This window comes from Mustela nivalis (assembly GCF_964662115.1).
Source record: "Mustela nivalis genome assembly, chromosome: 7".
NCBI classification, from domain to species: Eukaryota; Metazoa; Chordata; class Mammalia; order Carnivora; family Mustelidae; genus Mustela; species Mustela nivalis.
The window spans coordinates 10,666,149-10,805,853 of record NC_139026.1 but is presented as its reverse complement, the minus strand read 5'-3'; the positions used below and the strand labels follow the sequence as shown (position 1 = coordinate 10,805,853).

The following is a 139,705-nucleotide window of genomic DNA, read 5'->3' as shown; positions in this document are numbered from 1 at the left end:
AGTCCCCATGGCAGAAACGGGGCTGACCCACTTCCCAGACTGGAGTGGACCCGTGACTCAGACCTGACCCGTCAGAAGCCCAGGATATGTTGTGAGGCGGTTTTGAGATCAAGTCTGGGAGGAAGGAGGCAGCCCCAGGATGTTTGCTGTGACTGCTTAGAGAAAGTGGCTCTCTTTCCATGGAGGTTGCTAACTGGTTTGATCTGAGACCGAAGAGCTGCGGGCTATCTGCTGTCATGTAGGGAGAGCCCACCAGAAAATAAGCCCTAAATGCAGGGAAGCAGGGTTAAGCGACGGAGGGAGGGATCCAACCACAGCATCCCAGACCTGTGTGCAGCTCTACCCAGGCTTTTCCCTGGTGTGAGCAATTTCCTCTCGGTTTCCTGAGGTTGGCAGCTTCCCTGCAAACTGGGAGACTGAGCCCTGGGGTCCAGTAGCACCACTGGTCAGATGATGCGTGTCTACTGAGGGGCATCTATTGAGGGTCAAGTGTGAGATGCTGATCCTGCCCGGGGACACAGGACCCACACAGAAGCAGAGCAAGTGAGGCCCAAGACAGGTTCTAGATGGGCTTCGCAGACATTCGGGTCTCACCTGATCTCCTCCCTGGGAATTAAGCAGGGGAGGCCTGACTATCTCTGAATGATGAAAAAAGCTAAACTCGGAGAGAGACGGTCACTTGCCCAAGGTCACACTCGAAGTGTGGGTTCTGCCCTGCCTAGGTGTAAGGCGGATGTGCGCTGAGTGCCTATCCCCGGCCTGGCACCGTTCTGGGCCCTTCTGTGGTTTGCTCCCACGTTCCATACACAAGGTCCTGAGAGAGGATGGTGGGGATGACCAACCCATGTTACAGTTCAACAAATAAGGCCCAGGGTGGCTCAGGAGCTTGACTGAGGCCATAAGGCCAGACAACGTCAAAGTCAGAGTGGGCCCCGGAGAGCCTGGGTCTTGGCAGGTTGTGGCTGGAAGGTCCCTTTGGGGCATGTTACCTTATCAGAGCAGACAGGAGCATCTCAGGCTGAGGAGAGTGGCTCAAAAGAAGCCAGTGTCCATGGGGGGCAGGCAGGAAGGATCGGAGCCCCTTCTTGGATCACACAGACTTCCCCCAGAACGGCTCTGGGCCGAGTACCCCTGTGAGGAGGCCTCGCAGAACAGCCTGAGAAGCCGGGGGGTGGGGGTGGGGGGTTCTGCTAAGAGGCAGGTCATGGGGTGAAGCACGGTGCGCCCCTCGGAACTGAAAGCAGGGTCTGCAAGGGATAGGTGCCCATCCCTGTTTATAGCGGCCTTGTTCCCATATGCCAAAAGGCGGAAGGACCCTGGTGCTGGTCAGCAGCGAGCGGATAACCAAGGTGTGGTCCACACACACAGTGGACTCTCACTCAGCCTTAGAGACGAGGACACTTCGGACCCAGGCTGCAGCGTGGATGAACCCGGAAGACATTCCTCTTCATGAAATAAGCCAGTCACCGAAGGACAAATATCTTATGATTTCAGTGGGGTACCTAGAGGAGTCAGCTTCGCAGAGACAGGGAATAAAAAGCCGCATGGGGCGCCTGGGTGGCTCCGTCGGGGAGGCATGATCGCAGCTCAGGTCTGGATCTCAGGGTCCTGGGTTCAAGCTCCGCACTGGGCTCCATGCAGGGGGTGGCGCCTGCTTGAAATGCCCCTTGCGAGGGCTGCAGGGAAGAGCAGATAGCAGCGGTGGCGGGAGTGGGGGTGGGGGTGGCCTCTGTTCAATGGGGACAGAGCTTGTTTGGCAAGTGGAAAAAAGTTCTGACGGTGGAAGGCGGGGACAGTTGCAAACAGTGTGAATGTGCTTAGTGCCACCAGAATATTCGCTGGCAGACGCTTAAGATGGGAAAGTTTATGGGATGTGTGTTTCACCACAATTAAAAATTAATTAATAAATTAAAAAGCACTTTAGGGGTCCCTGGGTGACTCAGTAGTCGGTTGAGCGTCTGACTCCTGGTTTCGGCTCAGGTCATGATCTCAGGATGGAGCCCTGACGCCAGCTTCCGTGCTCAGCCTCTTCTCTCCTCCTCCCTCTCCCTCTGTCCCTCCCCCAGTTCGCTAGCTCTTGCTCTCTTTCTCTCAATCGCAAATAAATAAATGAAATCTTTAAAAAAAAAAAAAAAGCGCGATCTTTTTTTAAGGGACGAATTCATTTCGAATCCTAGCTCTGCCACTCATGCGCTGTGTGACCATGGGCAGGTTTCTTTCCCTTTCTGTTCCTCAGTTTCCTTACTTGTGAAATGAGACTAGTGCGAGCACCGAGGTTGGAAGGAAGAAGTGTGGTGAGGTTTCGATGTCTCCATACCAGCAAAATGCTCCAAAGCCCTCCTCAGGGGTGTTGGCTGGAATTATTTTCATGCCAGTCCCTGGAGCCCGAAAAGGAGAATACTGAGTCTGTCTTCTCTAGGCTCTCAGTTACTTCCCCTAAGTTCCACCAACCTAAAGACACCAAACTGTCCACGCTTCAGGCCACAGGGTGGGCTTGTGGGAAAGGTGGTTGTCACAGCCCCCCAGTGCGAGGCTTCCACTCCACCCCTCCTCGTGCTGCTGTGCAACTTTGGGCCAGCTCACTTACCTCTCTGTGCCAGATTTTCCTCACCCGAGAAACAGGTGATCTACTTCCTATCTCACTGGTGGAAGTGACGAGTATGAGAAGGAAAAGGAGTGCACGGGGCTGGCCCCCAGGAGGCACCCCACACATCTCCCTCCTTTCTCCCCCTAAACCACTGCCAAGGCCTGGGGCAATGCGTTCCTTCACTTCCCAGGCCGTTGGACTTCAGTCCAGGTGACCAGGATGAGAGTCTTTCCCACAGGGCCACTAGCCCTCCAAGGCTTTCCAAAGAGCTTTTGTCTTCCTTTTAGGGCCTAGGTGGGGATCTAGAAGCTGCCCAGGGCGATAAATAAAGAGGAAGAAAAAACAAAAGGAAAGAAGTGTTTACTCTGAGATGAAAGTACATTGCTAAACACTAACCACAAGGACTTCTGTACGGAAACCACACGTTGGGGGATGCCCCGGAATGTCACAAGCTAGGGTGGCCAGGAAGGCAGGCTGGGCGGGGCCCCAAGAGGCAGGCACAGGACCCCACCCACAGTAGCCCTCTTGGGGACCCTGGCACCCTCCCGTTCCAGGTACCATAGCTCTCACCCCCGAGCTCCCACAACCTGAGCCATCCCCACCACCTCCCTGAAGGACAGCCCCTCCTCTGTAGGGCCCCTCTGCCCATCTAGGGCACTTTTGCCCCCCCCCCAACTCATCCTTCAAAACTGTGTTTAGACACTACCGCTGCTGGGAGCCCTTGGCTGACCCCCACCGCACCCCCAGATCCTCATAACTTCTATGCTCATCTCTGCGGCTACAATTCTCCAAGGCACCTCGGTCATCCGTGCACTTGCGTCTCTTTCCCACAAAGCTGCAAGCACTTGAGGACATGGATTTGGAGCCAGACTGCCACGGTTGGAGTCCCAGTCTCCAGCTGTGTGCCCATGGGTGAAGGACAGAATGTCCTATGCTTCTGCATTCCCCTCTGTAAGATGGGGACGGTAGTGGCGCCTGCATTACGGGGACTCTGCCAGTTGCCGAGGATGTCTATTCCAATTGGACGTTCTGGAACTGGGGAAATACCACGGTGTGGGTTTGGGGACCCATCTGGCCAAGTATGAGACAGACCTAAGCCGACACCCCATGGATCTCCTGATCTCTCCCAACGTCCTGGCTCTGACGGGTGGACCATCGTGATGTTCCGAGTCTCCTGGAGTTCATGTCAGGTTAGAGCCAGGAAAGTCTGATTATCTCCTTTCCTGAATGCGCAGTCACCCTGGTAAAGGGCTGGAAGTGCCCTTGGGGGAGGCTGGGAGAAAGCTGTGGAGTGTAACTTCTCCCTCTTCCTTTATTTTTAATCTGTCGCTCTTTTCTCACTGAGCTCCATTCGAAATTCTCAGTTACTTTATTTCTTTTTTACTTTCCATTTGATATATGTGTGCAGCGCCCATTTTTCTTTTCAGTCCTAAGTTGGCTAAATTTCTTTTCCTGCCAGAGAACTGGCAAGTTGCTTTAAATGGCTCACACTGCTTTTATTTTTTTTTTATATTATTCCTTTCTGTTAGTTTTATTATTATTATTTTAATTCCAGTAGAGTGAACATACAGTGTTATATTAGTTTCAGTGATTCAGTACCTCCATACATCACCCCGTGCTCATCGAGATGAGTGTGCTCTTAACCCCTTCACCTAGTTCCCCCACCCCCCACCCATCTTCCTTCTGGTGACCCACAGTTTGTTCTTTTTTTTTTTTTTAAAGATTTTATTTATTTATTTGACAGAGAGAAATCACAAGTAGATGGAGAGGCAGGCAGAGAGAGAGAGAGAGAGAGAGAGGGAAGCAGGCTCCCTGTCGAGCAGAGAGCCCGATGCGGGACTCGATCCCAGGACCCTGAGATCATGACCTGAGCCGAAGGCAGCGGCCCAACCCACTGAGCCACCCAGGCGCCCCCCACAGTTTGTTCTTTATAGTTAAGAGTCTGTTTTCCAGTTTGTCTCTTTTTTTCTTTCTTCGTCCGCTCTGTTTCTTAAATTCTACATACGAGTGAAATCATATGCTATCTTTCTCTGACCGTTTCACTAGCATGATACCCTCTAGCTCTGTCCACATCATTGCAAATGGCAAGATTTCATTCTTTTGATGGCTCAGTAATATTCCACTGTATTCATATACCACATCTTCTTTATCCATTCATCGGTTGGTGGCTTCTGTGTTTGGCTATTGTAGATAATGCTGCTATAAACACAGGGTTGAAGAGGGTAACTGTGGGGTCCCTCCTCAAGGGGAACCAGCTCCCCTTTACTCAAGGTGTCTGGGTGCATGAATTTGTTCAAGTCCAAGAACTGATTGCGGGCATTGACTTTGTTTTGGTCACTCAAGTTAGTCCCTGTTCACTTGATGGAGATTTCTACTTCCATAGACCAGGTCACAATTTAGTAGACCCTCCATCCATTTTTTTCCTAGGAACTCCAGGATCCACTAGATAATGTCATCAATTTCTGTGTGTTTAGATGGATTTTAGTGGGTTGATGTATGCAAAGTGCTAGAGCAAAGAACAAAGGGGCTTTTTTTTTTTTTTTAAAGATTTTATTTATTTATTCGACAGAGAGAGATCACAAGTAGGCAGAGAGGCAGGCAGAAAGAGAGGAGGAAGCAGGCTCCCTGCTGAGCAGAGAGCCCGACGTGGGGCTCGATCCCAGGACCCTGAGATCACGACCCGAGCCGAAGGCAGTGGCTTAACCCACTGAGCCACCCAGGCGCCCCACAAAGGGGCTTTTTTAAAAGACTGATTTATTTATTTCAGAGACAGACAGACAGACAGACAGAGATCAGGGGGAAGGGCAGAAGGGGAGGAAGCGAGAATTCACGCAGACCATGCTGAGCCCAGAGCCTGATGTGGGGCTCGATCCCACAACCCCAAGATCACGACCCGAGCCAAAACCAAGAGTCAGACGCTTGACCCACTGCGCCACCCAGGTGCCCCAAAAGAGGGACTTTCATCACTGTCCTTCCTCTTTGTGCTCCTGTGCCCTACAGCAAGCAGGCACTTGATAAATGATTATAAAATGGGCTCCATGATCTTGGTCTCCTCTTGAGACATAAGCAGTGTTGACCTGTGATTCGAGTGACACTGGAAGTCCCGAGGCATCCAACACAGGCCTCTGCATGGGGCCGAGGAGACTTCTGGGAAAGAACTCCCTGGAAGGTAAAGATTGTCCAGCATGGAGGGTTGCTCTGAGGGTTGGCCAACACCAGAGGGGAGTGTTTTGAACACAGAGCAGAGCAGCCTGAGATGTGACCCTCAGATTATCTCCCCGAGACTTGGTTGTTTACGAGTGTAGTTATCTGTTTTTATTCTGCCTCTAAGAAACTCTCGCTCCACAGAGTTGAGTAGACATACTTTCGGGGGATAGCAACGATCTTGGGTAGTTTATGCAAGATCCTTTTCCTATATATTTTATGCCTTCCTTCTTCCTCGGTTCCCACTCATCTTCCCTACACATGCCTGAGTCTTGTGAATTTTCATTTAAGGATTTCTTGCATGTGTGTGGTTCTTTTTTTTTCTTTGCGTATGTTTTCATTTTCAAAAATTACATCTCACTCTGGGGAACCCAAACGGTGCAGTCAGCTAAGCATCCAACCCTTGGTTTCGGCTCAGGCCCTGATCTCAGGGTCCTGGGATTGAGCCCGGCATCAGTTTCTGCTCTGAGCGCTGTCTGCTTTTTCCGCCTCTCTCCGCTGCTTGTACGTACTCTCTCTCTCTCTCAAACAATTAAATAAATCTTTTTTAAAAAGTTGAATCTTGGGGGGGCACCTGGGTGGCTCAGTGGGTTAAAGCCTATGCTTTTGGCTCAGGTCATGATCTCAGAGTCCTGGGATCAAGCCCCACATTGGGCTCTCTGCTCAGCAGGGAGCCTGCTTCCTCCTCTCTGCCTCTCTGCCTACTTGTAATCTCTGTCTGTCGGGTAAATACATAAAATCTTAAAAAAAAAAAAATTAAAAAAAAAAAAGTTGAATCTTGGGACCCCTGGGTGGCTCAGTTGGTTAAGCGTCTGCATTCGGCTCAGATAATGATCCCAGGGTCCTGGGATCGAGTCTCACGTCAGGCTCTTTGCTCAATGGAGAGCCTGCTTCTCCTTCTGTCCACTGTTCTCTCTGCCTACTGCTCCCCCTGCTTGTGCTCTCTCTCTCCTCTCTGACAAGTAAATAAATAAAATAATTTTTAAAATTTTTTAAAAAGTTAAATTTTGCTCCATTTACTGCTTTGAGATCCTTCTCTGTGTTGCTGTATGTGCACCTGCTCTAACTTCCCTAGCAGAGATCTGCTCCATTTGGCCACTAGCCGTGCAACGATGAGTATCTCTGCCCAGATTTGGATGAGAGTTTCTCCAGGATGCTTAGCCCGGAGTGGGATTTCTGGGTTAACGGGCATGCCCAGATCTGATCTTGCCAGATACTGCCTAGTTGCTTTCCAGAATGGCAGTGCCAGTTCACCTGTCTGCAGCCGTCCTGAGACTGCCCATCTCGCCACGTCGTCACCAACCCTTGAGAGTACTGAGCTTTCTATGTTGTGATGGGCAAGAAGTGGCATCTCACTGTTTCCATCCTGGCTAACAGCTGTCTCCCCTGCTAGACTGTGAGTCTGGGAGCATGGCAGGTCTGTACAGAAGGTATGTCTGTGTCCCTAACATTCTGCTCGGCACCTGCCCCACCAGGTGCTTTCATTCTGTACGGTTGAAGGGATGAACACTTACTCCCATAAGCCCCCCTCCTGAGCACAAGCTTGACTCCTGGGAAGGAGAGTCAGGGCTGTGAGTGAGCAAAAAGGAAGAGCTGATCTGCAAAAGCCTCAGAAAGCCGCCAGCCAAGGGGAGTTCCCTAGGGGCTCCCAGACACAGCTGGAGGGGATGTAAAGGAGCCGTTCCCACAGAGCCAGTGAGAGCCACGGGTTGCAGACTGGGCTCTGCTAGAGGCACCAGGCAGAATCCTCACAGGCAGACTTGAATATCAAAGGAAAACTGAGCATCTCCTGCCAGGTTGTTGGACCAAATGTCCCTTGCTCACATGCTATTAGAATGATGGTAATTAAAATTTGGCATAAGGGGCGCCCGGGTGGCTCAGTCCATTGAGCATCTGACTCTTGCTTTTGGCTCAGGTCATGATCTTAGGGTTGTGGGATGGAGCCTGAGGTGGGGCTCACGTTCAGTGTGGAGTCTGCCTGAGATTCTCCCTCTCCCTCTGGCCCTTCCCGCTCACGCACTCTCCTCCTCTCTCTCTTTAAAATTAATAACTAGGGGCGCCTGGGTGGCTCAGTGAGTTAAAGCCTCTGCCTTTGGGTCGGGTCATGATCCCAGGGTCCTAGGATCGAGCCCCGCATCTGGCTCTCTGCTCTGCAGGGATCCTGCTTCCCTTCCTCTCTCTCTGCCTGCCTACGATCTCTGTCAAATAAATAAATAAAATCTTTAAAAAAAGAAATAAAATAAAATTAATAAATAAAATCTTTAAAAAAATTGGGGGGATAAAATGAAAGTCACGTGCCTCTGAACTATCCCAACCGGAAGTCTCCTTGCGGACTTGCGCCACAGCACTGGCCATCGGGGGTGTGAGATTGGCTTTTCTGTTGGCGATTTCAGTTTCTCATTCATACAGTGAGGACAATAATGGTGCCCACCTCCCTGCTCGGCATGCAGGAAGCACTCAGCAAACACTGGCCTTGACAGATTTTCTCATAGGCTTGGCACTAATGAGGGCCAGTGTCTGGTCAGGAAGAGGCAGCTGGGCCTTCCTCTGACTTCCCTTTTCTGGCCCCCATAGGACCCCCTTGTGACCTGAGTACCTGCACACCCTCATTCCAGCAGTAAACTCCAAAAGGAGCACGGAGGATAGAGCCCCGCCCCTCAAGGGGCTACAGACACTGCGCAGAGCCGTGAAGCTGTGAGAAGGGAAAAAACACACCGTCCTGGGTGCAGAGCAGACCCCCACCCCCACACACATCCTCTCCTACTGTCTTCCAGCTCTGTTTGAGCCTTGCTTTTCTCCCCTGCAAAATGAGACTCACAGGGTTATTTTCATGTTCAAATGAGAAAAGGGATGGATGGGAAAGAAATTTCTAGACTGTCAAGTGCATCTAAACAGATGGCCAGGACTAGTATAAGGAAAGCAGAGACCTTCTTACAGAATGATGCTGATGGCCAGTGGGCTCTTTCTTCAGGGCAGCTTAAAAACCTATGGTTTAGGGGCACCAGGGTGGCTCAGTTGTTAAGCATCTGCCTTCAGCTCAGGTCATGATCCCAGGGTCCTGGGATCAAGCCCCGTATCAGGCTCCCTGCTTGGTGGGAAGCCTGCTTCTCCCTCTCCCACTTCCCCTGCTTGTGCTCCCTTTCTCGCTGTGTCTCTCTCTGTCAAATAAATAAATAAAATCTTAAAAATAAATAAAAAATAAAAACCTATGTTTTTTTTTTAAGATTTTATTTATTTATTTGACAGACAGAGATCACAAGCAGGCAGAGAGGCAGGCAGAGAGAGAGGAGGAAGCAGGCTCCCTGCTGAGCAGAGAGCCCAATGCGGGGCTCGATCCCAGGACTCTGAGGATCATGACCTGAGCCGAAGGCAGCGGCTTAACCCACTGAGCCACCCAGGTGCCCCAACCTATGTTTTAAGAAGTTTTCAAATAATGGAATGATGCTCAGGCCATCTTTTGAGGAGGGAAAGGAATGGGGGCAGTTGGTAGGGGAGGTATGGGGCTGCATTTCAGTTGCTCATCCTGCTTTCTAAACTGCCAGGACCTGAGTGACGGGAGGGTCAGGAGCAGAAGCAGATGGAATCCAACCACTGTCTTCCCTTGGCCTGGCCTCCTAGAGGTCAAGGAACTGAGGGGGTGGGGACACAGAACTCAATGCTTCAGCAAAGGGACAGTACTGGTCAGAGGACAGGCCACGCTGCTGTCACATTGCTGCTACCATAAGACAGAAATGTATTTCTCTCTCACAGAACAGTCCGGGGAGGTGGTCCAGCCTTCGTGCCCAGGCTCTTTCTATTTTGTAGCTTAGACATCCCTTGGAGGGTCGCCCTTAATCACATGCCTTCAGCCACAAAACTACATTCGTCTGTCATTTCAGGCAGAGGGAGAAGAGAGAGAGAGAGAAGGGGCTGACGCATTCCTTTCCTATTAAGGACACATGGTAGCCAGCCTTCAAGACTGTCCCCAGTGATCCCTGTCCCCGCTGTGTGATCCTTTCCTACACTGAATAGGGGTGGTTGTGCAACCAATAGAATATTCTGGAAAAGATGGAGTGCACCTTCCGAGGCTAGGTCATAAAAGACGTGGCAGTCTCTCCCTTGCTCTCTCTTGGGCCGCTTGTGCTGGGGGAAGCCAGCTGCTGTGTCCTGAGAACACTCGTGCGCTGCGGAGAGGTCCACATTGTGAGGGGCTGAGGCCTCCCACCAACAGCCAGTGGGAACCTGCCCGGCCGTGGGAAGGAGCCTGGAGGTGACCGCAGACCCGGTGGACATCTTGACAGCAGCTTCCTGAGTGGCTGAGTCACTAAGCTAAGCCATTCCTCAATTCCTGACTCCTACCGGACTGTGTGCGACACTAAATGTCTATTGTTGTTTTAAGTTGCTCAGTTGTGGGAAAGCGTGTTACTGGATACTGGCTAACTCCTACAGGTCTCGACTCAGAAGGCACGTGTATCCGGTTCATTCACAGCTATTGGCCTCAACCCAGCCACATGGCCGCGTGTAGCTGCAAAAGAGTCTGGGAAATGTAGTCTTCAGTTGGGCTGCTATGTGCCAGGCTAAAACTTCAATGACCCTGGTCCTTAACTTCATCACATCTGCAAAGTCTCTTTTGGGTGTAGTTTCGCCCTGCGTGTAGAGCTTACGTTCAATTTAAAAAAAAAAAAAAAAGGTAAAACAAAATTATGCAGGTCTTTTCAGACTGAAGACCTGGCTTCTGGGTTCTAGTTCTGGTTCTTTCTTTAATTCACCTGCAGCGCATCGTTGGCCGTCTCTAGGACTCTATCAGCCCACCTGTAAAATGGGGGTTGGGGCTTATGTCACAGGTTTTCAAATTTCTATGCCTAACAGTGAAACCTTTTGTTCAGATGCAGACGCTATTAATACCCAGTACCATGATCCCCCATGGGACTTCTGCCAGCACCAGTACTACCTCCCTGGAGGGTTCTAGCTGAGCTCAGGAGAGGTGGGAAACACTGAGAGGGGGTTGCGTTCTGACAGGAGCTGCTACAAAGTAACCCTTCAGGCCAGATGACTGGGTGATATGGGTTGTGCACTGGCTCTCAGAGGGTCCCTGGCCTGCTGGGGAAACTGGCTTGATGGCACCTGCTTTGCTGCTTGTCTTGTCGTCTTTGTCTCACTGTCCCCTCTCTCTTACTAAGGTACCTGGGAGCATGATCCAAACAAACGACATGTATTCAAATCCTTGTCTCAGGCTCTGCTCTGCTTCTAACCAAGTTAGAATCCCAAAATGCAAACAGATCACAGCTGTGGTCTGGTTTGGGAGGCAGGAGGGTCGGTGAGGGCTGTGCCACTGGGGGCGGGGGAGGTGCATCCTGAAGCCCTAGTATATTTTGATAAGGAAGGGAGTAAATAGGGAAGCACAGCTGGAGAGGAAACCTCATCAACCAAGACACCATGAGGGACCTTGAGACGATAATTTGCTGTCCCCATCCTCCAGGCTGACCAAGTCACCCGCTGGTAGTTCTTTCCATATCTTTCCTTTTCACTCCAGACCATATTCCTCTTTTGACCAAGAGAGTGACCCAAAAAGGATTGTGGTCACTTTCTTATCGGACCTGTGGTGGGGGCAGGGCACACACATCAGGCCCTTCCCCAGCTCCTATGGCCCTAAGCAACTTCTCCAGGGAGAACACCACAGCCCCACTGGAGGCCACCACTGGGCATCTCCCAAACTCTGAGCCAGATGAAGGAAGCCTAGTCAATGTCCTGAGGCTAGGGCCCAGTGGAAGCTAGGTAGCATGGTCCTAGGAGAGAGCACTGTAGAGGGAGTCCTAGAAGAGAGCACTAGAGAGAGAGTCCAGCAGTGCTCTTGTAGAGTGTTTATCCTTCTGAACTTCAGTCTCTTCAACAGCATCCACACACCAGGATCCTGGGTGTGGGTGTGTGAAAAATCCCCATGAACCACGAATCATAACCGATTGTACTGTTCAGCTGGGAGTTGAGTTATCCTTCCACTGAGGGCAAAGTCCTTGTTTCACATTGTGTCCTGGCATCAGGCACAGGGCCTGACACAGGGCTCAGTAAATGCTTACTGAATTAATGAGTTGGTCAATGAATGAATGAGAGCTTGTATAGGTCATCCAGTCTGACAATTCAATTCAACCGAGTGTCACTAAGTGGGCCTACGATGTGCCAGGAGCCGGACAGGACACTGAGGGAAATCACGAATAACAAAATGGGCTTTCTTCCCCTTTTGAACTGACGGCTTAAGAGGGGAGCAGCCTCTGGTGGAGGCCCATGTGTGTATACCTGAGAATCCTCTGCTGAATTTCTAACTACAGTCTCAACCCAAGGTCACTGCTCAGGCTGCCTATGCTGGCTGAACTCTAGGCCAGCCCCGGGATCCCTCCTCCTGGTGCTCACATCCTTGTGTAATCCCCTCCCCCGGGGTGCGGATAGGGCTATAGTTTGCTTCTAACCAACCAGCATGATAGGGGGAACATGATTATGTGTGGGTGACTCCATTATGCACGCTCTTCTTATGGGGCGACTCTGTTCCCCTTGCTGGGTTTGGTGAAGCAGAGAGCCATGGTGGGGATCCCAGATGGCAGGGCTCTGAGGGAGGCTTCCCACTGACAACCAGGCAGGGAAACGAGGCCCTCCATCTGACAATAGCAAGGAACTGGATTCTGCCAAGAATTGTGGCCACTCGGAAGTAGACTCTTCCCCAGTCAAGCCTCAGATGAGACTGTAGCCCCAGCCAGCACTTTGTCACATTATGAGTCCTCGAGCTGGTAATTAAGCCATGCCCATATTCCTGACCCACAGAAGTTGTAAGATCATAGATATGTGTTGTCGTAAGCCTCTGAGGTTCTGGTTATTTGTTATGCAGCAGTGGATAACTCACACATCCTTCCTTCTCCCTGAAATGCCCTCTTCCCTAGTCACCATGTGCTCTATCTTTTGGGGAGAAGGCACATGTTGCTTTTTGCCTTCCCAGAATCCCATTCTTCCTTCTCTGATAACACAGCCCAGCTTCCATATGGGGGAACACCTCTGTCCCACTGTTGGGTGGCCCATATGGGTCACATGGGACTGACTCCACCCCCTAGCTCTAGAGTTTGACACATGAATCTGAATCCTCCCAGTCAGAACTCTCCATTTGCATGCCCATAGGCAGTAGGTTCACGGTTGAGCATGTGTTCTAAGCTGGTGCATTCAGAAGTAACTGAACTTTTTCTGAGTTTGCTACACTGATTCTTTAGCTTTTTGCACAATTGGTGTCATCTTGCAAAAAGAACCCTTTCAGAATGGAGCCAATAGGAGGAAAATGGAGGTAGACATGGATGGAGACAAAAACCTTTATGACATGATTATGAGTACCTAGATCCAGCCATGCCTGAAACTGGGAATCTACTCTTGGACATTCCACTCATGTGAGTCAATAAATTTTAGTATTTTTTTTTAACCCAACTGAGTCAGGTTCCTGTCAGTTGGAAGAGAGAAAGTCTTGATTAATACACTCATCTCTACAGGTATAATTCAATAACTTCCCTCCTTAAGAAAGCCTTCCCTACTCATACCAAGTGGTTTCTGCCTGTTACACCATTCTTCCAACTTAGCTTTTGGTTTTATCCTCTCCTGTTCTTCTTCTTCTTCTTTTTTATTTTTTTTTAAAGATTTTATTTATTTATTTGAGACAGAGAGGATGAGAGAGTATGAGCAGGGGGCAGGGGCACCGGGGCAGGGTGCAGAGGGAGAAGCAGACTCCCCCCTGAGCAGGGAGCCTGATGCAGGGCTGGATCCCAGGAGCTGGGATCATGACCTGAGTCAAAAACAGACGCCCGACAGACAGAGCCACCCAGGTGCCCCTCTCCTGTCATTCTTTAGCATTTCGAGTGTAAGTTGTAATACTCCAGTGAGATTTAAAGCTCTTTTTAAAAAACTTTTCTCGGGGCGCCTGGGTGGCTCAGTGGTTAAAACCTCTGCCTTTGGCTCAGGTCATGATCCCAGGGTCCTGGGATCGAGCCTCGAATTGGGCTCTCTGCTCCGCAGGGAGCCTGCTTCCTCCTCTCTCTCTGCCTGCCTCTCTGCCTACTTGTGGTCGGTCTGTCAAATAAATAAAAATCTTAAAAAAAATAAATAAAAATAAAAAACTTTTCTCTTGTGCCAAGCGCATAGTAGGTACCCAAACAAAACAAAACCAACCCAAGCCAAAGAATATTTTTTGGATCGGGGCGCCTGGGTGGCTCAGTGGGTTAAGCCTCTGCCTTTGGCTCAGGTCATGATCTCAAGGTCCTGGGATTGAGCCCCGCATCAGGCTCTCTGCTCGGCGGGGAGCCTGCTTCCCCCACCTTCTCTCTCTCTGTCTGCCTCTCTGCTTCCTTGTGATCTGTCTGTCAAATAAATAAATAAATAAAATCTTAAAAAAAAAAAAAAAGAATACCTTTTGGATCAAAATGCGATGTTGTAATGAGGTGTCTAAGTGGACTGAGGGTCACCACCCCGCACAGGGCATCCCCAGTGCACCGGGAACTCTCCAATGGGCTGTCCCCAAACCCCTGGAGCTTTCCAGGTGGCAGTACAGTGAAGGGACTCGGGTTGAGCGAACAGCAGAATTCATGCCTTCTCAACACTAGAAAGGGAAAACTGGTTCTCAAACTTGACTGCCCACAAGAATCCCCCTGGGGGGCTCATTAAACACAGTTTGCTGGGCCCTCCTCCATAGTCTCTGATCCAGGAGGTCGGAGGCAGGCGAAGAATTGGAATCTCGAACAGATCCCCAGTGCTGCTGACAAGCTTCCAACTGCAGGTCCTGGGACCGCGCTTTAAGAACCACTGGAAAAAATGCTATTAAAATTATAGAGCCAGTGAGGGTAACTGAGTCAGGCCTGGAGGCTACACAGCAAGAAGGGAGCCTGAACCACTTGGAGGGACAGTTTCAGGGAAGAAGATCCACGGCTCAGTTGCCCCCACTGACCCCAGGCACTGGCCACCTGTCACTCCACTACTGCGGCCCCCCACCAAGGCTGCTGCCTCCCCTAGTCCCTCCTCCCACAACGCCCCTGTGTCTGCAACCCAGGTCGCCTGGGGGTTGCACGCTTAAGTATTGAGCAGTGACAGAGGCCAGGAAACGGAGGTGAGACTCATAATGTGGAAATTCTCCCGAACAAGATTTTCCCAAAATGTCGGGTGGCCACAGAGCACAATCAATGGAGATTTAGGGTGCCTGTTTGATGCTGGACAGGAACAATTGTTCGTGACGATGAAAATTATTATTATTATTATTTTTAAGATTTTAAGGGGTGCCTGGGTGGCTCTGTCGGTTAGGTGTCTGACCCTTGATTTCGGCTCAGGTCATGATCTCAGTCTGCTTCTCCCTCTGCCTCTGTCCATCCCCTCCCTGCGTGTGTGCGTGCATGCGCAAACGCTCTCTCTTAAATAAATAAATAAAATCTTTAAAGAGCAAAGATTTTAAGTAATCTCTACACCCAGTGTAGGACTCCAACTGACATCCCGTCTGCAGGCTCCACGGCACAGACCCACAGAAAAGCCAAAGAAAGCCCGCGGGTCCAGGAAGCACAGTGTTCTCTCTGCCCAGTCTGTTTCTCTTTGTCTACGTGTCTTTCTCGAACTCTCTCACTCACCATTTTGTCCCTGGGCATCTGACTTGCTCTGCCTCTCCTGTTTCCCGGACTCTTTTTTCTTGCTTCTTCGTCTATGCATCTGACCCTCTCTCCTGTTACTTTCTGTCTCCGGCTCTCTCTCCCAGCTCCGTCCGCCTCCCTCCGCTCTGCCCCATCCTTGCCCTCTCCCTGTCTCCCTGCCTCCTTCCTCTCTTCCCTCCTCCTTTCCTCACTCTCGGTGTTGTCTCCCCACCCCCAACCCCTGAGCTCAAGCGGAGACCCAGCTGGCCTCTAGGAGACACTGGGCTCTCCAGGGGCCCGGCAGGAAGTGCAGTTTTCCCTCTGACCCCATCAAGCTGGCTATGGGGGATGCAGCTTCCCTCCCACTCTGTCCGCTGGGGCAGCCCTGGCAGCCTCCGGTGGCGGGGGCTCGGGATGGAGCCTCTCACTTCGGAGGAGGACAGCCTTTACCAGGAGGGCAGAGGGTAGCGGGGTGGTCTCTGGTCAGGTGAGCAGGGGAGGAGAGCCCCATGTTCTCGGAACACCTCCTGGGTGTTGGCGCAGCACGGGTTGTTGGGGGTGGGGAGAGGGGTAGCATCTGAGGCTGCAATTGTGTCCCCTTCCTGGAAGACAGCAGGACACGCAGGACAAGGAGCGGAGGATGGGTGTTGGCAAGAACAGAAGTTTGAGGGATGAGAGGGGTCTCTGCAGAGGCAGGGGCCTCCTGGCCAACCCCAGGACGATAAAAACCATTCCCATGGGGACGCCTGGGTGGCTCAGTCGGTTAAGGTCTGTCTGTCTTCAGCTCAGGTCGTGATCTCAGGGTCCTGGGATCCTGGCCCACCTCAGGGACCCTGCTCAGTGAGGAGTCTGCTTCTCCCTCTCCCTCCCCACTCATGCTTGCTGGCTTGCTCTCTCTTTCTCTCAAATAAATAAACTCTTTAAAAAAAAAAAAAAACTTAAAAAAATAAATACGAATGCATCTTAAAAAAAAAAAAAAAAAAAAAAGAGAACCACCCTCATGAATTTGCACAGCCATGAAGTTTTTCACATCCCAGGGTGACCCTTTGGAGAGGGAGTGTGCAGCGTCAGCATCCAAGGGCTGGAGGCCGAAACCTGGGGTCTGACTGCACTTCCACCTTGCCGCGTGTGTGAACTTGGACGTGCCACATAATCTCTCCTGGCCTGTTTCTTCAGGTAGGAAATGGGTGTAAAAAGCCGGTCATGGCAGTGGCATAGAGTAGATGGGGGACTAAAGACGAGGGAGAGCGGAGAGGAAGGCGCACAGGACCAGGAGCCCAGCTTAGAACCACGCACACGGAGGGTCTCCCGGCTGCAGGGGTCAGAAGTCCAGCACGGGTCTCACTGCACAACATCAAGGGGTTGGCCAGGCTCCGTTCCTTCTGGAGGCTCTGGGGGTCCACGTTCCTTTGTCCTTTCCAGCGTCCAAAGGCTGCCCGCATCGCTTGGCTCACAGCCCTCCCCTCCATCCTCTTAGACCTTCCTCCTGGAGGCACAGTTCCCTCTCCCCTATTTAAAGGCCCACCCAGGTAATCTAGGATAATTTCCTTATTTTAAGGTCAACAAATTAGCAACCTTTTTTTTTTTTTTAAAGATTTTATTTATTTAAGGGGGAGAGAGAGAGAGAGCACAAGCAGGGGGAGAGGCAGAGGGAAAGGGAGAAGCAGGTTCCCTACTGAACAGAGACCCTGATGCGGCTGGATCCCAGGATCCAGGGATCCTGATCTGAGCCGGAGGATAACTCTTCTCCTCCGCCGACTGAGCCACCCAGGTGCATAATCAGCCACTTTAATTACAGCCTGAAGTCCCCTTCACATGGAACCTAACTGTTTGCAGGTTCCAGGGATTAGAATGTCCTAATGACTATCTTGGAAGTCATTTTTCTGTTCACCACATCTTGGAAGGGGGAAGGTTTAACCCCTGCTCCACCTCATTTTAATCTCCCTAACAACCCTGGGGGGGTTAGTGTCATTAACCCCATTTTACAGATCTGGAGACTGAGGTCAAGATACACCAACACTGGGGCGCCTGGGTGGCTCAGTGGGTTAAGCCGCTGCCTTCGGCTCAGGTCATGATCTCGGGAGTCCTGGGATCGAGTCCCGCATCGGGCTCTCTGCTCAGCATGGAGCCTGCTTCCTCCTCTCTCTCTGCCTGCCTCTCTGCCTACTTGTGATCTCTCTCTGTCAAATAAATAAATAAAATCTTTAAAAAAAAAAAAAAAAAAAGCCTCTGCCTTCGGCTCAGGTCATGATCCCAAGGTCCTGGGATCGAGCCCTGCATCGGGCTCTCTGCTCAGTGGGGAGCCTGCTTTCTCCTAATCTCTGCCTGCCTCTTTGTCTACTTGTGATAGCTCTCCATCAAATAAATAAATGAAATCCTAAAAAAAATAATAAAAAAAAAAGATACACCAACATTAAGTTAGTGCACTGGAGGGATTTGCGGAGGATTTAGATGTGAGCTCTACCTTCATAGGAATTTATGCTGGGGGGAGGTTGTGGAGGGGGCCAGGCATGCCATACCCAAAAGCAGAGAGGAGAGAGGTGAGGAGAGGCAGGGTAAGGAGTGGGAGGAATGACTTCTTGGTGGCAGATGAGGACCCTGATATTCCAGGGTCCTTAAGCCAGGAGGGCTTTGGAAATGGGCTAACCCAGTGGTTTCCAAATGTATTGATTAGCAGCAAATCATTTCTGCAAAGGCACATCCCTGGAAGGTCCGTCCATAGACAGGATGGGTGGAAGCGGAAACTCCCCACTCCGGCCTCCTGTCCCCTGTGTTCCACCCCGTACCTGCCACCCATAGCCCCCCAGCTTGGGAGACAGAGCTGGTTTTCCTTAAGTAGTTCTGTTCACTCCTCCTTCTGGGCCTCTGCTTCTCCTCCTCCCTCCCCTGAGGCGGTGCGTCTAATGTTTAGGGACAGGGACTCTCAAGTCCCAATACTTATCAGCTGTGCACTCTTGGAGAAGTTACTCACCCTCTCTGGGCTTTGGTGAGGAGTAAATACAAGATCCTGTAGTGGGCCCCGAGGGCACACACGTACTTCAGGTCACAGCACAGGTGTGGCCCCTTCCCAGATATCCCACATCTCCCTGCCCTGCCCTGCCCTCCTCTCCCACCTCCAACAATCAACACATCTGGAGAACCAGGCTGGGAGGGGCATCATGGGGAGACTCAGGAATCAGACTGGGCCCTTCTCTGGGGAGCTCTGAAGACAGAAGCCCAGCCTCCAGGGCTGGAAGCCCCAGGAATCTGTTCTCCAACATTCCTGCCCCAGGGCCTCAGGCGCAGGCCTCAGCCCCCAGGCCCCCAGATGATGGCTTTGTGCAGACCTCAGTGGGCCCAGCAGCCGCAGGAGCTGAGAGCCTGGGAGGGGTGTGGGGATTCAGGCCAAATTTTGCACCCCCCCACCCCTGCCCCACCCCTGTGCTAAAGCAGAAGAATGGCCCCTGGTCTCTTGACTCAGGAATGCGGAGCATTTCTTAGCACCTCTAAGAAGGAAGGGGTCGAGGCCTCTGATGCCAAGCTCTAGAAGGATCCAAATTGTTTGCTAAAACCACAGCCCAGGAGAGGTCAGAGGGGAAATGGAGGTCTGAACCTGTGGCAGAGATCCTGGCTCTGATTACCCTTGGGGAGGAGGGACCTGCCCTTAAAAAGAAAAGTGACCCACGGAGTAGGGGGGTGGTGGCGGTGGATAGATGGAAGGAGCAGGAACAGGACTCTCCCTCCCAGGGCCACTGCCACACTGGCTCCCCAGGGGTGTGGGTGATGGTGTGGGTGGGCTGGCCCTCCCCTCCCCCGCAGGAACCGCACCTTCCAGCCCCGCCCCCATCCCCTCCTTTTATCAGTCCTCAGATCTTCTTTGCGAAATGCCTTGTCTGCTGGGCCCTGTTGGCCAGGCCAGTCTCCTGTAACTTGTGCTGTGACTGTGATGGGCCAGACACTGCACTTGGCCAGCAGCCCCGGGGAGGGGCAGGGTGCCCCAGGAGGGCAGGGCCGCTCCTTCCCTTGGGGGGGGGGTGCGTTGTCCCCAAGGGCCCAGGATGGCCACAAGCTGGTCAGAGGAAAGGATTCGGTGCTGTCTGGCCTTGCTTTTCCAGCACCTAGAGCCTGCTCGGTCCCCAGAGACACCGCCCCTCTAAACCCAGTCCCCGATCTTCCCTCTTCCCTCCCACCTGGCCCATCCCCAGGCGGCCCAACTCCACCCCTTCCAACTCCTGTGTTTGCTCAGCTGCCTGTGGGGAATGCACTCTCTCTCCAGCCCCTCCTTGGAGACCTGGGCCCGACACAGACCCCAGTGGAGGGGCCCTGACCTTCTAGACTATCCTGAGCCAGTTCTCCTCTGCCCACCATGACCCCATTCTGAGTGGTCTCCCAAATACAGACCCCCCAAGCCAATGTCCCTTGGCTCCTGCTGGCCTCGGGCTTCAATCAGAGAAAGAGAAGCAGCAGGATACATATATATTGACTGATTGATTGACACACACACATATATATATATTGATTGATTGACAGTAAGGCTTATGCAGCAGTGGGAGCGGGTGAGGCATGTTCAGTCTTCCAGGCAGGCCATCAGCAAGGGCGGGGGGGGGGGGGGGGGGGGGGGAGGGCGGATTTTCTTCCACCTCCAGAGCCTTAACTCACCCACACCTGCAAAGTTCCTTTTGCCATATAAGGTAACATATTCACAGGTGTCCGGGATTAGGATTTATTTTCTTTTACTTTAGAGAGAGAGACTGGACACATGAGAGCATGGGGGGTAGGGCAGAGGGAAACTGAAGAGCACTCCGTACTTGCCCGACCTAGGGCTCCATCCCAGGACACTGAGATCACGACCTGAGCCAAAACCAAGAGCCAGTCCCTCAACCGAATGAACCATCCAGGCGCCCCAAGTGTCTGGGATTGGGATGTGGCCATCTTTGGGAGGCCAGTACTCTGCTCACCACAGCACCCCCACCGCCCACCCCAGGCCACCGCCCTGCCCATTCCTTGACCATTTCAGTTTTCCACATGGCCCACAGAGGACCTGAGCCTGTGGGGAGACTGGGGTGGGGGGCACAAAGTGAGGTAGCCTATGGCCCTCTCTAACAGGGAGGCCACCATCATGGGCCAAGGCAGCCACAGAAGCAGATGGCTGTGATATAGAGTGATTTTGGTGACAAGGTAGGGGTCAGATTGGAGAAGGGTGGGGGCAAAGGGAAGACTGGCTTGTCCTCAGGGACCAGAGGGCCTCAAGGGGCCTCTCATCTTGGGGCCCTTCCAGCTGGGGTGGGTAGGGCCACTGTCATGCCCGGGCTAGAAATCCTAGCTCTCTGCCGTCAGATTTACTGCCACCCTTAGGGCAGGCAGGAGAGGGAATCACGTTGTAAAACAAACACAGATCTGCTAGGGAGTGGAATGCAAAATTCAGCGGGTTCCTTAAGAAGAGTGGAGACCTGAAGGTGAGGGGGTCTCTGGTTTCGTTCTTTGATCCGCCTTCCCCTTCTTCCACCTGCCAGCTGCCCCTAGCTGCCGCGGAGACGCCGTGCTGGGTTTGAGACGCTGGGAGGGCAAAGCTGGGCGGGGACTAGGAACCTACCCGCTACTTGGGGCCAGACGCTCACGTGAGCGCGGGGCGGGGCCAGACGCACACCTGGGCGCAGGGCGGGACCGGGCGCTGGGCGGGACCAGGCGCACACCAGAGCGCGGGGCGGGGCCAGGTGGTGGTCTCCGCCCCTCCTTCTCCCTCCACTTCTCCCAGGCTCCCAGTCTTGCCTTCTTAAGCTGCTAAGTGCTAGGGACACCGGAGACAGCTTAGGTGGCCTGTGAAAGGAGATCCCTGGGGACAAAGCCAGGATCCAACCCCTGAAGCCCCGTGGAGGGGGTTGGGGGGTAAGTGTCCCTTCCTCTCCTGTCAGATGAGGGTAACTCCCCGCGCTCTCCCTCATTCCTGGCGGAAGGCCACAGGCCGAGGTAAAATCCTGCCTAGAGTTACAAAGCCACAGTTAAGTTCATCTCCTGCAGCAATTAACCACATCTGCAGCCCTTCCAGAAAAATCTCCAGGAAAGAGGCAACTTGTTTCCTCCAGGGTGTAGCACACGGTGGGGACACAAGAAATACCGTCTTTCTTCCTTCTTTCCAAAAATCCATGCTAATCAGGGGCTTCTGGGTGCCCCAGTCGGTTGGTTAAGCATCAGCCTTCAGCCCAGGTCCTGATTCCAGGGTCCTGGGATCGAGTCCTGTGTGGGGCTCCCTGCTTAGCGGGAATCCTGCTTCTCCCTCTCCCTCCTTGCTCGCTCTCTCTCTCAAATAAATAAACGTTTTAAAAATCTTTTAAAAAATGCACACTAACCAGTCTACAGTGCCATGTGCAGATACTAGGCCGAGGCTTAGTCATACCTGTTTTCACTTGGCAGTTAAGGAAAGGGAGACTCAGAGAGGTTGAGTGACTTGCCCAAGGTCACACGGCAGGTAACTCCTAGTAACTGAACTACCCTGTTCTTCTACTGGGCTTTTCCCACTTGATCAAATCATCAAAGTGTGGAGATACAGTGGAAAGGAAGGGGGTGGTCGGAACAACAGGGGTTAGTATGGAACAATGGGCTGGGACAGGCTCATGGGGATCATTGACCGTCAGGTGAAGGACCAAGGAGATTTTGGCCTTCATCCTGTGGGCCACAGGGACCAGAAGTTAGCTCCGGCTTTGGGCCCTTGTAAAATGAAAGCGGCCTCAGGAGAGGGCTTGTTACAAGCGCTCCGTTTTCTCGCATGAAAAAATGGCGCAAACCTGTGGATAAGTGTTTGTAAAGGGTTTGAGCTTTAGAGTCAAACATATCTGGGTTGAAAGCCCAGGGCTTGCCACTTCACAGTTGGGGGATCTTGGCAGACGAAATCACTTACTGTTCCTGAGCCTTAGTGACCCACTGGGGAAATGGGACTGATCTTCCCATCGTGCAGGGAGACTCACAGGGCCAAGCTGGGGAAGCACCAGGCACAGTGTAAGTAGCTGAGAGAGGTAGCTGCCATTATTATTATTATTATTACTATCATTAATGTATTACTATTATTATTACTATCAGCCAGGCATTTGGGGCTCAGACCCAACACTGAAAGTCCCCTAGGCAGGGAGCAGGGCTCCCCGTGTTCTGTGGGACCCCCTCTCCCTACAGAACTTGAACCTTTTATTTCTGGCTTCCCAAATGTCTGTGCATGTTCTAAAAGCCTAAGTTTACAACTCACGACCCTCATGAGCAGATCACACTAAGCAGCACGAGAATAAAACTGGCTGGAGAAGGGAGATCTGGGGCCGAGCCCCATTCTACACCAATTGGCGGTGTGATCTTGGGTGAGCCATTCAGCTCTCTGGGCCACAAGCAGGGAGAGGTGGACCAGACGACTGGAAGAGCCTTTTCTCTTTAAATTTACTTATTTAGGGGCACCTGGGTGGCTCAGTGGGTTAAGCCTCTGCCTTTGGCTCAGGTCATGATCTCAGAGTCCTGGGATTGAGCCTCACTGGGGCCTCGGGGTCCTGAGATGGAGCTCTCCACTGAGCAGAGAGCCTGCTTCCCCCTCTCTCTCTGCCTGGCTCTCTGCTTACTTGTGATCTCTCTCTCTCTCTCTCTCTGTCAAATAAATAAATAAAATATTTTTAAAAATTCACAAGTGGTGGGGGAGGGACGGAGGGAGAGAGAGAGAGAGAATCTCAAGCAGACTCCCTGACCATTGCAGAGCCCACAACCCTGAACGGAAATCAAGTCCGATACCCAACCAACTGAGCCACCAGGCACCCGAGCCATTCAGTCTTTCATTTCTTATCTTGGTAACAGGGGCCTGGAGATGGAAATCCAGCACTGGCCCCAAAGCGTGGTGCCCTGCAGGGTCTGATTCAGAATAAGGCCAGGGAGTGGATGCCCACCAGGTCCCAGGTGTCCAATTCCTGAAGCCTCCAAAGACTTAATTATAAGGAATTCTCCCGCGAGGCGCACCTGGCAAACTCAGGGGAGTGTGAGACTCTTAATCTCAGGGTTGTGAGTTCAAGCCCTACACTGAGTGCAGAGATTACTTAAAAATAAAATCTTAATGGAATAAAAAAAGGAATTCCCATGAAATACAGGAGGAGGGGCCAGATTTGGCAAATGGAATTACAGGGTGCCTGGTTGAATTTCAGGTTAAATAAGAAATTGGGATTTTTTTAGTATAAGTATGTCCCAAATATTTTATGAAACGAACGTGTACTAAAAAGTCATTTGGGGGTGTCTGGATGGCTAAGTGGGTTAGGCCTCTGCCTTCGGCTCAGGTCATGATCCCAGGGTCCTGGGATCGAGCCCTGCATTGGGCTCTCTGCTCAGCGGGGATCCTGCTTCCCTTTCTCTCTCTGCGTGCCTCTGCCTTCTTGTGATCTCTCTCTCTGTCATATAAATAAATAAAATCTTTAAAAAAAAAAGAAGTCTTTTATTTTTTTTTGAAGATGTATTTGTGTGTTTATCTATTTGACAGAGAGAGAGGACGAACACAAGCAGGAGCAGAGGGAGAAGCAGACTCCCTGCTCAGTTTAACCTCAATGCTTGGCTCCATCCCAGGACCCTGGAATCATAACCTGAGCCCAAGGCAGATGCTTAACGGACTGAGCCACCGTGGCGCACCCCCCCCCCAGTCGTTTGTTCTTTATCTGAGGTTCAAGTAATTCAAATTTAACCTAGCATCCTGCATTTTATCTGGCAACCCTAAACACAGGCAAATTGAAAACAAACAAACAAACAAACAAAAAAACGAGGATGCTCTCTTTGTGCTAATACAAAATGCTCTCAGGGACGAGTTGAGGGAAAAAGCCAAGAGAAGAACAGCCGATAGGCAACTCTGGATAAGCAAGGGAGGAAAAGCATACAGGGAGGTTGTACGCAGAAGCCCCTGGAAAGGCAGGCCTTCTGGGGAAGGGAGCTGCGGGGCAGGAACGCCTGGATGAAAGACTTCACTGGGTCCCCTTCGTACCTTTTGGATTTCGTGGGATGCAAATGTTTTATCCAGGCAAAAATAAATAAATACATAAGTAACATAATCAGGCAGTTTTGCCCTGACCCCGCTCCCCGCACCCTTAACCTCCTGCATTCTAGAAATACTCCAGGGCTTGTGTTATCCTTATCAAAATTCCTTTAGGCCTTCAGCCTCGTCGCAGCCTGCCCGCAGTATCCCCCGCCTGTGGGAGTGGGGTGAGTCACAGCCACCCCCGGCCAGCTGTTCGCCATCTGCAGGCCTTCCTAGGGAAGAGCCCCTTCCTGCTGTGGCCCCCCATCCCTGCAAAGACTCTAGGGCTCCTTTCATCACTCTCTTTCTCTCCCCTTAGACTGTAATTCAAGGGAATTCAACCCCCACTTATTAGCGGTGCCAGGCACTGTTCTAGGAGAGAATCTGAAAGGGAAGAGATGACCAGAGCCAGGGCGGGGCAGGGGGGGTGTGGAGGAGCAATTCTGTATGTGTGTTGCAGGGAGACAGCATCTGGGAAGTCTTCCTGGAGGAGATGGCACCTTGATAGAAAAGTGCTCTCCTGGGCACAGCCAAGGTCTTTGGGAATTTATCAGCAGGTCTTTCTTGAGCACAAGGATGCATGAGGTCAGTGTTAAGTGCAAGGCTGAAGGCCAAATGAGGAGGCACAAACACAGGGCCTTTCCTCAAAGAACTTAGTCACGCAGGGGAGAAAAGAGCACATTTCATAGGAGGCTGTGGGAACTGCTGAGCAGAATGTGCTTCATTGCCATATCCAGGAGGACAGGCAGGCTGCTAAGGGGCCCAGGGGATGGTTATGAACCTCGTGGGGGAAGGGCCTTCACACATCCGCACATCTCACTCATCTTGCAGGCAAGGTCTCAGGCCCAGAGAGGGGCAGGCAATTGGGCAGGTCACACAGCAAGTCAGCGGCAGAGCCAGGACTAGCCCCTGGGCTCCTGACTCCCAACTCAGGGCTCTCTCAAGAGCCCCCACTGCCTCCCACAGGGCTGGGAGCTTGGGGCTGCATCAGGGAAGTCTTCCAGAAGCAGGGATGCTAGGCACTCTGACCCCAGGCATCTGTTGAGCAGGTGGCACAGACGGGAGGCACAAGGTATTGTCCCAGGAAGGGACCTGCCCCTTTTGTAACCTGGGGAGACTCTGCCCCGGTTGGGCTGAGCTCAGAGCCGCCGGTGAGAGCAATCTAGACAGGAAAGGGCCACCTGATAAAGGTAATCTCATGTAACCCTCGCTGTGGGACTCTGTGTAGGAATCAGGCCCGTTTCCAGGAGATCAAATGAAGGCTTAGAGCAATGAAGTGACTTGCCCAAGGTCACTAGGCAGTGATGACCATGACTCAGCCATAAACAGTGTCCTGCACTGTTTCCACAAGACCATTCTGCCCGCATTTAGGAAGTTCATAGCCCTCCCTCCAAGACACACACGCAGTTCCTCCAGATGTGCCCAACAAGGGGGTGAAGCCCCACCAGGAATGCTCTTTCTTCCTGCTTCCCGCAAGCACCCCCTTCAAAGGAGCAGGTAACTCCTGAAGGCCCCATCAGCCATTTACACTTGAGTATAAATTAGTTATCAGACTCTGAGACTGCAGCTGAATAAAGGGCCCTGCCCGCAGTGACACACGAAGGTGAAGAGGGATAGGTCCTTGGGCCTGAGCTGTGCCCCAGGAGTGGCAGGGTGGAGCTTCCCTTGAAGCATCTGGGCGCTGGGCACCGTGTCCAGGTGGCACCAGGAAGGGAGGTGCCCAAGGGCGGAGGTGTGCAGAGATGGGGAAAGAACAGCAGCTTTGCTCAGGTTCCAACCTGCGCTGTCTGAAGCCAGCCCTCATCTCCCTGGGCCTCACGACCGCACCGCTGCTGTGGGGAGACTTCCTGCAGGTGGCGGTCCTAAGAAGGGGCTCCATCCCAGGGTTCTCAAACTTAAGGGAGCCCTGGCATCCCCTGGAGGGCTCCCAAAACCCCAGACTGCAGGGCCCCGCCTCAGAGGGTCAGCTTCAGTTAGTCCGGGGTAGGGGCCTAACTAACTAACTGAGTACCCTAACAAGTTCCCAGGTAGCTCAAAGGCAGCCAGTGTTCTCCCCCTTCTCTATAAAAACCAGGTGATTGCTACAAAAGCCTAGAGACTGTGGGGGCGGGGGTGGACAGTGCCGAGCCCAGAAAAACCTTAGGTACAAACTTGACATCTGGCAGGGATTTCACACCCCCATCCCCTCAGTTGGACCGATGGTGCCCAGGAGGAGGAGGCATACAGGGCCAAGGTCAGGGTGAGGATGCTGAGCTCTCCCCAGCAACTGCCCCCGTGAAAATCTCCCACTAAGTGCATGATAGCAGGTGTTTCTTTCTATGCCAGGTGCTGTGTCCAGGGCTGCCCATGGACTGTCTCACCTGATCTTGCCCGCAAGTCTAGGAAGTAGGTCATCAACACCCTGTTTCACAGGTAAGGAACCCGTGGCAGGCACAATAATGGCCTCCAGAGGTGTCCGTGTTCCCAGCCCCAGAGCCGGTGAATGTTGGCTCTCATGTCAAGAAGGGCTTTGTAGATGTGATTCTGATACGGATCTAGACAGGAAGATTCTTCTGGATTATCTGAGTCAACCCGGAGTGACCACAGAGGCCCTAATCCCACCAGACAAAAAGTCAGTATCTTAGTCCATTCGGGCTGCTATAACAAAACACAGCATGGGCTGGGTGGCTTATTAACAACAGACATTTATTTCTCACGGTTCTGAAGGCCGGAAGTCCTAGATCAAGGTGCCTTCAGGATTGCTTTCCCCTAAGTTTCCTCCTCCCTATTCACAGATGACACCTGCTCGCTGTGTCCTCACCTGGTGGAAGGATCGAGAGAGCTCGCTGGAGCAGCTTTTTTTTAAAAGATATTATTTATAAAATTATTTTTTTTAATTAAAAAAAAAGATTTTATTTATTTATTTGAGAGAGAGAGAGCACAAGCAGGCAGAGCAGCAGGCAGAGGGAGAGGGCGAAGCTGGCTCCCCGCTGAGCCAAGAGCCCAATGTGGGTCTCCTTCCCAGGACCCCCAGCCCTTACAAAAGAGGGAAGGGCTCTGCCCTCCTGACCCAAGCACCTCCCAAAGGCCCCACCTCCAAATACCATCATCTTTGGGGGTGAGCGTTTCAACACGTGACTTTGTGGGGGACAGAAACATTGAGACCGCAGCAGTCAGGGAGTCGGAAAGGAGGTGTGAGAGTAGAAACAGAGGTTGGAGACATGAGGATGGGGCTGCCAGCCCAGGTGTGTGGAGGGCCTCTGGCAGCCAGACAAGGCCAGGAAGGATTCTCACCTGGGGCCTCCAGAAAGACCACAACCCAGCCAACACCCTGATTTTAGCTCCCTCAGATTCATTCTCGATTTCTGACTTCCATAATGGTCAGATAAAAAATGGGTCTTGTTTTATGCCCCTGAATCTGCGGTTATTTGTTATAAGGATCGTGGAAAATTCATTCCAAACCAAAGGCTCAGAAAGATGCAGTGATAAGACTCAAATGTTCTCTTTCTGTCCACAGGAACTGCGCTCAGACTCCTAACCGCAAAGTTGACTCAACAGCCAACCAGGGTCAAGAATGGAAGGCACCAGTGCCATTCCTCCCCCCCAAACCCCACCCCGAGGAGTAGAAATGAACTTGAGGATGAGCGTGGGGGAATTCTGCTGCTGTTAAATGTCAGAAGAATTGTTATGGGGAAGAGGGAGACTTTTGGCCAGCCACAGCAGAGAGCCTCCATATTTTGGAACTCCAGTTGGTAAGAACTGGCTGCCTGGGGCTCTGTGTGGGGAAGGTAGGGGGTGGTTGCGGGGGTGGGGGCGGGGGTGGGGGGCAGCATCTTGGGGCGGAGCCCAGGCTCCCAGGGAAAGTGTGTTGTGATCGATTGGTACTGCCTGACTTGGCACAGCATGGAGGACCAGCATTGTATGCTGATCAGGATTAGATAAATTCCCTAGGGTTGGCCCTGGGTCTGACTCATCTTTTTATTCCTGGGCCTAAAATGTGCCCCAAACAAAGCAAACACTCAATTAATGTTGCGAGGAGGGACAGGACAGAAAGAGGCAAGAAGGGGGAGGGAAAGCTGGGAAAGAGAAATTTGTTTCCAGTGGGTAGAATCCCCTGGTGGAAAGCTTCTAATTCTCTCACTTTGTTCTGTTCACAGCAATCCCTTCTTTTTGGGGCAGCGGGGGTCCACCCCCCACCTCATTCCAGCCGGTTACCGCAGGGCTGCCAATCACAAGGGCCTGCCTCTCCTCTCCTGGGGCAGGCCTAGGACTCAAACCAGGCAACAGGACTCTGGTTCCTAGAATCACCAATGGGGAGAGTGCGTCTGACGGCCACATCCTGGAAAGGTGGTCCATAAACTCAACCAGTCAAGAGGAAGTGGTAACTGGGCCAGAACCCTGGTCTGTGAGACTCCCGAGACCAAGCTCAGGCACTCCTAACCTTAAAGACATCTCTCGTGGGACCACCAGCCAGCCAAAGGCACAAAAGCCACCTCCCCTCCGGGGAGGTGCGGGGACCCAGCCTTTCCTGCAGGGGCGTGGCCAATGTGTTCCAAGAAATCCCCCCACCTCCATTTTTATTCTGCTTAGCTATTCGGCGTCAGTTTCTGGGGCTTGAAACGGAAGAACCCCAACTTTGAACAGTGTTTCTAGAAGGAGTAGCGGGCCGATCATCATAGATGTTGCACTCGGGAAAAGCTCTTTAGTTGGAGACTTGAGAAAGGAGAGTTTTGTGCTCTCCCAGATTAACGTGTTGAAGTTCTCATGGGATGGATGGGAGTTAGAGGCAGGGCCTTCCAGAATTTGAGGCCACCCCCACCCCCACCGTGAGGGGATGAGTGCCCTCTGAGGAAGACAGAGGGCGCTAGTGAGCATACAAGAAGACAGCGGTGTGGCAACCAGGAGGAGGCCTCTCCAAGGACTCAACCTTGGGGGCACCCGATCTTGGACGCCCCCGTCCCTGGGTAGAGCAGCCCACCCTGAGGCACGGCAGCGTGGGGGCCGTTCGGCGAGAGTATTGTGGGGTCAGTTGGGGAATGAATGGGAGGGAGGGTCTGGAGCACCATGGCCAGCGAACTTGTGTTAGACGCCCTCCATTCCGGCGTGGGCCTTGACCAAGTCCCTTTACTCCAAGTCCCTTTGCTCCCAGAGCCTCAAGGAGGCCAGGTCACAAATATTATTTATCTCATCAGGTCTCCATGAGGCACATGGAGATAATGCAGACGAAGCCCTTAGCACATTTCCAGGCTTCTCTCCTCTCCAGAGTGCTCAGGCCATGAGAATAACTCTAGACTTATGGCCCCGTGAAGCATTACTGAGCGCCTGCAGCGTCCTCTGACCCGCCAGCAGGGGGCTGGGGCTCGAACCTGGGCACTTTCCATCAAGAGCCCCAGATCTCTCTTTTTTTTTTTTTTTTTTTTTTTTCAGTATTCCAAAATTCATTGTTTATGCACCACACCCAGTGCTCCATGCAATATGTGCCCTCCACAATACCCACCACCAGGCTCACCCACCCCCACACCCCCCTCCAAAACCCTCAGTTTGTCTCTCAGAGTCCACAGTCTCTCATGGTTTGTCTCCCCCTCTGATTTCCCCCAGCTCACTTCTCTCCTTCTCCCAATGTCCTCCAGGTTATTCCTTATGCTCCACAAATAAGTGAAACCATATGATAATTGACTTTCTCTGCTTGACTTCTTTCACTCAGCATCATCTCCTCCAGTCCCGTCCATGTTGGTACAAAAGTTGGGTATTCGTCCTTTCTGATGGAGGCATAATATTCCATAGGATATATGGACCATATCTTCTTTGTCCATTCATCTGTTGAAGGGCATCTAGGTTCTTTCCACAGTTTGGTGACTGTGGCCATTGCTGCTATGAACATTGGGGTACAGATGGTCCTTCTTTTCACTACATCTGTGTCTTTGGGGCAAATACCCAGTAGTGCAATTGCAGGGTCATAGGGTAACTCTGTTTTTAATTTCATAAGGAATCTCCACACTGTTTTCCAAAGTAAGATCCCCAGATCTTAACCAGTATTCTTCCTACCTCCTCTAGGGAGAGGCCCAAATCCTTCCCACTGTAAGAAGCCTTGACTATAGACACATGGTCTCAAATCCCACCCCAAGAAGTATGGGGTCCATTTGGAGAAGAGATTCCCACATGCAAAAGGACGGTGAACTGAGAAGGCAAATCATGCATGATGAGAGCCAGAGGAGCCAGGAAGCCCAGCGGGAGGAGGGCCCCTCTGCCTGGATTTCAGGCCATATCCAGTGTCTCCAGAAAGAAAGGACTAGAAGCCACCAACCTAATCCTGAGGCCCCGGGGAAGCGGCAAGCTCCTTTGAGAAGACAAGTTCCCACAGGCTTTATCTTCCGCTCTCACTCCTCTCCAAGCAGCTCAGGCGCTGGAGAGGAGGAAGGGGGTGGGGGAGGATCCAGCACCGGACTGGAGAGGGCTGGCAGCGCAGGCTCAGAGCCGGAGGGGCTCCAGGACCTCACCTGGTCGGTGCCTTCATTCTGCAGCCCAGACAGGGCAGTGACTTGGGCAGAGTCACAGAAAGGGGGTGGCAGAAGCACAGTGAGGACGCAGGTCTCCCAGGCTGGGGGCCATGCAAGCACACGGCCCTGCTGCTCCCAAATGGCCCTGCTTGGGACATTTCTCCAAGCTCTTTCCGGAGCTCCCCTCCCCTTTCCACAGACCCTCAACATGCAACAATAAGAAAGAGCCCTGGGTTTGGAGCCAGGAGACCTGAGTCTCCAGGGCTCACTCTGAGACTAACTCATCTGTAAACTTGGATGAGGTCCCTCACCTCTCTGGGCCTCAGTTTCTTTCTTTCTTTCTTTTTTTTTTTTTTTTTTTGACAGGCAGAGAGGCAGGCAGAGAGAGAGAAGAGAGAGGAAGAAGCAGGCTTCCCACTGAGCGGAGAGCCCGATGCGGGGCTTGATCCCGGGACCCTGGGATCATGACCTGAGCTGAAGGCAGAGGCCTTAACCCACTGAGCCACCCAGGAGCCCCTGGGCCTCAGTTTCTGCAAAAATAAAACAAGGGGGCTGGACTCCATTTCGAAGCTTGAAGCTTCCTTGGGTCCGGCATTCTGAGGGCCAAGGGCTATGAGTAGGGTCCACCCCCCTGCTGCAGCCCATCTCTCCAGAGGCCTCAGAGATCCCAGAAGGAAGAGGAATTTTGCCAGAAGCATGGATGGGGAGGGGCTCTGGCCCCTGTATTCGCCCTTTGCTGATCCGAAGCGCTGGCCTGCAGATGGGTGGTTGGTACTGGCTAGAGGGCAGAGGGGAGGACTGAGCCCAGGTGATGGCACAGAGTCCAGAGCCCAGCTGCGGCCTCCACTAACCCTTCCTCCCCCCTAACCACCCCCCCCCCCCCGGGCCAGTGGCATCCTAAGACAGCCTGGCAGGGGAACTAGATGCCAAGTGGAGAATGAGGCGGGGGTGGGGGGGTGGGGGTGGGTAGGGGTGTTGGGAAGGTGTGTTAGATCGTGGGGTTGGGGGATGTGATGGGATGTGGTGGGGCTGTTCTCCTTCTTCTCATCTGGATCTCGGATCCCCTGGGAGCCCCACCTGGGAGCCCCTTGCAGCCATGGGATCTTGATGGGGGGGATCTCAGACATTGGGGCAGGCTGAGGGACCAGCTCTGTCCTCTGGGGCTGCTGCTTTACAAGTGAAAGTAGCTGCGAAGTGAAGGACAGCCTCTAAATTCTTTATGAATCAAAAAGGGCCTCCCAGGGGGCGCCTGGGTGGCTCAGTGGGTGAAGGCCTCTGTCTTCAGCTCAGGTCATAATCCCGGGGTTCTGGGATCGAGCCCTCATTGGGCTCTCTGCTCGGCAGGGAGCCTGCTTCCCCCTCTCTCTCTGCCTGCCTCTCTGGCTACTTGTGATCTCTGTCTGTTAAATAAATGAATAAAATCTTTTTTTTAAAAAAAAAAGTGCCTTCCAGCCACCACTAGACCCTTTGGAAGGACGCTTGGATCCACATTTTTCAATGCGCCAGTCAAAGTGCAGGATTTGGTGAGTCACATTCAGAATTTCCTACCAATGATGATGAAGATGATGATTAAAAAAAAAAAAAAGAATAAGAGAAAATATCAGAGTGAGTCTTGGGTAGTACACCATCTCATGAAATGCTGGTTTCAGTTTGGTGAGCTGTGCCTGGCTGTGATGGGATGTCTCTGGTGGCAGCCCTCTGGAAACCTTGAGAAGCCACTGCCCATAGATGACTAGGTGACAGACATGCCCTTTGTTCTCCAGTTCCGGGTTGGGGGGGCGGTGAGAGGGGTGGGGAAGGAAGCGAGCCAGGGTGCAGGGCCCTCCCTGAGGGGGGCACCAACCTGCCTCAGCTCCTCAATCACACACCCTGACCAAAGTCTCCGGCCACACCCAGCCAGGGGTCCCACCTCTGCAACTGCACGTGGTCACACCTTTCTGCTTCCTTCAAAGTCCCTCTTCCTTCAGCCCTGCTGTGCCCAATCCTGCCTTTGCTCCAGGACGCTGTGTAGAAATGACGCTCCAGGGGCACCTGGGGGGCTCAGTGGGTTAAGGCCTCTGCCTTCGGCTCAGGTAATGATCCCAGAGTCCTGGGATCAAGCTCTGCATCAGGCTCTCTGCTCAGCGGGGAGCCTGCTTTCTCCTCTCTCTCTCTGCCTGCCTCTCTGCCTACTTGTAATCTCTGCCTGCCAAATAAATAAATAAAATCTTTAAAAAAAAAAAAAAAGAAAATACCCTCCATCTGACAGTTGTCCCACAGGGGGCCAGGCACGACGATCCCTTCGTGCCTGGCTGTCCCACAGTCTGCTACAGCCGACTTTACCCTCTGTCAATCAACTGGTCTGCATTCGGGCCTTGGTGCACTCCGATTTCAGGATGAATGACATTGCTTGTTTAAAATGAATGAGTGAATGAATGAATGAATGAATGAAGTCTTTTTTTTTTTTTTTTAAAGATTTTATTTATTTGACAGAGAGAAATCACAAGTACACTGAGAGGCAGGCAGAGAGAGAGAGAGAAGGAAGCAGGCTCCCTGCTGAGCAGAGAGCCCGATGCGGGACTCAATCCCAGGACCCTGAGATCATGACCTGAGCCGAAGGCAGCGGCTTAACCCACTGAGCCACCCAGGCACCCTGAATGAAGTCTTGATTGCAGATTGGATCGCTCTGGGGGCAGGTCCTGGTGCGGAGGCTTGCTGCTTTAATAGTCACCCAACAGCTGCTGTACACCTGCATGATATGCCCCCAAGCTACTGAGGACACCAGACCAAGAAGGCATGTAAATTACCACCTCAATACGATAATCGCCCCAAATAAAGACATATGCAAGGGGACCCCATTTTGGTGGTGACAGTATATCAGCAAAGACTAAAAGCAGGGCACGGTGGGCTGAGTGGGGGGTCTTCCTGGCAAAAGGCGAAAACTCTCTTGGAAGTCCTTTATAGCACATGACACTCTAAACACTTTTTTCACGCTACTTCTTTAATTTCCCCACTAGCCGGTAAACGCCAGGAGAGCCGGCTGGAACATGCCCGCTGAGCTCCTCACCACTCACTGCGGAGTTCTGTTTCTGGTGCCACATCCTAATGCATTAAATATTTACTTAATGAATATTCAGGAAGCTGCCAAAGGCTCAGGGTGACCGGAGAGGAGAGTGGAAGGAAGGAGTGCTAGGAAAAGGCGCTGCGAGGTCTGTGGGCCCCAGACCACCGAAGGCACATCAGCCCTGCTAAGGTTTGGTCTTTCTCCTCTGGGCACTGGGGAGCCGTGGAGTGGTTTCAGTGGTCTAGAAAATTCCTTTGGCTGTAGTGGGCAGGGCAGGTGCCTGCAGCCAGGTGAGCAGTGGAGAAAGCAAATACAGAAATCACCTAGGAGGGGCGCCTGGGTGGCTCAGTGGGTTAAAGCCTCTGCCTTCAGCTCAGGTCATGGTCTCAGGGTTCTGGGATCCAGCTCTCTGCTCAGCGGGGAACCTGCTTCCTCCTCTATCTGCCTGCCTCTCTGCCTACTTGTGATCTCTATCTGTCAAATAAATAAATAAAATCTTAAAAAAAAAAAAAGAAAGAAAAGAAAAGAAAAAAGAAATCACCCAGGCAAGGTGACTTGAGTCTAGAGGCACCCGTCTGGGGTGCTGGCATGGTGCCCACTAGGACACCCCAAGCCAGACTGCGAGATCTGGACTGCTCTTACCCCTCCCTGGTGGGAGGGAGAGGCGCCCATTCCCTCCTGGGACCCAAAGCAGCTCCTGGAGGTCCCTGCCAAATTTCAAGCAGTTAGCCTGCTCAGAAGCTTTGCCTTTGCACTCTTGGTACTCTCCTTCTTCCTTCTACAAATCAGCTCCTATTTGAACGCATTTATCTGTGCACATTAGATGACTAAAGGAAAGATCATCGTATTAACATTCTCTATGCCCTTGTGTGTACTTCTGCACATTTTCATACTAAAAAGCTTAAGTGAATATTATGTCCCTACCACGTATGGAAAGCCAAGTACCATAAACAGTAATTCTAAACTCTTCCAGCAAAGCGGAAATCACCAAAACAAATAAACCTATCCAGCTCCTTTCTCCTGCCCAGGGCTCCCAGTCGGAGGCCCATCTCTCTTTAGCTAAAAATGGAATCTGCTAAGGGGGTGTTAGAAACACTCTAACCAAAGACTTTCTCCTTGCCCCTAACCAGGATTTACTAAATGTGAAAATTAAGTACCTGGTGTTTTTAAAAACTGCCTATGCCTCCTAACTCCTGCAAACAAGACCAGGGCTGAGGCTGAACTCCTGAGGGTAAGGGTTTTCACTTCTGACCCATCATGGCTCAATTATTTATTAACTCCACCGAAAACTGCTGAAAACCACTAACTCCTCTATTAACACATTCAGTGATCACCCTGCTCCTGAGGGATAAGCCATTATATGCCCATTTTACAGATGAGAAAACCGAGGCACAGAACTACTTCACTGGCCCGTAGCCCACAAAGCCAGTAAGCAACCTCGCTAAATCGAACCAGAGTCGTGTGGTTGGAGTCTTGGCTCTTAACTCAGCCATACCACGCAAGTTGGCTGGGCGATAAGCTTTGTAGAAGTTGAGGTCACTGTCTGGCATGTAGCCCGCACCAGTGGACTGGGGGTGGGGTCCCGAAGAGAGGTAACTTTCCTCCCACACCCACCCCATCTTGCGCCACCCGCCGTCTCTCCGAAGTTTCCGGGCCCACCCCCGCCGGCTGACTGCGCAGGGATCCGCGCCTGTGCAGCTGGAAGGGAGGGGCGCAGGTGCACGCGCCCGCGGGCTCGGGGGCGGTGCTTGCCCGCAGAAAGGCGCTGGGCGGCGCGGCCCTGGAGGGATGTCCCTGGCGGGCGGGCCCCAGCGCGCAGCGGACGGACGCAGGTGACGACAGGCGCCCCGGGCCGGAGCTCGGCCTTGCGCTCACCTTATAAGGGCAGGCGCGGCGAGGCAGGGGCGGGGCATGCCTTCCTGCCGGCCTCGCCCCGAGGCCCGACAAGCCCCGGGGAGACTCTAATTGCGAGGGCGGGGCCCCTCCAGTGGAGCCCCTAGGTTCCCCGAGGCCCTTTGGGACTCCCCCCAGGTCCGCGCCCCTCTCGGCTGACACCTTGCCGGGCCCCGCCCTGCGGGGAGCCGAACTTGACCGACTTGCCTTATGGCTGTGGGCGGGTTTCTTCCTTCACCCCAGCGCTGGCAGCAGGTCCACAGTGGGTAGCTGGGGGAGGAGGATCTTTACTGGGCGCCTTTTCTAACTGCCACTTAAAGAGTCTGTAGCCCCAAGCCCAGCCCAGGACCTCGCTAAACATTGGCCATTGATTCCTCACAAGTGTATGGTTGACTGAACTCTTCTTGGAGGGACAAGACTTTAAAACAAATAGGAAGTGTCCCTCCTGAATCAGCAACCCCCCCCCCAAATCACCTGGCCTCCACTCTTCTCCCTACAACCTCCCCTTACAGCCCAGATCCTTTTAAAACATAATGTGTTCAATTGCTTTTCTTTGACTTCCACTGGACTTCACAACCTCCCAGTTGCCTACAGGATAAGTGTGAACCCTTAACGCAGGGCACAGACCTCTGAACTTGCATTTCCCTGGAGGCATCATGCTGTTCCATGCTTCCCAACCTTTGCACCTGCTGCTCCCTCCTGAAAAGCCTCTTCCTTGCACACATGGAGACATAGGTTCATCCTTCAAAAAGAGGCCTCTTAATGCCCTCTCCCTGACTTCTCTACTGATTATTTCATCTTTCTGAGCCTCGGTTTCTTCATATGCAAAATGGCGATAAAATAATCTTCACCTCACCGTGTTATTGTGAGGGTCCAGCGAGTCAATGTCTGTATACTGTTCAAGACAATGCTTGGGACATAGTAGTTGTTCATGAAAATTTACTGCTGAATAAATTTGGCTTAGTTTTTTTTTTTTTTTAAGATTTTATTTATTTATTTGTTAGAAAAGATCACAAGTAGGCAGAGAGGCAGGCAGAGAGAGGAGGAAGCAGGCTTCCTGCTGAGCAGAGAGCCTGATGTGAGACTCGATCCCAGGACCCTGAGATCATGACCTGAGCCAAAGGCAGAGGCTTTAACCCACTGAGCCACCCAGGTGCCCTGTCTTAGTGTGTTCTAATTGCCCTCACGTGTGCTCTGAGACACATGAGGGCTGAGCTCTTCTTTTCCAGCCTTGCAGACCCAGTGCCTGGCATATAGTAGGGGCTGATTAGCGACTGGTAGGAAATGAGCGAATAATGGGCAGTGGAGCGGGGCAGGGGACGAGGGTGAAGGAGGAGGAGATCTCTCACCAGAAGGGCCACCACTAATGGTGAGAAAATAAACCCTCATATCTGCTGGGATGTAACACGTTCTAACTTTCCCTCCGCAGTCTTCTGGGAACTTAGTGAGAAGGATGTTGGATGGCTACTGACCCCCTTTCCCAGATTCACTTCTGAGGCCTGCAGAGGGGAAGTGTCTTTTACCCATGGTTACCCCGTGAGTGGCAGAGTCCAGACTTGGCCCACTTTTAGCTCTGAAATCCCGTAAGTCCTGGCAGCCTCCTTAAGTCGCAGGCAGGCAACCCAGGATGATTCGTCACCTCAGATCCAATTCCAAACCCTTAGTCTCTGGAGGTTCCCCATCCTCCGCCCTCCCCCAGAACTGCCCCCTTGTGCTCACGCTTTTTAGTGAATCTCTTGAAGATGCAATGATCTCCAGCCAGAAGTTCTGGGCTGCTAAAAAAAGAATCTCTCTCTCTCTCTCTCTGTCTTACTTCCCAAAAGTCATTCACAGCCCCATGGGGGTGGAGCCTGAGAGCATCTGAAGGACCCAGACCCAGGGCTAGGAGCTGGGTGCACTTTGACACAGAAGAGAAGGCCAGCCCCACCCTCGGACTCTTGTGGGGGAGACAGTGTGAGGACACAAGCCGACAGTCTGGGTTTGCACGGCTGGAGAAGGGAGGGATGTCTCCGTGGGGTTTCTGCAGAGCCCTCTCCTAACTTAGCCGCTCCCCAGTTGGCCTCAGCGCCTTCCCGACCTCCTCCCCTTGCTGGGTCTGGCTTCCTCTGTAAACCTGGGGGTGGAGACTGGTCTCTGGAGGCCTGGGGGCCCTGAGGTTCATGGCTTGGGGAGAGAGAGTTCTGGGAAACGCGGCCTCCAGAGAGGAGGCCTCAGAGGCCAAGTGAGTGAGGGCGCAAGCCCGGGGCTTCATGGACACAAACAGCTTCATCTTCCCAGGCTGCCCTGGCCCCGCCCGCCCCATCCTGCTGGGCTTCTGTCCAGAGAAGCCAGTTCTCTGCCTGGTCCCCAGAGCCCACAGGGACCAGCACCAGGACAGGGAGGGCCTGGGCCTGACCCCGGAGAACCTGGTCTCCTTCCCTCTGCTGGGGAGGAAACCCATTCTTGTGGCCTGAACAGGGTAACCCTGAAGCTGGCCCAGCTGTGCCTCAGTGGTCAGGGCCAAGTGCTGAGCAAACACCAGGCCCGCTGGGCAGCCAGTCCCACTGCGGAGTCATTCCCGGGCCATGTCCGATGCTGAGCTGGGCTGACAAGTGCAGGCAGGGAAGGGAGGGTCTTTCCTGGCTCGAGGGACTCGGCAGGGAGAAGGGATCCCCCCACCGCCCCGGGCCCATTCCTGCCCCCATTATTTAGAAATAATCCCGCCCCCCCCCCCCCACCTCTCTGCCAGCCTCCAAAAAGAGCAACCCCAGGACTGGCAATGCGAACCCAGAGCCGCCTCTGGAGTCTCTCTTCTTGCTTGCTGGTTGACCTCGGGCAAGGTTCTGCCCTCTCTGGGCTTCCATTTCCCTCTCTTGATCCAGACTTAGTTGCCGTCTTCCCTTCTCCCAGCTGGGCCTCCTTGGTGAGGAGAGAGGGACCTTGGCAATGGGGTCTGGGCTGGAGATAAGGCTGGGGACCAGAGCAGCAACGGGGCCTGGCGGAGAACAGCTCCTTAGGGTTCGACACGTCACCCATTCATTCATGTTACAGATTCCTGGGTTCCTCCTCTGTGCCTGGCCCCATGGGAAGGTAGGGACATGGAAGGCTGCTCAAGGAACAGGTGCAGTACGATGGGCTTGGAGATGGTTCTGGGCCCAGGAAGGGCATTTGTCCAAGTCCAGGCTCATCTGTGTCTGAATATCTACGGCTTTAGGAAGGCACATTCTCAGGTCCTGCCCCAGACCCAGGACCTACCCCAGATGCGTAACCACAACCAGGCCCTTATGTGAAAGCTTGCTTTCGACTCAAGTTCTCAGAAACGCCAGGATTGGGGGCCTGGAAGTTTCTTTCTTATTGTTCTTCTTTAAATTGACTGGGGCCTGGAACTTTCCAAGGTAGAGGTGGCCCCAATAAAAAGGCGGCTGGAGGTGGGGCAGGTCTGATGACATTCCTGTCGCTCAGCCTCCCCTCCCCCAAGGTAAACCAGCAGGTGGGAGGTGCCCGCGCGGGGGGGGGGGGGGGGGGGCACCTGGCTCAGATTTCAGGCCCCGGGACACTCCTTCTGGGCTCTCAGCGATCTTGAAATGCTCCCTTTACCCGGAGAATCCTGCATCTATAAAACCCAGAAGAAGAAAGAAGCTCTACGTCCAAATATGTTCATTACAGTCTCATTTGTAATGGGCAGAAATATTAACTGGAAAATACCTACGTATGGGACAGCGGGGTGGGGGTGGGGGGAGGGGAAAGGCTAAAGGCATGACCCTCCCTAAGTGGCTTCTATGGGTCTGGGGCGCAGCGCGGAGGCCATAGGAATGCTGGGAGTGGCTGCTTGGAGGTCATGGTAAGGCTCTAGGGGAGGGTGAAGAACGGGGCACTGGTCAGACTGGGGGCTTTTCTTTTTTTTAATTTTTTTCTTTTTTTTTAGACTAGGGGGTTTTCATCCTGGCTTTGCACCTTCCTAGCTTGGTCATAACTAAATTTTCTGTGCTTCAGTTTCCCCATTCATAACCTGGAGCTGATACAGAACCTACCTCCTAGGGTTATTTGAGTAACAGAGTTTAGAACAGTGCCTACAACCTCTGTGTGTTATCCATGATTAGTAAACTAAGTAACAGGATTTTATGGGCTAAGTGTCCCCCCCCCACCGCCACCCCCAAATTCCCCTGTTGGAAGCCCTAAACCCCAGGACCTCCGAATGTGACTATTTGGAGATGGGCCTTTACAGAGGCATGAAGTCATTAGGGTGATGAGGTCATTAGGGTCGGCGCCCCAACCCAGTTGGACTGGTGTCCTTACAAGAGAAGGAACTTTGGGCAAGGAAACATGAGGGTTCTACAGGCACAGAGGAAGGACCCTGTGAGGATACAGCCAGAAGGGGGCCATCGGCAAACCCAGGAGAGAGGCCTCAGGAGAAATAAGACCTGCTGACACGTTGACGTTGGCCTTCCAGCCTCCAGAACTGTGACAACTACATTTCTGTGGTTTCGATCACCCAGTCTGCGGTACTTCGTTCTGGCGGCCCCCCAACCCCACGCGCATGCCCGGGAGCTTTCAGTAGGAGGCTTACGCAACAGCGCTGTGCTCTAACATTACACTTATGATCTCATGCCTGCGTCTTAACCATGGGCAGAGAGTACTGTCTTCCCATTTCCTTTTTTTTTTTTTAAAGTAGGCTCCACACCCAGCATGGCGCGCCATGCAGGGCCCCAACTCATGACCCTGAGATTAAGACCTGAGCTGAGATCCAGAGTCAGACATTTAACCGACTGAACCATCCAGGTGTCCCTATCCTCCCATTTCAGAGATGAGGAAAGCTGAGGCTTGGCTAAGGAGGGGAGGGGCTGGGATTGGAGCCCGATCTATGCGATTCCAAGGCTTCAGTCAAAGCCTGCCTCCATCTGCTCCCCCTCAGTGGGACCCAACCGGGCCCCTGCATCCCAGCCTCCCTCCTTGGACCGATCCTGTGCTTTCCCACCCCTGTGCCTTTGCACCTGCTCTCCCCTCTGCCTGGAATGCTCTTCCCACGGCTCGGCTCTTCTGACGAACCTCTCGTCGGTTCTTTGAAACAAAACCCTGCAAACACTGTCCCTTTCACACCGACTCCTCTCTTGAGAACTCACGACCGTTCCGTACTTTATCTTCATGACATTCATGTTCTGTGGCATTCAGGCCAGGCCGAGAGAGGCGCTCCCAGACACCAACTGGCTGAGGTTAGGGGTGCGGTTGCCCAGTGGAGACAATATTCCAGCCTTAGGAGTAGGTCCTGAGGAAAGGGAGTCTCCTGCTTCTGGCCAGGGATTGGCGATGGGGAAGGCAGGTAGGAGACGCCCGAAGGCCCCACGCCTGGCATAAGAGGACGGATCCTTTGCCTCTTGTGGGGACAGCGGTATGTCAGAGCGGGGAGGATGGGCGATTGGTTAGGCCACCCTGGCCCCGTTTCCCAGGGTGTGTCTGAGGCACGGTACACCAGTTCTCCAGGCCTCAGTTTCCTTGTATGTGAAATGGGAACAACAGTGGCTACCTTGGGTGGGTGCAGGGAGGGCTAGATGTGGATAGAGCACCTGGCAGTGTGGGGAGCCAGGGATCGAGGCTGGGCTGCCCCTCTGCTGGGAGGCAGCAGACCGGAGAGAGACAGCTACTTACCTACTGCTTCCTAGAAAGCTGCCAGTAGGCGGGGGACCAGCTCACCCCCAATTAATAATTAGCAGCTGTAGAGTGGGAGGGGGGTCTAAGCTCACAAGAGGTGCTCCCACCAGTGCGGGCTGTGACCCGCAGGTTCATGGAGCGAGAGGGCAGTCAGAGGGGAGTCAGGCCAGGAGGCATGGAGCATGGAGGACCAGACTCAGGGTGAATTCCACTGGGTATTCTCCGAGAGTGAGGGGTCACCACCGCCAGCTCCCTGGGGCTGCTGGAGCCACAGGCACCTCCAAACCAGCTCTAGAGCGGGAGGGGGTGGTGGCAGAGGTCGGGGCCAGCGCAGGGAGCCCAGTGTCAGGGCCACGGCCTACTACAAGGACAGCCCTGTTCGTCCGTGGTGAGGTGCCGGGTCCTTATCTCAGGAAACCCGGTGGTTCCTGTTGAAGATGTCGCTGGAGGAGGGGAAGGGAAAGCATAGCCGTGGACACTTTCGGAGACCCAGCGAGGTACCAGAATGCTTCTGCACTGCACGCCTCGCCATGCTGTCCCCACCGTGAGCTCATGAGGAGGGCGTGTCACTGGCCCAGCATGCAGATGGGGCCACTGAGGCGCAAAATAGTGAAAAACCTTGCCCCCAAGGAAAAGCCGTGGTGCTAATAGGTAAGGACCCAGAGGCTTTAGAGTCAGACACACCTGCGTCCAGAGCTCCTGACACCTGTCAAGGCCGGTCCCTGAAGCGCTCTGGGCCTAGTGGCAACGGCAGTCCCTGCCTCTCTCTGGCTTGTTGAGAAGGCTCAGCGCGATGACACGGGAAGTGCACTCGGTGTTGCCTGGTTCTATTGATCTCACCGCTGAGCTTCCGCATGGGGATGCAACATGCCCAAGGCCACACTAGTAGGTGGCCCAGTTGGAACTTGAACCCGGCTCTGATTCCTCCTGTCCTTACACCACTGTGGAGTGGCTGCGGACCACCCTGGGCTTCCAGAAGGCTGTTTGGAGTGGCTGGAGAGCTGGAGCTCCTTGGCAGAACCAGTGGTCCTGGTTTCTGGCAGATCCGTGGCAGCCAGCCCCACCCCCCCAGGACCCAGGGTTCAAGGTCACGCCCGCAGCCGGTGTTCCAGGCAGCCGAGAGGAACTGCTGCAGCATGCCTGGAAGCCTCGCGGGTCGCACGGCGTCCTGCCGGCCACCAACGCCCCAACATTGTTCTCTGGGCCCTTCCCGGCCGGGGCCCACACATTTGGGATTTCCGGCAGCCCTGCCAGAGCTGCCTTCGCTTTCCGGACAAACTTTCCCCAGGCATCTGGGGCAGGGGCTGAGCGCCCTCCTGGGCCCCTGTCCTGGGCAGGGACTGTTGGGAAGGGCACTGGCAGCACGTCAACATCCTCTTGACCCAACAGGTCCTGGCCCCAGAGCCTGGCCTCTGTAGAGATACATTGTCCTCTTCTCTGCTCCTGGAACCCTGGGAAGCAAGGGTCACCAGAGTCCCTTTCATTTTAGGACTAGCTGCAGTCAGGGCCCAGGGACTCAAGTCCCCATCACACACAGGCAGTGACCTGGGCAAGTCAGGCCGCTCGTGCCCTCATGGGGGAGGCGGGATGACACCCTGACATTGCTCCCAGAGTGGCCTATGGCCTCCGGCTCTGCAGCCTCATCCTAGTGCTTCCCAGGCCCATGGGCGCCCTTTTTGGGGGCCACTCCTGTTTGCCTGTTTGCTGCGCATCTCAGCCATTCTGCAGATGCCATTCTGACCCCAGTCTCCTCCACTGGGAAATGGGGAGCACTCCTGCCTGGCGGGCTGTGGTGGGGATCACAGCGGAGGCTGTACATCTGACACAACAAACGCAAGCTTCGGTCCCGGGCTCCCGTCTCCGGGCCCACCGGAGGAACTCGGGATCAGAAAACCGGTACAGACGCCACCCATGGCAGGTCGTGGGACCAAGGGGACCCGTGGTCATGCCCCCCGTCTCTGGGGGGGTGTGTCTGTGCTTCTGAGGGGCTGGCGCTGATTCCTCTGCCCCGCAGCCACACTGCTGACCCCTATTCTGCAGTTAGGGGAGCCCAAGGAAGCACCCAGAGGGCAGCGGTGGGGCCGCGATGCAGAGCTGGCAGCGTCCCGGTGAGGTCAGAGCCGTGGAATTAGTCAAATGGGATCACCCCGAGGCTTCTGTGCTCCCAGCCGGTGACTCATGCCGCGAATAGCCGCATGGGCAGACCTGCCAACCTGGGCCAGCGGAGGCCACTAGCAGACCTCACCCCGCAGCATCCTTTTAAGGACAGGGAGCTCGGGGTGGTGCAGAGGCCGGGCCTCTGGTCCCGAGGATCTTTGGCAGCCTCTTCCCACCTGCCAGCAGTGGAGAGGCCAGACCCCCACCTGGGTTTAAATCTGGCCTCACGGCTCTTTCGACATGACCTTGGGTAAGTCGGTGTCTCTGAACCGGTTTTACCACTTGGAACGTGGAAATAATACTTGCCTCATAAGACAGGAATTAAATGAGGTAATTGTGCAGAAAGTGCTTGGCAGGGGCACCTTTTAAGGAGCGGCAGCGGGGTCCCATGGCAGGGTCCCGGCCCAGGCATCACAGCACCCTGACCTTGAGCTCTGGCCCGCCCCTTACTTGCCAGGCCTCTTGGAAAGTAACTCAACCTCCGCGTCAGCGTCTCTCCTGTCAATCGAGCCACCAGTGTGTCGGCTCTGGGACGAAGATCACACACTACATTTTGTACCGTGACGGAAGAGGTGTGCCCTGTGGGCTCCGTGATCTTGGACGAGGCTCTCAACCCGAGGGGGCCTCCTGAGTAGAGGGGGACGAGGATGAGGACGCCGAGCCTGTGCAGCCGTGGTGGGGGTGGGCAGCACCCAGTTAGCGCCCTCGGAGCACGGCGGCTGCTGCCCACCCTCCCAGAGCTCTCGGCCTCCCTTGGCAGATGCCAGCTGCTGACTCATCTCCCCTCTGTGTGCCTGACAGATCCTGGGTCTGAGGTCTTTCAGGGGCTGCTTCTGAGGTAGCCCCGCTCTCCCATCGGCCACAGCAGCCTTCCCAAGGCGGTGCTGGCGCAAACCCCTCTAAGACCGTGGTATGACCTGGGCACGTTCAATAGCAACCCGAAAACCACTGAGGACAATGCACCCAGGAGGAGACACGGCACCCCAGGGCCGAGGGCAAGGGTGACAGGACACCCCTGCAGTCAAGCCCCCACGGTTCCCAGGTAGCTGGAACCTCCGCTAGGCAACTGAGCCAAAGGGCAGCTCGGCCCCAAGAGGGAGACAGAGGATGGGCTCTTCTGGTTGGCAAGCCTGGTGGCCTGGCATCTTCCTCCATGGGCTACAGGGAGCTGGGAACAAGAAGGGACAGAGCGGCTGGCCCAGGGGCTCAGGCGTTCCTGTGGCATACACAGAAGAATGGCCCAGCTCCCCCAGGGGTCAGGCTTTCCCGGGGTACAGCCATGTGCCATCGGTGAAGGCAGGCCGAGAAACATCAAGTGGATCAGGTGTAGGAGTGCAGGTTTCAGGGGCGACAATTTCTGGATGCAAACCCTGGCTCTGGACCCCAGGAGCCTCAGTGTCCTCATCTGTGTAACGGGGACAGTAAGCACCCTCTTGCCTCACTTGCACGTGAAGGCGGTACCGGTCAAGGGCAAGAGGGTGGCGGAGTCACAGGAAGCAGGGACAGAAGCCCAGCCTGGGGAGGGGTCCTAAGTGCTTCCAGAGCCCAGATAGAATGGAAGTTGTCAACGGTGCAAACCCCTAGCTTTATTGGTCCAGTTTGTTCACAGTGAGGCCTCCCAAGGCAGGGGGTCTGAGGACAATCCCCTCCTCCTGTCCCATGTGCATGTTCTCTGCCCTTGTGCCCGGGGGGAAGGGAGGTGGCTCTTTGGGGGGCGGTGGCTCCAGAGTAATTTAGCGTGGAGCCTAGGGTCTGTTCTTCAGAGCAGGAGGTAGAAGGGAATCACATAAAGTTCTTTATTACAGACCTACAAAAAATGAGAGAATTATAGATTACTCTCACTTGTTTGGGTTTCTTTTTTCCTTCTTCCTTTTTATAAAACAGCAGCAGGAAAGAAAAAGGCAGGAGGAAGACGGGCCAGGCACCGGGGCGTGGATCAGAAGGAACCAGGGAGATGCGGGCCGAGCGGTCACTGCCAGCTGGCCTGGGGCTCCCTCCAGCATCCCGGGAGAACGGACTAGCCCTGTGGGAGCAGACAGAGGACAGTGTGGGGGGGAGGCGGCTGCCCCCAGATCAGCAGCAGCACCATTCCTCTGGCACTCAGCCGGGCTGGAAGCTCGCGAGGCTCCCGTGGTTGGGGGCCCGGTCTCCGAAGCGCGGGCCCGCAGGGGCCGGACAGAAGGGAGGAGGCAGGAAGGGCCAACACAGAAGGGCTCTGAGTTCTATCGGGGACCCTCCTGGCACCATGGGGGTTCAGGGGGCGAGGGCGACCAGGCCTCCTCCCTGCTGGTCAGCCAATGAGCTTCTTCAGGAAGGCCTCCAGCTGGTCCTCGTCCTTGATGCCCACGAACTTGTCCACCACGTCCCCGTTCTTGATGGCCAGCACGGTGGGCACAGCTGACACCTACGTGGGGGAGACGAAGGGAGACCAGGTCACCCGGCGACGGACTGTTCTCAACGGCCGTTCCCCAGGCTTTGTGGTGAAGGCTGGTGGTGTACGGAGGGCAGTGACCGCCCAAGCGGTGGGCGGGGCCCCTTCCCTTGGTGCAGGGGTGCCGCAGGGCCTGAAGGTTCACCCGCTGGGAAGACTTTTCCACTGTGGGCTCCCGGCGGTCCCCTTCCTTCCCCAACCGCAGGACTGACTCACTGGCCCAGTGGTTTGGCTGCCATGGAGGAGGGATGAAAATAGCCCACACAGCTGCAGGCCAGGGCGGGGGGCGGGGGGGGGGAGCTCCCCGAGGGGCAATCCGGCCTCGTGCGGGGGAGGCGTGGAGATGTGAGGGTCTGAGTCCTGGCCCTCAGGGGTTCGGCGCCCTCTTCCGTAAAATGGGGGCGACAGGATGGACCTTCAAGGCTTAGGACAGAGATGAAAGATTCACAGATAAAGCTGGGTGGTTGGGAGCTCAGGCTCTGGAAAGGGCGGACCTGAAGCCAGGCCGCTCTGCAGAAGCCCCTTCACTGCTCCGTCTCCTTGTTCCCATCCGCACAACTGAGCCACTGAGCGCACCCGTTCCAGGTCCGGGGGTTGCCCCGGGTAAGGGGAGCAGTCTCAGCGCCTGGCAGGGCCCTTGAGGGTCAGACCTGGCCACTCCTGGTACGCAGGGACGGTCAACAAATGGCCACAGAGAGCGTGTCCGAAAAGTCTTAACAGGCCCCGTCCCTCGCTGCTGTGAATGGCCAGCAGGGTCCAGAAAGTCACTGACTCATACTGGACAGTGTGGGAGGAAGGGCTCAGCCATATATGAGCTGATGTTTATTTATCAGGGGGGACCGAGGGCAACATTCTTGGCCTATGAAGCATTTTCTCAAGTTCCCTCGGGGGACCCGTACAGATTCCATGGCACGTCCACGAGACCCACTGCCTGCTGTGGCATCGAGCATTTTCTGCGGCCTGGGCTCCCTGCCTGACATTTGTAGACTTTTTTTTTTTTTTTAAATGGATAAACAGAACAAGATAAACATTCTTTTCTTACACATGTTAACTACAAAGTAACAACAGCAATTTACACAAACATACCGAGTCTTCCTGAATTCCGAGTGCCGTCCTGCCCATGAGTCATCCTGGGGAGCCAGACTTGGGAGTTCGAAAGGCGCCCAGGTCAGTTACAAGAGAACCGAAGGCCACACTGGCCCGCTCTCCAGTCTTGGGGGGCTGCCCCCACGCACCCCCCAGACTTCCCATGGCAGGCCTTGCCCTCCTCCCCTAACAGGCTCTGGGTGGATAGACAGGAGGGGAGATGATGTGGTCCCTGTTCGTATGAGTCCCGTGAAACCCCGTCAAGGACTGTCCTGGGGCTGATGCAGGTGGCAGAGGGAATGTGCAGGGAGACCCACGTGGCAGCGGGCTGACCATGCGTGTGCCCTGGTTTGTGGTCCTACCACTGGCTCTTGCCCTCATTGTTCATGACTGTGATACGTGAGGTGGCATGAAGGGTAGAGATCCAGCGGGCAGCCTGCCCTGTCTCCAGGCACAGGCCAGCGCCCAGGGAGACTTGCTTTGGATCGTACCATGGGATGCCTCAAAGCAGGCATGGAGCTGCGTGTTTTATCTTTTATTTTATTTTATTTTATTTATTTTTTTTTAAAGATTTTATTTATTTATTTGACAGAGAGAAATCACAAGTAGTCGGAGAGGCAGGCAGAGAGAGAGAGAGGAGGAAGCAGGCTCCCTGCTGAGCAGAGAGCCCGATGCGGGACTCGATCCCAGGACCCTGAGATCATGACCCGAGCCGAAGGCAGCGGCCCAATCCACTGAGCCTCCCAGGCGTCCCAATCTTTAAAAGATCTTATTATTATTATTTTTTTTTAAGTAATCTCTATACCCAAACTGGGGCTTGAACTCACAACCTGAGATCAAGAGTCACACACTCTGGGGGCACCTGGGTGGCTCAGTTGGTTGGGCGTCTGTCTGCCTTCGGCTCAGTCATGATCCCAGGGTCTTGGGACGGAGCTCCGAGTTGGGTTCCCGGCTCAGTGGGGAGCCTGCTTCTCCCTCCCCCTCGCTATCTCTGTCCCCATCTCTCAGATAAATAAAATACTTAAAAAAAAAAAAAAAAAAAGGCACATAGAGCCAGCCGGTGCCCCCAGAGCTGTGTTCTTATGCGCCCTCTAGTGGCCTGTGAGGGCAGCTACGGCGCCTGGAGTCCAGCCACTCCACTGAGGGACAAGGCTCAAGCCCTAACTGGATTCCACCCTGTCCCATTTCTGTAACTGCATAAAAACTATACACCGGTGCATGAGAAGGGGTCTAATGGCTTTTACGTGTCCTCTAAGTAGGACTACACTGGCCGGGGTGGCTGGGAGTGGTGTCAGTTCTTAGGGACACCAGACCAGTCCTACCATGCTCACATCCGTGCAAATGCACAGACACAGCCACGCTGCAGACATAGAGCAGACATTCCAAGGTCTAGTCCTTACTGACCAAGGGTGCTCTTCGGAGGGGGAGCCTAAATTAGACGAGTGCACACAGCCGCACGCTTGCCAGAGGCTGTTTTTTCCAGGACACGGCTGGAGTACCTGGGCTGGGATTGGGCTTCCCTCCCCGCAAGGAGGAGGATGTGGCTTTGCTGCCTCCCGAGTGTGGCTCACAGATCAGCAGCGGTCGGTGCTTGTAAACACGGCCTTAAATGGAAACGCGCGGGTCCTTGGCACACTCCTCTGGAATGTGATCCAAGTGGAAGAGGGGCCGCAGGGGAACAGGACCGCTGCTTCCCTCTGCACTCTGCCGGAGCAGCTGGAGGAGGACGAACGGATGCGCCGAGACGCGCTGCTCCTCCTGCTCTGTGATGCCGCCTCCTGGAGCCTCCCAGGCTGGGCCAGAGACGCTGAGACCTCGGGACGGGGTGTGTGTGTGTGTGTGTCCGTGTGCGCACATGCACGTGTGTGTCTATCCCCACTGACCTCCAGCTCAGCCCCACACTGCTGCGGAACTCAAGGATCCTGCAGAGACTTCCCAGCCTCCCCTCCCCCCCATCTATGAGGCCCTACCAAGGCACAGGGACCGTGCCAGCTGTCACACAGGTCGGGGACTCCTCTGCTAACTGCAGAATTAACGCAAAGGAAAATATGACCGGCGGTGAGGCCGCTGTGTACTGGGGGTCCTCAAGTGTCAGGGAGATGCTAACCACTTGCGGACAAGACCTCATGAATTCGTGCCTCAAGGTGGGGTCACCTTAGAGATGAGAAGACTGAGGCCTGAGAGCGAAGTGACCAAGTGGTGGAGCTGGGGTCTGACACTGCTGTCCCTGATGTCTCACCGTGCCCCAAGCTGGCCTCGGAGCTCCTGAGCCCTGGCAGGGCAAGGAAGCGCAGGTGGGGAGGTGCCGAAAGGCTGACTCCATACTTCAAATGAGAAGCTGCTGGATGCGGGAGGATTCTTGTAAAAGGCTATTATTATGATTATTACTTTTTTAAGATTTTATTTTTTTCTTAAGTCATCTCTGCACCCAGTGTGGAACTTGAACCCACAACCCTGAGATCAAGAGCTACATACACCACTGACTGAAACAGCCAGGTGCCCCAGGCAAAAAAATAATATTATTTAAAAAAAAAAAAAAAATCAGGGCACCTGGGTGGCTCAGTGGGTTAAGCCTTTGCCTTTGGCTCAGGTCATAATCCTAGGGTCCTGGGATTGAGGCCCGCATCGCATCAGGCTCTCTGCTCAGCAGGGAGCCTGCTTCCCCAACCCTCTGCCTGCCTCTCTGCCTACTTGTGATCTCTGTCTGTCAAATAAATAAATAAAATCTTAAAAAAAAAAATCAAATCCAGGAGCGCCTGGGTGGCTCAGTCAGTTAGGTGTCTGACTCTTGATCTCGCTCAGGTCTTGTTCTGATCAGGGTTGTGAGTTCAAGGCCCACGCTGGGCTCTGAGCTTGGAGCTGGGCATGGAGCCTACTAAAAACAAAACAAAACAAACAAAAAACAAACAAAAAAACTAATCCAACTATGCAACGTTCTGGAAAAGGCAAAACTATGGAGACAGTAAAAAGATCCGTGGTTGCCAGGGGCCCAAGGGGAGGAGGGAAGAGAAAGTGGAGCACCAGGGACTTTTAAGATGGTGAAACTCTTCTGTACAGAATTGTGACGGTGGGTCCACGTGACTGCACACTTGTCAAAACCCATGAGACGGGACACCACCAGGTGAGAGTCCTCGAATGCCCCCTAGAAGGTCAGCAGAGGCCTTTGGAACTTTTACTTCTTCTTCTTCTTTTTTTTTTTAAAGATTTTATTTATTTATTTGACAGACAGAGACCCCAAGTAGGCAGAGAGGCAGGCAGAGAGAGAGGAGGAAGCAGGCTTCCCTGCAGAGCAGAGAGCCCGATCCTAGGACCCTGGGATCATGACCTGAGCCGAAGGCAGAGGCCTTAACCCACTGAGCCACCCAGGCACCCTGGAACTTTTACTTCTTGATGTTTGGTTCCACATGCTGTTAGTGGTCACTGAGGAGCCTGCGGGGAAGCAGGGTCTTCGGCTCTTCCTAGACCTACTGATTCCTCATCCGCTTTTTTTTTTTTTTTTGGAAGATTTTATTTACTTATTTGACAGACAGAGATCACAAGTAGGGAGAGAGGCAGGCAGAGAGAGAGGAAGGGAAGCAGGTTTCCTGCTGAGCAGAGAGCCTGATGCGGGGCTCGATCCCGGACCCTGGGATCAGGACCTGAGCTGAAGGCAGAGGCTTAACTCACTGAGCCACCCAGGCGCCTCTCCTAATCTACTTTTAAACAATATCCCAGATCATATGAAAGTTTGTGAGGCACTGATTTAGAATACTTTCAAAGTATGGGGTATGGTAATAATTGAAGTACTATGCTCTCCAGCCATGAAATATTACTACCCAATGAACTGTTCTATGAGGTTATGTGAAACATTAAAAGGGAAAAAATTCAAATAAAAGCTTAAATCACCCCAAATTGTGACAATGATTGTATTGGGATTCTAAGATGACAGGTGACTTTTCCTCCTTATTATTTATTACCTGGCTGTTTTTCCACTGCTTTTTAAAGGGTCTTCTTCTCAAAAGGAGAACAGCTTCAAGTGGGAAGTCAGAAGAAGCCCTGAAGGAGAGCACAGAGGCTCCAGGGCCCACACCTGCATCTGCTCTTTGCCCCTGTAGCCAGCAAGGTCTGAACGATCAGGGAACGCCCGGCCATCCAGTGGGGACGAGGAGCTGGGCGAGCAAAGAGCTTTTTTTCAGCCAAGTCAGGGCAGTGCACAACAGGGTGGTTGCGGGGGGGTGGTGGTGGTGGCATCGAAACCCCAAGGCCCCCAGGCTTTCCCTTCCTTCTCCTCTGAGACAGTGGAGTTCTTGGGAGGGCAGCTGGGTGAGCAGAGAGCTTTTTTTCAGCCAAGTCAGGGCAGTGCACAACAGGGTGGTTGCGGGGGGGGGTGGTGGTGGTGGCATCGAAACCCCAAGGCCCCCAGGCTTTCCCTTCCTTCTCCTCTGAGACAGTGGAGTTCTTGGGAGGGCAGCTGACCGAAGCAGAGGTGTGGGGCAAGCATTTGTGTGAGGAAGGAGACTCACCCTGAGGGTGTGTGCTGGGCATGCGCTGGGGCCGAGGGGATTGGGGGGCGAGGGGGAGTTCAGGAAAGCTCGGGGAGAGGCGCCAAATTCTCTGAATATAAGTTAAAGTACTGTCTCCCACATGTGCACCCACCACTTGGAAAAGGAGGAAGCGGTCTCAGGAGGTGCTAGGGATCTCTCGGCTGAAACTTCTTCCTCGGGCTGTCTTCCAGAACAGGTGTGAAGGAAGGAAGGAAGGGCTAGGGGAGGGGTCAGGACAACCCCGGCTGGAGCTTCTGCAGCACTGCAGTGACATCTGCCCGGGGCCGGGCAAAACAAGGACGCCGGGACCAGTTAATGCAGGCCCAGCTGCCCTGAGGTCCTCCCGAGTGACCTGGACAGTGGTCAGAGGGAGGAGCGATGAGATCCTGTACGGGGTCTTCTCTTACATGCACTTTCCAGGCCTGACTACAGGACCTTGGTGGCCAGCCCGGCGTCACCAGGCTCCCGGAATGCGGGTGGGGACGGGTTACTCTGCCAGCCCGCACCAGCTAGCCACAGCTGCTGAACCACGGCTGGCGCTCAGGGTGTGTCTGCTGAGAGGTTCCACGGGCTGGGGCTGACTGCTGCGGTGTCGGGACTGGCCTGTGACACCTTATACTTGCCGGTCACCCTGGGGAATGTTCTAGCTGCTCCAATCCCAAGCTCATCCCCGTGATGAGGATCACTGTGCCCCATGCTGGCCTCGGAGGGGGGAGGGATGGACAAGTAGGAGAAAGACGGGGGCATCTCAACGGCCCGTAAGTGCCCCCTGGACTGACAGGTCGGTGGGAGGGCTTCAGAAAAATAGCCTCGGGGCACCTGGCTGGCTCAGTCAGTAGGGCACATGACTCTCGATCTTGGGGTTGGGAGTTCGAGCCCCATGTTGGGGATATTGTTTATTTAACAAAACAAGCGCAAAAACAGCAAGTCATCCCTCCCCACCAAGCCCGTGTAAGCAGCCCAGTGCCACAGACTCTTCCCTCAGGAAGGCCTCCTTCCCCACCTGCAGTGCTCATCGGTGGCCTTGCCTGCCCAGCATCTGTCCCTCCGTCTGGAGCAGATGTTTCCGTGGGTGACCACTCCCACCCTAGCGCAACAGGCGGCCAGCCTATCCTCATCCCGGCTGGAGGCCGCACCGCTACCTGGTGGTCTCGTGAGCGCTGAACCTGGACTTACAAACTCGGAAGAGAACAGGCCCCCTCTTCTAGTCACTGGCTGCCCAGAAGGAAGGAAGGATGGGGGCTGAGTCTGGCCAGATCTTCAGGAGAACCAGAAATTTGGATTTTTATGTGAAATGAAAAAAGAATCCAGGGGCACCTGGGTGGCTCAGTGGGTTAAAGCCTCTGCCTTCAGTTCAGGTCATGATCCCAGGGTCCTGTGATTGAGCCCCACATCAGGCTCTCTGCTCGGCAGGGAGCCTGCTTCCTCCTCTCTCTCTCTGCCTGCCTCTCTGCCAATTTGTGATCTCTTGTCTGTCAAATAAATAAATAAAATCTTAAAAAAGAAAAAAAGAACCCAAAGTCCAGGTCAAATATGTCGGGGAACCAGATCTGACCACAGGCCACCAAGTATGACCTCGGCTCGATAAGAACAGTATCCTCATCATGGCTTTGCCAACCCCTTCCCCTCTACTTCCCAGCGGCCTGCGCTCTCACTCCCCGCTCAGTTCTCCACACTGGCCATCCAGCCACAGTGCACCTCTTCCCTTTCTCTAGCTGCCTGGTCTCCGAGGCCAGGAGGATGCCTTCACACCCCATGCATCTCCCGCTCCAGGCACATAGGCACTGCTATTCTGTGAGCAAACTGGGCTCACCCTGACCACAGGACCTTTGCGTTTGGTGTCTGTTCTGCCTAGATTGCTCTTCCAAACAGCTGCCTGGTTCACTGCCTTACTCCAAGTCTTTGCTCAGATGTCAGCTTCTCAGAGAGGTATTCCTGAGCCCACCTTTTTATTTGTTTATTTATTTACTTACTTATTTTTAAAGGAAGGTATACAGCCAATGCAGGGCTTGAACTCACAACCCCGAGATCAGAGTCGCATGTATCACAGAAACAGCTCAGTGTCCCACCATCCACCCTTTAAAAAATGAATCCCTCCCCAGCGCCATGTTTAGCCCCACCTCCTCTTCCTGATTTACTTTTCCCCACAGTACATATCATCTAAAGCAGGGATCAGTGAACTATGGCCCACTGGCCAAACCCAGCTTGCTGCCCAATTGTGTGAATAAAGTTTTATTGGCACACAACGACGCCCATTTGTTTATACACGGTCTCTGGCTGCTTTCAATGGCGGCTGAGTATCTGCAACACAGACCAATGCCCCGTAAAGCCTCAAACCTGGTTCTTTAGAGAAAAAAAGTGTGCCAACCACCCATGAAAAATACTAGAGGGATGCCTGGGTGGCTCAACTGGCTAAGCATCTGCCTTCAGCTCAGGTCATGATCCCGGGGTCCTGGAATCGAGCCCGGCATCGGGCTCCTTGCTCAGTGGAGAGTCTGCTTCTCCCTCTCCCTGCTGTGCCCCCTGCTTGTGTACCCACTCTTTCTCTGACAAATAAATAAAACCTTAAAGAAAAAACAAACCAGCTAGAATGTAGGCTCCACGAAGGCAGGGATTTTGTCTCCTTTGTCCACTGCCTTACGAACAACTGAGAGACAGCACCTGGCATTTAAGAGACACCGAACACACACACCAGCGAAACACGCTGGACTCCCTCCTGTCTCACTGTGCGCTGTGCACTTGGCCCTTCTTCTCATGCATCCTCCATGGGCCCACTCAGAGGTCCCCCCTAGTGGGAACCATCCCTCCTTCCCCACCACCGCCCCAGCAGTCAGTCTCTTCCGCACCTCTGCTCTCAGCACTCCTCACCACACCGTGACATGAAATGTCTGCCTGTTGTTCTTTTGCTAGACTAATGATGATATGCCAAATGAGTGCTGCACACAAGGAATTCGTCTTCCTTGTGCCAGAGTCACGAATGCCCGGCACGTGGCGCGGCTCCCACATAACTACTGATTAAATACGAGCACGGGTGAATATATGAATGAAGGAACGCATCCATGTCCCAAGATTCAGAGAATAAGCTGGTGTTTTGAATCACACATTCCACTTCCTAAAGGTGGTAAAGGGACCTCAACAGGCCACATCCGCAAAGTACTCTGAACTGAGTGCGCTAGAAAAAACTGAGACGCCCCTTATTGGCTACTGGTGGCCCCCAAGCCATGTCCTGCCCCAGCTACCCTAGGGCTGCAAGCACCCCCCACACCAGCGGCTTTGGGGCAGTCCCCTGCCACCTCATACCTCATATTCTAGGGCGAGGTCTGTGTGATCGTCAATATCCACCTTGGCCATCACCACTTTTCCGTGCTGCTTGGCCACCACCTTCTCTAACCTTGGCCCCAGGATCTTGCACGGACCACACCACCTGACAAGGGGAGAGAGAAAGTGTGCAGTCACAGGAGCGCTCAGCAATCGATCTTCTGTCTCCCCAGAACCCTCCCTTGAACTACATCTTGCCGAGGGGCCTTCTGCCCCTCTCAGCTGTGTGTGTGGCGACTATGAACCTATAATGATGATATGCCAAACGATAAAGCCAGTACTCCGCAGCAGGGGGAATCTGCAGAGGACCCGGGCTTCTAAAACACAGTCCGCATCAGAAGACAATAGAGAAATACACTGTCATACAGAAAATGTGAGATTTGAAGTTAAAAGATCTGGGGGTTCAAACAGAGACTCCTCACCAGCCAGGTGACGGTTCTGGGGCCTCAGGATGATCTCTAAAATGCGGACTTACTTCACACACTTCACCGGCCCAGAAACACAGGGAGGAGAAGCCAGTACTAGGGAGCATCTCCAACATCCTTGTCACTATGCCAGGATCTTCTCTGTTTTTACTGCCCAGAGCCCTCAACCCCACAAAGAAAAACACCTTCCTAAGAAACTAAGGACCATACAGGTCCTGGAGGCAAAGTCCTAGAGTCTGACAGGCATCCTGGGACTGCAACCCAAGGTTGTCCTTCAAATGTCTTCTTTGAGCCCTGGGTTCTTCTGTGATCCCCAGGCCCTGGGTCAATGCTGGCCCTGCACTCATCACAGGGGCGCCCCTCTGGGTGGTGAGCTCCGCGACGACAGGCTGTCATCTCCAGGGCACTAAACAAACTCACGTCTTACTTTCTGGTCAGAGAAGAAAATGAGGCATCATCCCACTTATCATTCGTTTTGGAATTCCTTGCTATACGAGGAAGGGAGAAAGCTCTGCTGGCCATGAGCCCCTGGCTGACGACCCTTATTTTAAGTCTCAGCCTTTAAAAAACCCTTTCTGGTCAGAGATTTCAATTAATTGAACTCACAACACCTAAAAACCCAGCTTGCAAGATCTCATCTATTTTAAGTGAAGAAGGGGAGGCACAAGGACATCTAACGGCCTGTGCAAGGCAACACGGTGAGTCAGAGAGAAAGAATGGGAAAGAAAGCAGAACAATCTGTCAGAGATTTGCCCAGAAGGTCTCCCAACTTCTAACCCAGCCTACACCAGGAGGCCTCAATCTGAGGGGTTTGTCCAAGTTCTTTTGTGGCCAGCTGGCTAGTCAGGACCTGAAGTCTGGAAGTGAGGAAAGCCATGCTAACAATCCGAAGGCTACAGGCGCTTAACTATTCCTACAACCCACTTCTACAGCACTGAAAAGAAAACCCTGCCCATCCCCCGTGTACTTGGGCAGCACTATGGTGCAATGATAACTTTCTGCCAGCCCTTTCCCGCTTTGGTGGCAAGATGTTAAAAATCAGCTTATCTGCAAGGCCAGGAATTGGTGTCCACCCAAAGCCAGATGATGTGACCGTCCTATTTTTCCTGCTTTGGTCCAAGTTGAAGGGGCCTCTGAGCCATTTGGGGAGTGAGATACAGAACGTGAGTGTTTCTCAGCTCCAGTAACAGTGAGCTCTGAAGATTGTTCACTAGTCTGTGTCCTATCATCCTATCAGACTACACTCAGTCTTTGAGTGTGAGGGGTGGTCTTCAGAATGAGACTATGTCTGAGAAGTATGAAACGCGGGACTGAGACACAACAGGTACTCAACAAATTCCTGCACGAGAAACACCCCAGTCCTCTGCTGACCCCCAGGACTCACTGTGCATGGAAATCCACAACCACCGGTGTTTCACTGTTGACAACTCGGTCTTGAAAGTCGGGTCCATCCTGGATGTTAAAGGTGGTTGTGCACACTCTGGTGGTGTACACTGACCGGGCTTGGTTGGGTGTTACTGTCAGGTTACCAGGACTGCACTGCGGGGTCCTGAGGGTGACGGGTGCCCAACGACCCCGAGGGGGCTTCCTGGAGATGACGGAGGCCAGGAACCTCCTCAGGAGAAGTCGCTGAGCCATCTGTGAGGGAAAAAGGCAGGAAGAGCGCAGGAAGTCAACACATCAGGAAAAGAAAGGTATCTGGGCAGTCCTGGGGGGCGGCAGCTCAAGATTCAGGGTGTGAGGAAGAATGCCAGGAAATGATACTAAGATTTCTGGAGTCGAGGTTAAGTGAAGAATGAGAATCAAAAAGCAGAAGGAATCGCAAATCAGGACAGGAAAACTGGGCTGACAACGAAAACGAAATCAGGATGTGCGAGGAGTTACAACAGAAGCGAGGGAGGAGCCTACATTTACGGGGCATCTGCTAAGGGCCAAGTCCATCCCCGTCCCCAAGTGCCCTATACACGATAGGGTCCTGCCAGCTCACCCTGGAGGAGGTTTTTCTACAGTATTGCTCGCATCACAGATGAGGACTCCGAGGCTCAGGTAATGTGACATGCCCAAAGAAACCTAACTGTTAAATGAGAGTCAACACTGGAACCCAAGGCCGTCTGCAAATTCTTTATTACTCATTCAACAGGCATTTTAGTGGGGAATTACGGGAAAAGGGGATTGTCAAAGGATCAAGAAAGAGGAATCGCGACAATTCGAGGAACAGGAACAGAAGTGTGTGTGTGTGTGGGTTCTAAAGTAGAAAGGACCTGTCTAGAGGGACTGGGGAATCGGACGCCACCGGGGATCCCGCTCAACGGAGAGGCCGCCCCCCGCCCCGCCCGGGGCTTCGGCCCGCTCGGCCGGCCGGACAGCGCAGGAACAGGCCCGGAGCGTGTCTCCGCCGCGACACCACCTCGAGCCACCCCCACGAGCCTCCTACCTCCCTGCAGCGCGAGCGGAGGGATGCACAGCCCGGCCCTCCCCGCTAGTCAAGGGCACTCCCGTCGTCACTTCCTCAGGGGAGGGCCCTTCGAGCATTACTTCCGGGGACAGGCAACCTGGAGCATTTCTCCCCGCAACTTGAGGGGCGGCTTGGATTTTCCACCAATGGGGATGGCGGGAGACGGCATAGAGGAAGGGGTGGAGCTTCAGTTAGGGACCGGAAGAGGGGGAGAGAACGGAAGAAGGGGCGGGCCCCGGGGTAGCGGGGAGGACCGCGGGAAGGGGCGGGCCCTCGGGCGGGGGAGGGACCGGAAGAGGGGGCGGGCTCTTGGGGAAGGACCGGAATATGGTGTGGCCGTTGGGGAGGGGCCGGAGTAGGCGGGCGGGCCCTAGAAGAGGGTCGGGAAGAAGCGGAGGAGGCAGGTGGTGGGAGCATAGGGGAGGTACCCAGGGGAGAAAGGGGCGGGAGGAAGGCGTGGTTCCGGATCTTGCAAACTCTGGCATCGCCCACCGCTTTGCCTCAGTTACTTCTAAAAACTGGAGGTGTGTGTGGGGGGGTTCCTTGCCTCCTTTTTACAGATGAGGCAGCTGAGCTCCTCGAAGGCGGAATGCTGGTCGGGGGTTAGAAGACCCTGACTGGGCGTAAAGAGCACGTGTCTCAGGCTGGAGTCACAGATCACGTCTTCCCCGCACCCTGAACTTACAATATTACCGCCACTCGGGGCCTCGTGGCTCTAGAAATGTGTCACTGCCTCTTTCCTGCTCCTTGGCTTTGCTCAGTTTGAAGTGCTTTTCTTTCTCTCTCCACTTGGTGGAACATCTACTAATCACTTCTTAAAATCACCTTTTTTTTTTTTTTTAAAGATTTTATTTACTTATTTATTTGGCAGAGAGATGGAGAGAGAGCACAAGTAGGCAGAGTGGCCAGGAGAGGGAGAGGGAGAAGCCAGCTCCTTGCTGAGGAGGGAGCCCAACGAGGGGCTCGATCCCAGGACTGACCCGAACCGCAGGCAGACGCCTAACCAACTGAGCCACCCAGGCATCCCATCATCACTTCTTCTTTGAGCAGCATTAACTGCTTCCTTCTCTGCAGTGCTTTGTTCGTAACTCTTGCATAACACATTGTACAGTGTCTGTCTCTTACCCTAGACCATAGGCTTCCTGATAGCAGGAATTTGTAGCTTTTATTGGAAGCCATTTACCCACAACCTGATACAGTGCCTGGTTTACAGAGGATGCTCCATAGAACTGCTTATTAAACAGTATCTTTGGATATCTCAGGGACTGGTTTGCAGAAAGGTTATATGACTTATCCAAGGTCACAAGGCAGGTGAATTGGCAGAACTCCAGCTCACACCTCCATTTCGACCTACCTTCCAGCCAGTGGGAATCCCTTACAGTTCCAGAATTTGCTTAAATGTCTCTCCTCTCTCTGAGTTTTGCAGTTGCTACTCTCTATGACTGGAAGGCGTTTCCCTCTCCTCTCCATGGGAGAAAATGCTACCGGATACCAGACTAGGTATCATCTTTGGAGACCCTTCCCTGAGTCTCGAGTGGGAGACTTGTCTTCTGAACTTCCACAGCCTCTGTGCATCTGTCAGTCAACCACCACACTCAACACTCTGCTGGTACTGTTTCTTTTTTTTTGCTTCCACTGTATTTATTTATTAAAAAAATGTTAAGGGGCGCCTGGGTGGCTCAGTGGGTTAAAGCCTCTGCCTTCAGCTCAGATCATGATCCCAGGGTCCTGGGATTGAGCCCCGCATTGAGCTCTCTGTTCAGCAGGGAGCCTGCTTCCTCCTCTCTCTCTGCCTGCTTCTCTGCCTACTTGTGATCTTTCTCCCTCTCTCTGTCAAATAAATAAATAAAATCTTTAAAAAAAATGTTAAAAAAAAAATGCCAGGCACCTGGCTGGCTCAGTCGGAGGAGCATGTGACTCTTGATGTCAGGGTTGTGAGTTTGAGCCCCATGTTGGGTGTAGAGATTACTTAAAAATAAAAATGAAAAATATAGGGGCACCTGGACGGTTCAGTCGGTTAAGTGTCTGATTTTGCCTTAGGGCATGATCTTCGGGTCCTGGGATCAAGCCCCGTGTCGGGCTCCGCATTCAGTTGGGAATCTGCTTGTCCCTTTTCCCTCTCCACCCCGACTCATTCTCTCTCTCAATAAATAAATAAGTAAATAAATAAAATCTTTTTAAAAATAAAAAATCTAAACAAGCAAATATAATTCACTCTCTGTTTTCCAACGGCTCTCATCCTTCCCTCTTGCCCACACAACTCCTGACCCATTTCCTCAGGTTCAGTTCATGACCGAACCTGTTCACTGCCGATTTCACAGAAAACAGCCAGCGCCTGGGATGGAAGGGAAGAAGACAGGAAGAGGGCCACAATACTGTCCAGGTTTCATCCAGAGGTAGGCCCGGTGGCAATTCACAGAATTCAGATGAGAGGGCTGGTGGCCTCCCAATGACGAAGTCTCACTAAAGTGGGCTGGAGGGGGGTTAGGGTAACCCGTCAGAGCACTAAAGGACATTTCATGGACTGCATCAAACCCAGAAAACCCAATGCCAAGAGAAGGATGGGGAGGCCAGGGAGGCATGCTGGGACGTGCGGAAAGCTTAGAGGGCACCAAGAGCCTTGTTCATTTTGATGGAAAAACTTCCTTGGGTGTGGGGAGGTCACAAAGATGCCCCAGACACTGAGAAGGGCCACGAAGGACACAATGCGCAGTGGCCACAGACCAGAGCCGTGGGGCTCGTGCTTCTGATGCAGAAACTACAAAATACTCAGCTTCTTCCTTCCTCACTCCTCATGACACTGTCAGCTCTCGTAGGGTCCGTGTGTCTCTCCACTGCTTACCTCAAGGACTGGGGCAGCCCTCACAGTAGGCCACAGAGGGTCTCCTCAGCTCCATGGTGGTGCAACTGCCCAGCCAGAGCGCCCCAGGTGTGGGTCCGGCTCAGGCACCAGGGAGGCTCAGGGCACAGGTGTGAGAGGAGGGGAGAGAGGCCAGGCTAGCAGTCTGAGCTAGGGGTAGCTTATACTGCTGTCTTTTGCTGAAATGTACTGCAGTGGTTTTTAGACTGCAGGATATGAGCTATCTGTGGGTTTGTGAAATCAATAGAGGGGTTAGGATCCGCTTTAAAACAAACAAATGGAATTGAAAATGTCAGAGTACGTTGTATGTTACAAGGATGATTTTGTGCACCAGTTGTTGGTGTTATGTGTCTGTGTGTGTGTCCTGGGTTGTGATGTAGAATGTTTCCTGCTGTGGGTCGTGTTCAGAGGGTTTGGAAGCCGTTGATTTCATACAGAAGAGTCACTAAACAGCCAACACTGTGCTAAGCACCCTGCACGTGTCAACTCGCTTCATCCTACAGCCCTGTGAGTTCCCATCTCGCAGATGGGGAACATGAGGCGCAGAGAGGTTACATAGCTTGTCCAGGGTTACTTAAATAGTAGGAGGTAGAAGCTTAAAGGTGTTCTACTGCCCCTAGCAAGGGGCTGATTTGACTCTAGACTGCTGCTACCCACCCACGCCCCTCCAATCCTGACGGACCAGCCAGCCAGTCTAGGCCATCTGACAGCGACTGTGGGGCTCAAACCCAGGGCAGGGTGGGCCTCGGCAGGCAGGGGTGGTTCTCAGCAGTGGTCATTACTAGCAGTGTCCACATGGTGGCAGTGTGGCTCCCACAGTCTCCTCGGGGCCAGGCCAGCTGGGCCCAGCGCTGGTTGCGCCAGCTCCCATCAGGTCCAGTGCGGAGCAGGGCACTGGTGTGGGAGGCAGGTGCATCTCCGTGACTGGGTGTCCGAGGATTTCCGAGGGAGGCACTTTAGCAAAAAACCACTGCAGGCTGAGGTAGTGGGCCACGTCTAAACTCATAGTGCTTCCGAGAGCTATTTTTCCTAGAGTATCTGCTTTCAGTTTACATCTTGATGGTAATTGCTGGTTTCTTAAAAAGTTTTAAAAATTTTTTTATGTGTTTTTTGTTAATGATTTTTTAATGTTTTTTAAAAAATGCTTTTGCAGAAATGTTAGAACTGTGAGGTACACCTTGCAGTTCGAGAAGCTGGTTTCGTGTTCTGCGGTGATTCATGTTCTGTTGTGCTTCCAGCAGTCACTCAATGTCCCCTCACCCCTTCCTGAACGTGAAGTCTGGACATTGGAGCAGCACCATAACCCTTAACAACCCGACTGGCCACTGTGCCTTCCTGGGATGGCTGGTCTGGAGTGCTGTGACTGTCAATGCAGGCAGGCGTATGCTGTGGGCCCTCATGTGCCCACCCCCACCCCCACGCTGTCGGACACGTGCAGGCTGCGGGGTGCCAGGGATCATTCCAGATCCTGCCCGCTGTTGGGGTAAGATCTCCTGGCAGGTCTGGTGGCTTTGAGTCTGCAGGTGTGTGTTTAACAGCTCAACTCTCCTGTGCCTTTAACGTGATCTGTCAATAAGAGTTAACATGTACAAATCTCTTTGAAAGGGTATCCTTCAGAATCAACATTGGGTCTAGTTATGGACTTTTCCCTGGAGGTGTGGATCATAGACCCAGGCTGGGAAAGCGAGCCCGAGTGTGCTGGAGTTAGGTCTCTGGGGCCCAGGTCCGTGAACATGTGAGCTTTGGAGTCACGTGGACCTGAAATAGATCCTGGCTCTGCCACTTAAACACCATGTGACGTAACCCATGTAAACCTTGGTTTCCTCATCCGTAAAATGGGGCCGGCAGTATGGCCCTTAGATACTGTTTATGGATGGAAATCAAGTCTTAGGTCATGTGACTTGCCAAAGGCACAAAGGTAGAGGTGAGGGCAGGCTCACATCCAGATCTTCTGACTACGTGTCCTGGGTTCTTCCCACTGACTGCAGGGATGTGGTGGGGCTAGGTCTGCTGATAAGTATATATGTCTTTAGTTTGTGAAAGTGTCACAAGAATTATGATGAGGTCCCATTGAGTAAGAATGACTTTCACTTCCTGAGCCTTTGCTTTTTCCTTTTCTTCTTTCACACTGAGTATGGAACCTGATGTGGGGCCTGATCCCACTACCCTGAGATCATGACCTGAGCCAAAACCAAGAGTCAGTTCCCTAACCTACTGAGCCACCCATCACAAAAAGGCAGAGGCTTAACCCACTGTTTTTTAATCCTTTGTCAGCCTAGGGGTGCTTGGGTGGCTCAGTGGGTTAAGTCTCTGCCTCAGGTCATGATCTCAGGGTCCTGGCATGGAGCCCCACATTGGGTTCTCTGCTCAGCAGGGAGCCTGCTTCCCCCGCCCTCTCTCTGCCTGCCTCTCTGCCTTTTTGTGATCTCGTCTGTCAAATAAATAAATAAGTAATCTAAAAATATTGTCAGTCCATCTGGGACTTTATGTATAATGGCATCTCTTATAGCAGGATATAGTTGGGTGTTGCTTTTAGTTTTTTTTCAAGTAGGCTCCAAACACAATGAGAGGCTTGAACTCACAACTCTGCGATCAACAGTCGCATGCTGTACCGACTGAGCCGGCCAGGTGCCCTTGGGTCTCGCTTTTTAAATTTTTTTATTTAAAAAAATTTTTAAAAATTTTTTTATTTTAAAAGGTTTATTTGCCTAATATCGAAATTCATAACATACCATCAATTGGGGAGATGAACTCCTATTTCTGAACTCCCCTTCAATGCCATAGTGGGTGGCTGCATGAAGATTAACCCTTGGGCACTGCGTGTAAGGCAGAAACGTCGAGGAAGACCTTAATTTGAATAAAGAATTTCTCCACCTCATGGAGCTGAGCCAGCTTCTCAGTGTACTGCTTGGCTTCTTGCCTTAAGGCCTGCACCTCTCCCTCAAGGATGGAATATTGCTCCTTCAACTGGAGGATTTCTGCCAATGACTCCATATAGTTCAGTGCCTGGGTCTCCTGCACTACTTCCTCCCTTTGCCCTTCTTCATTTCCTGCCATGAATTTGAAAACAAAGTTTTGAAACCACTGGCCTGTTTCACCTCCTATGGCATGGCATAGTTTTCTCATCAGGAGGAGACCTCCCCACAAAATGAATAATGAAGAGATAGCAGGCCACAAGGACCTTAGGCTGAAGGACATTGAAAGTGAGAAGAGACTTAAATGCTCCCTTCCCTGCAGAAGTGAAAAGCATGCAGTCATAGATTGGGGGGTCAAGGTGGTATGCCAGTGGCTTCTTAGGCCCATGCTGTCCTGGGATGGACGGCTCATGTTTTGGAGGCTTCCAGGTTTCCATGGCTGCATTGGACAAAGCGGTGTAATGCTGAGCAGGATTGGAGGTCTCCTAATCTGACGCCAGCTGGAAAGTCCAGTGTTTGAGCGCCCTGTCTTCCGGGGAGAAGGAAGGATCTGTGTCCATGGAAACACGCTGAACTCGCTGTCCAGGTGCCTGCTTGGCCTAGAACAGACTTGATTTTGTGGTTTCCATGTCCACGGGCTCCTGGTGAGCCAGCTGTGAAGCTGCCTCCTTGGCTGGTCACAGAGGGGGATTGTTGGTCTCCAGGTCGACGGGCACCAGGCATACTGATGGTCAAATTGCCTGCTTACCCCATTAGACAGCGCTGATGTTGTTCTCCTGGTCCAAGGACACACGGGAAGCCTGTTGTGAAGGTGGCCACTTGGCCAAGCCAAGAGCTGAGTTGCTGGACTCCCAGTCCACGGGCCCCTGGTGAGCCAGCTGTGAAGCTGCCTCCTTGGCTGGTCACAGAGGGGGATTGTTGGTCTCCAAGTCGATGGACACCAGGCATACTGATGGTCAAAATGCCTGCTTACCCCATTAGACAGCGCTGATGTTGTTCTCCTGGTCCAAGGACACACGGGAAGCCTGTTGTGAAGGTGGCCACTTGGCCAAGCCAAAAGCTGAGTTGCTGGACTCCCAGTCCACGGGTCCCTGGTGAGCCAGCTGTGAAGCTGCCTCCTTGGCTGGTCACAGAGGGGGATTGTTGGTCTCCAAGTCGACGGGCACCAGGCATACTGATGGTCAAAATGCCTGCTTACCCCATTAGACAGCGCTGTTGTTGTTCTCCTGATCCAAGGACACACTGGAAGCCTGTTGTGAAGGTGGCCACTTGGCCAAGCCAAGAGTTGAGTTGCTGGACTCCCAGTCCACGGGCCCCTGGTGAGCCAGCTGTGAAGCTGCCTCCTTGGCTGGTCACAGAGGGGGATTGTTGGTCTCCAGGTCGACGGGCACCAGGCATACTGATGGTCAAAATGCCTGCTTACCCCATTAGACAGCGCTGTTGTTGTTCTCCTGGTCCAAGGACACACGGGAAGCCTGTTGTGAAGGTGGCCACTTGGCCAAGCCAAGAGCTGAGTTGCTGGACTCCCAGTCCACGGGCCCCTGGTGAGCCAGCTGTGAAGCTGCCTCCTTGGCTGGTCACAGAGGGGGATTGTTGGTCTCCAGGTCGACGGGCACCAGGCATACTGATGGTCAAATTGCCTGCTTACCGCATTAGACAGCGCTGCTGTTGTTCTCCTGGTCCAAGGACACACGGGAAGCCTGTTGTGAAGGTGGCCACTTGGCCAAGCCAAGAGCTGAGTTGCTGGACTCCCAGTCCACGGGTCCCTGGTGAGCCAGCTGTGAAGCTGCCTCCTTGGCTGGTCACAGAGGGGGATTGTTGGTCTCCAGGTCGACGGGCACCAGGCATACTGATGGTCAAAATGCCTGCTTACCCCATTAGACAGCGCTGTTGTTGTTCTCCTGGTCCAAGGACACACGGGAAGCCTGTTGTGAAGGTGGCCACTTGGCCAAGCCAAGAGCTGAGTTGCTGGACTCCCAGTCCACGGGCCCCTGGTGAGCCAGCTGTGAAGCTGCCTCCTTGGCTGGTCACAGAGGGGGATTGTTGGTCTCCAGGTCGACGGGCACCAGGCATACTGATGGTCAAAATGCCTGCTTACCCCATTAGACAGCGCTGTTGTTGTTCTCCTGGTCCAAGGACACACGGGAAGCCTGTTGTGAAGGTGGCCACTTGGCCAAGCCAAGAGCTGAGTTGCTGGACTTCCAGTCCATGGGCTCATGGTGAGCCAGCTGTGAAGCTGCCTCCTTGGCTGGTCACGGAGGTGGATTTTTGGTCTCCAGGTCGACGGGCACCAGGCAAAGAGCTGAGTTGTTGGTCTCAGGGATCTAGGGCACATGGTAAGCCACATGTCTAGAGGTCTGCTTGGCTTGGCCCAGAGCTCCTTTGTTGGTCTCCATGTCCACGGGCACATAGTGAGCCAGCTGTCCAGGTGCATGCTTGGCCTAGTAGAGACCTGATGATGTGGTTTCCAGGTCCATGGGCCCATGGTGAGCCAGCTGTTAAGTAGCCTACTTGGCTTATCATGGAGGTGCATTGTTGGTTGCCAGGTCCAAGGGCACATGGTGAGTCTCAAGTCCAGTTGTCTGCTTGGCCTAGCCAAGAGCTCCTTTCTTGGGCTCAGTATCCAAGGGCCCATGGTGAGCCCACTCTCAAGGTGCCTGCTGAACTTACCAGACAGCTCACTTGTTGGTCTCCAGGTCCATGGGCACATGGTGAGCCTCCTGTCAAATTGCCTCTTTGGCCACACAAAGAGCTGATTTGTTGGTCTCAAGGACCAAGAACACATGTTGAGCCCAGTGTCAAGGTGCCTCTTCAGCCTATCAGACTGCTGAGCTGTGGCTCTCCAGGTCAATGGGCACATAGTGAGTGCACGGTCATGGTGCCTGCTTGACCAAGCAAAGAGCTGAGTTGTTGGTGTCCAGGGCCAAGCATACATGGGGAACCCGCTGTCAAGGTGCCTACTTAGCTTATCAGACACCTTAGTTGTTGGTCTCCTGGTCCAAGAGCACCTGGTGAGTGTGATGTCTAGGTGCCTGCTTGGCCTAGGGGAGAGCTGAGTTTTTGTACACTCAGTGCAAAGGCCAATGGTCATGCTTCTGTTGAGTTGAAGCACTTTCTCGACACAATGCTTGGATGCAGGAATCATGGTTTCATGGCACTTGGCAAACCTGTTCTCGGGGCTTACTTGCCTTGTGCTACCTTGGGCTGGCCAACTTGAGGTATGGAGGCTCCTTGTCCACCAAGTGTCTGTGTGACACATCGGCCCATTGTCAAATGGGATCAGAAGTCTCCCAGTCTCTGGGTTCTTGGCACGTGCTCTGTTCTCAGGCCTGAATTTCTCTTTCTTAGGCTGTGTTTTAGGATTGATGGTCTGTGGGCTCCGGGTTAGCCAGGTTTCTGGGGAATTATTTTGTCCACTGCTGAGCTGTTCCAGACAGTCCATGGATGGAGGGCCACTGTTGCAATGACTAACACTGCATACAGAGATGTGGTGATTCCTTTTCCCAGTACCTACTTGTATCGTAAAATTCCCTCTCTGCCTGGTGTCTCCAGACATTCCCCACACTGTGCACATCTGGGTCGTCTCTATGTTCAGAGCATTCATTTGCCCTGTGCTGGGCCAGGTTGGAGGGCTCCATGGTAGTAGTGTGGCCAGTGTTCCCTCAGGACATGGACCCAGCTTTCCTGTAATGAACACGCCTGTGATGCCAGAGGTGTGGGGCCCAGCTGGCTGAGAATCCATGGAACTCTGGTAGAGAGTGTCCCAGTCCCACGTGCCAAATGAGAATGTCTCCCTGAGGACCTGGGCCAGCCTCCAAGTGTGCAATGGGTCAGCAAGTCGCCGTGTACGAGTTCGGAGACTCTCCGGACCACAGAGGGGCACAAACGTAGGTGCTAACATGAAGGTGGTGTGTAGTGTATTGGAGAGAGGCCCGGGGCAGGAGGAGTGGGCAGGGGGCTTGCCATGGGCAGGGGCAGGAAACAGGACATAGAAGTCGAGGAAGAGCAGGAAGAGCTGTGAGCGAACCGCCATCTCTCTCCTCACTGCAGCCTGGGCTGTTGCCAAGCTTTTATAACTGCCCTGGGACATTAGAATGCCTTCTTCATGTGATGTCACCACCATGTGTTGTCACCAGTGTGCACTGGCCAATCACCAGGGATTTCTCAGATTGGCCTCATACTGTGACCAATCATCAGGCAGGTCAGCTGGCCAATTACTGGTGGCTTTCTCAGTGACACCCCTGACTGATAGCATCACCTGGAAACCATGTTTTAAAAGGAAAAGAGGTAAAAGATCCTTTAAGAAGAAAAATTATTATTTGAGTTGTATTTAGACTGATGGGCATAGTGAGGCTGAAAGATTCAAACACTACAAAGGCTAATCTGCCACACAGAGGCACCATTAGTTAGAACACTGATATGGATATTAATGAAGAGATAGAGCATTAGACACCATGAAAGGTCACAGCTAGACTTAAGTCAGACCACATGGCCATCGAAAATGCTACTCTCAGCTTGTCCATCGAAGCTTAAAGAATAAGTGGAGAGGGACGCCTGGGTGGCTCAGTTGGTTAAGCAGCTGCCTTTGGCTCAGGTCATGATCCCAGCGTCCTGGGATCGAGTCCCACATCGGGCTCCTTGCTCAGCAGGGAGTCTGATTCTCCCTCTGCCTCTGCCTGCCATTCTGTCTGCCTGTGCTCGCTCTCTTCACCCCTCTCTCTCTGATAAATAAATAAAATTAAAAAAATAAGTGAAGAAAATGGTAGACATTATGTGTAGGACATCTTCCCACAACAAACGTCAACCTGGAGTGGATGAAGTGGTGTCACCAGTAAGTACCTGCTTGTCAATATTATAGTGGCATTCAGTTCTCATAGAAGGGGGGACAACAAAATCCATCCTGTCACTGGGTTCATAGTCTTCATGTTGAGCATCCAATCAGAAAATTCTGGAGGGAAGAATTACATTGTTCTCCTCCCTCAAATACAAATTTATACTTATCGAATCATTCTGAACACTCAAGAAATCAATCAAAGGTGTGATCATGTAATTGCTGCAAGGCTACAAGTAGAAACATGACCTCCATTGGGAAGGCAGGAGGATGGAGATTTGAATTGGGTATTGCTGACGATACCATGGAGGGGAGGTGCTCTGCTTCAGGAAGATACCACAAAGTGATATAAACAGCTGGATGCAAAAGCAGAACATTTTGAAGTCTGGATAATGAAGAGGTTGTACATAGATACACTGTTACATTACTCAGCTACCAAAAGACTGACATCTTGTCACTTAGAGTTAATACTGTGCCCACAAAATAATGTAAGAATCTTGAAACCGGATAGGTCCGTTTACCACCTCTTCTCATCCCTATGCTATGTTGTCATATGTACTATATCTCTAGGCTAAGAATCCTAGATTGGAATGTTGATATTTTTGCTTTAAATTGGTATATAAGAATGAAATTAAGATAAAATACAATCTTTGATATTTACTTATTTGTTTTTAGATTTAATTTTAAGTAATCTCTATGCCCAGCATGGGCCTTGAACTCACAACTGCGAGATCAAGAGTCCCATGCTCTACTGACTGAACCAGCCAGGCGCCCCCAATATTTACGTCTACATTTGTCCTTTCCAGGGCTCTTCAATTCCTCTTAAAGAGATCCAGGTTTTCATCTGATATAATTTCCTTTCAACCCAAAGAATTTACTTTAGCATTTCTTACAGTTCAGGCCTGCTGGAGATTGTTTCTCTTCATTTTAGTTTATCTAAAAATGTCTTTGTCTTAATTCTTAGAGAATATTTTCATAAGCCATGGAATTCTGGTTGATGTACTTTCTTCCTTTTCTTTAGCATTTTTTTAAAGATTTTATTTATTTATTTGACAGAGAGAAATCACAAGTAGATGGAGAGGCAGGCAGAGAGAGAGAGGGAAGCAGGCTCCCTGCTGAGCAGAGAGCCTGATGCGGGGCTCGATCCCCAGGACCCTGAGATCATGACCTGAGCCAAAGGCAGCGGCTTAACCCACTGAGCCACCCAGGCGCCCCTTCTTTAGCATTTAAAAAATGCCCTTTAACTGTCTTCTGGCTTCCATAGTTTCTTTCTTCTTCTTTTTTTATTTTTTTTAAAGATTTTATTTATTTATTTATTAGACAGAGATCACAAGTAGGCAGAGAGGCAGGCAGAGAGAGAGGGGGAAGCAGGTTTCCTGCTGAGCAGAGAGCCCGATTCGGATCATGACCTGAGCTGAAGACAGAGGCTTTAGCCCACTGAGCCACCCAGGCGCCCATGGCTTCCATAGTTTCTAGTGAGATGTCAGCAGTTATTCATTCCATGTGTATAATGTGTTGTTTTTTTTCTAGTTGCTTTTAAGATCTTTTGCTTATCTTTGGTTTTCAGCATTCTGTGATATGCTGTAATCTTCTCTTTGTGTTTATCTTGCTTGGGTTCACTGAGATTCCAGAATCTAAATTTAGTCATTTCACCAAATTTGGGGAAATTCAGGACATTATTAATTTAAAAAATTGTTTTTTAGCAGTGCCTTGGTGGCTCAAATGGTTGAGTGACTGCCTTCAGCTCAGGTCATGATCTTCAGTTCTTGGGATCAAGCCCCATGTTGGATCCTCAGCTCAGTGGGGATTCTGCTTCTCCCTCTCTCTCTGCCTCTCCCCCTGCTTGTGCTCTCTCTGTCTCTCTCTCAAATGAATAAATTAAATCTTAAAAAAAATTGTTTTTATTCCACTTTCTCTTTTCTCTGCAATTATACATATATTAGAGCTTTTTGTATTGTCCTGTAATTACTTATATTCTTGATTTTCTGATTCTTTTACTGTGTTCTTCAGATTTGGTTATTTAATTTCTTTTCCTTTTAAAAAATATTTATTTATTTAAGAAAGTTCTACACCCAACATGGGGCTTGAACTCGTGACCCAGAGTTGAAGAGTCACATGCTTTTTCAGCTAGGTGCCCTAGATTGGATTTTTTCTATTGATCTATCTTTACATTCATTGATAATCTTCTGTAATCTCCAATATGCTGTTAAAACTGTCAAGTAAGCTTTGGGGGTCTCTGGGTGGCTCAGTTGGTTGGGTGGCTGCCTTCAGCTCAGGTCATGATCCTGGAGTCCCAGGATTGAGTCCCACATCGGGCTCCATGCTCAGTGGGGAGTCTGCAGCTCCTTCCAACTCCCCCCCCCCCCCATGCTGTTTCTCTCTCTCTCTCATTTTGTCTTTCTCCCTCAAATAAGTAAATAAAATCTTAAAAAAACTGTCAACTGAGCTTTTGATTTCCAGTATTATATTTTTTCAGTTCTAGAATTTCCATTTTTTTAAATAGTTTTTATTTCTCTATTGAAATTTTCTATTTATTTACTTATTGTGAACATTTTTTTATGTCCTTGAAGATATTTATAATAACTGCTTCAAAATCTTTGTCTGATATATCCAGCACCTGGGTCAACTCCAAATCATTCTTCATTAGTTGCTTTCCTCTTCAGTATGGGTCCTATTTCTTTATATTTCTAATAATTCTGGATTGTATCACATTGCGATTGATATATTCATTGCAGATACTCTGAATTCTGTATATTTCTCCAAAGAATGTTGATTCTTTTTTGCTTTGTTTTAGTGGACAGCTAACTTGGCTCAATTTGAACTCCAAGCTCTGTCTCCTTTGTGGTGAGCAGGACCGAATCCTGTTCATTTTTTTTTTTGCCTTGGCGGAGCTGCTTATAATTCACCCCTCACATGGGTAGTTCAGGGATCAGCCAGAGATTTGTACAGAGTTTATATGCAGAACTTGGGCCCCATCTCTCTGACACTCTCTCTAAGATTTTTTAAAAAAGATTTTATTTATTTATTTGACAGAGAAAGATCACAAATAGGCAGAGAGGCAGTCAGAGAGAGGAGGAAGCAGGCTGAGCAGAGAGCCCAATGCAGGGCTCGATCCCAGGATCCTGGGATCATGACCTGAGCCGAAGGCAGAGGCTTTAACCCACTGAGCCACCCAGGCGCCCCAAGATTTTATTTAAGTAGTCTCTATATATGCAGTGTGGGACTTAAACTCACAACCCTGAGATCAAGAGCTGCACACTCTTCTGAGTCACAGGTGCCCCTGTGGCTCTCTTTTGAGGATTTTCCCCAACCTTACTTCCTACTTCTCTGGTATCCTTTAACTCTTTCCTCTGGTTCCTTGAGCCAGCAAGACTGTGGGCTTCTGTTGGAATTTTAGCTGAGCTGTGTGGTGCCAGCTGGAGTCTGGCCTTCAGTGAAGAACTTTACAAAATGGATAACTCACGCAATGCTATTTCTTTCTTCAGTGTGTCAACTCTCTCCTAGTTCTACCTACCTGGGTTGCTCTCCAGTGTCTTCAGGTAATTATCGTTTTTATTTTTTCTTTTAAATAAACTCTGTGCCCAATGTGAGGCTCAAACTCATGACCCTGAGATCAAGAGTCACAGGCCAGCCCAGACGCCCCCTTCAGGTAATTTTGCTTTTTTAAGATTTTATTTATTTGAGAAATAGGGGTGGGGAGAGAGAGAGGGCACGAGCAGGGGGAGGGACAGTGGGAGAAGATCCCAGGACCCTGGGATCATGCCCCGAGTCAAAAGCAGATGCTTAACTGACTGGGCCACCCAGGCGTCCCTATGAACATAGTTTTTCCATATTTACTGAGTAGCCCGAAAACTGACATGGAGGATGCACTCAGTTGTTCTGCGAGACAGTAATTATTCAGCTGAGTGCCTCAAGGAGCAGAAGCTGGGGTCAGGTAAGGTTTCATGTCCCTTATTTTCACTTTCTGTTTGCTTACACATGATCTATATCACCTCTGTTTTCTGTTTTCCAAAACTCCCAACTCCTGGAGCACAAAGTTACTCTTTCTTGGAATAAGTGTGAACTGTGTTTATGTTTAGAAATACAGTTCTCAGGGCACCTGGGTGGCTCAGTAGGTTGAGCCTCTGCCTTCAGCTCAGGTTGTGATCTCAGGGTCCTGGGATTGAGCCCCGCATCCGGCTCTCTGCTCAGCACCCCCCGCTTGCCTCTCTGCCTACTTGTGATCTCTGTCTGTCAATAAATAAATAAAACCAACAAATATATATATAGTTCTCTAAGGACACATGTGTGGCTCAGGTAAGCACCTACCTCTCTCTCCCTCTTCCTCAGCTCCTCCCCATGTTCATGCTCTCTCTCTCCCACTCTCAAACAAATAAATAAAATCTAAAAAAAAAAAAAAAAGATAGTTAGAAACAGCTACTCTGGGTGAGTTAAGGAGTTAAGGGACCCCAAGGAGAAAGTTACCTCTCTGTAAAGGTGACAGATTATCCTCAAAGAAATCAGTGACTGGCTTCTGAGGAGGTCACTCTGCTTCTATTTTAGGGTCCCGGGCTTGGTCCACTGGCTGTCATCCACCATAGAGATTCACTGATGTATGTGTAAGACCGAGAGCCCACTGTTATGGGTTGAATGTTAGTGTCCTCCCCAAATTCATATGTCAAAGCTCTAATCCCCAGTGTGATGGTATTTGGTGGGGGGGCCCTTTGGGAGATAATTAAATTTAGATGAAGTCATAAGGGTGGGGTCCCCATGATCAGACCAGTGTCCTTACAAGAAGAGGAAGAGAGACCAGAGCATTCTCACTCTTTATCTGTCAAATGAGGTTATGAGAAGGTAGCGAGAAGGTTTCTATCTGCAAGCCAGAAAGAGAGCTCTCCCTAGGAACTGAACCTGCCAGGCCCTTGACCTTGGACTTCTCAGGCTCCATAACAATGAGACCTAGATATCTAAATATCTGTTGTTTAAGCCACTCGGTCTGAGGTATTTTGTTATGGCAGTCTGAGACACTCACCAAGAGTAAAAAGATATATATTTTATCTTTTTGGGAACCAGGATAACCGTACTATAAAAACAGCTGTTGGAGGGGTGCCTTGGTTTCAGCTCAGGTCATGATCTCCTGGGTTGTGGGATTGAGCCCTGTGTCCGGCTCTGTGCTCAGCAGGGAGTGGGCTTGAAGATGCTCGCCCTCAGCCCCTCCCCCAACTCATGAGTGTGTGTGTGTGTGTGTGTGCGTGTGTGTGCGCGCGCGCATGCTCACTCTCTCAAATGAATCAATCAATCTTTTTTTTTTTTTTAAAGATTTTATTTATTTATTTGACAGAGAGAAATTACAAGTACACTGAGAGGCAGGCAGAGAGAGAGAGAGAAGGAAGCAGGCTCCCTGCTGAGCAGAGAGCCCGATACGGGACTCGATCCTAGGACCCTGAGATCATGACCTGAGGCGAAGGCAGCGGCTTAACCCACTGAGCCACCCAGGCGCCCCTCAATCAATCAATCTTAAAAAAAAAAAAAAAATCAGGCAGGACAATCTTCCCCTGAAATCCTCCTTCCTTCTCCATGACCAGTACTAGGGGACATGGTCACTTCTAAACGGATAAGCGGCCAAGGGATTTGACCAATTGCAGGGTTCATTCTGTGGAGCCACACCCACTTTTCCGGAGCTCCTCCAGCCACACACGCTCTGAACAAAATCAGGAAACTGCTAGCAAGGAAGGAGTGAAGGAATGGCTATTGGATAGGTAGTTTGAGGGAACGGCTACTGGGTAGGTAGTTGGTATTATAATTAGTTTAAAATGCTGGGAACTTATAGAAAACAGTAAAATAAAGTGCACCTCGTATCAGCAAATGAGCGGTTCAGAGCACTTAGTGGCTCAGATGATGGGGAGGTCAGGAGAGAGGAAAGCCAGAGGCAGAATTTATGGAAGGGCTGTTGACTTCCAGAGTAACAGAATTTTATGTTGAGCCTAGGCTTTTCAGCTAAAGATGCATATTCCAGTCTCTCTCATGGTTTCCTCTGGCCGTGTAACCAGGCTGTGGGAATGGAAGTCACTTGTTCAACCTCCAGGCTATTCCTTTAAAGTCAGGGTCAGCAAACTCTTTTTTTAAAGGTCCAGATGATAAATACATTAGGCTTTGCAGGCCCTAAGGCCTCTATTGGAACTATTCAGCTCTGCTGTAAGTGCAAAAGCAGAAAGAGACAATGCATAGATAAATAGGCATGTCTGTGTCTCAATAAAACTTTATTCAAACAGATAGGCAGAAGGCCAGATTTGGCCCATGGGTAGTATCTGCTTTAAAAGGATGGGGCGTGCCATCCCTTTCTCTGTAATTGACTATGGCTGTGTTGGCCAGAACTGGAGTAACTCCTTTGGTCCCAGGCTTTAAGTCAGATGTTGAAAATGGCAGAGAAAAAAAGTAGGCGTTTGAGTCCCTGACCCCGTGGAACCACATACCCACTCTGCACTGCTCATGCCCCCTGTTACTTGGGGAGGACTAAACATTTCTTTTACATCACTAGGATTTGGGGCCTTGCAGTAGCTTCCACGTTACTAGCTGAGCTATCTTACTTCGTAGAACCTAAGAGGCCATTGAATGTAAATTGCGCAATTATTTCATGTGTCACTAAGAAATAGAAACACTGCTGTGCCTGTTACTCAGCCTGCTTCTCAGCTCCAGATCCTCTCTTCCACACTGTGTTTCATGATGACAGGGCTAGAAACCTGGGAATGCCCTGGCGCCTTTGCCTGCTGGCCAGCTTCTGCCACCAAGGGTTATTTGAGGGAGACAAGAAGGCAGGAGGAGGGAGAAGGGATTATTCCTACCTATTTGCTTCCCATTCTTTTCTTTCTTTTTTTAAAGATTTATTTATGTTAGAGAGACAGTGCCCATGAGCAGAGGGAGGGGTAGGGGGAGAGGGCAAGGGAAGAAGACTCCTTGCTGAGCGGGGAGCCCGATGTGGGGCTCAATCTCCCCACCTGGAGATCATGACCTGAGCGGAAATCAAGAGTCAGGTGCTCACCTGACACACCCAGGCGCCCCTTGCTTCCCATTCTTACCACTGCCCGGAGCTCTGGCTCCTCCTCACCAGGCAGCAGCCATGGGCTCCAGCCCTGGCTTTCTTTGGGACCTCAGCCCCAGATTCATCCTCCTCCTCTGGGGGGCACCAGCACGATGGCAAGCAGTGCCTCCTTCTCAGAGGTCTGGGTCCCAGTGACTCCCAACAGGTAGCATGGCCCACGGTGGGGCTGGTGTTGGTTTTGCACATATTACCCCCAGGTTATCTCTGCATTCCCTTTGCCTCTTCGGTCCTTGGTGTGTGTATAGCAGATTTTACTAGTTTTCCTCGCTTGAAATGTGTTGCGTGGCTTCTGTTTCTCTGCTTGAACCCGGAATAATAAAACTGTCCGTTATAACACTATGACACAATGTTTCTTGTCACTTAGATTTTTTTTTTAAGATTTTACTTATTTATTTGACAGACAGAAATCACAAGTAGACAGGGAAGCAGGCAAAGAAAGAGGAGGAAGCAGGCTCCCTGCCGAGCAGAGAGCCCGACTCGGGGCTTGATCCCAGGACTCTGGGATCATGACCCAAGCCGAAGGCAGAGGCTTTAGCCCGCTGAGCCACCCAGGCGCCCCTAGAATTCTTATTTTATGTTTATTGAAAGAGTTCTTTTTGATTGACTGGCTGAATTTTTTTAAAAGATGTATTTTATTTATTTTAGAAAGACAGAGGTGGGGGAGGGACAAAGGGAAAGAGTTTTAAGCGGACTCTGTGCTGAGCACAGCGCCCCATATGGGGTTTGATCTTATGACCCCGAGATCGTAACCTGAGCTGAAACCCAAGAGTCGGAGGCATAACTGACTGCACCACCCAGGTGCCCCTGAATGACTGAGTTTCTAGGTTTTATTTTTAAGTAATCTATACATCCAAAATGGGGCTCAGACTTATAACCCTGAGATCAAGAGTCACATGCTTTACTGACTAATCCAGCCAGATGTCCCTCTTTTTGATTTAAAAAAATTTAATATGTGTCTTGTGCATATATAAAAAAGAAAATACTAGTATATTTAATAAGAAATTTCTTTAAAAATTTTTTTTAATTTTAAAGACATTATTCACTTGTTTTGTCAGAGAGAGCGAGAGAGCAAGTACAGTAAGCAGGGGGAGTGGCAGACAGACGAATAGGGAAAAGCAGGCTCCCCGCTGAGCAAAGAGCCCAACCTGGGACTTGATCCCAGGACCCTGGGACCATGATCTGAGCCAAAGGCAGAGGCTTAACTGAATGAGCCACCCAGGCATCCCTAATAAGAAATTTCTAACCTAGGGCTCCTGGGTGGCTCAGGCAGTTAAGTGTCTGCCTTCAGCTCAGGTCATAATCCCAGGGTCCTGGGATTGAGTCCCTCATCCGGCTCCCTGCTCCGCGGGGAGCTTGCTTCTGCCTCTGCCCCTCTCTCTCTCATGAATAAATAAATAAAAATCTTTATTTTATTTTTTTTTAAACTTACATTTTTTTCTTTCTTCTTCTTTTTTAAGATTTTATTTATGTATTTGACAGAGATCACAAGCAGGCAAAGAGAGAAAGAGGAGGAAGGAGGCTGAGCAGAGAGCCCGATGTGGGGCTCCATCCCAGGACCCTGGGATCATGACCAGAGCCGAAGGCAGAGGCTTTAACCCACTGAGCCACTCAGGCACCCCAATAAACAAAAACCTTAAAAAAAATAAGAAATTGCTAAGTTTCACATATTCAGAATCCAGCTCTTTTGAATCCCTTCTTGATTCACGGACATCAATGTCCATATTTTTCCAACAAAATACCCTCCTCTGTGACGTCAGGAGCATTGTAACGAACTTTCCTGCTGGTGCTGCTGGTCCCCTGTGCTGCCTGTCTGTCTTTGAATTCTTCTCATGACAAGCCCAAGCCCCTTTGGTGACTCCTTTGGGAACCAACTCAAACCCGCTCAGGAAGAGGGACTTGTTAGCTCATGGAACTGGCACGTTCAGGATGCAGCTGGCTTAGACACAGGGGGATCATCACTCCATAATGTTGCAGAGCTCCGTGGGCTTTCCACCGCTGGCTTTGCTTTCCTCTGCGTGCTGGTTTCATTCCCTATGTGGTGGGGAAGATGGCCGCTACCAGCCACAAGAAGTCCAGCTTTGAGTTTACAGTCTGAGAATAGGAAGTCCCCTTCCCTCCCAGTGTCCTTATGTGGAGTCTCAGATAAGGCTGTGATTGGCTCTGTTTGGGTCACGTGTCCACCTGTGGTTCATTCTCTGATTAGCCAGTCTGCATTCTGTGTCTGCCCCGTGGTGGGTGGTCCCATGGAGTTGGGTGGACACTCAGTGGGTTCTCCAGGGGAAGGCCTGCGGATCACAAACATGCTTGTACTAAGGACCCTTTGCTTCAAGTCCAATAATCCTTCCATAGGCTTCTTTGATTAATTCATGCACAACAAAGTTGGGATGACTTTGATGCTGGAGGAGTTTCCTTTGATCAAAAATTTGTGTTGGCCCAGTTTAGGTGAAAAATCCCTTTCAAGTGCAGTGTCTGAGTGCAGTGAAATACTGGTTTGTCTTGTTGACTCGCCCACATGTACAAGGGTTAGCAGGCTACTTGGGGTTTTCTGGAGGCAAAGACAGACTTCAGACTCCTTGTTTCCACAAGTTAATTTCAGGCAACCATGGAACAAGTATTGAGTGTATAAAAGTCTTCTTTCCTTTAACTTGCTCGTGCTTCTCTTTCTTTCACTTTTCTTTAAATAATTTCTTAGAAAGTATTTACTTATTTAAGTACTCTTTACATCCAACGTGGGGCTCAAACTCAACCCCAAGATCAAGAGTCGTATGCTCTTCCAACTGAGCCAAGGAGCCGACCCACTCTTGTCTTTTAAATTGATCCCTCAGTGTATATACTCTAGATGGTGCAAAACCATAGCTATATTTTACTAAGAGTTTTTCAATGAGTGTGCTTTGCAATTATCTTTGTAATCACTCATTAACAATTGTTAATTGTTAATTACCCCTGGGTGGCTCAGTAGGTTAAGTGTCTGACTCTTGATTTTGGCTCAGGTCATGATCTCTGTGCTGGGTGTGGAGCCTGCTTAAGATTCTACCTCTCCGGAGCGCCTGGGTGGCTCAGTGGGTTAGGCCGCTGCCTTCGGCTCAGGTCATGATCTCAGGGTCCTGGGATCGAGCCCCACATCAGGCTCTCTGCTCAGCGGGGAGCCTGCTTCCCCCTCTCTCTCTGCCTGCCTCTCTGCCTACTTGTGATCTCTCTCTCTCTCTGTCAAATAAATAAGAAAAAAAAAACCAGATTCTACCTCTCCCTCTGCTCCCCCCCCCCAAAACCCACCAAAACCAAGAAACAACTGCTAATACAGATGATATACCTGCTTTTACACGGGAACCTTCATGGAAGCCACCTTATAACTCTCCGTGGTGTCTGTCCCTGTTACCTGTTGGTGTGTCACAAGCCATCCCAACACGTAGTGGCTTACGACAAGAATCATCTTCCGCGCAGATGTGAAATTTGGTGGGGATAGCTCATCTCTGCTCTGCATGGGGAGCTCAGCTGGGACTGGAGGATCTCTTTCCAAGACGGCACACCCACATGGCTGCAAGTTCGTTCAGGCTATTAGCTGGTCATGCGCCTCACTTCCTGTCTATACGGGCCTTTCTCCATGGGGTGGCTGTGTTCCCAAGAAGCAGTGAAGTTGCCTGTCCTCTTGGGCCTGTACCCAGAAATCGGTGTGGCATCATTGCTACCATGTTATTTTGGTCAAAACAGTTCCAGAAGCCACCCTAAGTCAAGGGGAGGGGACACACACCTCACATGTTGATAGAAATTGTCATAACCTTTGCGGCCATCTTTAATGTACTATGGTGCTTCATGGCACAGGCTTCTGGATTCATCCCCTTTTCCTGATTGACTGATCTGAAACTGAAACAGCTGGTGTGAAGGGGCCTTATCTCATACACTTTCATACTTGCTGTATTTCCAAATTACAATGACGGGTTATAACACATGGTGAACATTTCTAGCTAGATAGCATCATCTTTTTTTTCTGGGGGTGAGACTTTTCTGCACCTAACTAATTTATAATGATTTGGAATGACTCGAGAGACTGGTCTGAGATGGTAATATCTCCAAGAGAATGGGGGGAAAAAAAACAGGCGGCAGACTTTTGAAACATTTTGCAATGAGCACGAAACTCGGGGCTCTTTCCAGAAGAGCTGGCAAATCAGTATGCAGAATTGAGAAAGGAGTGAGACAGGATATTCTGCTGGTCTTTTCTTCCCTGCTTAAATACAGCTGTTGTTTTTTATTTCAGGGTTGATGGATTAGTCGTGTGATGTACTTGGATCAAATACTTGGGCGAAAGCCTCTCATCCATTTGCCCGTCAGCTTCCCTTGGTGGCAGATTTATATTCTGTCTGGATGCCAGATTGAATTAAATGCTTCTTCAAATCCTGCAGTCTGACAAAATCTTCTCCCCAGTCAGCACTTTTACTGTATTAAAAAAAATTAGCATCTGCAGGGAAATGATGCGGCCTACAGGTTTCTTTTCCAGGGAAGAATCCAATTTAGCTTTCGGGGCTCATGGTGTAATTGGTCGGAGAACCGAGGATCCTAACTGAGGCTGGAGCCTGGGGGAGGCGGATGCTCCAGATTCCAGAGCTTTCCTCGTCCCATCTGAGTCATCCTGCCCCCACCTGGGTTGCACGGATGTCTGGCTGGTGGAATGATGAATACTCCTTTTGAGGGTAGGTTTCTGTGCAATCAGCAGTTCAACATTGCCCTGCCACCCGGTGGGGCCATGCACACTTGACTTCCTGTTTCTTAGATTTGAGAGTTGTGTCCCTTAATTTCTTGTTCCCCAGTGTTCACAAGAAGGAAACCCACAGGTGATGTGGCTGCATTAATGATTTACCATTTATTTATTTATTTAAAAAAGATTTTATTTATTCATTTGACAGACAGAGATCACAAGTAGGCAGAGAGGCAGGCAGAGAGGGGAGGGGGAAGCAAGCTCCCCGTGGAGCAGAGAGCCCGATGTGGAGCTCGATCCCAGGACCCTGGGATCATGACCTGAGCTGAATGCAGGGGCTTACCCCACTGAGCCACCCAGGCACTCCAATGATTTAATATTTAGAGGAGGGCAGGAAGGAAGTGGATTTTCAAAGCATCTCACCACCGACCTGCTGTGTAATTGTTCTCAGCATAAGAATGGGGAGAACAGGGTAGGAATAGGGGATAGGATTATCTGTCTCTTCAAGTTGTGGTGACAAAGTAATGCAGGTAAGTTTCTTAAAGCATGTATTGGTGATCTATCGCTGTGTAACAAAACACGCCCCCCAAAGCCCCTGAAATGTAGGGGCTTCCAACAACAGGTATTATCTCCACGTTCTGTGAATCTGGAGTCAGGTCGCGGCTGAGCTGGGTGGGTTCTGGCATGGGGCTGTGTTCAAGGTGGTGGCCAGCCCTGCACCCATCTAAAGGCTGGACTGGAGGACGATCTGCTTCCAGACTTACACACCTGGCTCTTGGCAGGCATTAGTTCCTTGCCACCTGGCCAAGGAGCTCTCCATAGGTGCTTGGACGTCTTTGCAACATGGCCCGCGAAGCGAGAGCGGTGAGAGAGAACAGTCTCTGGGCGGGTGAATGCTAGTCTCTTCATAACCTAATCATGATAATGACATCCCGTGGCTTCTCCTCGTTTGCCGTTAGTGAATCACTCAGTCCTGCTCTCACCCAGCAGGAGGGGAACGAGGGCCAGCTCTTTGGAGGAGAAGCAGCAGAGAATCTGTGAGCTTCCCTTTCAGGCCATGGCACAGTTCTGGGTACATAGTAAATACTCGGTAAATGATTAGATGTTAGGAGTAATTTAATAAATGAACTGAATTTAATAAATTAACTGAATTTAATAAATTCAGTTCTTGGTGATTTACTTTCTAGACAGACTTTAGTGACACCCTCATTTTTATTTGAGGAACAGAAGGAATTTGGGGCTCTACAGTGGATTGGAGATTATGCCGGGGGACCTGTACAACATGAGGACTTTTACCTTTACATTTTCTGTCACTGGGAGGGAGGGAAGATTTCTCCAGAGATCTCCTCTGTTGTACTCGATCAGTCCGAAGACTGTAGCAGAGGAGCGCGCACCACTTAAAATTCCCTTCCTGCGTGTGTGTGTGTGTGTGTGTGTGTGTGTGTGTACACATCTTCCCCCTCAACACGGGGTGTGGTGTCTTCCGGACTTGGAAGAGGGATGAAACCATGGGCGCCACGAGGACCCAGCCAGAGCATGTCCCCTGGGAGGGCTTCCGGCTCCTATCACCCCCAGCAATTTAAATCCCAAAAGCAAAGGTGATTTTTTAAAAAAATAAATGTATTTATTTCACTCTACAGTGTAATCACGTATTTGGAGAAAGAAAAATGCCTCCATGAACCTCATAGGACTACTGTTGACATTCTGGGACATGCCTTTCCAGTCTCCCCCATCTGTGGCTCTCCAGCCTTACACAGCTTTAAGTAGTTCACAACTAACTACACTCTCGTCCCCTGCTTCTTTTCGATTGGTTTTGGTCACACATGTATGTTTTATGGCATGGCCCTTCCCTATCTCTGGGAGATTTTGAGAGTCGTGTGGTATTTTATTGGGCGAATGTCCCATCAGTTACTTAAATAGTCTTTTTTTTTCTCATTAACGCCAATCGGTTGTGTAATAAAGATAATATTTTTGTGTGTTGTATTCTGCTGTCACTGTTTTTACCCATGCTGTCTGCCTTTTAATTTTTATCCATTTCTTTAAATGGTCACATCACCAACATTAGTTAAGTATCGGAGGGAGGGCGCCTGGCTAGTATGGTCAGTGGAATGTGACACTTGATCTTGGAGTTAGGAGTTCGAGCCCCACGTTGGGTGTAGAGATCAGTTAAAAACAAAACAAAACACAAAATTTCACCTGGAACATTAACTAACTGGAATTTAAATAAAAACTTAAAAAAAAAAGTATGGGTTGGAAATGTGAAACCTTCTCCTCTGGGGAACTGCCCCATTATTCTGAAGTCGGACAGTCCTTGCTTTCATTGTAACAGTCCCTGGTCACCTCCAGTTTCCATACGGCTTTTAAAAATTGCTCTGAACTTAATTCTGAAGTATGAAATAGGGATTTGAAGTGAGATTTATTTTCTTTTCCAAATTACTGACCAGTTTTACATGGAGAATACCAGGGAAGGCATCTGATCAGCTGCACCCTGAAGCCAGGTCTTCTGAAACACAGACGAAGCTGGCTGAAATTCTGAGGGCACTGACGATTTGGCAGAGGAGGGAGCAGCAGCCGAGGGGACGCAGGCGTCGGTGAATTGTTTGTTGCAGCACCTTGAACTTTGATTGGGAGAAGGCGCTCAGCTGCCTTCAGTAGCTGGTAAGGTGTGATGTGTGTGGCAGGGTCTGAGATATGGGAACAGTCCTAGTGAAAAGATTAAAAAAAAATCTTGGGAGGGGCGCCTGGGTGGCTCAGTGTATTAAGCCGCTGCCTTTGGCTCGGGTCATGATCTCAGGGTCCTGGGATCGAGCCCCGCATCGGGCTCCCTGCTCCGCAGGAAGCCTGCTTCCCTCTCTCTCTCTCTCTGCCTGCCTCTCTGCCTACTTGTGATCTCCGTCTTTCAAATAAATAAATAAAATCTTAAAAAAAAAAAAAATCTTGGGAAAGAAAGAGTTGGGGGGGGGGCACTGACGGGGCCCAAATCCGGTTTACATATCATCTGTAAGAAACACGGCAGATCCAACGCTCTGGGATCAGCGAGAGATCTTTAGATGTTCCCACGCCTGGGTAAGCTATGCCAACTATTGTCACACGCTTGGGCTGCAGAGTGTCACGGCTCTAACTGCACACGACTGGAGAGAGAGGGATCTGCAGACAGGAGGTGGACCAAGTAGTGGAGGCCAAGAGGAAGTTTCCAGAAAAGGGCTGTGGATCCAGAAAGCCTGCGTCCCTTGAATTCTGTGTGGATGCAGGGACCCAGTAAGAATGGATGAAAAAGCAATCATTGGGTCCTGGCTTTGAAAAAAATCACCGTGATTATTCTTCTGTATGACTGCTTTCCGTGGCCTGACGGGTGCATATGAAGGGAGCAGATTCCTGGTGGGGAAGAAGAGTGAGGGCCGCTGGGCAACCAGAGAGCAGAGGCCTTGTCGTCACACAGACGCAGTTAGAAATGCCTCCTCGCACACGCTTTGAACCAACAGGTGGAGGGGTGCCTGGGTGGCTCAGTGGATTAGGCTGCTGCCTTCGGCTCGGGTCATGATCCCAGTGTCCTGGGATCGAGCCCCGCATCGGGCTCTCTGCTCAGCGGGGAGCCTGCTTCCCCTTCTCTCTCTGCCTAACTCTCTGCCTACTTGTGATCTCTGTCAAATAAATAAATAAAATCTTTAAAAAAAGAACCAACAGGTGGAGCCGGTCCCTCCCTTCCAGCATGGGGACAGTTTTACACAACTTGCTCAGGCAGACCAGAGGCCAGGGCGATGTCAGAGGGCAGGGGCAGGGCAAGCAGCAAGTGCCGAGCAGGAGGGGAGAGCAGACGGCACAGGTGCTGAAGACAGAAGTCAGGGAGCGCAGTCGTGGGGCGGGCGCCGCTCTGAGTCCTGCTGCTCGGGCAGAAGCCCAGTGAGATAAGGTGGCTCTGCAGGAGCTGTCCCGTCTCTGCCTGGTGACAGCGGGCCTATGATGATAAGCTGGGCTGGCCCCTGCCCCGGGGTTCTGGAAACAGGGATGGGGGTAGGGCGAGGCAGAGTGGTGGGTCCTCAGGGGACCCAGACAGGGATGCCTGGTGGGACCCTGGGAGTCCCCTAACTTCTCTGACCTGATCGCTTCATCGGGGTGACAGTCCCACCTGCCCCAGATGGCTGAGGATGTTTGACGTGCCTGCCTCGAACCCTTCTGAAGATGAGGACAGCTCAACTGGGGACACAGTCCGCAGGTGGTGGGATCCCAGTTCACCTGATGAGTAGACCAGGAGGCAATGGGACCGCTGGGCACTCATGGGGACAGAACCGAGCCAGCCTGGTGCCCAGTGACAGTTCACTTGCAGACAAGCCTGGCTGTGGAAGGCGGCTCCCACGTGGCCGAGGGTGGCTTTCTCAGGATCCCGTCTCCCAGGCACCCAAGGACCAGACTGGAGGGGAGACCACCGCATGGCCACCCCTCACGGTGACCCTGGTCACCGTGACAGTCTGAGTGTCTCTGGCAACCATGTGTCAGTGGGACGGAGGGGCCAGCTAGGGGCCTGGCTGGGAGCCTCCTGGTGGTCACAGCTCCTCCTTGTTGCTCTCGGGGGGCCGGGCAGGGGGCCCCGGGGCCCGGGAGCTACCCAGTGGCCTGCGGGCCCCGTCCTCATGGAGCCTGCCCGCCGTGGTGTAGTCCCGCAGGAGCCCGCTCTCTACTCCGTGCCGCCGGAGGCTCTCGGTCCCCACGAGCCCCTGTGCTCTCAGGTAGCCCTGCTGGCAGAAGGGCGGCAGCTTCTGGTGCGTTAGCGCAAACAGGAAGCAGGATTCTACACAAAAGCAAAAGAAGGATGAGTAAGACCGAGAGGTGTGGGGAGAGGTGTGGGGGGAGGGGGGTACTGATGCCCCAGGGCCTCGCCCAGGGCCCTCCACCCCGTGAGCCCGGGAGCTGACTTTGGTGGGGCTCATCCCTCCCTGAAGTTCCAAGGACGGTGCCCGGACATTCTGGAAGAACGAGGCTCTAGATGGAAAGCAAACTACAGAAATGACTCCGCTCCCAAGATCTGGGCCCGGTCCACTGGGAGCTCAGCTACTGTGGAGCAGACCCCCAGCCTTCCCTTCTGGAAGCTGGCCTGGCTGGGGCAGGGAGCTCAGAGCTGCCTGCAAGGCTTCATTCCCTCAGCCATCTGTGGGTTGCAGATATGGTGTGGAAAGCACGGGTGTGAGCCCTGTGCGGGGGTGGCGGAGGGAAGAGAACACTGGGGAACAGCGCAAAGCTGGTGCACGGGTCAAGTCGGCCCTGTCAGGAAACAGCTGTGGGTGCTTATTATTCAGAAATACAAAGAAACCACCAGAAGAGCTAGAAGTACTTCCTTCTGGGACTGAGGGTGGAAGTGAGAAAAAGTCTTTTAGCTGAATGCTTATGTAACTCTGACTTAAAAAAAAATAAAACAGAAAAGAGGGCCGCCCGGGTGGCTCAGTCGTTAAGCATCCGCCTTCGGCTCAGGTCATGCTCTCAGGGTCCTGGGATTGAGCCCCTCGGGCTCTCTGCTCAGCGGGAAGCCTGCTTCTCCCTCTCCTACTCCTCCTGCTTGTGTTCCCTCTCTCACTGTCTCTCTCTCTCTGTGTCAAATAAATAAAGTCTTAAAACAACAGAAAAGATGAATCAGATAAGGGACTCGGTCTTCTCGGGGATTTAGAGACAGGATGGGAAGGAGCGCACATCCAAAAACTGTCTTGAGCCTTTGATCTCAAGAAACTCGGGCATGTAACAAAGGATGTTGTGAGGCCCACATGGGTGAACAGGCTCTAAGGGGCCACACAGATGGCACTTCCGACCTCAGTTCTGACTTCCGGTCCAGAAGGCCCCTGGCAACACAGGGCATGACCGTCCTCCCCGAGCAGGGAGGACCGTGGTGCAGGGGGAGGCTGGGAGAGTGGCAGAAAGGGGGGCTTTGGGCAAGCACCACCTTCTGATGACATAGGTCACCCCTTCTTCAGGCCCCCGGGGGGGGCAGGGAGGGGGCAGAGAAGCCCAGCAGAATCCAGGGCCAGAGCTAGCGGCCGCACATCAACCAAGGGAATGGACAGCTGCGCCCTCTGCCAGTGGGCCCCGAGGTCTGGATGATGTACTTGAGGCAGCCATAACCCAGGGTGGGACATGCTCCCTCAGGGGCATGGCCATCTTTGAGTAATCCTGAAACCTTGAGAAACAGGCAGCCATTTTGTAGTGGAGAGTTCTAGACCTGCCTCCCATCATTTCCCGGGCGAGCATGAAGGCAGGTGATGGTCTGCAGAAGGCCAGCACTTGGAAGTTGCTTAGCCCTGTGCTGTGAATGACTTCTGTGCATCTACATATATTTAGACGATCAGCCTGCACTGCTTTTTTAAACCAGCTCTCTCAGTGTATACATCTTGATTTTGAGGTTGGCGGACGATGTCGCCTGGGGCTGAAACAAGGACACATGCCCTCTGACCTGCAGGCCAGACAGACTGATCATCTCATACCTGATTTATTTGAATAGTACCTGACATACAACTGGTGTTCAACACGTTTGCTGAACAGAAAAGGGCAGATATTCTAGGCATTCAGGGGGTTTTAAAAAAGACCGAAACTGGGCCTGTTTCTGTCACTTCTCCCTCCGGGTCCTCAGACTTCTGTCGGAGCTACCTTCCAGTTCACCGATTCTCTCTTCGTCTCTGTCTAATGTGCTACTTTATCTTTAGGTTGAGTTTTCTTTTTTTTACATTTATTTACTTGCTTTTGAGAAAGTGAGCTTGTGAGCAGGGGAGAGGAATGGAGGGGGAGAGAGAATCCTAAGCAGACTGCCTGCTGAGCACAGAGCCTTGACACAGGGCTCAATCCCAGGACCCTGAGAGCATGACCTGAGCTGAAATCACAAGTCAGATGCTTAACTGGTTGAGCCCTCCAGGTGCTCCTAGGTTGTTTCCAGTTATATATTTTTTCATTTCTACAAGTTTTATTTGGTTCTTCCTGAATGCTGCCCAATTACATCTTTGATAATCTATTTTCTCATTTCTTTACATATTTTAGGCAGACTTTGTATCCTCTATTTTTAACTATTCCAATTCCTGTAGTCTTTTTGGTTTGATCCAGAAGGTTTTTTTTTTTTTTTTTTTTTTTTCCCTGCTGACACTCCCTCACAGAGGTTTGTGTCCTTATGTGTTAAGTGCTTTTTGCTTGGGGGTTGGGGGTGGGTTCAACTTACCTGGAAGTTTATCTGTGGAAACTTTTTGAGCTCTAATTTTTTCTTTTTTTTATTTATTTATTTGAGAGAGAGAGGGAGAGAGTGGGGCCAGGGGGAGAAGAAGAGAGGGAGGGACAAGCAGATTCCATGCTGAGTGTGAAGCCCAACTCGGGGCTCGATCCCAGGACCCTGAGTCATGATCTGAGCTGAAACCAAGATTCGGTCGCTTAACTGACTGAGCCACCTAGGCTCACCGAGCCCTAGTTTTCTTTTATGTATATATGTACTTCTCCAGTTTTATTTATTTATTTTTTTAAGATTTTATTATTTATCTGAGAGACAGTGCACGTGAATGTATGTGTGTGCACATGAAGGGGAGGGGGCAGAGGCAGAGGGAGAAGCAGGCTCCCCATTGAACAAGGAGCCTGACTCGGGCCTTGATCCCAGGGCCCTGGGATTTTGACCTGAGCCAAAGGTAGACGTTTAACTGACTAAGCCAGCCAGGTGCCCCCTCCTTTCTCTAGTTTTAAAGTTTGTTTCTTGGGGTGCCTGAGTGGCTCAGTTCAAGCCTCTGCTTTTGGCTCAGGTCATGATCCCAGGGTCCTGGGATCGAGCCCCGCATCAGGCTCTCTATTCAGTGGCAAGCCTGCTTCCTCCTCTCTCTCTGCCTGCCTCTCTGCCTACTTGTGATCTCTGTCTGTCAAAAAAATAAAATCTTTAAAAAAAAAAGATAAAGTTTGTTTCTTCACAGAAGACTTGCATTTCCTTCTGTGATTTTTACACCATGAGGACAGTGTGAAGTTTGGCCCCAAACTCACATGAGGGAGGCTTAGTGGTTAGAAATTCTCAGGAGGAGATTGTCCCTTTTCTACCCAGAACCAAAAGCCCGAGTCTCCACCATCTCCCTCTTGAGAGTGTGTTGTGCCTCTTTGAGCCACTGAGATCTGAGCTTAGGTGAAGGACTCTGAACAGACCTCCCTCCCTGCCCCAGCCTCACCTTCCCGCCCCCAAGCACGGCTCGGTGACCCAGGCTCTTGGCTCCTGCTGATGGCTGGCAGCTATCCCACGTCCAGCAGGGGCTTTATGGTGTTCTCAGAGCTCCCTTTTCTCCCCCTGCCAGTTCTTTAAGAAATGAATTCTACTCAGCAACTTCAGGTCTGCTGGACTGGTAAGGGTCTCTCTGAACACCTCTACCTCGTGGATAACAGAATTCTCAGGTGTGGGTTCTGGTTATGAATCCTGAAAACTCCGCAGGGCACGGATTGATCAGGTCTTTTTTTGACCTCCTGCTCAGTCCCTTTGGTCCTTCTAGGAACTTAGGTTACCTGCATAGAAGCTTCGCAAATCGGTGTCCAAACAGTTCTCCAGGAAGCGCCTGAGAGGCAGGATATGCCCCACCGGGGCGGTCCAGTCGGTCAAGAAATCTTCCACGACATGGTGGATGGCCGTGGGCCGAGGCAGGGCCCAGCCGGCAGGGCGGAACCTCACCTCCTGCTCTGTGGGGCAGAGAGGGGGAGTTGTGTCAGAGCCTGGAGGCTGGGCTTCCCATCCCGGAGATGACAATGAGGTTCCCACACGTCCCAGGTGCTTCCCTCGCTCCCTTGTGCTCGGCTTTCCCGACACACTGTGCTGGGCTGCTGGCCTGTCCCACAGCCATCGCTGTGTGTGCAAGGCTGGCATGAGGAAGAGACTAGATCTGTTCCTTGTGGTGTCAGAAAGCAGAACCAAGACTAATGACTCGCGCCCGGGGATTTCTAAGGCACACGTGGACTGAGGTTCTTTGTGACCGCTTCCGAACAGCGCTTTCTGGGACACGACTCAGAGGCCCTGCCTCGAAAGGGGCCCGAGGGCTCACCTAGGCCAGCTTTGTGCCTGGTGTGGGGACCCTTCCGTGGCATCCCAGGCAGGTGGCCATTAAGCCAGGACTCAACCACCCTTGTACTGGGAAACTTGACTCTAGGGGTAACCCGTTCCACTGTGACAGCTCTGATTAGTAGCTACTCCCAATTCTGACAAGAACCCTGAGTTCCTGTCACTTCTACCTGCTGACACCACCTATGTCTGTTTTTAGGGCATCCTCTTCCAAGGGACAGCTCTTCAGTTTCTGAAGCAGGAGTGGTGTCCCTGGGGGTGAGGGGGGGGGGGTTCACCTACTGGTAGCTACTCTTCCGGGTACCATGCTGGTGTGCTGTGCTTCTTTTGGGGAAGATTTTATTTATCTTTTAAATAATCTCTACCCCCAAAGTGGAGCTGGAACTCACAACCTAAGATCAAGAACCATGCCCCACCACCTGAGCCGGCCAGGCGCCCCGCATTCTGTGTTCTTCATCTCATTTTTCCTCACACAATCCTGCTGTTATCCCCACTTTCCAAATGAGGAAGCGGAGGCTCGGAGAGTTCCAGGAATGGTCCCAGGCCACACAGCAAGGAAAGCACGGCCCGAGAACACTGCCCAGCTTTTCTGTGCTTTTCAGGCTACCGGCCTGTGGTAACTACCTCCAGGGCCTTTCCCCGGTCCCTCTGAGAGTCCGTCTCTAGGTCCCCTCTCCCTCCACATTCACCCCTCCTTCGGACACACACAGCAAGGCTGTCCCTCTTGCTGGTGTGGTGCCTGGAGGGGGTCACGACACTCCATGTGTGGCCTGCCCCGGTCATGGTATGCGCCTGAACCTGGGAACACTGTTTCTTATTCCCAGACCTTCTGCCCCACTGGGTTTCTGGGTGAAGTCCCCCAGTGTCCTCTGCCAGCCGGGAGAAGTTGTGTGAGAGGTGACAGGTGTGACAGGAGAGAGACCTGGGGTCCGAGCAGCGCCCAGCTCCCGGAAGGAAGCCTGCGCTCGGGGAAGAGCAGCGCCCCGGCTCACCGGTGGGAAGATGCCTGTAGTAGTAGACGACGGGATGGAGGAAGTTAGACTGCCAGGCGTCTTCCGTGTGCCCCACAGACCGGTCATAAAAGAAGACGTCCTTGTCGGGCCCAGAGAAGTTTCTGCCGTACTCCATGTTGACGACGAACAGCCCGTGCCTGGCCTTCCTTCCCGTGATGGTCTCCAGCTGGGCCAGCATCTGCACGGGGAACTCCTCCAGGTACTCAAATGCCATGGCGTTCCTGGGGACAATGGCAGCGCAGGAGGGCCAGACCCTCAGTGCCGTGACAGAGCTGAGGAGCGTGTGCGTGCGTGTCCCTTGTACAGTGTACAGCCGCTGGTCATCCCCACGCACCTCACTTTACCATTTCCGTCACAGCTGAGCCTTGGCTTACACTGGGACAGATTCTAGAAAACTCCAAGCAACCTGAAATGTATCTGGGGAGTGGGTGACCCAGGCTGACAGAACAGTAACAGGGAAGCCCTGGGAGGGAGCGACTGCTGTGGTGTCTTCCAGGGACAGGAAGAAGGCCGATGTGGCTGGAGTGGCCTCGGGCGGAGGGGCAGGAGAGGGGCTTGGGGGCAGGTCGAGGAGGGCTCGTGTGTGCTCTGACGGCCCCCTGGCCCCTGGAGAGTACTGAGCAGAGCTGACTATGTGTGACTTGTGTTTTGAGAGGACCGCCAGGCTGCTGTGCGGAAAGCAGGCCTTGGGCCAAGGTGGGAGACTGTGGTTAGTTCAAGAGACAGACGCTGGGCCTCTGGACCAAGGCGGCGGTCCTGGGACTGGGGAAAGGCGGTCAGATTCTTGATGTAATTTGAAAGTTTTATGTTTAGGGGGAGTCTGAAGGTGGAGAATGGGAATGGAAGAGAGGAGACAGGGGGATGGATACCTTGCGCTCATCACTGTGAAATCCTTGTGTGTCCCTGAACTTGGGGCATGTGGCCCTCCCTGGCTTTGGGTCAGGCTGCTTCCCCTCTGACTGAGGGATCGCCCCTGCTTCTCACCTGCCACCTGTCCTCGGAGCACCCTCACCCACAGCCCCTCTCCCTCCCTGCTCTGCTGGTGTCACCTGTGATCTGCCACCTGTCACTTCACTGATAAGGAGCCCAGCCGGTCCCCGCCCGAGGGAGCCCGCCGATCCACACCAGGGGTTCACATCACTTTGGTTTACCGCTTGTCCACCTGGGGCCAACTGTGACCTCCCAGTGGCTTTTACTTCTGCCCACCAGGTGTGATTACCCCCACTGTGCGGGTGAGAGAAAGGCTCAGAGAGGCTACGTGACTTGGTTCAGGTCACACAGTTCGAAAGTGGCAGAGCTACAACGCACATCTAGGGCTGTCTGTCTACCTGTGTCGATTTCCCTGATGTTTTCCCCTAGAATCAATCTACCCTGCCTCCCCGCAGGCTTCACCCGAGAGGGAGCCCCGGGGCCCCTCCACACCTGGAACAGGCAGAGAAGAGCTAGGACAGGGGGAAGAACGGTGAAGCCGGGTTACTCACTCCTTCAGCAGGATGACGTCGGCCAGCACACTGAACATCTGGTAGAGCCCAGAAGCCTCGTTCACGCGCCGGACGATGGCGCTGGTCAGCTGGGAGGTGGGGAGCTCGGTGGAGGGCCAGGCGACGCCGTGGTGGCGGTGCTCCAGCAGGCGGTGCACAGCACGCACTGGGAAGGCCAGAGGGAGGGAAGGCATGACGCAGGACGCCCTTAAGATCTGCTCCTTCACCGCCTGATGCCTGTTCAGTCTCCACGGACTTCTTGGAACCCAAGACACACTTGCACAGTGGCACCAAGAGGAGGCCTTTGGAGCGGGGTCAGTGGAGGCTTCCTACACTATGGGCCAGACAGATAGTGTTTGGGGCTCTGCTGCCTAATCGGTCAGGCTCCCCAGTTGCTTCCGGTGTGAAAGCAGCCCTGATGGTAGCTGCAAGGATGGGCGTGGCAGGCTCGGGCTCCCGGCCCCCCGTGCCCCCCCGCGCCCCCCATCCCAGCTGCTCTGCGAGCCCCAGACCCTGTGCCGGCCTCTCACCCGGCTCCCCTGGCCCCAGTTCCCCTTCCTCCCGGGCCCCAGCTGGAGACCCTTTCAGCGTCCCCTCTCCTTCACTGCCTAACTCCAAACTGTCACAAAGACAGACTCATGTAAGGACAGGAAAGCGACAGCTGTCCCTCTGCACAGAGTTGAGGACGGACACAGCGAGTGGAGTCTGGGGACAGGCTCCTGATGAAAGGGCGACCATCCTGAGAGAGCCTGACCAATCTGAGAAGCCGGCGAGGGACCAGCCTGGGAAGGCGAGCTGGCCGGGGCCTGGCAAAGCTCGGCATGGCACCCCGAGGAGCTGGAGCGGTCCCGGGGGAGACGGGGAGCGGGGAGAGAGGCTTAAGCTGTAAACAGAGAAAAGGGAAAATTTAAGAAACAGGTGTTTTGGCAGGGACCATGCAGCTGGATAGGAAGCCAGAGAAACCTCTGGCAGTGGGAAGACCCGTCAGGAGAGACAAACATGCCCGGGTCAGGAGAGGGAGGCGGGCGGGCTGACAGATACAGCGTGGGGACGGACGGGCTGGGGGTCGGGAGTAATCGTCCACACGGTTACGGTCTGTGCCCTTCCTAGTTGGCTTTCCTCTGCCTTACTGGCTGCTTCTGGTCTCCCCAGGGACCGGCTTCTCAGGCTGGGGCAGGATGAGCGGGATGTGCACAGCCGCACGGGCCCTCCGCTCCTAGTAGTGACCACACAGCGGTCGGCGCCTGAACACCCAGGACTGTCGCCCACGGGCCCGAAGCTCAGTGGTTGGCTGCGAGCTTGAGGGTCAGACAACACGCGTGGATTCAAATCACCCGTCTGCCATCCACCGGCTGGGGGACTTGGGGGAAGTTACTTAAGCTCTCTGTGCCCGAGTTTCCTTATCGGGAAGTGGAGCAGAAACGACAGGCCCTGCCTCACGGAGCTGCCGTGAGGATCCGGTCTTGGAGCTGAAGAAAGATCGGGGGCCCAGAAGGAAGCAGGGCAGCCGGGGTAGAATCTGCCAGGACAGCAGGTGCAGGGAGGGGAACACTGATGAGGATTTCTTAGAGGGGAGACACAGCTAAAGGGACAGACACTTCCATTCCAGGGCTGTGTGTATTTGATCTGTGGATGTCCTGGCTTACAGACAGGTAACACCCTCTCTCTGGTTTCCTTCTCTGACCACACACGGACATAAAATACATCATCTGGAAAATCAAACACGGCTCTTTTCCCCTGCCAAACTGGAAGGACAGTAAAATGCAAACACGAGTTTAAAGCCAATGGGAGTCATCGAATTGAACACAGAGACGCGGGGACGCAGGACGGACGACCCTTCTGGCGTTTGTGGCAAAATCAAACCAGGCCCGTGTAACAGGCGCCCACCATCAGCCTGTCTGGCACGCAGAGCGTTTATACCCTCAGAACTGACATCAACCAACTTGTAGTTTTTACTGGGATTTGTGGCTACCCAAAGCATCTGTGCATGATGCTTTGTAGCTCCAAGGTCCCCAGATATCGTCTTAGTTCTTACGACAGCCCCGCGAGGGCCGAGAGTTCACTTCTATGCCTCCGACGCCACCGCATCCAAAAGAGGCTCCCGGAGAGGTCACGAAGGCTCACCTCTCAGCCCGCCCTGCTGGGGAGGGACCCCCACGACCCCTCTTCAGGCTCTGCCTCCTTGGCAATGCCTGCTGCTCGACTGGCACAGGACTAGGGCAAGCCACACGCCTCGCCCACATGGCCCGGCTCTCACACCTTCTCTGATGCTTCTCAAGATCTATCCTCAGCCCATGAGACCTGCGGCCCTCTGTCCCAGACAGGGATCTTAAGATGAATGACTACCGACAAGCACTTCTGGGAAGGCTGCTGTGAATCGGTCTGTTTACGAGCCCCGGGAACGGTTCTCTCCGCTGGCTCACCTGTGTAGCGGAAACCATGGATGAAGCCCCCCGCAGACTTGCGGTAATCCACGGAGTGGCTGGCGGTGCCCAGCACGAAGAGACCCCGGCTTCCTTTGGACTCATAACTGGCTTTGATCAGTGGGTACTTCTTGCTGAACTCGCCCCCGGAAGACAGTCTGAGGGACCTGTGAGCCGAAAGGGTTTTTTGTAAAAATCACTGCTGTGTACAAAACACCGCCATGTACACTGCTGTGTATGAGTGTACTGTGTGCTCGGCACCGAACTCAGCGCACAGGCTTCATACTGCTTGTTGTGTTGAAACCACACCAGGCCCCTAGGAGCTGGGTATGATGATCTCTGTTTGACAGAGGGAGTCCCTGAGGCTCAGCTTGAAGATGTGGGGACTCAGGGACAGAGCCAGGTTCAAGCCTAACTCAAGGCTAGGCTCTGGGCTCCAGCGGGGTCCTGGGGGACATGCTGGGATGGGGGGTCCGCTTCAGGCCCTCCAGTTTCTCCACATCTGCCAACACCTTGGCCAGAGGAAAGGGAGACACACTGGACGGAGTCTTTGATACCGAGCTTTGCCAAGGTCCTGGGGCAGCAACGTGTCAAGCAAAGCGGTTGAAAACAATTATAAGTGAACTTGGTGTCTTACCATTTTATGAAGCCTATAAGATATACCAAGTACTTTCCCATGTTATTCCTCACAGCAGCCCTGTGAGAGAGAACTATGCTCTCCGTTTTAGTGATGAAGAAAGTGGGCATAGTCTGGTTAAGTGACTTTCCCAGAGCCCGCAGATTTGGTCTGCAGAGAATCTCAGACCGACCTCGGAGCCTGTGTCCTTAGCTGCTATGCGACCGCGGCCTCTCAGCAAGTTCCCCTTCTTTATTCGGCCCGAGCTTCCTTTCCCGTCTGTCTGGTGGAAGATCCCAGCGCAGAGGAAGGCCCCTGTGGCTGCTGCTCTGGGATGGAGGGCCTCTGGGCCGCCCGTCCTTGTCAGCACAGCAGGCGCCCACCCTGGGTGGGGGACCAGCAGCATCCATGTCCACCCTGATGGCGCCGTCCCGAGAGCCCTGCCGCCGGCCCAGGGGATGGGGACTCTCTGCCCCCTGGGGAGGTGTCAGAAGGGGTTCGCGAGGAGACCCCAGCTCCCCCCTGTGTGGACTCACTTGTTGAAAATAGAGAAGTCGAAGTTCCAGCCCAGGCAGCGGATGACCCGGTCATAGGCCACGCGCATGGCAAAGTTGTCATTGTCGTCCTGGGGGAGGGTGACGGCGTCGGCGTCGGCACTCGGGTTGCCTTCCTCCAGGAAGAACTTCAGGGTGACGTGGAACTTGCCCTCGCGGTCCTTCACGATGGCCAGATCCGTCAGGTCGGACTCGAGCAACCCGTCCAAGGACTTCAGCTGGTAGGTGTCCAGCAGGCCATTGTTGATGGCCCTGGGGCCCGAGGGGAACACCAGGAGAGAGAAAGGAATCTGAACGGGGCGCGAGGAGACTCAGAGGAAGGGGTGCTTGTTCCGGTGGGGTCAGGAATGGCTTTGGAGGGGGCTGGCGGAACGGATTCCACGAGCAGCTCGCAGCGTACCTGAGGTCTCCCACGTAGTGGGTGGCCCACGACAGCCGGACCCGGGAGCGGCTCAGCATGTGGATAAAGTTGGTGACACCCAAGATGTTCTCCGCCGTCTCAAAGGCAGAGTTCCCACGCCCCAGGATCAGCACATTCTGACCCTCGAAGTCCTCGGGGTCCACGGACACAGACTCGTACCCCTCCACGTACTCGGAGCCTGGGAAGTCAACCTGGTTGGGGACCGACAAACCGGTGGCCACGAGAAGCACGCTGCAGGGAGGGGACAGATGGAAGACCCCGACGTGAAAATTACTCCCTGCACCTGCCACCTGGCTACCCCGCCTTCCCCAGGCTGCCGGCTCCTAAAAAAGCCAGAGAAGGTCCGTTCATTCATCCGTTTACTGACCTATCCCAGAATATCCGACAGACTTTTCCCCCTTCCCCCTCCCAGGCCCACTCCAGTGGACGGTCTCCTTTCCCACGCCCTGGGATGATGCCAAACATGAGGATTAATCCAACTCTCTGAGAAGGGAACACAAGAAATTAAGTAATTCCCCTAATGTTGAACACAGCAGGCAGCCCAAGTGTCTCCCTCGTTGTTGAAAATGACTCTTCCCTTTTTCTTTGGTCCACTTTCCCTTTTCTGATGGCTGGGCCAATGCAGGAGACTGCCGAGCAGGAATTCTGTCCCAGGCCCCTACCGAGTGTTTTGTGCATCACCTCACTGCCTAAAGCAGCCCTGAGTTGGTGTTCTTTGGCTTTCCAGGTGAGGGGACACAGGCCCTAGAGGCCTATGGCCTCCCAAGTTCCTACAATAGCCAAGTCAGAATGTGAAACCAGATCAGCCCGATTGATTCATGCTGGAGGGCGTTACAGTCCTGGGCAGGGATGCATTGAGATTTGATTACAGGTGGTTTTGAAAACAGAACCGGAGGGCTTATAGAAGACACCGCAGCCCTTGTGGCTCCTTGTTTTGCGACCCCTGCCCACCCAGCTCAGATCTGACTCCCCGAGGTGGTTGTCTGGCGGGCTAAAATGCAAGGGTCCCAGGCTGGCACGGCCCTTCTTTCCTGGGCTGTAACAAGCAAAGGACAAGGCTGGGCCTCCGGCGAAGGGCGTTGAGAAGATGACCTCCCGGCACTACCTGGGACCCAAGTGGCAGCCCCATAGCCTGGGCGGGAGAGGCAGCCTGGTGTAACAGAAAAAGTACAGGCTCCGGGGTGAGGAAGATGGGCTCAGACTGTGTGACACAGCACCAGTGACTCAACTTCTCCCGCCCGAGCTCTTCATCTGTAACTCGAGGATCAGTGAACTGCCCCCAGGGTCACTGTGAGGAGGGAATCCGGGCAGTACAGTGTGTGACTTGGAGTTTGGGTTGTCTACAAAGTGTTAAGCTTTCTCCCAAGCCAAAGCAAGCTAAAACTGAACGCCCGCCGGCAGCTCTGCCTGTGGGGCCTCCTGCTCTAGTTCAGTCTGAAATTCCACTGAGCCTGCCTAACACCTGCTGGACATCTCCCCCAGCATGTCTCTGGAGGAACACTAGTTCTAGGAGATGTTCCTCAGGAAGGACTTTTGGGTACATAACCTAGACGATGCTGAATACCCAATGCTGGTGTCACAGTGAACGTGACAGATGGATAAAATATTAAAGAAAAGAAAAAAAAAAAGTAAAGATCTTATTCTCTCATTTCTTCCACATCTCCTGCTGACCAAGGGGTGCCAGCAGGTGGGCTCCGGGAGGCGTTCCTTACCTGCACTGGTGTGTGTGACCCATCTGGTCGGTCAGGATGAAGTAATGGCCGTTCCAGGCCTGCCGGGCCTTGTGCAGAGTGACGTGAGTAATGGTCGTGTTGTACAGCACGTGGAGTCCCAGGCGCTGGGCAAAGTCGCCCAGGTAGCGCACCATGTCTCCCGCGTCGGGGAAGTAGGCGCGGGAGTAGTGTCTGAAGAGCAGCCGGGGGTCGTGGCTGAGCAGAGAGTTCCAGTCGTGGCGCAAGTTGAACTCCGCATTGGCCTTGCCCGTGTGCCTCTTGTTGATGCTGATGAGCTGGCGGTGGCGCGGGTAGCGCGTGAAGAAGCTGCCGGACTGTGGGGCGCGCTCGAACACCGCATAGTCCCGCCCGGCCCGCTGCAGGAAGTAGGCCATCTGCAGGCCCGCGGGCCCGGCACCCAGGACGCAGTAGTCCCGGGACGGGGGTACCGAGGTCTGGGCTGAGCGCAGGCACAGAGCCAGGTGCAGGGCCCAGGTCAGGAGCAGCCCCGGCGGGCCCCACAGCCGGGCTGCGGCCCAGAGGTCCATCCTGTGGCAGCCCACGGCTGTGAGGTCTCGCACCCCGGATGGCCCCTGAGGCCCGGGTAGATGGGCGAGGGGCAGGGGCTCGCCTGGGCGTTCACCGCAATCGGAGGTCGAGCCAGGACTGGAGCCCCAGGCCCTCTAAGCTCATCTGCCAGCCTCCATCCTCTCAAGCTCGGATCTAGGGCTCCCCCCAGGAAATCTGAACGCCTCCATCTCCTCCAGGGCCTTGGTTCCCAGAAGCGCCACCCCCTTTCTTATTGCCCTGGTGGTATGAGGGTGGGTGTTCCCCCATTCTTCCCCTAATTTGAGAGGTGCCCGACAGCCTTCCCGAGCCCTCCCCAGCTCAGACCGTAGAAACAGGTCTCTTGCGCTATGTCCCCGCCCTCGAGACCGAAGGAGGTGTGGCCTGCGGGGCCCCGCCCCCTCCGGGTGCCCTGCGCGCCGGACTCCTCGATCGCGTGACAGTGCTGGCCCAGCACACCTGCCGCCACGCGACGCAAGGCCACACTTTTGCCGGCGCAGCTCTCCCCGAGGCCTCTCTCCGAGCGTGCGCGGTGCCCACGCCTGCAGCGCCTGCCTCTCCGCACGGACCGCGGACCTCCCTGCCGCACAGGCGACAGCCAGCAGTAGACTGAGGCCGCGCTCGGCCCGAAGGCACCGCGGCGGCCCCGCCCCTCCCGCCCGGCCAATGGCAGGGGGCGGGGTCACGTGCGCGGCGCGCGGCACGCCGGGAGGGGCGGGGCGGGCACTGGCTCCCGGGGGCGCGGGGCAAAGCGCGCACGTGCTGCCTGCGGGCTGGGAGCTGGGGGGCTGGTACCGCTGGGGCGCAGGGCTCTTGTGTTAAAAATGTGCCTCTCCAGGTGCAGGGGAGGCGCGGGAGCTGATGGCTTTTGGAGATAAACCTATTCTTTTTTTTTTTTTTTAAAGATTTTATTTATTTTATTTGACAGAGATCACAAGTAGGCAGAGAGGCAGGCAGAGAGAGAGAGAGAGAGAGAGGAGGAAGCAGGCTCCCTGCTGAGCAGAGAGCCTGATGCGGGACTCGATCCCAGGACCCTGAGATCATGACCTGAGGCGAAGGCAGCGGCTTAACCCACTGAGCCACCCAGGCGCCCCGAGATAAACCTAGTTCTTAACACTCCATCGTTAACGTAGCTGGACACTTGTTGGTTACCCAGTTTGGGGGGGACTGGAAACCAGGTCAAAGTCGGGACAGAAAAAACAGGTGTTTGCCACAGTGATTCAGTCTGTTATTTGCTCAGTAACATGCACGACTGGCTGGTTGTCCCACCAACCAGGAGAGGTAGGCAATTGTTTCTCATATTCTGTAGTCACTGGCCAAATGGAGGTTTAGCTGTGATTTGCCTGAGGGACCAAACGGTTAAGTGGAACCTGGAATTAATCCCCCGTCTCCCTTACACCAAATTATGAGGTCTCTCCAAGAAGTTTTTTGTCACGTTTTCATTCTTGGTAATGTAAACAAAGTGGCCCATGGTATGCCAGTGTAGACACAAACCCGCTGCGAATGCACAGCAATGGGCGTGACTGCAGGGGAGGGAACGGGAAGGGCGGGAGATGATCCTGAGCCACTGCTCAGGTGAACTGGATAATCAAGGCTGGCTTTGCACAGGGGGACCGTGGATCCCGCTTCAGATTTACAGGGGCATAGCACATGTCCTTTTCTGAGAGGTACAGGAACCTTGGAGGGGCATTAAGGCTGTGTTCTCATGGAAAGGCAGCCATGCCTGGTATGGAGAGCATTCCATGATCTAACTTTGCATGGCTTGAGCTTTTTTTAAAAATATTGTCCCTGGGACCTTCTCTAGAGAAGTCTTCCTTGACCTCTCAGAACAAAAGTACCCCCAAGGAATGCCATGTATCTATTTATAGCTTGTGTCTGCCTCAGAGAAAAGGTCAATGGAGCAGAAATGATCTTAGTCACTCTGGTGGCCTCTGTGCTTCCTCCAGGACCTGGGATACAGCAAGACACCAGTAAACATTTGTTGAATAAACCCTGAAAGTAGAGGCTATGTGAAGTACCTTGCCAGAAACAAAGTAGGAACATCTGCTTCTTGGTGGTTGGGACGATGTGAGAATGGGTACAGATAAATGAAGAATTAGCTGCTCGCCTTATCTGGTGAGCAGAGGGAAGTCAGGACTGATGAAGTATGGCCAGGCCTTGACAGTGGGCTCACAGGCAGCAGGATGCAGTGGAAGGTTTGAGTCAGGACTGAAGCCATCAGCTTGATGGCCCCAAGAAGGACGGAGATAAGTAGTGGACAGATAAAGCAAATGAAGCCTGTGGAAGCTGGTGCAGTTTTTAGGCCCCAAGGTTGAATCTGACTTCTACCTGCCCACTCATGCCCCCCTAATCCCCTGGGCTGCATCCTGGGTCTGCAGAGCCAGTCTGGTGAGGACCAGGCTCAACTCCGAAACCTCATGGCACTTAACACTTTCACGTGTGCTTTTGGACAATCTACCTATTTTGAAGACTCCCCAAGAAGCATGTTGCATGTCTTAACTAACTTCCATGAAACCAATAAATGTTTGGTTGCTGAGGCTCAATTACTACTATTATTTTTAAAGATTTTGAGAAAGAGAGCATGAGCAAGAGGAAAGGCAGAGAGACAACCAGATTTCCCACTGAGCCACCATGACCCCCTGGGCTCAATTACTCTGATTAAAATAGTAACCAGGAATGTTACTCAAGAGCCGAGCCCATTTCCTCATCAGTACAATGACTCCACTCTGACCAGCACTCCTGTTCTGCCTCAGCCTCAGATGAGATATTTATAGAAAGCTTAGCATAATACTGGGCAGGGTAATTACCTCAAACCATCAGGAATAGAACGCTATTCACTTATAAAAAAGTTTACATATCCTAAGCATTCTGTAGCTGATTTACGACACACTGCCTTGAGGGTGCCGGCTTGGGACTCTGTCACCGGCCCAAACCAAGCTTGAAAACAATTTATAAACCAGTCCTCACCACCCAGTGGGACACCCATCAGCATCTCCTGGGGCAGTCTCCTTCGTAAGCTGCCCGCCCACCTCAACCTTCAGAGACCATGCCCTCCTTCCCTTTACTAGTGATTTATGTCCCTAGTAAAGGGCAGGAGCTGAGTCTGGCACATGGCCAGCAGGCACCCCTACCTGTGGAAACAGACCTCTCGGGGGACCTCTGTTAGGTGCCTCAGAAAACTGACAACCATCCCCAGCGAAGGATCATGTCAGGTGGTTCCAAGAACAGAAACATCTAGGACATTCACCCTCTAACAGGGGTATGAAACGGGTAAAAGACGAAGGAGCCCAATTATGAACTCCAGATAGAACACAGCCGTATCTCACCATCCCTCTCCCAGGAGGTACTGGGGGGAGAGGCTGCCAATCCCAGTGCAGCACACGATAAAGGTAAGAGACTAAATAGTTATACTTTATTCCACTGTCACACTTCAGACAGTACGAATCAGATCAGCATTCCACTACACATCCAAAACCCTTCCAGGCTCAGTGGAACGACAAACTCCGGCTTCACGTCATCATCTGGTTTAAGTTTCTTCCTCTGAAAGACAGAAAACGTTAGAGAAATGAGGCATGTCACGCCGGGGAAGTGCTTGTGATTTCCCCACTGCGTTCTGGATCGTCATGGGGCTACGAGGAACTTCCTGCAGTCATCAGATGGTGAATGAAGCAGCAAAGAGGCAACCCGGGGCCCGTGTAACCAGCCCAGAGCATCTTTCCTCCTCCAGACCACTGGCTAACCATTCCGCCTTTCCCTCCATGCTTCTTTCCCACCCTGGCCTCCAGGAGGCCCCTCTCCCCCCGCACCCCTCATGGGATCTGAAGGCTCTGGAAGCAGCTCCAGGCGCCGGAGGGCAGGCTGCTGCAGAGTCGAGTCTCCGGGAGCACTCAGCTGGTCCCATGTCAGGGCTCCAGAGAAGAGTGGCCTCGGAGCTCGGTCCCTAGCTAGCCTAACAGCCCTGCCTAGACTTCAGAAGGAGGCCTGCCACACACCTTCCTCTTCCTCCTCCTCCTCCTCTTCATCCTCATCGTCCTCATCAGAGCTGAACGTGCCGTCCGGCAGGCTGTAGACGCGGATGACCTGCTTGTTGGGGTCCTTGAGGATGAGGTACTTGCCCTCCTCCAGCTTCATGCAGATGTCGATGACGCAGCGCAGGATGCCCCAGGCGTTCTCCACGCTCAGGTTGATCTGGCTGGCGAACTCATTGGGCTTGAACTGCTGTGTGCCCAGGATGACGTGGCGCGAGGAGTCCTTCACATGGTACCGGGACACGTACCTAGCAGGGGAGGGGGTGACCATGGTGGGGGCAGGCCGCACAGGGGCACAGCCACACCCGCAGCGCCAAGTTCTTCCCCAGGGACAGTGGGGAGGCCCACCCCGCCCGGCCCGCCGACCGCCCCTTGCAGCCGGTGGATTCTGGGCGCCTGCGCGAACCTCACCCCAGCTTGAGATACTCAGAGCCGGCCAGCAAGGCGCAGCACGTCCACCGGGCCAGCTTGTAGCTGTTGTTCTTCAGCTCAGTGGCGATGACGGCACCTCGCTGCGAGTCCAGCTTCTGACGCCAGTCAACACCGTTGCAGTGCTGCAGGAGGCAAGCGGGGCCCAGGCGTGAAGGGGGGCCCTACTGCCGGAGGCCTGGGACCTCCTCCGGCAGAGAAGGGACTCCTTTGTGGGCTTGGCTTGGAAGCGGGGAGTCCGCAGGTAAATCACAGGCAAAGACACGGTCCCTGGGCGCACAGGGGGGGCCCGGCAAACCCCTAACCCTCTTGTCTAGACCAGGACCCATGCGCGCACAGTGACACAAGGGCCGTATGAATGGCAGTGGCAAGAGTTCACAGTGTACGGTGTGGGAAGGGAGAGCTCCCCGGAGGGAACGTGACGGCTCCCCCGGGGAGGATGCTGACAGAGGCTGGAGGTGGCGTGACGGGAGAGGTACAGAGGGAAAGACAGGCTGCAGGTCGGGTCAGCCCTGGGTGGGGGAGGAGGCCGCAGAGAGGAGGCCAGAGTCTGACCTTCTGTATATACACGGGCAAACAAAGAGATCATCTGCTCCTACTACCTCGTGCGCAGATGTGGGAACTTGGGACCCAAAGTGAAGTGACTGGCTGAAGGTCATGTGCAGAGATTCTCAGATTGTCTTGGTTCATGGCAACCAGAGGCCTTCCCAAATACTAGTCCTTTAAGTAGTCGGGCCCAAACGGTTTAGGAATAAGACTTAGACAGATACGATTCCCTCAAGACCACTCTTGCGAGTTTGCTGTGGCATTTCGAGAGTCTCTCCACATAGCTGTGCTGCACGGTGGGAGCAGTGTTTTGGACAATGAGTTGGCAGAGATCAAGCGAGTTGGGGCGGGGAGGGCACGGAGGAGGTCAGCTAGACCAGCAAGTGCACAGTAAAAGGCGCGATCGACAGCATCCTGAAGTGGGTGATGACAGCAGAACTGAGGGAGAAGACGGACCGCAGAGCCGAGAAACCCAAGCAGATCTGAGGAACCAAGCTTACAGTTCAAGGTTGAGGCTTGGGCTAGGCACAATTCTACTAAGTCATCGGGAGATGTCTCCCGATGGCGCCGACCCTTGTGTGGCGGGAAACCGTGCCGATGAGGAACGGTCATGCCCATGGTTAGGCACCTTCTATGTCAAGGGCATTCTGCGCAGAAACTAAGGTCCCTTAAGATAGGGAGACCACCTGGGTGCAAGCCAGACACAGAGAAGTCAAGTCAGAGGCTGGATGCACGAGAACAACCTGCTGAGCTGTTGCTGATCTGAAGACAGAGGGGACCCTCGGGCAAGGGATGTGGGGGACCTCGAGGAGCCGAGAAGCCCCAGTGGACAGCTGGTATGAGAATGGGGCACTGAGCCCACAACAGCAAGGAACTCTGAATTCTAACTAGAATGAGCCTGGATGTTTCTTCCAGAACCTTCAGATTCATTTTGACCCTTTGTTACGGAGCAAGAGAAAACGAACACAGAGCTCTATGGAGAAGTAACTGTGGCACAGAGAGCTGCGGAGGGACTGACCTGAAAGGCGGCTCCACTGGAAGTCAGAAAGGAGGGGAGCCAGCAGAGAAAGCAAGAGAAGGACTGAAAAAATGTGCGAGGCTGGAGTCCGGGAGCACCACAGAGGGTAAAGCCACACGGCGACAGTGACGCTGTATGCTATCGGGGGGACCGGCGGAAAGTCTGAGAAGAGGCCACTGGCCCAGAGCCGAGTTTGCAGCAGGGCTTCTGGTGCGCTCCTTCGTCAGGTGGCAGAGGCCAAGGCCGCCTGGGGAGTGGGAATCAGCAGCAGTAAATGCGGGTCCCCGAGTCTCTAATGAAGGCAGAGCACAACGGCCCACAGACTCTGTCTCATTAGACGCTGTTCGATGTGCGCCTGAGCTGTCCTTGCTGTGGAGGACCCTTTGTTGGGTACAGCGGCGCCCTGGGGCACTGCCCTCCGCAGCCGAGTCCGAAGCCCAGGCAGCTTCAGAGAGGGGCGCAGCCCAGCGATCCTGCAGCACCAGCAGGAGGGGGAAGCAGAAAGAGGAGAGATGAAGGAAGCCCATTTCTTTCAAGAGGCCTCCTGAAGAGCCAAATCTTCGCTGATCTGAGAATCTCGAAATTCAAGAAGGGAAGGAGTTGGAAGAAGAAATCAGAAGGTTGGAGGGAAGGTTGTGGCTGCTCTAAGCGAAAGAACAGATCAAAAAAAGCTCTGGGGCTTATAGGACACCTGCCAACCTGGATGATGAGAGATCAAAACCAGACGCTCGCAGAGAGAAGCCCACAGGAGGGCAGAGAGGAACAGAGAGGGACAAAGTCCTGTGAGAACATCACTACTCCTGGTTCCTGTGTGCCTCCTGCGTGCCACACGAGCAGAAAAGCTCTAGCCTTAGCCACGGTCTACAAAGGCACGATCTCTTTCTCAATGATGAACTAAGGGGAGGAAAAACTCAGAAGACACACACACACACACACACACACACACAAATCTTGGTAGCTGTGTAAGTGACGCACAGAGACAGAAGACCAAGGCTCACAAAGGCTAGTCAGGGACAGCAGGGCCCACAGGAACCACAGACAGGGTGACCAAGCGTGCCTCACCCTGGAATCCCACTCGTTGAGGGTCTTGATGTTGATGAAGGACACTTCCCCGTTGGCTCCGGTCATGACGCCATCGTGCTCACAACGGACAATAAGGTCGATGTCGTCTCCAAGCTTCCACCTGCGGTACCTGCAGCCAACAAGGAGCTTGTTCAGCCACTGGAGACCCTGGCTTTCAGAGAGCCCACCCCCCTAGGTGGCTGACATACCGGTAGGCGACTGAGGCGACTTCATTCTTGTCCATGTCATCCTCCACGAATGGGTTTGGGTTGGGGAAGTTGTATCTTTCCTTCCCCTGCCAAGAGACAGAGGCATCAGGAGACAGTGAGCACTCGCGGTCGGGCCCATTGAGCAGACCCTGCGCTCGGCTTACTTACAGCCGTGGCCGGCCCCCTGCAGCCCTCCGGGGTGGGGTGGGGGCCGTTTACCCTTCCCGACCTCGAGCATGAACCCGGGGAGCTCCCGAATGCTTGCATGGGCCGTCTGTGTGCTTCGTGTGTCTGAATGAGCAGCCACACCCCCCTCCCGTTTCATTTTTCTAGAGCGCACGCCACCACTTGTCGTAAGAGGTTTATTTTGTTTATGGTCTTTCCTCCTTCATTAGAATGAAGCCTCCTGAGAGTAGAACTCAGCTCACTGCTAGATCTCCAGCACCTAAACAGTGTGTTTGTAATCAGTCTGTCAAAGAGCTGAAGGAATCCCTACAGCCGAGACAAGTGTTCCTAGGACGCCAGCCTCATGGAGAACGTCCGACACAATACAGAGCTCTGAAGTGCTGGGTCTAGGGTTCCGTCAGGCAGCCTGAACTCAAAGCCCCAGCGTGGGCTCCTCTGTGACAGATAGGGACCCCGTCTGCCTTGCTCAGTCCCACCACCCCAGAGCCCACCACCAAGCAGATGTTCTGGAAACAGAGGCCCAGAGGCTCTCACCGCCTCACCATTCTCAAGCACTGCTGGGAGAAGTTGTGGTTGATGTAGGTCGCTTCCATGGCCAAGTTGCGTGGCGAATTGAAGGAATTGCCTTCATCTTGCGGGGGCTCGTTGGCAGTCTCACTCACTGTCAGGAGGTCTGCAAAAGCAGCGGCGTGGTCACCCACCCACGAAACCGAGCCATTAACGTGCCTGGCACTACGGGGAGGGGCGCAGGCCTGTCCTTCAAGGAACCACCACCTGCCAAGCCCGCTCTCCCAAGCAGGGGGGCGGGCCGGGGTGGGGGGGGGACAGATGGGAGGAGCGAGGAGCGCTGCTGGGTAACTTCACATCTCCTCTAATGTTAAATTCAAGAAACCAGTCTCGTTTCAATCTTTTGGGATTCAAGAGAATGTCTGATTTTATTAGCTTTTTGACTAAGAAAAGACCCTAAGCCTCAGGTATGGAATTGTATCGTTCTACCTCGCTGCTATCCTGCTTTCGTGACCTGGTTTCCCTTCGGGGCCTGCGTATTCGTGTTTGTGTGGTATCGAACATGTGCATGAGTAGTTTTCCCTTAATAAATACACTGAAGTATGCCTTCGGCTCAGGTCATGACCCCGGGTCCTGGGACCCAGCCCCGCGTCAGGCACCCTGCTCAGCGGGAAGCCTGCTTCTCCCTCTCCCTCCCCCTGCTTGTGTTCCCTCTCTCGCTGTGTCTGTCAAGTAAATAAATAATATCTTTGAAAAAAAAAATACACTGAAGTAAAGGAAAAAAAAACCCTTAACTTAAAGCCCTTTCTCTAGAACCAGGGACTTGCTCTGAACCAACATGACAGCCAACACCTTTCTGCTGCTCCCAAACAGGCTTCCTACCAAAGTCGGAGTTGTCCCTCTTGTCAAAGAAGAGCTTGGAGCCGACTCTCTGCACGACGATGTCCCAGGAGTACACGGAGCGCGTGCAGCCCATCAGCGTGGCGAGGATGGCGTCTGTGGCGAACACGTTCCCCTGGGTTTTCGCCAGCTGCAGAGAGGACGGGGGAGAAAGAGGGGAGGATACTCTCAGATCTAGCTGGCCCTCTGCAGGGAGCGCTCACGCCCTCACATCCAAGTACACACCCCGCTAGCGGTTGGAGCGGGTAGTCCGCAAGCTCCCGCAGGCAGGCGTGCTGCCGCCCTCCTCCGCACCCCGCCACGAGGGGACTGCAGCTCCCTGAGCATGCGCCACATTCCAGGACGGCATGTCGCTATGCTCTCGCCTCACCCCAGTGGCTTGTGTTAAGCACACTCGCCCCGCTTCCCAGGTGAGGAGAGGAGGGCTCAGGCAGGCGGCGCGAGGAAGGGTGGCAGGGCTGGGGTTCGGGTCCAGCTCCAGTTAACGCCCGTGTCACGGCACAGGCCGCAGGGTGGCCGCATCCCAGCGGCCCCTGCCCCATCTGGGAGCATCGGAGACGGAGGGGGTTCCGAGGCCTAGGAATCCACGCGGATGCCCGCGGGGCCCACCTTTCGGATGACAGGGTCGTCTGTGGTGGTGACAGTGTGGAAGATGCGCTTGATGCTCCGCAGCGGCTTCTCGCTCCTCGTGGTAATGCGGTCGAAGGCTTTGTCGTAGTACTCCAGCGCCCCGCAGCACTCGCTGAGGCCAGCGGCCAGGCGACAAGGGAAATGGCACCATCAACTTTTTGTCTTCGTTTTTAAAAAGCTACAGAGCGGTGCCTGCGTGGCTCGGCCGGCTGAGCGCCTGACTCTTGATTTCAGCTCAGGCCAAGCTCTCAGCAGGCTCTGCGCCCGGAGGGGACTCGGAGTCTGCCTGACATTCTCTCCCTCTCCCCCGGCCCCTCCCTCTGCTTACGTGCTTGCTTTTTCTTTCTAAGAAATAAATCAATTTTTAGGGAAGAAAAAAAAAGAAAAAAAAAAAATAAAAAAAGAAAAAAGCTGTGCAATCCAAAGTCTTATCCAGAAATCCCACCTATAAAAGGAGAGAGGATTCCTCTGTCGGGAACAGGAGAGACAAGCTCCCAGAGTTCACACAGATCCCTGTCTGCTAAGCTCTGGATATGGCTCCACAGAACAGCGTGAACACAACTGACTGACACAGACTCCCCACTTTAATGATGGGGAGACTAAGGCCAAGACAGGGACATGGGCAGTTATGGAGGCATCTGGGCATGCAGGTTCCTGGCCTGGCGCTCTGGCCCCCACTGACTGACTTCTATCTACTACCCGAGGGAAATAGCTCTTTGTGACATCAGGAGAAGCTCTGCTTCTGAGGAACTACGGTCTTTCTCTTCCTGCCGAAAGAGCCACACAACTCGCTGGTCCATACACACACGCGCGTGGCAGGAGGTGCAGAAGACACGACTTACATGTCCTGTGGCTCTGACACTTCCAAGTAGCGCATCTTCATCAACTGAGGAAAGTCCATCTCCTCCTTCACCTCCCAGTCACTACGGACTTCCACCGAAGAGTCTCGGGGTTTCTTTGCAGAACCAGTGGAGGGAGAACGACAGGCAGCGTGTAACAGGAGGAGAAGACAGGTTAACAGCGTGGAGGGCTCTTAGTCAATAAGTCCCTCCAGAGCCTGTGCCACATGCTGGCTGCTTTCTTTCTTTCTTTTTTTTTTTTAGATTTTATTTATTTATTTGACAGACAGAGATTATAAGTAGAGAGAGAGAGAGAGAGGGAGGGGGAAGCAGGCTCACTGCCGAGCAGAGAGCCCGATGCGGGACTCGATCCCAGGACCCTGAGATCATGACCCCAGCTGCAGGCAGAGGCTTTAACCCACTGAGCCACCCAGGCGCCCTGTCGCTGGCTGCTTTCTAAGACAACACCCCGACTCTGGGCTTTGCAGTCTAGAAAAGGACCGAAGGGGGCAAGAGGTCAAAAACAACCAGGAAATTTCCTTCTAGGTGATGTTGGCACCCAGGGCACACCAGCTCTTTCACACGTATAGAACTTCTAGCAGCTTCTTTTATGTCTCACAGGATGTCAGCCCAGCAAGCATCGCATCCCACAAAACCTAACTGCTGCCGCCGGAGCCCGTCTCCTGCTCACGTGCGCCTCCCGCTCTCACCGCATCCCCATAAGCACCCGTGCACGAACGTTTACAGCAGCATTTTCCCACCAGCAGCAAGTGGAACCCACCCAGACGTCTGTGTCCCAGGGAACGGGTAATGAAACATGGTACACTCGTATTACAGACTTGGCAATAAGGAGGCCCTGGATGAACCTGAAAACGTGCTCCGTGGAAGGAGCCAGACACAAAGGCCCGCATGTCACAGGAGTCTATGTATAGGAAATGTCTGGAAGAGGCAAACCTAGAGACAGAAGAGACTGGTAGTAGCCGAGGGCTGTGTAGAGAGAGCAAAGGCTGGCTGCTGAAGGGCATGGGGTTCTTTCCAGAATGACGAGACTGTTCTGCTGGCTGCAGGCCCGCATCCATGAACATACCAAGAACCCCCGAACTGTACACTTGAATTGGGTGGACTGCACAGAGCGTGAAGATTCCAATAAAGCAGTTATAAAACCAAATAAGCAGACAAAACTGAATTTCTAGATAGAACTCTGGTGTGGATACACTACCTGTGACTTCTGGTCCCACTTCTGCCTCACTCCGAATTGTTTCTGGAATTTTTTCTGCAGTCGTATGCGCTCTCTAGAAAGACAAGAAGACTCTGCTTTGGGTGCATATCTTTAAATGAGCGGGTTTTTGAAAGGCAGAAGCTGTCATCCTCTTCTGCTAACCTGCAACACTGTCACTGACTTCTTGGAACCAAGAAAACAGGGGCTTCGTGAAAAAGAGCAGAGCACGAGTGTACACACGGTGCTAGAAGAGGTGCACTGCCCCCTACTCTGGCCACTAGCAGCTCCAGCTTGGGCAGGGCTGCTGGCCGACATGGCTCCCAGGGCCCCGTGTGAAGGAGGCCCTGGGCTCGGGCCGCAGCAGAACTGACCAAGGGAAGCACCAGAGCTCTTCTTACCTGCCCTCATTTCTTACCAGTGCACGGCTACTGCCGAGTAATCTCCTGCTGTGCTACCTGCCAACGATAGCCCTCGGAGAATGAGGGCAAGCTCAAACAGTGGCTTTGCTGGTGTCAGGAATGTTTCTGTGTTTGTCTGCAATGCTGGGGAAGACAACTGTCCTCCTGCTCTGGCCCAGTAATTTCAGAGCACGCTCGGCCCTGGAAGGGTGAGGACAAGAAACCTCACCTCTCTTTCTGCTTGGCGCTCTTAGGCAGGGTCTGCAGGTTGAACTGCAACATGTTCCGTCGATCTTTGTCTCTGCGGAGGTTCCGCTGGGAAGTAAGAAGAAAACACCTGTGTTAAAATCCTGGGGATCTGATGGACAAGAGGCAAGGCTTAATGGGAGAGCTTTCCCTAGCATTCGCATGGACACACAGTCACATATTTTTTATTGAAGTAGGTTTACGGGCTTTTATTAGAGTTGCAGTTTGGCTCTTTATGAAGGAAGATGCAGCCCAACTGGACCATCTACTTAATAAAGCCTGCACACAGCGATTAAATGAGGCAACAGGCACCTTTTTACCTGACACAAGCACACCCTCTTGGCACAGAGGTATGATGTCCTAGCCTATGACAAAAAGCCAAACCATTTAAACCTATCCTGGACCCAGTAAGTTTACTTCAGCACAGTGTATCAATGGTCAGCCACTTGGAAATCACTGGAAGACCCACGAAAACGTGCTTTCATCAGTACACACAAGGTAGCATTTTCAGCAGGTGGCTGCCAGTGGTAATGGCCCCAAGACAGTCGGATTGCTGGTTCCTGGCCTACCTGTGCAAATCGCATCCGATTCCGCTGGTAGGCGGTCTTCTGTGTGCGTGCTGTGTCCACCAGCTGGAAACTAGTTTCGTCCTCCTCGTGGAAATAAGCATATTGACTTCCACCACCGAACTGAGAGGAGTACTTATCTGCAAGCAAAGGCAGGGATGTGTAACAGCTGCTACAGTTACTTTACACACATGCTGGTCTAGAGCCTTCCTATTCAAACTGTGCCCCCGGACCCTTAGCAGAGGTGCGTGCTGATGGACTCACCTCACACCCACCAAATCAGAATCAAGAGTTTTAAGATCCCCAGGTGATTCACGTGCACATTCAAGTCTGAACAGCTCTGATCTAAAGAGCTTTCTAAGTCAAGACAGAGTTTGAGGATGTCAAGCCCATTTCATGCCCTGCCTTGGTCTGTAAGAAGAGGAGTCCACCTTTACTCTCCCAGAAGGGGCAGACATGGGGCGTGCACTATGCAAACGGCAAACACCTGCACCACCGGGTGCTTGAGGCAGACACGTCCAACAGGTCATGTTACACTTTACTGCTGACCTCGGCCTCAGATAATCGTCACTTGGGTTACAAGCAGCCCCTTCCAGCAATCTCAGCTGGCACAGAAAAACCACCACCACCACCACCACCACCCATTTACTGGGTCGAAATCTTAATATGTGGAGTCCTCTGACTGGCTTCCTAGGTTCAGAAAAATACTAGGCACTGCAGTACAAAACAGGAATGAGTTCAAAGGATACGTAAAAATATTCATGGCTCCCTGAAAGTGGAAGGGGAAAAAAAAAAAAAAATCCCATTATAACAGATTAAATCACTTCAATGAGCAGTCCAAGTTTTAGGGCCATTCAAAAAAAAAGTGGATACTTCCTACAGTTCAGACAGCCCTAAAAACTACGAATTATCATCATCATCATTTTGTTCCTTTCCTAGAATGCTTTTGGATGGAGGTTACTAGAAAAAGCAACAATCCTCCCAAGGCCCTGGTCTGGGCAGTCCGTTGAACACTTACTCGTGTACCTCTTATCTTGGTATGTGGCACCCGTCCAGTCTGCAACCTGTGAGAGCAGTAGCAGAGGAGAGAGCACACAGGTCAGTCAGACACGTTTCTGCGGACCCAGAAACCCCTGTTAAGTGAAGACGCCATCTGGGAATAACTTAAGAGAGAATGGGGATCGTAAGGCCTTTAAGTGCCTAGCTCTGTTAGGACTACTGTTAAGTACCCAGGCGTTACAGTCTTTCCCAGCTGGTGTCCCCCTAAGGAACACAGGAGTTATACTTTGGAGAGAACAAACCAGAAATGGTTAACGGAGGGCTGCAGCCATAGCTTAAAAGCTTCACTTTCATGAACAGGCAAGTACCTTTCCTAGCCGATCCCCTTTGCTGAACGGTTGGTAGGGCATATCCCGAAACTGCTCGGGCACGGCACAGGGACCCCAGCCGGAGGGGTTGTCCTGGATCACGGGGGTCATGAACTTCGCCATCTTCTAAAACCTAAAAAATACAAATAATGTGAGTAGCTTCGTGAAGAAAGGCCTCTGAGTACAAGCAGGCTTCCGCTATGGGAAGCTAAGACATAATGACAAAATCTGAAAGGCAACACACAAAATGGAACACTCCGCTGTTGAGCTCCTACTAACTGAGTTCGTTTTCTCGTAGATAAGATCGTGAATACCTAAGACGTGGAAGACCACTAACAAAACTGATCTACCATACTGCACCGACTCTCTGACACCCACTTTCCCCAATATAATGTCTTTGAAATGAGGCTGCACCTTATGCTTCATTGGATCTCTTATCCTAATTGGCAGTTTGTCCTTCTTGGTGCTACGTAACATACATGTGCTTCTTTAATTCAGTAGTGTCTCAGCTTTGATGGAATGTAGTAACCTTTCTCCAGTGTAATAACCATGTTCTAGTTCTCAGAAACACCTTCACCAAGTCATACAATCCATAGCTTCTCTAAGACTTTATCTGTTAAGTGAGTAAGACCCTGGTTTAATTCACAGCACGAAATCATTGCTAAAGACTGGGTAGTTATACATATGAAAATGCTTGACTGTAAAATGCCACACAATTACATCTGGGACTTGCAAAAAATGTATTTACACACAGGGTGCTGAGAAAAAAGAAGTCCGTAAGTATAGCCTGATGTGTAACCTTTCTTTCTTGGTTCTTCTGATTTTCTGTCATCAATGCAAATCCTTATGCAGAACAAGGGGACCCAGAGCCAAGCAAAAAGCCTGTCAGAAAGCTGAGGTTACCATAAGCCCTAGGTCCTAAAAGTGTCCACACGTCCCATGTTTGTAGATGTTCACAAGTACCAGTTATTGTTCTTGGTGTCGACCCTGCATAAACCCAGTAAATGCCCCGAACAATCCTGAGGTAGCTTCTAGTATCATCCCCGCTCTTCAGATCAGAACACTGAAGCACAGAGAAGCTAAGAAATTGTTCAAATTTGCAATGCTAGTTGATGAAAAAATTTGAACCAAAGCAGTCTGGCTGGAATCCGCGCTCTGGTCATGCTATAGCTCCTCTGAAATAGATCTTCATCTGACAGTTCCTATCAAAAACCTATGCACTTGGGGCGCCTGGGTGGCTCAGTGGGTTAAAGCCTCTGCCTTTGGCTCTGGTCATGATCCCAGGGTCCTGGGATCGTGGCCCATGTTGGGCTCTCTGCTCAGCAGGGAGCCTACTTCCAACCCCCCCTACCCCCGCCCTGCTGACTTGTGTTCTGTTTGTCAAATAAATAAAATCTAAAAAACAAACAAAACAAAAACCTATGCACTGATCATCCATCGTAATCCTCAGGTGCGTTCCTAGACGAAAAGCCGTTGCACAAATATTTCCAGAGCATCACAGAAAGCTCTCCTCAGTGTCCCACGATGGGGAGACTGAGGTTACCTGCAGAAGTGAACCGGGGTGACAGCAAGAGGGAACATACCAGCGGGATTCATCCTCCAACTCTAAACTTAAGATATACCACGGGAAGAGGACCGAGAGAAGAGATGGCAGCTTCAAGACAAGTCTCATTACAATGACTACTTATTGAGCCCCTACAGAGTGTCAGACACTGTGCTAAACGAGTTAACAGCACTAACTCCCCCACACCCCACATTTCAGAGATTAAAAGTTCGCAGCTCGGCCAATTAAGCTGTTGATCTGGCCACTGTTTCAAAACAGCTGATTTCCAGGGCTGTCTGCCCCAAGTCCAGCATTCTTCCCATTATGTTATAGCTCGGCAGCCACCCGAGAAGAAATGGGGTTGTATCCCTACCTAGTAGCCCAGTCAACAATATTTCAAAAAGGTGTAAAAAAAAAAAATCCAGTTGTTCTGCTACAGTTCAAGGAGGAAGCAGACCCAAGGCTTGGCATGCATTTCTCCAGCAGGTGGGAAGAATTCGCTGGACTTCAACGCATACCCCATGAGCAGAATGGAACCAGAAGCACAAACAGCCGGTCAGTTGCATCGGAGTGACAGCTGCACCCTGGGCAGCGGAGGCACCCCAGGGCTCAGAAGGTGCCCTGTGGCTGGCAGGCCACGGTGCTGTGTAGACAGACTATCACAGCCACTCCAGATCGGATGCCATCATTCCAGAGGGGAGAGAGTTTCAGATCAGAGATCAAACTTATGCCACCACAGCCTTCCATTTCACAGAAAAGGGAAGAAAACCTTTGGACTGTGAATTCCTCACGTTAGGCTCAAACACTGCTCAGCCTGGAACCCCCCCAAATACCTCCTTCACAGACATTCTGGGAGCCTCTGGCTACTTTGAAAACCCTGAGACCCAACGGGGTGAACAGGTAACTATCAAAGTCCCTCAGCCCGTGGCCGCAAAGCGAAGCCTAAGGCCAAGGGACCTCACCCACAAGGCCGTGAGCCGCATCCCTAAGTGTGTCCAGCCTGGGGTCCCCGAAGGTGGATTCTGCCCCGCCCAGCCGGGGGGCCCGAGGCGGCCGCAGACGTACGGGAGGTCTCTTCCGGGAGGCCTCCGAAGGCCGGGCCTAGCCCAAGCCGGCTCCAGAGATCCACGGAACCCTAGGGAACATTCCACTCACCTGTAAAGGCCTCTGCCGGGCCCGGATGGCGAGAGATGGTCCAGGCCGAAGACGGCGCACCCGGTTACCCTCCAAGGAACAGGGAAAAGGAAGAAAGATGCGCGCGCACCGGCCGGCGCCGTAAACACAATCGGCGCTGTCGTAAACTGCCTTCTAGCTTCCTGCGGAATCCACGGCAGAGCGCACGAGTCGTAAAGCGACGGCACACCCGGAAATTCGTCACTATTCTTTGAGAGGTGTACACACGGTTTTCGAGGAGCTAAGAGGCCGGGGGTGTGTTTACAGTTACGTCACGGGCGCATCCGGCGACGCCCCCAGAGGGCGTCCAGAATTTTTGAAACGTGGCGGCGGTGCACTAGAAGCTAGAGGCGGGGAGAGATGACGGCCTCTCCCGGTCCCGTAGCGGTTCACGGGTATCGCAGAGTGGCCGGGGTTCCGGCTTGCACTGGCCAGTGGTGTGGCTCGGGTCTCACAGCTGGGGGCAGGTCGAGGGTCCGGGACAGAGGTTATGGTTACCATTCCTCCGCCCCTCCCCTGCCCCGCTCCCGCCCCTTCTTTTCGTTTTGGAAACTGAGGCCCGGAGCCCTGAGTAGCAGGGCTGGTAGTGTAGGGGTGGAAGCCGGGATTCAATGCATACTTCACGGTTCTCAAGCCTTGTCCTACGACGACGATTTCTGGAGCGCTAGTGTGTAGAGTGGAGACTCCGGGTCTGACTTCCATTGGTTACTCAGCGACCGCTAGGCTGGAGGCCGGGAATCTGCTCGTTAGGTAGCGATTGTGATTCTGATGTGGCGGCTGGGGAACCACTTTGCTACAAAGGACAACGGTGCTGTCCTTTCCGCAGTTCTTGGCCTCTGGAATTTGTCCTTGAATCATATCCGGGAATTTCAAAACATTGAAAGAGAATCTGAAGATGTTTTTTTATTCAAACTTCATGTTCTTTTCTATCTGGTCTGCTGGGATTCCTTATCAGTCTCTCAGCCTGACTGACTCCTTTATTGGAAAATAAATCTGTTAGATCTGATATCTGCTCGCCTCTGCGGCTTGCTAGCTGTGTAGGCTTCCCATCTCTGGGTCTGTTTCCTTATCTGTAAATTGGAGATGATTAATAATTGGGCACTATGAGGGTAAAAATAAATTCATGTTACAATAGTAATTCCACTTACCAGTTGTGTGAACTTGGGCAGGTTATTTGATCATTCTCAAGCTATTTATTCATCTGTGAAATGAAAATGTTAATGGGGGGGGGCGCTTAGGTGGCTCAGTGGGTTAGCCTTCCTGTCAGGTCAGGATCTCACGTCCTGGGATCCAACCTCATGTGCTCCCTGCTCAGCAGGGAGTCTGCTTCTCTCTTTCTCTCTGCAGCTCCCCCTGCTTATGCTTCCTCTCCCTGTCAAATAAATAAATAAGATCTTTATTAAAACATTTTTTTAAATAAGTGCATTTGTTTCCATAAATTTTCTCCCAACCTGCTCATGTTCCTAATTTTTGCTGATGGCACTTGGTTAATGGTGCCCAGTATAAAGCCTTGTGGTCATCATTAATAGTCCCTTTTCCCTTTCCCTTTCCCACCACATTTCCACATTAAGTCCTTTATCCAATGCTCTTTGCTCTACTATCAAAATACATTTTTTTTTAAAAGATCTTATTTATTTTTTCATCTCCCTCATAGAGGGAGAGAGAGCACAGGCAGGGGGAGTAGCAGGCAGAGTGGGAAGCAGATTCCTTGAAGAGCAAGGAGCCTGTTGGGACTCAATCCCACCTGAGCTGAAGGCAGGCACTTAAACAACTGAGCCACTGCATCCCAACTTTCAAAATACATCTTTTTTTTTTTTTTTAAAAAAGATTTATTTATTTGACAGAGAGAGACACAGCGAGAGAGGGAACACAAGCAGGGGGAGTGGGAAAGGGAGAAGCAGGCTTCCCCCTCAAGCAGGGAGCTGGATGCTAGGCTTGATCCCAGAACCCTGGGATCATGATCTGAGCCGAAGGCAGATGCTTAACAAGCTACCCAGATGCCCCTCAAAATACATCTTGAATGCTACCACTTTCCCCACCATATCCAGCCTCCTATTTAGACTTCCAGTGTTCACTCTTGCTTCTCTAGTGTTCCTGCCCTAGTGGTACCCAAGGCAATCAGTTCACAGTTTTTTAGCACCTTCCTACTATGTGCTTAGAGTGAAACATGAATGTCTTCTGTGGCCTGTCTGGTCCCTGGCTACCTTTCAACTTTATAGCCTCCCTTTTTAAAAAAAAATTTTGTTTGAGAGAGAGAGCATGTGCACGCGAGCACAGCAGGGGTGGGGGCAGAAAGAATCTGAAGCAGGCTCCCCGCTGAGTGTGGATTCCCTACATGGGGCTTGATATCATGACCATGAGATCACGACCTGAAACCAAGAGGCAGATGCTTAACCAACACTACAGCCCAGCACCCCTATACCCTGCCTTTCTCTACTCACTGTGCTGTAGCTACCTTGGTCTTTTTTTCTATGTTTCAAGTACATCAACTCCACACCTAGCCCAGCAGGGCCTCTGTACTTGCCGGGCCTTCTGCATGGAACACCCTTTCCCAGGTTTAACCATGGGTGTCTTGGTCTTATCATTTATGCCTCTGTTCCAAGAGTTATCCCCTCCATGAGATCTCTGACCACTGTTCCTAAAAAGGCTACTCCTCCCACATCCCTCTTCGCCTCTTACCCTGCTTTGTTTTCTTCCCAGTTCTCATCGCACTCTGAAATATTTTTGTTTCCTTGTTTGGGTTCTGTCTCTGTCTCTATAAACTCCATAAGAGTAGACGCTTTGTTTTTCTCACCTAGAGCAGTGCCAGTAATACATATTTACTGAATTGTTGAATGAAGGCGTGAGGCTTTTAAGGGAATTGAATGAGAAAGTAAATTTAGCCCATTATTCTGGGCACATAAATAAGCACTCGACTAACGTTAGTGTAATTAAGATCAATATTGATTGTGATATGGGGGCGCCTGGGTGGCTCAGTGGGTTGAGCCTCTGCCTTCGGCTCAGGTCATGATCTCAGGGTCCTGGGATCGAGTCCCGCATCGGGCTCTCTGCTCAGCAGGGAGCCTGCTTCCCTCTCTCTCTCTCTCTCTGCCTGCCTCTCCATCTACTTGTGATTTCTCTCTGTCAAATAAATAAATAAAATCTTTAAAAAAAATTAATTGTGATATGTTCCAAAATGTAAGGGGAGATGTATTTTTGCTCAAGGGCTTAGATCATGTCTTCTTTCTTTTTTTTTTTGCTGTGGGTTCACAGGCCATCTTCTTCCGTTTCTCCCTTGTGTCAGAGTTTAATCATCTTTCCCATATTTTGGCCCAGACGTCTCCCCAGATGGAGAAGGATTTGGAGTGTCCTGTCTCATTCTCAGTAGCGGGTCCCTGGCCTTGGGTGGGAGATCTTGCCTTCACTCCTTCTCTCAACCAACACCCCTGCTGCCTCTCTCTGTCTAGCCCACTGTCCACATGCAGCTGGGATGACCCTCCTTGACATTAAATCAAAGTGGACCCGACCTCCCGTCTTCCCTCCTCAAAACAGTTTAGTAGCTTACCTCTAGCCTGGGGATAAAATCCTGCACTCTGTTCTGTGGCCTGCAGATTTCGAAATGGCCACTTCTCACTGGCAGCATTCCCTTTCTGGGTCCTACTCAGGCTCATCACTGCCCAGAGACCTCTTTACCTGCAGTCCTCTGGTGCCCAGAATGCATCTCCCCTAGATCTTCACGTACTCGTGTCCTCATCAGACAGACATTTCCTCACCACCCCTCCAAGGAGCCCGGCACCGTGCTTTTTCTGTACCATGGGCTTGGCACTCTGGGGATTTACATGAGCTCATTTAATTCTCACCACAGCTGTGTGAGGTTGAGCCTACTCGTCTTCCCATTTTCCAGATGGAGCTGTGGAGGAGTGCTCTAGGCTGAGCACATGGAAAAACCAGGGTCTCGAACTCATGATGCTACCTGGCTCCTGCTTCTTTTGCTTCACTGTTAGTGTTTAACTGGGGGACTAACATTTGTCTTGTAAAAAATTATTTGTTTAGTTTTTTTTAATCTCCTTAGGAAAAATGGGAGCCTCACGAGAGGTGGGTCATACTTGTCTCATTCAGTGAGCTCTGTGGACAGATCCTTTCCTCCTCTTGATCCCGCACAGGGCCTGGCGCACAGAGCATGTCCAGGAAATGCCTAATGAATCCAGGGCTTCTGGATCCTGCTTTTATTTATTTTATTTTAAATATTTTATTTATTAGAGAGAGAGACTGCAAGAGGGAATATAAGCATGGAAAGTGGGAGAAGAAGAAGCAGGCTTCCCACGGAGCAGGGAGCCCGATGTGGGGCTTGATCCCAGGACCCTGGGATCCTGACCTGATCAGATGCTTAATGACTGAACCACCCAGGCACCCTTGGATCCTGCTTTTAGAGGCAATAAAATAAAAACCTTAACATTCTTGCCAGAAAGTATAGGTTTTTAGGGAAGATCCCCATTTCTCATAAGGTTTCACAGTGTCTTCCCATGGTGGAGAGGCACAAACCCTGCCTTTGGGTGACTGAGTGCCCAATTTTTCATCATTAGCAACAGTGGCTCACAGTAGCATTGCAACGGAGAAGTGACACGGTCCTTAATTTCATCTGAACCTCATGACGACCATATTTTAATACAAATTTTACAGTTGATAGGATGAGGCTCAGAGAGGTACAGTCACTAACACAAGGTCACACAGCCAGTGAGAGGCAAAGCTGGGATTTTATTTTCTCATCCCACAGACAAATTGCAGAGTACCTTCCACGTGCCTGGTAGAGGCTGGGTGTGGGATGCAGCAGGCGGCAGACTGAGTGAGGGGCTTGCTCTCAAGGAGGATACTTTAAATGGGGGCAGGTGTATAGAGATGTGACCAGTAGGTAAAGATGCTGCAGCAGGGCTCTGTGTTCAAGAATGGTCTGGCATGCAGTGCTTATGAGGGTGGAGTTCAGGGATGCCCCCCCCTGGGGAGGTGACACTTGAGCAGAGACTGGGGGGTAAAAGGGAGCGAGCGAGGAAGAGCCTGGAGACGGCTTACCTCCACTTGGATGTCCCCTGTGCTGGGGAGCTCATTCTCTGATGCCACTCTACCCTCTATGGACTTCTTTTTGGTTAACATTTCCAGTTCCTTTTTTTTTTTTTAAAGATTTTATTTATTATTTATTTGACAGAGATCACCAGTAGGCAGAGAGGCCGGCAGAGAGAGAGAGAGAAGGAAGTAGGCTCCCTGCTAAGCAGAGAGCCTGATGTGGGGCTCGATCCCAGGACCCTGGGATCATGACCCGAGCCTAAGGCAGAGGCTTTAACCCACTGGGCCACCCAGGCGCCCCTCCAGTTCCTTTGTTTATTTCTGGGTGTCACCTCTAGTGCCACTTGGTCCTCATTTCCCCATGCCTTTCTCTTTGCCAGAATTCTAACAAAACGGCCACTTCTGGAATCACTCTTTTCCCTTCCTCTGGGATCTCTGATTCCTGCTTGGTTCTTCCCTCCTTTTGGGGGACTTCTTAACTTTCTTCTCTACACCCCCCTTCCTGCACATGAACCCATTCTCTCTCCTCTGACCTCTCTGGCACTATCCGGGCACCCTCATTTCCTTGGAGTCTGCTCAGTGCCCGGGTAGATGAGCTCCTTCCCAGCGGCTGGCTCGGGCATCTTCATTGAGCTTGGCTGGCCCACATTCTTTCCAGTGCCCAGATTCCTCCATTCCTTCTTCCTCGGGGTCTCCCCCAAAGCTGTTGCCTCTGCTTGGAGGGCATCTCTGTTCCTTCAGCTCCTGGTCAAATGTCTCTTCTTTGGGGACACCTTCCTTCCTGCTCCCTGTGCTTTCCCTTCTGAACACTTAGGGCAGGGGTAATTAAATGATTATGTGTGTATGTATTTGATCCACGTGTCTCTTCAGTCGCATGGAGCACCGTGAGAAGGTGGGGATAGGGCTTGTATTCCCAGTGGCTAGAACTGTGCTTGACATCAAATAAGGTGCCCAATTAGTATTGGTTGACTAAGTCAATGGATTAAAGGGTCAGAACTGGTCTGTGATCATTCCTTCAATGGGTATCACTGAAAGGCATCCCTTTGCAGCAGGACTCTGTGTATATAATGATTGGTTGTGAGATTCTTGTCTTCAAATAGCTTCCGGTCCCGCTGAGTTAGTGACTGGCAAAGCAATTCCTCAACTGAAAAAGGGAGAGCCATAGGTGACCGGCAGACCCCCCCCAGACCCCCCCCATGTCATGTCTAGAAGGGGGAGGCACCCTTATTCCTTTTTTAGGACCAGCCTCTTGTGCTAGTCTGTTCTGGCCTGTCCCTGCCAGGTAGGGCAAAGTCATTTGCTAATAGAAACCCCCAATACCTTCAAAAGGGAAGTAGCATTTTTGAGTGCTTACTACGTGCCAGGCAATGGATTCGTGCTTCGTATCATTAATCATCTCTTCGATTGTCCCTGAGAGCTTTCTGAGACAGGCATCCACCCTCGCATTGATGTGGGTGGGGAGAAGCAAGCTCAGGCCCGTTAGGTCCTTGGCCCAGTGAGAATCAGCCAAGCCAGGATTTGAGAACACTTTTGTGGACTCAGAAGTTTCCATTCCGTACAGGGTGGTGGGAAAGGCCTTTCCTGAGGCTTGGAAGCTTCTCTTTCTCACTCCCCTCCTCTGTCTCTTGCCTCTGCCATCTCCAGTTTGCTCAGACCCTTCCTATTTTGAATCTTGGTGGTAGCTCTGGAATTTTCCCATGGGAGGGGCTCAGTGACAGGAATCTGGTGCAAAGGGGGAAGCCCTGGGCTTATCTTGAAGCTGCGTTTGCTAGCAGATCCCCTCTTTTTCCTGAAGCCCATTTATTGGGGGGGGGGGAAGGCGCTCTGGATCTTGTGAGGGGGCTGTTCCTGAAGACATCCCTTGGCAGAGCATTCAGACAGAACAAAACGGGGACAAGGGGAAGGGACAAGAAAGCAAGCATCAATTTCTCGAGGGCTGCCTACACATGAGGCGTCTCTCGTATTTGGATTATTCTAGACTGTGAGGTGAAGAGTTGTCAGGATCTGTGGTGTGCTTGAGAGCTTGACCAGACCATATCATTTGGTGTCCATGTGGGGGCTCTTTTGAGAGACAAAGGGGTCCCTCTCAAAAATTATACCAGACAAAAGGTATGCATTGGGACTGTTCCAGGCAAACCGGGAGTTTGGTGACCCTAGGCAGGAGGGAAGTAAAATGGCCCTGTGTTCTGGTTGTCGGCTGCTGTGTCACACAACATGCAGCTTAAAACAACAGTAGTCCTTTCGTTATCTCTGTTGGTTTCTGCGAGTCAGGAGTTTGGGAGGGGGTTGGCTGGTTCTAGCCTGGGGTCTCCTAGGCTGTGTTAGTTGGATGCATGTGGAGCTGGAGTCACTGGGGGGTGATTAGAACCTTCTCTTTCTCTCCGTCTCTGTTTAGTGTTGGGGTCTCCCATGTGGCAAGTCCATGCAGAAAGCTGGGCTTTCTTTCTTCCTTCCTTTCTTTTTTTCTTTCTTTTTTTAAAAGATTTTATTTATTTATTTTACAGAGAGAGAGAGAGAGATCACAAGTAGGCAGAGAGGAAGTCAGAGAGAGAAGGCGAAGCAGGCTCCTCGCCGAGCAGAGAGCCCGATGTGGGGCTCGATCCCAGGACCCTGAGATCATGACCTAAGCTGAAGGCAGAGGCTTAACCCACTGAGCCACCCAGGCGCCCCGAGAGCTGGGCTTTTTCATGAAGTGACAGCCTCAGGGCAGTCAGACCACGTACACGGGGCTGAAGATTTCTAGAGCAAGAGCCCTGGCTAATGAGCCCAGTCTCAGATGTCAGGCAGCATCGGTCCTGTTGGTTACTAGCGAGTCATAGGCCTGCCCAGAGCCAAGGCATAAGGTTCTGGACGAACGTGTGGAATGATACCATCGGCACCATCTGAGGAACTTAAAATCCACCACTGATGTAAACTGGCCTTTTCTTTTTGTAAGATTTATGTATTTATTTTGAGAGAGAGAGAGCGCGCTCAGTGAGGAGGGGCAGGGGGAGAGGGCGAGACAGAGTCCCAAGCAGATTCCACATGGAATGCGGAGCCCAACATGGGGCTCGATCCCATGACCCTGAGATCACCACGGGAGCGAAAACCGAGAGTCGGATGCTCAACCACGTGTGCCTCCCAGGCGGCCCAAACTGGCCTTTTCTGAGTCGCCGGTTGGTCTTCAGCAAACGTGTGACTAGAGAGTTTCTGATGAAATCTGGCTGGGAGGAGGCACAGAAATGGAGAGTCACAGAGCCGGGGGCAGGCCTTGTCCGGGGAGGGGGTTCTTGGCCGCACCGTCTGGGACAGCACCCCTGTTTCCTGGGCCGGGCTGTCCCCTCAAGCTGCCTCTGCTGAGAAACGCTTCTTCAGAATAATAATGCTATTCCTTGTTCTGTCTCCCTCCTGCCCCGAGGCCCCCAGGAGACGTGAATCCTCCAAGAGCTTTTACTGGGGGTGGGGGGTGGTGGATGCTGGGCAGCCTAACAAAAGCGCCCTGTCCTGCTAGTGGTTGCATTTCTTGAGCTCTCCGTTAATAGATGGATCCTCTGTTTACCCGGCAGCCTCAAGAGATTGGTGAAAGGGAGTTGCCCCCTGCCTTGTGTGCAAAGAGACCCCAAACTATTCTGTTGGATTCCCCCAGGTCTCCTGGTGGTGATCCGGCAGCATGGCCGGCGACCTGCCCCTCCTTGTGTGTCTTCCATGAACCTCCGCAGGGATTACTGCCCCATTTTCTAGGTGAAAAAATAGAGACTCAGTGACGAGGCAGCCAGCTGGGAGAGTTGTAATTGGAATGAGAATCCTGCTGGGCCTGAAACCAAAGCGGGCACTCAGACACAATCCCCAGACCCCCACAAGCTCGGAAAACCAGAATCTTTCTCATGAGGTTGGGGCAAGCCCTGGTTGGCCAACCGGATGTGAACTGGACAGGATGTTACTTACAACGTTTATCTTATCCCACCCAGTATGACCATTTTTACATTTTGCTGCATAAAAATGAAAGAGTTTATGGAGTACCCATGGTCCCTTAAAACGTCCCAGAGCTCACTGGGTATATCCCATAATAGAGACTCTCCATATGCATTTTTGAATGCAAAGAGCATTTTTGCAAAATGCATTTTTGAATGCAAACACCAAGGGTTTCAGATGAGAAACTGGGGACTCACACTAACCTTTTCTGTCTCAGTGAGAATATAGAGACCACTGCCCCATTTTACAGATGAGAAAGACGGAGGGTGCCCTAGGCCGTCTCCATAGAACCACAGCATTTTACCATCTGTCGGAGCGGGTGCCGGGAGGAAGGGAAGCCTTTGAGTCACCATCTCACCCCGGCCTCCGAAGAGCCTTGTTGCCCCAGCAAAGTTTTAAAAATAGAAAACCTGGAGGGATGAAAGCCCCAAAGGGCGCTTCAAGTCCCCCCCCAGGAAGAAAGGGAGGCTTACTGCATGTCCGATGGTCTGCGTTCAAATTTATTTTTTATCTCAGCGGGGGGTACACTCTCGCATCACAGCATCAGCTGTCAGAACGGAGAACTACCTGTTGAACCAACCACCCCACTTCCTGCCTCGTGCGGGCATCTCTCCAAGTGCTGAGCCATCCGCTTCTCCGCCGGGGCCTGAGATATATCAGGATTTGCAGCTCTGGTGACAGGAGACAAAATAGACTCCCATTTCCTTCGGAACCATTTAGCTGGTTTCGGGACGGCTTGATTGTCTTCCTGGCTCTTTCTCTCTGCCCTATACTTGTTCTTCAAATGGAAGCTGGGATGCAGTGTCCTGGGGACAAAGGCAAACACCGATTTTGGGCTCAGTGTGGCTGTTGAGCTAATAGGTACCCGTCTCTGAACCCCAGGCCCACTTTCCACGGCACAGACGTTGCTCTCTTCCTGTTCGTGCTACCCGCCCTGGCTCCCCGTGGCTTTAGGACTAGACACCGTGCCTGGTGGGTGCCTAGAGAGACTTGTTGGGGTCAGGTGACTGCAGGGGGTTACTGAAGGAGGTCTCTAGGGCGATACAGTATCATGGCAATGAAAACAGGCATCCATGGAGACAAGACTGTCTGCATCTGAACCCAGGTTACCACTAGCTGCGTGGCCTTGGGCAGGTCATGTAACCCTTTGAGTCTCAGCTTCCTCATCTGTAAGATGGGTGGGATTATAGTAAGTAGGTAGTGAGAATTAAGTCAGATGACGTGAAAAGTGCTTAAAGCAATGCCTAGTATGCAAATAAACTCTTAATCCATGCCAGTCCAATTAGCATGGTTACCAGAAGCCTGTGGTGGCTTTGATGGAGGCAAGATCTTGCAGCATTCCAAAAGCTGGTCACTTGTAGGGGATCCACGCCCCAAGCTGGCCACTCAGAGTTCAGAGAAAGAACCAGTATGCTCCGAAGCAGCTTAAAGTCTAGTGGGAAAGCGGGTGTGGCCATTTCAGGGAGTACAATACCTATAAAGTGCTTAATGAAATATTTTCAGTCTACATTTCAAAAGCAGATTTCACATAAACACCCAGATTTTGGGCTTCTTTTATGATCTAGCAACAGCAGGTTGGCTTTCGTGCATGATGGTAAGAAGCTGGAGCAGCACAGGTACTGCTGTCCAGGCTGGGGTCTCTCTACGTTGCCTCACTCCTCACTCTTCCCTATTGCGTTCTACCTGCCCATCTTCATGTTCATGTTCAAGCCTGCAGCCTGGCCTTTTGGGAATTTGCAGGTAAATTACAACGCGATGCTGTGAGTGCATTGGGAGTACAACAAGGGGTAATAACTCAGCTGTGAGCGGCCAGGAAAAGCTTCCCAGGGGAGGCCACGTCCCAGCTGCTTCTCTATACTACTTGTGAATGCTGCTGAACACCCTTGTCTTTATGGCTCAAGGATGTGAACAGAGGACACCAAGTCCTCTGAGCTGACGGGGATCTCTGCCATAAAGCAACCAAGGCTCAGTGGCTTGTGTGATGACACAGCCAGCGGATGGCACACCCAGCTAAGAACAAGGACCAGAAATTTCCACCAGAAATAGCCATGGGTCTTGGGAGTCTGCAGTTTGTACTCGGGAATCTTGATCCTGTCTCTGCCTCTTACCTGCAGTGTGACCGTGGGTAACTCATTTCATATCATTAAGCCTCGGTTTCCTTGCCTGTGGAGTAGGGCTAAGGATTCTGACCTCAAGGGAGTGTTCTGGGGACGAGATAATGAGAAAATGGATAGGGGGACACTCATAAGTTCAAAAGGACTCTAGACCTGTGAGGGGCATCGGGACTGTTGAGATATAGCCACTTTCTTCCAACAGATTTGGCACATCAGTTCAGCAGACAACTTGAAGGGTCCCCCTTCAGACACCTGCTCCCCTGCCCCCTCCTTTGCCACGCCCTTGCCCACTCCTTTGCATGTGGGAACATGAACGGGTTTTTCCAGGCATGGACCCAGGAGGAATGTTTAGGGATTCTCTGACCTTGACTGTGAATTGGATCCCAGGTGCAGAGCCTAAGGGCTCCCCTCTTTCAGAAGGCTCCAAGGTCAAAGGAGATGCTGAGATCGGGATGAGAATGAAGCCAAATTCCCTGGGGAAAAGAGGAGAAATGTCAATAAGTATTTTCTTTAAGACATCTACCATTGCATATCGGGGGCCACTGTTATTTTGTTTGTTTGTTTGTTTATGAGGGAACAAGCATGAGCAGGGGTGAAGGGCAGAGGGAGAGGGAAAGGAAAAGAATCTCAAGCAGACATCCCCCCTGCTGCGGGGCTTGATCTCATGACCCTGAGATCATGATCTGAGCGGAAATGAAGAGTTGGACACTTACGGGACCAAGACACCCAGGCACCCCTATTTATTTTTTATCTTTTATTTTTTAAAATAAGCTCAGTGCCCAGTGTGGGGCTTGGATTCATGACCCCGAGATCAAGAGTCTTGCTCTACCAGACTGAGCCAGCCAAGCGCCCCTAGGGGCTATCTTTAAATCTCTGTTCAGTGGCTTAAACTATTGACACAACATAGCATTGTGATTGACTACCTTGATCCAGGGGTTCCACTGTCCTGAGTTCAAATATTGACTTTCCTCCTTGTTAGCTGAGTGTGCTTTTGAACACAGTTTTAAACTTCTCTAAACCTCAGTGCCTTCATCTGCAAAATGGGCTTCCTAAAAGTACCTCTTTTGTAGGGCATTGTGGGAAGTAAGTGAAATTATATGGTGAAGGGCTTGGCATAGTGAGTGGCTCCATAAGTGCCAAATATTATTGTTATTGGAAATAGTCATAAAAACCACACGTCATGTTTGTGCAGCATTTAAGCATTTACGAACTGGTTGTGCCTTTCTTATCCCATTCGACCCTCACAACTCTTTGTACAGGGATTATGACCTCATTGCACAGGAGAGAACACTGGAGCCCAGAGAGGGTAGCAGTCTGCTCCAGGTCACACAGCACGTGAATGGGAGAGCCAGTTCAAGACTTCTCAGATGAAGGGTGTGCAGTGTCATCTACAGGGCCAGGCCAGACCACCTACTTATGTATTTGGGCAGCTCCTTGGCCACTCCGGTTCTTCTAAAGACCGCTTTATGGAAAAATAATCTGGAGCATTGCTTCAAATCCTTGTTATATTTATACTCTGAGCCTATGCCACCTCTGGGTGTGTGTGTTTGTGTGTGTGTGTGTGTGTGTGTGTGTGTGTGTGTGTGTGTGTGTAGAAACTTCTTGTGCTGTGCTGTCAGACTGACTTTTCCTGGTCTGTGTCCTAGAACCACCTGGGGGGAAGGGGTCCCAGCAGCCCCCTCCCAGCCTGATCCCGTTTACCAGAAGGTGCATGTGTTTCGAGTTCTGGCCACAGGGTGGCGCTGCTCCCCAAGCCATGAAAAGTCCAGCCCCTCACCAGGACGGCATTTCAAAGGCTCAGATATCAATTAAGCACCTACTGGGTGCTAAGTCACCGCGGTCACTGAGAAGACGGCTTCAGTTAGTCACTATTGTCTTATTAAGATACATGAACAACAACAACAGCAACAAAACCAGTGCTGCCAGAACATAGATTACCTGGTTCCATTCGCTAAATAACCCTGATATATCGGCTGTGGAAAGTCAGTCCAACCACATCCGAGGAGGAAACTGAGGCTCAGAGAGGTGCCAGGGCTTGCATAAAGGCTCAGAGTAGAGAGACACGCTGGGGACTCAATGAATCATAGGTGGTAGCCTGAATGGGGGAGACCAGACACGTCTCCCTTGCCAGTCTAGGTCTGTGAGGACGGGGCCGTCGTATTGGGCTCTTTGTCCGCACCCATCCCTGGTCCGCTTGCCGAGGGCGTCAGCGGGCGTCTGTAGCAGGGAGAGGAGAGGCAGGCGGGCTCCCTCAGGCCACTCGGCCTCCCCGAGGCTGCAGAGCCCAACAGCGCGCCAGCTGCATCTTCCAGGCCAGGCCTGGAAGGCTCTCCGGATTCTCAGGCTGAGAGGTGCAGTGTCTGGGTTGGAGCCTGTGAGGAGACCGCAAGGAGAGGTCACCGCTTTCACCACGAGGCATGGGCAGTGTGTGAGTGACTCACCATAATTTGGCCCCCGAAGGCTGCCAGGTGACCGAGCGGTGGGGAATGATTCATTCATCCATTCACGCATTTATTCATTCAACAAGCCCTCCCTAAGAGCCCACTATGTGCCCACCACGAGGGACACAGAGACGCAAAACACAGCCCCTGTCCTCCTGGGACTTTCAGAGCCGTGGGGTAGAGGGAGGGCAAATAGTGAACAATAGAGGTTGGCTGGTGTGGCTTGGAGGTCTGTTCTAAGTTCATAGGGGGTCTACCAGGGCTGAGGGAGCAGGCTACCCAGGGGATGGAGCCTTTCAAGGGATCTCGAAGGATGAGCCACGTTTGCATATTAAACGGGCCAAAGGAGCCTGCAGGCGGAGGGAAGGGAGGATCAGGGACGATGCTGTGCATAGTACAGAAGCAAGAGTTGTCAAAGTCATTGTCATTTGGGGACCAGGAGGAGATGCAGCCAGAAAGACCGTGGGGCAGCCACAGAGGGGCCTCGAAGCCATCCCAAGGACAGCGGATTGCCCTCTCATGGACGAAAGAAAACATTTCAAGACTTTTAACAGTCACGCCAGGAGCCGTGCTGGACTTGAGACCCAGAGTTGAGCGCTGTGGTTCTTGCCATTAGGAGCTTAGAACATCCTGGAGAACGTGGTCAAAGAGAAGACCCTGGCTCACCTTTACGGAGCGCCGCCGGTTTGCCATGCGTGATGCTAACTCCTTCCCTGGCGCTGGCTTGTTATTGACCTCACAAGGCGGGTGCTGTTATCCTTCCCATTTTGCAGATGAGTAATCGGAGGCTGGATATGCTTCAGCGACTTGTCTGAGATCACAGAACTAGAGCCAGGACTTGCCTTTTTTTTGCTTTTCAACGGTCACCTTTACGAAAGCTAAGTCGTTAATTTTATATAGATTTTTCATGCGTTTGTACAAAATTTAGAAGGTGCCCAGTGAAGGTGCTCTTGCTTACAACCCCTTCTAGCCTGCCCTCTCCAGAGAGGGACCACTCTTCGTAGTTACTGGTGTTTTCTTTTAGAGATGTTCTACCCAGGCTGAAGCCCGAAGGGTAAGAAAAGCCAAGTGCATGCTATTCACACACCTGGGCTCTGGGAGCAGCCCGTGGGGGATTGAATCCTGACTTTTTCAGGTGATTGTGAAGAGTCTTATCCCTAAATTAGGGTTTGAGCAAGGGGCAGGAGGGCTTGGAGGGAGAGGGGCACGTGGCAAGGTGTATCTGTGTGTGTGTGAGAGAGAGAGAGAGAGAGAGAGGTGTCAGAGGGTGGGCTTGGGGGGAAGGGATGACACAGTGACAGGACGGAGGAGAGGGAATGAGGACCAGCGGGGCCCAAAGAGGGACTGGGGGGGCAGATTGTGGCGGGGCGCCACAAAAGGCAGCTGGCTAGCAGGGCTGGAAGGGTGCGTCAAGGGAGACTGGTGGCCCATGGGGGGGCGGGGACAGTCCCTCATCATGACTCCTGGAGCAGTTCCAGCTCGTCTGACACACACCAGAGCTGAGCTGCTGGTCTTGGGCTGACGGCAAGGCCATGGACTCAGGAGTTCGAGAGGTCCAGCCTGAGTGGCTTGCAGGGAATTCTGTACAAGTTGCTTCCCTCCCCGAGCTTCAGGGCTGGTTAGCGCTTCCCAGAGGTTCATTACCCGGTCATTCTTCACCGTGGTGGGGAGCGGAAGGGCTCGAGAAAGACCCCGGGCTTGAATGGGCTGGGGGCACGGGACCCTTCTCTGGACCTTTCCAGGCTGCCTCTGAGCAAGTGTTCCCAGCTGCAGGGCTCTCCTAGGGAGGGTGGGAGCCTCTGTGTCGACACACTATTCCACATTACATCTAATATATGCGTAATGCAGGAATCATATGTACTATATTCATTATTTTATTGGACTGTCTCCTCCTCCTGGGGTGAAACCAGTTTTCAAAATAACATGCTGGTCTCTCTAGTGTCCTCCCCTTCTCCATGCTGAGATGGTCTCCTCTGTGGCTCCTGGGAGCCCCTTCAAGCTGACACTGAGGCTTGTGACCCAGCCTGCGTCATCTTTGATAACTTCCTGGCTTTCTGGAAGAACATCTTGTGCCTTCCCTTCCCAAGTCCTGGAATCGGCCATCTCTCTGAGCAGCCCTGGGTCCCTTCCATAAGAAACGCCAGTCGGAGGCCACACTCTGGGCTGGGGAGACGGAGAGAAGCAGCAAGTTCTGGGCGAGGAGCCCACAGTCTGGCAGCCCCTTCCGCCTCCCCTGGGGGTGGGGGACTGGAGGTCTGGTTAGGGCCTTTCCAGACTCATCTGAAGCCGAGGACAAAGACATGGGGAATATTCCAGCTATGTACCCCTGGGCTGCCATGGACCCAGATTCAAGCCCCAGCTCTGCTGATGTGTGTCTGTCTGTCTGCGGGCATGTGACTTACCCTCTCTGAGCCTCAGGATCCTCATCTGTGAGATGGGCACAATAGCACTTACCTCTTGTTAGCATGAAAATGACAGGAGACAACGAGCTTTGATTTCTGACCCATCTCGCTTAGAGCAGGTGCTCAGGGAGTGTGAATTCCCTTCTCATCCCTCCTCGACCACGGGACTTCAGCATCCCAGGAGGCCAGGACCGGATTACTGCATGGTTTGGGACAGGGGAAGGGAGGTGACTAGGGAAGAGGAAGAAACTGGGAAATAGATGTTTGTGGACAAATAAATGGGGGGGGGAGCAGGTAGTTCCAAATTGGGAAGATGATTTTAACGGTCAGATCTGTCCAACAAAGGAAAGTTCTGTTTGCTTGGGAAAGGTGGAGAGCCTCCTGTGGCTAGAAGTATGTAAGTAGAGGCAGAGGGGTAGAGGGACCATTGGCACAGATAGGTTTCTGTGAGGCCGGGAGGTTGATTTATTCACTCAGCAAACTTTTGAAATCCTCCCGGTCCTTTTGCCCAAACCGAGGATGAGAGAGGGGATGCCAAGGTGAATGGGATGCCGTTCCTAGCCCAGGGAGCACCCAGGGAATGAACTGATCTCCGAGGTCCCTTCTGCAGTTCTGTGCTTTCAAGTGTCCAGGCCCTGGAGGGAGTCGGCGGAGGATTTTCGGTGTGCCTTTTGGTATCGATCCACTGGAGCCGGACTGGCTGGGCAGCGGCGGGAGGAGGACGCCGCAGTGTTATTAGTGCGGAGGACACGCTGTAATCTGTCAGTGTCACCATGGTCGCCGGTGGTGGGGGAGTCATCCTGCTGTTAACTCCTCCCTTTCCAGCAGCCACGGAGCAGGTGACTTGTATATCACACCTTCCCCAGAACCTCCGTCTGTTCCTATAGGAGGGAGAATTTCTTTTTCTATTTCTCCCTGGCATGAGCTCTCTGCCCCTGCCATACTGATTTATTCAGTGTTTCCAACCTCAGTACCAGTCACTAAACCCACATCCATCCATCCATCCATCCATCCATCATCTTAGCATCTAAAAATTCACCTGTTTTCCCAGGTATCCAACCAACCATTCATCTAAACACCATCCAATCACCCATCTGTCCAACCAACGACTGTCCACCTATCCATCTGTCCATCTCCCTACCTACTCACCCTCCCTCCAGTCAGCCTTACAGTTCAGCTGAGGCCAATCCAGTCCAACCCAACTAAGTTCACTTCAATCCCGTTCACCTTTATTCACTTCCTAAAATGATGAGGTCTTGCCGTGGGCCAAGCAGGAGACAAGTGAGTCGCGTGTCTGTGGTCAAGGAGCCCGTGAGAATCCTCTTCATCTTTCATGGCGAGCTTTGAGCCTTCCCTCTGTTAGCCCCTTGCCAGTGTGTTAGGCAGAAGCAATGGACTCTAAAGGACTGTCCTACGGGGAAAAAAAAAATGTAGTCTGGTTTTCAAGACTTCCATCGGGGAGAGTTAAGACAAGGAGAGAGGCAGAGCAACTCTGGGAGATGGGAGAGAGGGAGGTGAGTGAGGCGAGCCCATGGGCCAGGGGTTTTGTTTCTATCGAAAGTCAGCGGTTGGGATGCCTGGGTGGCTCAGTGGGTTAAGCTGCTGCCTTCAGCTCAGGTTATGATCTCAGGGTCCTGGGATCGAGTCCCAAATCGGGCACCTTGCTCGGCAGGGAGCCTGCTTCTCTCTCTGCCTCAGGCCTGCCTCTCTACCTGCTTGTATGCTCCCTCTCCTTCTCTCTGACAAATAAATAAAATCTTACAAAAAAAAAAGTCAGCGGTGGGGAGTCTAGCAAGACTGAATGGGTATGCACTAGGGGAGGAAGATAAAAAGGAGAACAAGTTAGAGACCCCTGGTAGAGAAGTGGGGTAGAATGGGAGTTAGAAGGAGGAGCCAATAGACTGCCTGGCTTACTGTCCCAGCTCCACCATATTCCTGCTGTGTGACTTTGGTCCTGTGTCCTAACCTCTCCCAGGCTCATTTCCTCATTTGTAAAATGGGGCTAATAAGTAAGGAACTATCTCACAGTTTTGCTGTTAGCATTAAAATGTAAAGTGTTTAAATTAATGCCCAGCACAAAGGGAAAGCCGGCTAGCTTCTGCCTTGTTATTATGACTCTTCATTGAGCCCCATCTAACATCTAGGCAGTGTGCTAGGAGCTTTCACATTCAAGGTCTCCTGGGGGTATCCTGGCTGCTGATCCTAGGGAGGGATTATAAAACCCATTCTGCGGAGGAGAAGATTAAAGGCTCTGGGAGGCGGTCTCCTGCTTGCATCACAAAGGTGGTGAAGGGGCAAGCTGGGCTGCAAATACAGGCCTTTCTAACTCCCTGCTGTTTTCAGAGGATGGCTGCGCTGAGACACCAAGGACGCTGAGATTTCCATCTTGGTTCTGCCTGAGCTGCTCTTCTGGCCTTTTTAACTTTTAGCTCCAAGTTGTTAATTGTCACTTCATGTGTGTTTCCTCTCTTCTTCAGAGAGCTCGAGGTCGAGAAACAATCTTTCTTCTCTGTTGTACCCAAAGCATTGACTTTGACAATGAACGCTATGGAACTTGTGTTTCCCTTCTTGCCTTGCTTGCCGGGAAGCTTGTACGTTTTGTCCTATTGCTTCTTTTTCCTTTCCAGGGTGCACGGATTTAGGAAAGGGATGTACCTTCCTTCTCTCTGCCCCCTTACATTGTCTAGCCCTGGCTTGGTGAATTTCGCATAGAAAGCTCAGTGGTGATTTTCCCCGTCATGCCTGGGTCAGGGGCTCTCCTTGTGCTTAGAATAAAATCCAAAGTCCTGTCCTGTAAGGACTGACCCCTGCCCACCTCTTTCTACTCATCCCATGTCACTTGTGCCTTGTTCATCAGGATAATCACCCGGGTCATCTTTTACGTCTACTCACAGCCAGATTCTTTCTGCCTTAGGAAAAGGAGCTTTGCCCATGCTGTTCCCTCCTCTCCCATCTCCCGTTTTTGCCCGGCTCACCCTCCTTACCCTGCCAATTGCAGCTGAAAGTATCCTCAAGAGCCTCTACTGACTGTTCTACCTATAGGGGTCCCAGTGTCTAACCTTCGGAGGTGGAGCCTGATGGCTCGGTTTCTCCTCCCCCATCCCCACCCTGAACTGGCCTGGAGACTTGCTTTGGACGGACAGAATGTAGCAGAGGTGACTTGCTGAGATTTCTGAGGCTGGGACCCCGGATGACCACAGCCCCCCCTCCACCCCTGTCGTCATCCTGGGGGCACAGAAGAACCATGGGATTGTGAGGAATAAGAAAAATGGCTATTGCGGTTTTAAGCCACTAAGTTTCAGGAGACCAAAGGCGAGGTCAACCCCTGCTATTTTTTTAGATCATTGCCTCAACGCACGTACTTTGTAGCCCTCATGAAAATTTGTGATTCTATGATTATTTGATGCTTAACTTGCTAATTTTCCTGCTTCCCCTCTGGAATGGGACTTACAGGAGGCTGGGACCCGGTCTGTCTTCATGGTCACTCCCCCCAGTATTGAGCAGGTACTGCAGGTGATGGGAGCTGAATGAATGAATGAATAAATGAACGAATGAATGAAAAGCATCAGAGCAGTCCTGTTCTGTCTCTGAGAATCAGGCCAGGGCAGCACCAGGAAGGGGGTGCACCGATGAGTCTGTGGGCACCTGCTCTGGTCACCCGGCGCCCTGGAGGAGTTCCCACACCTCTCCCCGCCCTGGTGTGGCTTGATCCCACTTCTTTTCTTTTTCTTAAAGATTTTATTTTTATTCATTTGACAGACAAATCATAAGTAGGCAGAGAGGCGGGCAGAGAGAAAGGAGGAAGCAGGCTCCCCGCCGAGTGGAGAGCCGAATCCGGGGCTCGATCCCAGGACTCTGGGATCATGACCTGAGCCAAAGGCAGAGGCTTTAACCCACTGAGCCACCCAGGTGCCCCAGCTTGAACCCACTTCTCAGCAATCCTCTGTTTCCCTGTTCATGGCCCCGGTTCCTGCAGGACAGCTCATATCTTTGTCATGTCTGTACACTTGGGACCAAGATCAAGGCCTAGGAAGAGGGGATGTGGTCAGTAAAGCTGATGGACTGAAGGAATATGTTTGTGTTTGTGTCTGGTCGAACTCCAGAAGTGCATGTGCGCGTGTGTGTAAGTGTGAACACGCATAAAAATATGCAAGTGAGCACACACACAGGCACACACACCGTGGGGGGGGGGGTATGGATGTATCTGGAAGGTGTGTCCAAGGGAACCTATATGCACGCACTGTATTTATGGTTTTATGCAATGGCGTGCAGGTAAATGTTTGATAATCTCTTTATTTAAAGAAAGGTCCCTGGTTTATAGCATTTGCCCCTTTCTGTGGTGCAAATACTCTCTTTGTAGCTGTTTATGAGGTTCCACCACGTGGCATCTTGGACACAGAGTTGGGGGGAATGCAGGGTTGGCTCCCATGAGCCTGTAGGAGGCAGTCCCAGCACACGGCTAGATGGACGCTGGAGCCAGCCCGTGGTCAAGTTCCTCCCACCCCCAGAGAAGCAAGCTGGCCAGAGACACATCTTCCCAGAGCCTGTGCCCCAGGGGAGCAGGCGGCTGTTGGCTACCAGCCAGCGTTCGCAGCGATTGGACTGATGCTGCTTGGTAGACAGGTCTACAAACTCCGCGAGACAGCCGCCTTCCCTCCCTGGGCCTCCACCCCTCCTGCAGATGCTCCCAGTGCCTTCGGAGTTTGGGGAGGTCGGCACTACTTCGAGGGGGGAGCTCTAAGCCTGAAGCACGAGTGCAGGAGAAGGACAAGGGATTCTTCAAACCTCTGTCCGAAGGGGTGGCTGGGGACAGCGGGGGTCGGGAGGCTGGGGCCTGGAGCCCTGCTGGGAGCCGGTTCACTGTGCGGGTGTGGACGTGTTGCTTGCTCTCTCTGGACTCCAGCGTGCGTTTTTGCCGAAGAGATAGGTCTTCTGAGCTCGGTGGCCTCTTGTCCTCAGGTCGTCAGAACCTTTGGGTGGGAGAGGCTGTGCTGACTGCTGACCCCAGACGTGGGCAAGAGGGACCCCTGCTTCGGGTATTGGGCTTTGGGGAATTTTGCTCAGGCCCTCCTTGGGCCACGCCCCTCTCCATGGGGATGTGCTCACCCTGAGCTTCTCAGACTTCTCTCTGGTGCCTGCTCCTCGAGAACTTCTGCCCAGAGGATCGTGAGCCGGCCTCCAGGGTTGGCTACCACCTGTCCTCAGGCTGGGGCGGCTGAAGGTGTGGCCAAGCAGTGCTGGTTTGGGGCGGCTGGAGCGGGAGCGCAGATGAGCAGTGGGGGCGGGGCAGCCCCTTTGTGGGAGGGGCCTTGCTCCGGCTGGGTGGAGCTGGGGGTGGGAGGGGCAGGGGAACGGGCTGGGGGCTAGGAGCTGGGGTGGGTTTGCCCCACGCGGCTTTTTGGGCACAGGATTCCGACGTGGTTGAGATTTCCGAATTCGCACGGAGCGTTTTAGGTCATCGTGAAGAAATGTTTGTCAGGAGAGAAGGATTAAACATTTGAATGTTTTGTTTGTTTGCTTTGTAGCTGTTAAATATTCAGATTTATGCTATGTGGGATCCGTTTGTGTTCCTACCCTGGGGCCTGCAAATATTAGGGGGGAGAGTGGAGGAAGAGATGTTTGAGACTGTAGAGGGGCTTGGCGGTGTGGCCCAAGGCGACTTGCGCGAAGAAGGGACTTCTGAATGTTGACGGGTTCCAGAGCAGAGTTTTCTGGAGTCTCGCGGTGTGGGATAGTCTTCTCTCCCATCTGTGTCACTTGTGTCTCCATTCTCTTGGGCCCCAAGGAGATGTGTACAATGACTTGTTGGGCTGGCAGAAAGGGCTTCTTAAGATGGTGAAAGTTCCCGCCACAAGACCTGAGCTCGGACAGGTGAACAAAGGCCCAAGCAGGAATCTGAGACCCCCGCCCTGGGCTCCAGTGGACCAATGGGACCCCGACGAGCAGGCGAGATATCCGAATAAGGGAAACTTGCCAAAAGACCCCTGAGCTCCCCTCGAGACCCTTAAAAGCCCCCTCCTCCCTGTCTTGGGCGCGACTTCCGCCACTCTGCTTTCCAGAGTCCTGGAACCTCTCCCGAGGGTGCCCACCTCAGGGTGCCCACCTCCTCCCGCGCAACTTTCCTGGCTCCCCTTCTCCTGAGCCCTGAAACTTCGCTGGAGAGTGTTTTTAATAAATCTTGCCTTGTACCCACTTTGCCTGGTGTTGTGTTTATCTCCCTGGAAAAACTTTACATGACTAAGCTTCCTCCCCACATCGTACACAGTGTCCCCCCACCCCCCAGGGACCTCCACCTTCCAGAGCTCAAGAAGAAACCCGGGACCATGTCAGGACAGGAGTTGTGACATCTGGGACCCTCCCCAGTGCCCATCACTGTGTGTTACCATGGCTCTTTCTAAGATCACACACAGGTCACTCTTCTGGCTTTCCAAATGAAAATACGAAAATAACCAGGCCAAAGAAGCCCAGCTATCGTCATGAATGAGACCGCCAAGCTTTTTTTTTTTGGTCCGTGATCGTGGATGTCAGTAGGACAGATGAAGCTCTTTTCTCTTTTCAGAACAACCTGTTTTCCTTTTAAACAAGCTTTGGTTAGCTTTCCGTTTTCCTGTTTGTCACGCGCTCTGCACCTGACCTTCCTAGTTAAGGATGATAAATTCGGGAAGGTGGTGATGGAAAGGTGGGCCCTGGGAAGCAATAGAAGAAGGAGGAAGGAAGCATTTTACAATTTGCCGGCAGAGGAGTTCTTTTCTGTTTGCTTTTTAAATCTTGATTTGATTTTGAAATACCTTCTTTCCTCCCCTCCTCTCCAATGTGGCATTTATTTTTTTTTTTTAAGTTAAAAAGAACTAGATTAAATGTATCTGATGGGTTTTGAGAGGAGTAATAGCCATCTTTCAGAGAGCTGATGCTGGCAGTTGGAGCAGACCAGGGCGGGACATCGGAGGGCTGGCTCTTTAGCGCCCTGCAAATGGGGCCTTTCGCCAGTGTCAATGTCAAGGGTCAGATTCCACTGTTGGTCTCCTGTGATGGGCTGAACGTTTGCAGCCCCCTGAAATACATATATTGAAGTTCTAGCCTCCAGTGTGAGGATATTTGGAGGTGGGGGTCTTTGGGAGATCATGGGTCAGAGGAGGCCAGGAGGGTGGGGCTTCCACAATGGCATTAGTGACCCTATATGAAGAGGAAGAGAACCCAGAGCTTGGTGCCCCATGAGCACAGGAGAGAAGGTGGCCATCTGTAAGTCAGGAAGAGAGTTCTTACCAGGAACGGAATCTGCCGGCTCCTTGATCCCGGACCTCCAGCTTCCAGAACTATGAGAAGTAAATGTCAGCTCTTTCAGCCCCCCAGACTAGGGCGCGTTTGTTGTTATGGCAACCTGATCAGACTAGGACACGTCCCATTTTGCCTTTCCTAGCTCTCCAAGTTAGGAGAATCCCCAGGACTCCCTTTTATCCCCTCCCCCATTTGTCTCCCAATCCACAGTCCTCTCCAGGGAGGAGCCCTGTGCAGGGAGCCCTCTGAGTACACCTGCAGGGTCATGTTCATTCCAGACTGCACACTTTCATGGGAAAAACTGAAACCCTGGAGAGTTGCTGGGCTGTGGAGTGGAGCTGGTTTATTCTAAAACAGGAAACTCAAGGACGTCATGCTGGCGATCTTCAAGTATCCGAAGGATGATTGTTTTGGAAAGGGAAGGCATTCGTTCAGTGTTGCTGGATTCAAAGGAGGACGTGGATTGAAATTCAGCTTGTGGAGGAGACTCTGTTGAATAAACACTGCCCAGCCCAGACAGGGCTGCTTATTGTGGGGGGTGAGCTCCCTGTCACAGGAGGTATGCAAACATCCCTAAGGGATATTATCTCCTAAGAGGAGATTCGTGACCGGGGGAGTGGGGACACTCTACTGCATGGCTTCTAAGCCTCCCATCCCCCAGCTCTCAGAATCTGCGGCTTTAGGATTGTGTTAAATGGGGATGCCAGGATTGGGAAAGCAATGAAAGAAATCCACTGACGTGAGGACCAAGCTATAAAAAAAAATCTTTATTTCATGTACCAGGATTTTTTTCTTTTTTTTTCTTTTTTAAGTTTTCTGCTTTTTAAAATTTTTTTTTTTTCTGTTAACAGTCTGAAAAAAAAAAAGGACCCACCAAGAAAATAAAACGGAGGTTGGTTTCTTGAACTGGTTTGAGCTGGACGTGAGCAATCGTCCCCCCGGCAAGCAGCGCCCGTTGCATCCCGCTACCCGCTCCTTCCCTTGGTGGGGGGGCCCCCTAGCCCTTTCTTAGCAGTGCTGGCTGCACTCCACACCCAGATGGCCTTCTTCAGGCAGCCCTGGGACCCCGGGCTTCAGCCTGGAAAGAAGCCCCGGTCGCCATCCCAAACCCTCTGCCACAACTGGGGCCGATTTTGCTCTTGGCACGGCACCCGCTTGTTTACTGTCTCCTCGGGGCCTCTCCATCCCTCTAGTCCTTCATCTCTTCCGGTTTGGGTTTGGGAGCTGGTGGGGCAAGGGAGGGAGAGACTGAGATTTCTGCCCAGAGTGACTGGTGCTGGGTCGCCACCGCACCAGCCTTGGCCGCCAGTGCTCTGTCTGGAGCCTGTGTGGCCTTCGGTGCACTTGGGGGCTGGGCGGGCAGATGCTCTGCCTTGTGGCTCAGGCTGAGTTTGGGGTTCCCGCTGCAGCTGAATTGAAAACAGAGCTCTCGTTTCCCCCACAAAACATGGGAAGGGGGGCTGGGAGTGTGCCAGCGCCCACAAAGCCTCCAGAACCACTCCCTGCTTCAGAACTTCAGGCCGGGCCAGGGTCAGGGAAGAGGCAAAGCGCGAGACCTGCTGATGGGTCTGGTGGGGGGGATTCCCTCTTGCAGC

The 139,705-nt window shown here is 52.4% G+C and overlaps 4 protein-coding genes and 2 long non-coding RNA genes across 7 annotated transcripts in view; 2 read left to right on the top strand and 4 right to left on the bottom strand.

Moving 5' to 3' along the window:
* Positions 1-21,082: 21,082 nt before the first annotated feature.
* LOC309868621 lies at positions 21,083-28,949 on the top strand. The gene is made up of 4 exons (XR_014313755.1): positions 21,083-21,264; positions 26,720-26,806; positions 27,891-28,125; positions 28,531-28,949. It is a non-coding gene; the product is annotated as an uncharacterized lncRNA (long non-coding RNA).
* Positions 28,950-45,154: 16,205 nt separating this feature from the next.
* On the bottom strand, positions 45,155-58,000 carry TXN2 (thioredoxin 2). Of its 2 annotated transcripts, none has more exons than XM_082740271.1 (4): positions 57,806-58,000; positions 56,756-57,009; positions 54,929-55,052; positions 45,155-45,992 (listed from the first exon to the last, which is right to left on the bottom strand). In XM_082740271.1, exons 2-4 carry the CDS (start codon positions 57,007-57,009, stop codon positions 45,879-45,881), a joined length of 492 nt encoding a protein of 163 aa, XP_082596397.1. In that variant the 5' UTR covers positions 57,806-58,000; the 3' UTR covers positions 45,155-45,878. The 2 variants fall into 2 exon arrangements, with proteins under 2 accessions (XP_082596397.1, XP_082596398.1); XM_082740272.1 differs by having other exon boundaries at positions 45,155-45,395; positions 57,806-57,953.
* Positions 58,001-67,794: 9,794 nt separating this feature from the next.
* Positions 67,795-79,961, top strand: LOC309869360. The gene is made up of 3 exons (XR_014314129.1): positions 67,795-67,888; positions 71,918-71,971; positions 79,763-79,961. It is a non-coding gene; the product is annotated as an uncharacterized lncRNA (long non-coding RNA).
* A 3,669-nt stretch (positions 79,962-83,630) lies between these two features.
* FOXRED2 (FAD dependent oxidoreductase domain containing 2) lies at positions 83,631-98,692 on the bottom strand. The gene is made up of 8 exons (XM_082742759.1): positions 97,458-98,692; positions 95,725-95,976; positions 95,307-95,576; positions 94,155-94,321; positions 91,732-91,897; positions 90,230-90,471; positions 88,691-88,861; positions 83,631-84,986 (listed from the first exon to the last, which is right to left on the bottom strand). The coding sequence occupies exons 1-8, from the start codon at positions 98,003-98,005 to the stop codon at positions 84,742-84,744; spliced, it is 2,061 nt and encodes a 686-aa protein (XP_082598885.1). The 5' UTR covers positions 98,006-98,692; the 3' UTR covers positions 83,631-84,741.
* Positions 98,693-101,414: 2,722 nt separating this feature from the next.
* On the bottom strand, positions 101,415-115,095 carry EIF3D (eukaryotic translation initiation factor 3 subunit D). The gene is made up of 15 exons (XM_082742145.1): positions 114,873-115,095; positions 112,175-112,307; positions 111,826-111,871; positions 110,811-110,947; positions 110,225-110,310; positions 109,598-109,670; positions 108,382-108,494; positions 107,519-107,651; positions 106,892-107,039; positions 106,045-106,175; positions 105,317-105,402; positions 105,108-105,237; positions 102,464-102,606; positions 102,017-102,300; positions 101,415-101,564 (listed from the first exon to the last, which is right to left on the bottom strand). The coding sequence occupies exons 2-15, from the start codon at positions 112,295-112,297 to the stop codon at positions 101,551-101,553; spliced, it is 1,647 nt and encodes a 548-aa protein (XP_082598271.1). The 5' UTR covers positions 112,298-112,307; positions 114,873-115,095; the 3' UTR covers positions 101,415-101,550.
* Positions 115,096-138,862: 23,767 nt separating this feature from the next.
* The window catches only part of CACNG2 (calcium voltage-gated channel auxiliary subunit gamma 2), a 111,984-nt gene continuing 111,141 nt past the window's right edge, over positions 138,863-139,705 (bottom strand). Inside the window, exon 4 of the mRNA XM_082740251.1 lies at positions 138,863-139,705. This exon is cut by the window's right edge and continues 3,169 nt beyond it. The gene's annotated coding sequence lies outside the window, so the exon portion shown is untranslated.

Coding starts and splice junctions, on each gene's coding strand:
- TXN2 (XM_082740271.1), bottom strand. CDS start 57,009: ATGGCTCAGCGACTTCTCCTGAGGAGGTTCCTGGCCTCCGTCATCTCC. Junction 55,053..56,755: donor GTTGTGGATTTCCATGCACA/GTGAGTCCTGGG, acceptor TCCCCTTGTCAG/GTGGTGTGGTCCGTGCAAGA. Junction 45,993..54,928: donor ACCTCGCCCTAGAATATGAG/GTATGAGGTGGC, acceptor TCCCCCACGTAG/GTGTCAGCTGTGCCCACCGT.
- FOXRED2 (XM_082742759.1), bottom strand. CDS start 98,005: ATGGACCTCTGGGCCGCAGCCCGGCTGTGGGGCCCGCCGGGGCTGCTC. Junction 94,322..95,306: donor GACTTCTCTATTTTCAACAA/GTGAGTCCACAC, acceptor TTCGGCTCACAG/GTCCCTCAGACTGTCTTCCG. Junction 91,898..94,154: donor CCATGGTTTCCGCTACACAG/GTGAGCCAGCGG, acceptor TGGCCTTCCCAG/TGCGTGCTGTGCACCGCCTG.
- EIF3D (XM_082742145.1), bottom strand. CDS start 112,297: ATGGCGAAGTTCATGACCCCCGTGATCCAGGACAACCCCTCCGGCTGG. Junction 107,040..107,518: donor ACGACCCTGTCATCCGAAAG/GTGGGCCCCGCG, acceptor TCCTCTCTGCAG/CTGGCGAAAACCCAGGGGAA. Junction 102,607..105,107: donor TCAACGAGTGGGATTCCAGG/GTGAGGCACGCT, acceptor TGCCTCCTGCAG/CACTGCAACGGTGTTGACTG.